Source organism: Lytechinus pictus, chromosome 12 (assembly GCF_037042905.1).
Source record: "Lytechinus pictus isolate F3 Inbred chromosome 12, Lp3.0, whole genome shotgun sequence".
NCBI lineage: Eukaryota > Metazoa > Echinodermata > Echinoidea > Temnopleuroida > Toxopneustidae > Lytechinus > Lytechinus pictus.
Window position 1 is genome coordinate 17386989 of NC_087256.1, and position 128156 is coordinate 17515144.

Genomic DNA, 128156 nt, shown 5'->3' on the forward strand with positions numbered 1-128156 from the left:
GGGGGGACATTTGATATTGTGCCCCCCCCTTTCCAAAAAGTAGGGGGACGCGTCCCCCTGTCCCCCCCCCCCCCTGGGATTTCCGCCCATGATATAACAATACCAAGCAAGAACGCGATAAATCTGATTAACAATAACATTTAATTCATCAAATAAAACCCATAAGATGATATAACGGTCAATGCACTTTTGTGAAATTGGAATATAAGAATGGTAATATTATCGAATAAAACTGAACTATTGATACCATCAAAAGTCACCCCCCCCCCACTATTTGTGGTATAATATGACTGAGCAAACAAAAATAAAAGAAAAAAGGGGAAAGAAATAAAAAAAGAAAAAGAAGGGAAAAGAGAGGAGAAAAAAAGAAAAGGAAAATTACGAGAAAAAAGGCGAATGAATTATACAAGGTGAGGGGAATACTTGGATGTTGGAAAAAAAAAATCTTTCATGCTCGCATTGCGTGTTCAATGAGATACATATCTCACTCAATAGACTGATATGGAGCTTAAATATCAAGTTTTGAAATCAATATACAAATCATTTCTCAGACATCGAGATTTCATTAGTTGAAGTATGACATAAAATTATCGGTATTTCGAAGACGATCATCTTGTTCTAAGATGCTACGAACGAAAAATAACAAAACAGATCACTCGGGGGGGGGGGGGGGTTGACAAGTTAGTACGTGTAGGTCACTTAGGCCACACAAGTTGGGTTTCCGCCATCTGAAGCGAACTTCAACGTAGCCTCTTGTCGAGGCCCTGACGGCTGCTTCCCGAGCGAAGCGAGGGATTTTCTAATTCGCGAAGCGAATTAGGCCTGGCGAGCGCAGCTCGCTTCGCTCGGGAAGCAGCCGCCAGGGCCTCGACAAGAGGCTAATTTCAACGTTGCGCGTCGTCTGCAACTGGTTTTCAAATATAAAATTCGAGGCATTAGGAGGCTATGTTTTGATGGTACAAACCTGGGATAGGTTGGTTTGATATCTGTAATTCATTCAGGAAACGCCATCGATGATTATTGCGAGAGTTATAATCATCTAGTTCTAGCCAAAAATCCGGTTCGCTGTGCCATTGCCTCCTTATCAATATTCACCGCGTCCTCTCGTACGTTAGTTTTGAAATTGGAAAGCTAGTAAAATCATTAAAATCTTATATTTCTTCTGTGATTTGAACATGCAATATGTTTTGAGAAGTTCTTGGTTTTTTAAGGGGAACCTTAGATGAATCTGTTTGAGGATTTGACATTATAATTTTAAGAAATGGCTTGAAAGCATCATTCTTGACGCCTTCCATAAACCTTACGATGATTGGAGCTAATTTTGGAATAAACCGTCATAGCATTTAAAGTGAATTTTAATAAGCATAACACCGAATTCTGTATGATTACGACGTCATAAAATTTGTCTGGTGATTGTGATCGGCTATGATTCGATACCACTGACAGACCCTCCAAACATGAAACTACCTTGTACCACAGAGGTGGTAGGTCCGTAAAATAAATGACGCAGAAGCAAACTTAGCCAGGGAGCTTTGATCAAGTAATTTTTTAATATTAATTTTCATGGATTGGATGACGCTTCTGATGCACAGCACCGCAAACCAATCTCAGTGGCGTAATGAGCCAAACAATTGAAATGGGCAAGAGATGGCGTTTCGCGCCAAAATTTCGAAATTTTTATTGAAAGAAAAAAAAAAAAATCATTTTTTTTTGTGATAGATTTTGATACAATATTCAGAAAATACCACTTGGTCGTGAAATATGGGGGGGGGGGCACCCCAAAGGCCCCCCTCTCTACGCCACTGACCAATCTTGAAGGGAGAAATGCTGGAGTATTGAGAGTGGAGAAATGATTTAACCATTCTGGAAAGAACACAGCGTACCAGAGTGTTTCCACAGTGTGGTACACAATGTGAAATTACCTTCACATTGAGCACTACAACAGAGTGGATCACAATTTTATTCATATAGTCGACCATGACTGTGAACACGCTGTGAACAGTCACACTGTCGAGGTGTCCACAGTGTGAAAAAATATTCACACTGTTGAATTTGAACGTTTTAACAATGTAAATAATATTTTCACAGAGTCTGCTATGTGAACACACTGTGTTATACCACGTGACACGGTGTTCGTTCCAGCATATATTACCCATACCAGAAGTTTTTGTCCAGTGAAATTTAGAAAACTGACTGGTTCATTTCATTGGTAAATGGGTACCGACAGGAAATAATTCCTCAAAAAGCTGTGAGCACCAGAATCGGTAGACTGGCTTAGCCGGGGTAATAATTTATATGAGCGTCTTGAGTGAGCACCAAACAGCCGAGCGAACAAGGTGGATACGTGCGCTATACAAATCCTATATTATCATTATTACTCCTTATGATCATGACATCCAAGTTATCTAGCCATTACCGGGGAGGACATCGAAGGCGACGATGATGTCGATGTCGCGACAGTTACGTCGTTGTGGAAATATTCTGAAACTCGCCATCATCGTCTGTACGATCGCTTATTGCGTCCTCTTCTGTTCGTTGTCGATGCGTAATAAACACGTCGTGGGTGATGTCGGTAGATCGGACCAGGGTGTGATCATCGACGAGGGGTGAGTAAATCAGCAGTAAACGCAACCATGCCTAGCTAAATTATATTTTCGTATTATTCAAAGCAGGTTTTCATTCAATTTTTTCGCGACCATTAGTCATTCATATTTCTCAGATAAAACGTCTCAGGAAATAAGAAATGATGTGTATTGAAGTTATGATCTTTGTTTGTCGAATAGATAGCAATAAAAGTCAGAAAAATTCACAAAAATTCGTAATCTGTTCGTGCAAATGAAAATTTGGTAGTACCACTCTCCATTTTATCTAACTTAGTCATGCGTGCTTTCCATTCATGTACATCTCATTAAGCAAATTTATGATAATGATTGCAAAAGAATACACTGAATTACTATTTCGTGGTTGGTTTTTTTCGTGGGGGGGGGGGGGGGGGGGAGAGGCGCAGTAAAAAATAAAATCTCAATGGAATTACGGGGGTAGGCTAATTTAGAGTTACAGTTAAGGATTATATACCTCTCTTTATAATGCTCCTCTTTCTACCCTCATCATTTTCTGTTTCACCTTTTCTTCTTTTTTTCACTACTTAAATTAATCCTAGTGGCGGTTGCCAACCTCAGTGACGCCCTGCCCCCAAACAACTTTTGCTTATCAAAAGCCGATGTCAAGTATATTTTGTATTAGAAGTCCGATAAGAAAGAATTTACTTTAAGAGTGTATGAATATGATTTCATTTATTAAAAAAACCCAAAACAGATCCTATGTAATATACCTTTATAATCATTTACATACTAAAAAATTCACAACCGGAATAGATGGAATATAGTTGAAAAGACAAGATATTGTTTTAATGGAGCCATATTCCTCCTCTTTAAAATAAAAACCTGGAAAGGGAATGGGTTTCTGACGTAGAACATCAGAATAATTTGTATACTACTTGATTTGCTTCAATTAGTGATAACGGACAAAAGACTGAGTTTGCAAAACGAAGCTGACTCCAAACCTTTTGGGGAGGATGTCAAAGATACCCCGCCAGTCTTTCTGCTCCTTGGTTATTGCATAAGTAGAGTGATAGTTTTACATGTATATTGATAACAATAACCAAAATAAATATCCCTCGGCCCCTACGCTCTATTTCGTTCATGAAAAGTTAATTACATTTTTTCCTTGCTGCATGGCTACGACGGGTAACTCATTTTTTTCGGGGGGGGGGGTGAATATAGCATCATTGAAACAATATCTTGTCTGGTGTCATCTGTCCATGGGTCCCCCGAAAGGTTGTCTAGCTATGATATCACATCCGGCTCCTAACATGTTAAAATAATCATCATGACCTAGATTGTGTTCCAAATTTAGTAATGCCATGGATGCCAAATAATTTTGTATTTTAAAGTCTACAGTAACCATGGTAATTCATGTGCGCATCTGCGGCCTATATGGTATACTCATAACGTCTTCTTGCTCCAGAACTCAAGGTAAAACGGGGAAGTCAACCTCAAGGGTTCTTGTGTAATGTAGTTCCTTCGATAAGGGATAATTTGAAAGATCTTGGAAGGGTCTTTTTTTCTTATGCTACTCTCAGTCACACCAACGAAACGAACCGGTGATCAAAAGCCATCCGCCCCTGGGCAGAGTTACCCTCTACGAAGTTTCGAGAACTCACTTTTGGACAATTCTCAACAAAATACATCTTACAAGCAGTGGCGTAATGAGCCCCCCCCAAAAAAAAAAAAACATTAGGGGGCCAGAAATGGCGTTGGTAGATCTTGACATAATACTTAGAAAATAATATCATATTTCACCCTTTTCTCTTTCATTTCCTTAACTTTTTTTTTTCTCTTGGTCGTGATTATTTTTTGGGGGAGGGGGGCAAGGGCCCCAAGCCCCCCATCTGTACGCCACTGACCAGTATAGTGCACCAGCTTTATTCAACCATAAAATAAAAAAGCCCTCTTGATTAACTCGGTAGCTTCATTACCTCGCACACTTTACGTATCCCCTCCAGTAAGGACACAAATTCTACGACTTTGTTTGCAAATGCGTGTCGAGATTTTGGTTTATCTGTACAATGTGTCCGGTATGTCTCGAATAAATGTTTTCGGAATATGAATAGTTCTCAGCTGAGCACAAGGGTTTACAGTACTCTTTGTGATTGACTCAAACAATACCTGGAAAATTATGTTTAAAAGAGAAAAATAAGCATGCATTCATGTTGTAAAATGCTATGGAAAACATGCCCCAAGTCTTTACAAAGCTGATCTGGTAATTAAACTCATATTTAAAAAATCACACGATTTATGGTATGATTATCAAACTGACCATAGCTTCGCGTCTTAGCGTCATTTCGAAAATTATAGGAAGTTTTTAGGAACAAACTTTCGGTCGGTTGAGAGTAGATTTTGTTGGTGTGACCGCAGTAACATATTTCTCCATTTCATAATTATATATGAAAATGGGCTAATATCATGCTCTTCATTGTATGTTTTTCATTGTCTCCCATCGTTCATAATAGGCAAGCCATGCCGCAGTTCGACCTGAAGTTCGTCAATCTTCAAGTGAAAACCAAAAGCCGTCGCAACGACGATGATCGTAATAAATCGGAAGATATCGGTAAAGATGAAACAGATGGACGACTTGATCTGCGACTTAAACCAGGTTCGAAAACGGATATGGAGTCAGTGATCCGGAGATTGAACACGAGCTTGACATCGTGGAGATTCAGACACGATAATGTTATGAGATTACGGTATTATTGATTATAATAATGATTTATCATTATTTTTATGATTGTTATATTTTGTTGTTGAATAATCATTGTTATGATCGACAATTTAATTCAGATCAGTATTATCAACAATTTTATTGTCATCATTAGAATCGTTATCACCATTTTCTTGTTTGATTTTCCATGTTCTTCTTCTTCATCTACTTCTCTTGCTCCTTCTTATTCCCCTCCTCCTCCTCCTTCTTCTTCTTTTCTTCATCTTCCTCTGTTTTCTTAACTACTTCTTATTCTACTACTACCACTACTACTACCACTACCACTACTACTACTACTACTACTACTACTACTACTACTACTACTACTACTACTACTACTACTACTACTACTACTACTACTACTACTACTACTCCTCCTACTACCACTACCACCACCACTACTACTACTACTACTACTACTACTACTACTACTACTACTACTACTACTACTACTACTACTACTACTACTACTACTACTACTACTACTACTACTCCTACTACTTTGATTTCTTATTCGTTTCCTTTTTGTTTTGCTTCACAGTCATCTTTCTGCTCCTTCTCGCCGCGCCCTCATGATCGTCATCACCGCCGTTCATCATAATCGCCATTTCATCATCATCATCATCAACATAGAATGATTACAGTTCTTCATTTCAAACGTTATAATTTTAATCATACTTATATTTGTAGCATTATTTTTTTGTAGCATGACTGCTACATTAAAAAAAAGGTTCATTCTATTAAACGATAGCTCAATGAAGAACAATATCCATTCGAAGAAATTTTCTAACGGTATCGAAAATCCCATTTTATTTTGAGTTATGTGGAAGTGCTGAAAGCAGTAATAGAATCATCACCTGACCCTCTTTCAGAAAATAAATTCCGCGTTTCGAAACTCCAAACTTAACAGTTTTGATTTGTATAAATATATTCAGTCATAATAGGATCGAAATTGGCTGAATAGGAAATCGAATTTGTCATTTCGGCATTCTGTTTCCACAGGTCACATCGGGTCAAAGAATTTGATGATAACTGCACCCAAATATCCGATAAAATTATGATATGTTATTTTTCTTACATGTCTAATGGTATACCCTAATATATATATATATATATATATATATATATATATATATATATATATAAGGGTATGCCATTATATATATATAATCATATATATATATGATTATATATATATATATATATATATATAATCATATTATAAGCAATATATCGAGAATATGCCTTGGTCTCGTATGATCGAGGTGCAGCATCGTAATATGATATGAGTGTGACTTTGACAAAAGAGAGAGGCTGCAAGACGTAGCAATATTGTAGTATAAGCAATATACATATAATACATGTATTCCTACGCCTTTTTGTAAATATATCGAAATATGAATAAAGAGTAATACATACATTTTTTTACCTCATATCATACATGTCCTACGTTAAGCTATTCTCTTCTACCTTGTATTGTTCATTAGTTCTGCTCATATGCACACATTTTTACTTCCATTTTCTGAGTACGCCCTCTTCGCTTTTAATATATTTTACTTCGTAAATAACACACGCACGGTACACAACACAATGTAAAAATGCCGTTAAAACAGAAGTATGCCCCCTTTCAAAGTGAAGACCTTTTTTTAGCTTGTCTAATTTTTCCTTAGAAAAATGTGCCCCCCCCCTTTCGAAAATTCCTGGATCCGCCCCTGTTCTCTTTAGATTTTTATCCCCACCCTTTTATCTTTTCTCCACAGGAAACAGATCAAACACTTTTTGGGAAGAGACTTCCTTGACTCGGCCTTTCTGACCCGGGACAACACCCCTCTCAATTCATATGTCCTCTTCTATAAGATACTACCAGAGGGTATGATACCAGTCGTTCATGATCTATGGGTGCAGCTACCAAAGGTATGACCCCCCCCTGAACCACGCCCCTCTATACTCTTAACAAGACAACACCTGGAGAGCATTGGTGAACAGAAAGGGGAGTCGTTTTTAGGGGGGCAAAAAGTTTCACGCCCAAGAAAAAAGGAGGAAAAGAAAAAATTATAATAAAGTAAAAAGGGTGATAATTGAAAGGGAGGGAGGGAGCACAATGAAAGTGTGGTATAAATTAAAGCACCATTCGATGAAATCATTAATTGACTGTAAATATCAACTTTTTCGCAGGTACCTGTGTACAGTGGAAGGCAGTATAAAACATGTAGTGTAGTCGGGAGCAGCGGAATACTCAAAGGAAGTACATGCGGAAAGTTGATTGACAGTTCTGACTTCGTGTTCAGGTGAGAGGATATAATTTTGTTTTCTAAAAAGTTATTTATATTGCCAGTTATTGTGGTAACAATCTAAAAATGAGTTCGTAAAGAATCCAATACTAATGATCACCAAGGTGTTATGTATCAATAAAAAGCTAAATGATTCCGGAAGGAATTTGGTAATTGCTGAGAAATAAGCAAGTAAGCATGACATTCCAACAAAAAATGTCGGGTCTTTTTCCAAGTAATAATAATAATTATAAAAATATAATAATAATAATAATAATCATAATGATAATAATAATAATAATGATAAAAATAACAATATTAATAATAATGATTATAATGATGATGATGATGATGATGATAATAATAATAATGATAGTAATAATAACAATAGTAATGATAATAATAATATCAATAATGATGATAACAATAATAATAATGTCCCACAACTGGTTATCTGTGTTCGCGATTTTTCGTTTTATAATATGATTTTATTGTCTTTTCTCAAATCAAATAAAGACTAACAATACAAATCTCATAAACAAATTATACAATCACTAAAACATGTTTAACAGAATTATACAACTGGAGAGCGGTCATTGAGAATGAAAAAAATATAAAATGATAACGATAATGAAGAACATGCTACTTGTCTCTAATACAGCTTGAAATTCATAAAAAATTATAAATGATAAGAGAGAAAAACAAAGATAAAAATAAGGGTGGAGTACGTCCACCATCCCCTCAAATGTTCAATGTGATCGTTTTATTTTCAGCCTAGATTTCATGATTTCACAGAGATCAGTTTATGTACGGTAAATGTAACTCTACAAGATTCACAGTATTTTCTGCAACTGCATTCATTGGCTGAAAAAAGTGCTTTCTAATTTTCAGCCAGGAATAAATTTTGACAAGCTTTTTGAATGACCTCTGGTAGTCTGGTACGTTGCTTTATGGAACATCTGATCCAGTCACGACGAATACTGTCGATCTGTGACATGATCGATGATATTTGTTTCAATAAAATCACTCTTACGTCTGTGTTCTAATTTTGTGATACAAGTATTTTCGACCTGAGTTCATTGATTGATTGATTGATTGATTGATTGATTTTATTTGGCAAGTCACCATAACATATATACAGTAGCATTAAAACAACAGGCTTGCACAGGATGACCCACGAAAGCTCGAAAGCTTATTTCCAGTGGGGTCCTCAATATACAGAATTAAGATAATAAAATGTTAAAATTATACTATTTACATATTAAAAATGAAGAAAAAAATCAGAATTTACTATTACCAATAAATAAGATATATAGACAATAAATAAGATATATACAAGAATATAACGAAGAAGAAGAAGAAAAGAAGGAGAAGGAAGAGGAAGAGGAATTGGGTAGATCTTTCAGGTTTATATGGTTTTGGTAGCCCTCTATTACTTTTCTTGGCAGCAGCAGAGATTTGTGGATCCTTATTCCAAGATGAATTTTTTTTCAGTTATTTCTCGGAGATTACAATTTTCTATATGATATGCATGTTGTGGATTGTGAAATCCTGCACGCATAACACCACCTTCATTTGCTACATTTTAGTCCAAATATTTGAATAGTTTTTAGGCCCTTTTGCATGCTTTTTTGTTTCCTCTTCATAGGTGACTACTGGCCACTGTTCTCATCTGTGGCATTCGTCTTGTTGATTCTTGCATTTAAAAAGAAATATCCGTCTGGTAGGTTTTTGATCTCTCATTATATTTATTCATTTTACTTCGCTTTTTAAGTTTTGACCTCTTGTTATTGCGTACCCTGTTACCATGGATACGTGTATAGAATGAACAATGCTCCGACATCGGACAACTTTGTAGTCGATGTTGGAAAGCGGACCAATCAGATGTCAGAAACAGGGAAAAGTCTTTTCAAATCAAGGTCAGTATACGATAGGCCTAAGAACTGTCATACTTCTGTCTGTTCTTATTCCTTTGAAACTGGAGGTTCTCTTTACTCAGTGGCGTAATGAGCCACACATTTTGAGGGGCCAAACATGTTGAATGGTGCAAAATTTCTATTAAATCGCAATAAAATTTTGACCCTCTTAATATAAGAAAAGCTAAATTTGTCAATACGTTTAGAAAAATAATATTACATTTCACAATCCTCCCTTTTCCTTTCCTTTTTCGTTTCCTTATTTTATTCTTTGTGTGGTGATTTTTTCGGGGAGGGGACGAGGGGGGGGGGGGGGTTGCAGCCCCCACCCCTAATCTGCCCCCAATCTATACTGTAGTGATATTATTGTAATTGAAAATAATCTTGATTAATTTTTATCCAGCCTAAATAAATCCGTTCTACACACATTGAACGAACCTACGACCTTCAACCTCACATGTTTACCATCTTCGCCGTTTCCTGACGAACTCTTCCAAAACGTTTCAAAGCCCCTCCCCAGAATCATCCTCCTTCGACTTCCGACTTATCCCGAGACCGAGCTTACCCGATTGATAACGAGGGGCTGCCGAGTGGTTCCAGAAAAGGAGGGAAACCTCGTATTATGGGATTCGCGAATCAACCCGAAGTTGAACGACTTCTGGAAAGAGAATGGACTCAAACTTAAAATGTCATCGGGTAAGAATGGAAAACCTCTTTTCCATATCTGGACAGTTTTATGATACATTAATTTTCTTTCGCAGATTAATTATTTTCTTAGTATGCATTCATTATGTGTAATGATCGGTTACAAGGATGATGGGAAACATTTCCTTTTTATTCCACCCCATCCCTTCCCTCTCTCACTCTCACCCCTTCCCTCTCTCTTTCTCTATCCCTTCTTTTTCTCAATCTCCTTCGGTTGTATCATCATCATCATCATCATCATCATCATCATCATCATCATCACCACCATCATCATCAACATTATCTTCATCATCATCAGCATCATCATCATCCTATTCCTCATCATCATCATCGTTGTTACCATTGTCTGTTTTTGTCTCACCTGCATAGCAGAGTGAGACTATAGGCGCCGCTTTTCCGACGGCGGCGGCGGCGTCAACACCAAATCTTAACCTGAGGTTAAGTTTTTGAAATGACAGCATAACTTAGAAAGTATATGGACCTAGTTCATGAAACTTGGCCATAAGGTTAATCAAGTATTACTGAACATCCTGCCTGAGTTTCATGTCACATGACCAAGGTCAAAGGTCATTTAGGGTCAATGAACTTAGACAATGTTGGGGGAATCAACATCAAAATCTTAACCTAAGGTTAAGTTTTTGAAATGTCATCATAACTTAGAAAATATATAGACCTAGTTCATGAAACTTATACATAAGGTTAATCAAGTATCACTGAACATCCTGCCTGAGTTTCATGTCACATGACCAAGGTCAAAGGTCATTTAGGGTCAATGAACTTAGACAATGTTGGGGGAATCAACATCAAAATCTTAACCTAAGGTTAAGTTTTTGAAATGTCATCATAACTTAGAAAATATATAGACCTAGTTCATGAAACTTATACATAAGGTTAATCAAGTATCACTGAACATCCTGCTTGAGTTTCACATCACATGACCAAGGTCAGAGGTCATTCAGGGTCAATGAACTTTGGCCGAATTGGGGGTATCTGTTGAATTACCATCATAACTTTGAAAGTTTATGAATCTGATTCATGAAACTTGGACATAATAGTAATCAAGTATCACTGAACATCCTGTGCGAGTTTCAGGTCACATGATCAAGGTCAAAGGTCATGTAAGGTCAAAGAACTTTGGCCACGTTGGGGGTATTTGTTGAATTGCCATCATATCTCTATAAGTGTATTGGTCTAGTTCATAAAACGTGGAAATAAGAGTAACCAAGTATCACTGAACATCTTGTGCGAGTTATAGTAGTTTTCAAAATCAGCACTGCTGCTATATTGAATCGCGTGATGCAGGTGAGACGGCCAGAGGCATTCCACTTGTTATATATATTTTCTACAGGTTTCTTTTCCGTCAATCTGGCTCTTCATCTATGCCAGGAGATACGTGTCTTCGGGTTTTGGCCGTTTAGGCTCCTACCAGATCATCACCCCGTCGCATATCACTACTACGACCGACTCATTACGAAGAAGATCATTCACGACTTCAACGAGGAATTCGATATCCTAATGAGACTCCACGAGAACGGCGTGATCAAACTCCATGTTGAAAACTGTTCCGAAGAATAGTAAGTAATTGTTATTCAATTTCTACATAAGTTACACTGGGGGGTTTTAGAAGGGGCATTTTATTTTATATGCCTCCGCCCACCGAAGGTGGTGGCTAGAGGCATTATATTTTCGGGTCGTCTGTTCATTTCCGATTTCGTTCTCGTGATAACATTAAGAACAAGTAGACAAAACAACTTAAAAGTTGATATTGATGACTGGGGCGCGGAACGGTTTTGAAAGGGGCGACCGTAAATAGCAATAATGATAATAATGATGATAATAATATTGATAATAATAAAAATTATCATAATTATTTATAATATTTGCAATTGTTCGTCCAGTTCAAATCTTAGGTTGATCTGCTGTCCCAGTCCAACTTTCGACAAAAGCCTCTCAGCTCTCCATTGTGATTTCAATCGCATTTTCAAAGGAATCGATGCGTTGTAGAGAGTGTCTCCGTATAAATGTGAAAACTCTCTATTGGCGTAGAGAGAGAGAGAGAGAGAGAGGGAGAGTAACCACAAATGAATAGCCAACCAAGACATACAAAACATTCGAGTACAAACATTCACACGCCTCGTTATTTATTTATGAATTCATATACTTTTAAAGCACGTTGTTGATTCGTTTTTTATAAGGATCATTTACCGACACCCCCTCTACCTTTTCTCTTATCAACCTTTAATTTATTAGGATTTTCTTTTCTCTGTTTCTCGTGTCTTATTCGTTCTATCCCTTTGCCATTTTCTCTCCGTTTGTACATAAGATTCTTTAATTTGTATCTAAGTCATGAGGGTTTGCTTTTTTTCAAAATATTACTTTTCAGGCAACCGTCCTGCGTTTTACTATTTTATTTTTCGTTAGCTTAGTCAGATTAATTTCTGTTAGATTGCTACTGTTTATATTCAGTTCTTTTTTTTTTAATACTAAATTTCATGTTTATTGTTGTACTTTTATGTTTGACGTCACTATATTTATCTATCTAATATATTGAACTATCTTTTCTGTAATTTCATGAGATTTTTCGTCATGGCACCGGAGAGGCTACCCTCTGCCATAGTTCCACCCCAATGGCGGACCCAGGGGGAAAGCAAAGCCGGCCCGTGCCCCCATTGAGAGGCACAATTAAAATTTGTAATGTAAAAATGCCGTTGAAACAAAAGTATGCCCCCCCCCCTTTTGAAAGTGAAGACCTTTTTTTTTTTGCTTGTCAAATTTTCCTCGGGAAAATGTCCTTATTTTTGTTGAAAGCCCTTTTTTCTGCTTGTCAAATTTTTCCTCGGGAAAATGTGCCCCCCCTTTGGAAAATCCTGGATCCGCCCCTGTTCCACCCCACCCCCGGGATCACCGCCCATGAGCATGGGTGCGCCCGTTAAACGTTCCGGAAATATCAAAATGTTCTCAACATCCAGTGAGCTGCATGGGTAAAATGTTAAGTGTATGCAGAGGGCGCTACATGGATACACGGGCAATTTGAAAGTGATGGAATGAAATTTCAAGAGAGAGAAAGAGAGCAAGATATAAGACCAAAGAAGAAGTTCGTACCTCCATGTTTTCATCTGAATTTCTCTATTTTCATCTTGTCACCCCTTACTGAAAATAATCTCCTACTCTGATGTCTTATAACAGCTCTTTTGAAGTTGGATCCGTAGGAAAGGACTCATCGCCGTATACGTAATTTTTTAGGTCTAATCATAAAGCCATTTTGGCGGGGTTAACCTCAGTCGTTGTCATACACCCCCAACATCTAGGTCTGCCATTGAATCCATGAATACAATTCATTTACATCTGACATTTTACAGTTAGCACAATTTATGAGGCGTGTCATGCTCAAATCAATTCAGCTAATATTTTTCGATATTTGTGTGAATGAAATTACAGATTTAGCCCATCCCGTAATTCATTACCTTCATTCTAAATACACATCAAGACCATTAAGAATCTAACAACGAACTTAACCCCCTTGGGGTTGCTTGCTTTCCATTTTCTCACTTTTATATGGAATCATTCATTCTCGCTTCGCCTCTATGATTTTTCAGTCGACATAAGATTTTTTTTCTTTTTTCACCACGCATTTTTCGCCTATTCATCGAGTATTTATTCTATGTGCGGTCTGAAAAGGTAAATTATGGTTCTCAAAGGGGTGTGCGTTTGGTGCCGAAATGCATATTATGTGCACAGTGTGGTGACGATCTGACTGGGTAGGGCAATATAGATCTGTCAGAACACAATCAGGACTAGTCAAGAGCGGAATATGTACGTGGGCTTACCCTCGACAGTTCCGAAGAGCCATTCTTGTTTCGTGAAGTCAGAACTGAATATATTTTGTCTAGTTGTATCTAAATAAGATATTGTGCATGAATGTATCAAACAACAACGAGTCGCCCGGTATTTTCTGGAATTATTCAGGTCTGTCTCGGACACAATCGAGGTAAGAGAATCATCTGGGGTGTTTTATGAAGCAATTAGTCAGTGATTATCACTCGTAAGTTCTGTACCAATCAGACGCAAGGGTTTCGATAGCTTATAACAATTTTGTTAGTGGAAATCACTGACTATATTTGTTCAATGAAACTGTACCCCTGTGCGATATAATACGCCGATGAAGTTATATCGGGCTCGTTAGTAATAGATAAATATCATATATTATGTACAGTGTGTATAACGTCACGATTACCTTATCATGGTTGATAATGATAGGTAATATGATGTCATCAAGGCAATGACTAGGCCTACTCTTCCATTTTCCCTAAGACATAGAATGGCTAAAATGTCATTTTGATAGTTTTACTTCAAATTGTATTTTTCTTTCATGAGGACATAAAACAATGTGCTACCTGCGGATTACTTTTATTACTGCCATAGTGGAATATATATTTAGGGTAAAACCACAAATCCCTGATAATTATAAGTACATGGCCTATGGGAAAGTTGTCCCTACCACTTGTCATAATTTACTAACCCAGTTTCCATTTTGAAATTTACAGTCTTAGGGATCTCAATCTTAAAGCAGCTATATTTTTCTTAATGCTTGTCCGATTTCATTAAAGCTTTCGCCATTATGTATTACTTATTTTTCTTCTCTCTCACACAACATTATTTTTAAAACCAAAGTTCGAGTTTCATTTTAACGACGTTTAGGCTTCGCGTTTGGTTAGCACGCATATGCTACGGGTTGCCCCTATTCATATTGACTCCAAACAGTTTCCAAGGTTGACGTTCTTGAAAGAGAAGGGCTTTGAAATCGGCTTATGATGTTGATGTACGGCCATGCCCTTTGAGGACAATGCTTGCTCTCAATCATGCAGAAACTGGCCTATTGGCGCCAGACAGTTAGAGCACTGCAAGCTTTTGACTAGTATAGTCCAGTCACTTTACATCTCACTTCATATAGGTCACTGGCCATGAATCGTTTTATAACTGAATTCGGAAATGATTGTTATCGCAAAGATTTTCATAGAAAGTATGGACAATTGAAGATTGCAGTACCATAATAATAATTTAAAGTATTTCTATTCACGTACAAACTGGCGATGATAGATATTTTTAAATCCTAGTTATGGTTTATCAAAAAAAAAATGTTCCAAGCAATAATGTTTGTGTCCGTTTTTAGCTGTTTGTTTGCGCGTTGTTGATTGGTTTTTCCGGGAGGAATTGATAATATGATAACTTAATTCAAAGAGCGAATTAATAAACTCTTTAAACACTTTTTCTTATTGCCCTTCTTTTTGAGGGGCAAGGGACAGAGTATGAGATATATACCTTCGCTAAATGCCTTATTCATGCTTTCGAAGTCTTCTTGTTTACGAAGAACTTATTAGGTCTATACCGAATTCCCCCTTCATATTGCAATATCTACAGTACCTTTACTTTCATGTACGATATTCACGTAATAAGAGATTGCGTACCTAAATTTGTCTTCCAAATATCATAAATAATAACCATTGTCATTTAAGCATTATTGTCACGTATGTGATGTAAATATGGCACGATGATATTAATGATCCCTAAACAAATACATTTCATAGATAAACCCTATTGATATCAGTCGATGTGACATCTATTCGCCCCAGTAAAATCATTTTATTGCTCCATTGTATGAGTCAGAACCTATTTCAATTTCAGCTACTGGAATTTTATCGAGCTAATAAATCGCTCATGTTTACCTGCCTAATGTTACACCCCATTACATCCACCACCCCTTCCGGTTATATTTGACGACATTTTGATTTGCCAAATATAAATGTTCATGGCTTCAATGGCAAATATACAACACGCGAGTCGTAGTACCCCATTATCCAGCTATGCAAAATGGTTTGCATATTGATTAATCTCTAAATTTGATTAGTTTATACCTGTAATTACGTTTTTCTAACAAAAGGTTATGTGAGAAAACTGCTGTACTGCACCCGAAACCGACCGTGAATTTGAAGGTTGATTTTCATTGTAGAAGGAGGGAAAAATGGAACCTGTTTTTTGACAATTGTATTGAGACTTAGGAGGAAATACCTGATGATCTGCCTACCAAAACAAAAAGAACAATGGGCCCTTTTTCAGAAGGAAAGAGTCGTTTGACTGTCATTGTCGCAATTACACTCTAAAGTTTGAAGAAGAAAAAAACAGGTGGGCTTAAAGGAAGTTTACTGTTCATTTCGAAGGGAAGTCTATTCTCTTTCAGTTTTTGCAAAAATTGAAAAGGGTGATATCTCATGATTATCTTTTTTCCCTACATGTATAAGCTACTAGAGTCAGGTTCTTGATTCGTATATTGATTTCTTCTATTTCAATAATGATGTGAAATTTGGTTCCACGATCCAAGCAAGATTCGAGATTCGTTTTAAATGTTTGTTTGACGACTTGAATATATATATATAAATATATATATATATATATATATATATTTTTTTTTTTTAAACAAGTGCACACCAAGTTACCAATAATGCCTATAGCATTTCCATTTATTTGAAAGCAGGATAAAAGAGCATTGCACCTTAAATGCTTTGCTCACAGGCATAGGTGCCGCGGTCGGGGTTCGAACCCCTGACTTTTTATGTATAGCCAGGCGCCTTAGACCACTCGGCCACGGCACCTCCGTCATTGAATATATAGTATTATCTGCATATGGATATAGAAATGTGCCTTTACTGACCTCTAATCTCCATGGTTGTTGATACTAAAATAAATGTTCTGTGTGTATTGATCTTGGCTGTATATGACTTTCCTCCTGGGGTTAAATACATTCCAATTGCTCTAGAACATATTATGTCAGTGAGAAAGCAAAACGACCGATCTGATTACTAGGGTGGGCAATGTATGCATAGCTGGATTGTGTAAAATTCGTAACAAAAAATATACGTTATTTTAAACATATTTAGGGGCAGCATACAGTTTGCCCTCCGCAACCCACACTCAATTATTGTAGCCATTCGTCAAAGTTTCATGCTCTTCACCCCCCCCCCACCGGGTCTTCAACATTATATATCTTTCAATGTCTTCAAGCCTAGTCTTTTTTTTAATCATAAATTCATTTATAAATAAAGAACATGACGATATTGACAGAAGCTTCATTTCATTTGAAAGTGCCGTATTAAAACAAGAACTTAAAACTTACATTCACTCCATCAGTCATAATAATATAGGGGTAATAATATTAGCAGGGCCCGCTGGGAGAACAGTTTTCAGAACTGAAGTGGCTTCCCTGGATAAATACACCTATATCATTATTTTCAGTTTCATTCCCATGATGCTTATCTCCGACGTGGCATTTAAATGCATTGATTCAGACCATTAGTATAACTGTTTAAAATTCACAGATTTTGGATTAGATACGTTTACGCTTGATCAGGCGCCATGACGATTTGACTGATTGCCTCTCCTTTGTTGTTTGGTTATAAATTCATCTAAATTCATTTTTATTTTTCATTCTCTCACGAAAACGCATATCTGTAGAGACTATTTGTGGGTTAAAACCATGGAAAGCCCAAAAATGCCCACGTTCTGATACGCAGGAATTTAAAATAAATCCAAGAGGACTGTAGTCTGTAGTCTGACTGTAGGCCAATACGAATTTTGGATTTAGTTTTATTCCTAAAGATTCATTTTTAAATCTCAAATGATTTAAATTCGAATCCCCCGGCTTTATAAAATAAATTCTTAGGAGTAAAACTAAATCTAGAATTTGATTGGTCCCTAACTATAGTCCAATTGGTCCATATGGTAGGCGGGGTGATCCCAATTTGATATTAAAAGTAGTGAAAAAAATATAAAAGAAAAGCAAAATTATAAAGGAAGAAAAATGAGAAGAAAATAGAACACAGAATAAAGAAGAGCAACAAGGGGAGTAAAAGTCGTTTAATTTTATATTACCCCCTCCTATCAAAATACCCTGACGCCGCCCCTGTTATGAATTCATGATTTTTATATGTATGCAAAAAAACATTAAGCTTTTATGTAAGGTATTTATGTAAAGAATTTCCCTGGTGAAACCATGGGATTTAAAACTGTCAAGTCAAACCTCTATTCCGGATTAGGACCATCAATTTCATATTTCCCTCCTCTCATCCACACCCACATCCACCCCCATGCACCCTTACAGACACCCGGGGGAGCGTTTCATGAAAGGACTTGTCGGACGTTTTATCCGACAAGTCCCATTTTATCCGACAGTTACCATAGTAACAGTACCTCTCAGCCAATCAACATCAGAGAAAGATGTCAGATCTGACAACTTGTCGGATGAAAATGTTGATGAAACACTCCCCCGAACCCTCACATCCTACACAGAAATCTCATACGCGCGTACACAGACATACCAAAGCACACCCACACATTCGCTTACACATCATAACACACACACACACGCGCACATTTTTATCATATTTTATAATGCTTATGTTTTAAATTATAGACTTATATGATTTTTTGTATCGTTGTCATTTTATCAAATGAGATAATTTGGATTACTTTGTTTCATTACGATATGAAACATCAAGTTATGCAGTTTTCAATACCACATTGCATATTGTACATGGAATCAGCCTCTGACTGATATTGATATACTCAAAGAAAATGATGATTATATGCATGACCTGGAAAATAGCTACCAGGTTTATGCGTCATTTCGCAATTGAAATTACTTTGTTTGCATACCATATCAGCTTTATCTGATAGCGGGCGAAGCTTTGATAAATCTAGGAGTGAATTTATTTTCCTTGTTTTACTTCACAGTCGAGGTAAGTGATAGGGCACACTTATTTTTCTCGCTAGTATTGGAGGTCTCTTTTATTATAACATTTCTTTTTTTCTTACCGTTTCTCTAATTCAAATATGAAAAATTGTTTTGTATTTTTTTCTTTGGGTGTCCAGCCAATCCGGCCTCGCCATACTCCCCTCTAATCATTATTTTGGTATCCGATTTTGATGTAAAAAAAATATATAATTTTAATTTATATTCTCTCTCCTATGTTCACCACCCTCCTACCCCCTCTCTCTCTACCCCTCTCTCACTTACTCCGTTTCGTTTGTACCCTTTCTGTCTCTCTACCTGTCTCTCTCTCCGTCTCCCTCTCTTTCTCTATCTCTCTTTATGCAGGTTTTCATGATACCAGCGTTCTGTACACACAATACCACACGTTGCGTATGAATGCACAAGCGAGTGTGAAGGCCACAGGACTGACATGAAAAATTGTAGTTTCTCTTTATATTCCATGAAAAACACTGAGCATTTGGAGAAAATAAATGGATAAAGCCAAACGATGACCATTGAATGTATATACGCTGTGGAAAGAGACTAGAATTTTTTAAGTGTGACAACATGCTGGTGATGCTCGAGGACGAAGTCGTTTGCTGCAGGTCTTTCTGCTTGTAACTAGGAAATAGCCAACCAAATTGGTGATCATCGAAGGCTACTATTTCAAAAATATCAAATTTATCATCTAGACGACAATATAAATGGTAAAGTTTTACTTCCATTCATAAATTCCCCCAAATAAAACCAAAAAATAGGTGTTCAAAAGACATTTGATTTTCGCTGATTCAAGGAAAACCGATCACTTCTTGAAGATGGGTTCTTCATCAGTGCCTCTCGTCCTGTACATCTTCGTCAAGTCCAGCGTCCAGGACACTCGCCAGAGGATACACGAGAACGTCCAGAACATTGCCATAGCGTTCCCAAAGGTGGACTTTCGTGTCCATCGGATGGGGTCAGACAGGGTCTTCGATGACATGTTAGATCTGTTCCTCAAGGGTCTCAGTGAGAGTGATATCTGCAGGCTACAGGGTATCATTGTCAACGGCTTTGGTCAGAACCCGACGGGTGCTCTGGGAGACAAGGAATTCAGTGGTGCCTTCTTCAAGATGGTACTTCTTGCCATGTTGAGGAGAAGGTAGGTCCTTGATCCTCATTTACCCTCTTCCTTCCCCACCCCCCAAAAGTAACACAATGAAAAACTGATTTTCAAATTCAAGAATGGTTACACTTTTATGAATGGGAGAAGGATTTTGTCATGATGATTATTCATATGATTTCTCAGACGAAATAATGTTTAAGGCAAAGACTCCTCCAATAAAAGTTATATTTTGAATGTGTATGGCTTGAGTAAAGTTTAAAGTGTATGGGTCATGTAAAAAAAGGTGATAATCGTGGTTCGTTAAAATATGTCTAGGGCATAATCAAGTACTCGATGTTAAGATATGTTATTAATTCAAGCTTGAAGAATGAACCAGAGTCAATAATCCAGTAGTTACTGTCGAAATAGGCCTCCTATTTTTGTTTTGTTGCAAAACACATATGCCACGTTGATAAGTTATCTAAAAACAAGGAGACCCGAAGTGATTCACCTATTATATGTGTTGTTCACTCAACTTTTGATCAAAATAACCAATGGCATTGGAAGCTCTTGTTCATTTCCCACTTAGGTGAGTGTCATATGTGCACCTTTGTACTAATTTTACAGGTGCGACCCATTAGAAAGAAAGCACCTTGACGAGGGCAACTTTGCACCTTTCAATACAAGTAGGTGCTTCCACCACTCCACCGGAGCGACATTGGTGAAAGTTCCAAGTTGAACCTATATTCCTTTAAATGTTTCATGTATCATGTACATCAATGGATATACATACGTAATTGTGTATTTTACTCTGGAGTTTAAAAGTTGAGAGATCGAGGGACAATGTCCAAACTCTTTTTTTTTTGCGTTGACTGGGACAAAAGGAGAACTCGTCCGTCTTTGTTGGTAGGGTCAATACAAATATTGCCAATCTGTGAAATCCGATTTGATTCGACAATCGTTTCTTCCGTCCGTGTCTGATTTAAAGTGGATTTTGGAGTGGATTAGCAAACAGTCTTGGGAATACTGGTATTATGATGCTCTCTATATTCAATTCTTTTTAATACGCTATTGTGTGTTATGTGCATTGTAAAGAGTCTTGAAGTGGATAGGGAGTGGGAAAATGGATGTTTACATGAAGAGGCAGAATGCAAGCTTTCTTTCTTACCATTTGTAATATTATTGATTTTGACCCGAAGATGTTCAACAAACTATTTCGTAAAAAGATATACATTCGGTTGCTGGTTGAAACACCATTACATGTAAAAAAATATTAATTTGGATAAGATTCTCAAGATATTGTATATGTCTCTCTTGTTTCGTACCCATTCTCGATTTCTCTATACTCTCATCTTAATAGTACCCCGACCGCCTTTATAGTGTTGGACTATCCATTCCAACACTAAACGACTTCTGCACCATCTTCCACCCTTTTCCTTGTAGAAAAAAATGGAACCTATTAATCCATATCGTGCATGTTACATTTCTTGTAACGCATGAATCCACCCTTTGAAGCACAACATGCATGGCTCCTTCCGAGAATTTCCACCAATGTGTTACCTGTCTTCGCCTCAAGAAAGGAATACTATTATTCACCAAATTCTTGTTGAACTGTTGTGTTACCAATAAAACATTCGTTTTATATTTCACTTGTGGGTGGATGGCACACAAACCGTGATAGTCATGAAAATAGAAAAAAAAAATCAAATATTGAAAAATCGTCATGGAAACACAATTCGCAACTATTATATGATTTGATTTGAATAATAATTTGAAATAATCTACAGGTCATTTATTCGTAAATTTGCATGTATTCAAAGACACATGTATCACTTTAGTTATATTTCGATGAAAAAAAATGATATTAATAAAACATACACAATAAATTATGGCATGAGCTCTCTAATAAGATACATCATGCGTATCATTGGGTAAAAAATCAACACAACACTCTTAAAAATCATTAACGTGAAAATAAGTTGCACTCACAACTTCAATTCGTTCAACTTTGGGTTGATGTTGATGTAACTTTGCTCGAACTCTCAAACTTCACTGTACATGTTGCACACGTATACAACGCTTTCATTCTTATACAGTGTTATAGCAAACTGAAATACACGGGGCGGCGCCAGGGTTCTTTGATTAGAGGGCAAGATCGCATCATTTTTCCCCCTCTCAACTGATAATTATAGGGCGGGGTTAATATAAAACAGCCTAGATCGGCTCTATCTGGTATTTTATTCTTCTTTCTTCATTCTTACTTTTCCGTCTCTTAGAAAAAAACGGAGGGGCGCTCACACCCATGCCTACACACCTGTAGCACCGCCCCTGCAAATCAGCATTGACATGACGCGAAATGTCCAATATTTGCTTTAGACAAGAATGCTGCGAGTAAAGTGCAAAGTTTATATTATTTAAAGTCAGGAGGACTGTTTTTGTTTCCGAAGTTTGACGAGGAGTTTTGTCATACCAGTCAATGTCAGTTCATCTATGATGATGAGTCTATAACAATAGCCATATTTATTTTTCTTTATTATGACCGCAGTGTGACGAAATGAATTTTTACCGTGAGTGCATAGAGACCAACACGTCAGCTGTGTATGTAGGAACTGTAGTCTATTGCATTTTATGTTCAGCTACTGCATGCGAATGTGTGTATATTAATCTTCAGACTATGGCAATGGCAAATATTGATGTAACTATCAATTGCAAATATCAATATTGACCAAAATATTTTGTCACAAATTAGAAAACATATCTATTTTCATGATTTTTTTGTAACGGGAAATTTAAGGAAACATAAATAAAAAAAAGACCACAAAATTAACATCTTTCAACAACTGTATATTTATTGTAGGCTTTAAAAAAATAAGCAAAGACGGTAGTATAATTCGAAAACATCGATAGTGTCGCCTGATTTTGGGATCGGACTCCACCATTAGAACTGTCTGATAGGCCAAAAGTTTTGATGGGGTTGGGCATGGCACGTGCTAGTCAAAATTCCTGAAATTAAAAAATAAACCGAATTGTGATATATAGGCCTATATTACAATATTCAGTAAATAATGCCGAATTGTACTTCTCCTTTTCCCTTTCCATTTCTTTCTGTTCATTTCTTCTTTTTTTAGGGGGGGGGGGGCTGGTGTGGACATTTTGGGAGGGCAGGTGCTCCAGAAGCCCCCCCCCCCAATACATATACGCCAGTATACAAGTTTTAGAATATCGTAAAATACGTCGTTTCATGATATGTGTTTACATGGTTATTCCTTCCTTTTGGGTCACTCTTTTATTAAAGAAGCTTTTGTATTTCTTATGAAGATGATTAAAGGCCAACACTTGGACAATTGGACATTTTATAATAAACATCACCAAGGTCTTTTTTAAATCTATGCTATCTCTTTGTATTGAGGGTATCGACCTTGTAAGCCTTTTAATACTTTGTTGTATTTTCCTAAGTTGCTCCTCGACTCATTGCTTTCAATACAGCCCCAGACTATTCTATTCACTATATCGTTAAACCACCGACAAGGGAGGGTGATAATCGCAAATGGCTTAACTGACTGACGAAAGTTTAATCCTCTTCAGACAATAAGTGAAATTAGAATATATACATGTAGTTTGGCTATACACTCAGTAAAATTGACCCCAGACCGACAGATTTTAATACGTTATTTTCATTTTTCAAGTCAAATATAGAGTAACAACATAAGTCTCATAAGCAAATTATACAATGACTGAAACAAGTATTGTCACAGAATTATACAGTTGTACGAACGATCATTGAGAAAGGAAAGTATATCAAATTGCAATGAAGAACATGTAACTAGTCTCTAATACAGATTAAAATCCATAAGAATCTGAAACGATAATAGAGAAAGCAAGATGAAAATAAAACAGGTAGAATGAGTCCACCATCCCCACGAAATCCGACCCTCCCCTTTAAATCAAATCTTTCTTCCTTCTTTTTTTTTTTCTTTTTGAAAATAAAAACTATTATCATTGCACGAAATATATCATCGATGGTTTTGGAGTTAGTTTATATAGTTGGTGTTACTGAGCATTAAGAACCGCCAAACATTATGTTGGCTTCATTGTTCTAGCTCAAATTGAAAATTTAATGCAATACAACAATCCGAGTTACCCTTTTATTATAGCTTATTTTTCGTTAATTTTGACCCTTAAGTTTCTTTTTCGAATTCAACGACTTAACGAGATTTCGATAATGTCAAGTTAGAAAAACACAAATAAACTGAATAAAAAGATATTCGCAGTTAAGTCGTGATGCAATGAATTTACGTAAAGACTACCCTGTCTACATATCGGGTCTTCACCATCCCAATTTGAATCTGACTTTTGTGTCCAAACACTGTAAGTCGACATGTATAGGTAGACTTAACATGATATCTCTCCATCTCGTCAAGTAAAATGCAATTAAGAAGCTCACTTACATACAATAAATTGTCTGATCTCGCTAACAAATATTTTTTTATTCTCTCCTCCTGTTTTAACTCATCCTCCCAGATCAAATTCTTCACAACGGATTGCCGTTGTGTGTGCACAGAGTTTCAGCCACACTTTCACCCAGCATGCCGACTCGATCCCTGCACAAACCTCCGAAGTCTTCCAGCTCATCCCGCTGACCACCAGCTACCAGCCTTACCAGGTCAAAACCGATTCGATACCACGACCGATCGGATTATCCGTCGACATCCAGAAACTGGTCGGTCACGTGTTCCAGTCCCCCTGCGCCAACGTCTTCCAACGGCACAACGAAACGATGCACGGAGTTAGCTCGATTGTGAGGAGTGCCCACTTCTAATGCTTATTGCTTTGATATTTTTTTAAAGGTTGTCCGTGTTGATGGTTGCAAGCAAGTTATTTTCTTCAGTTAAATGGCGTCATGAGGCTAAGTGTGACATATACATGTCCAGAGCCCTAGCTGGCTTTGTCGCTAACTTAATTACACTCGGTCACACCACGACATAAGCCTACATCGGCATTTGCCTGACATAGCAATTATATGTCATGTTGCCTTTCCACCAACCATACAGTCCCAAACCGATCAATTCTGTTTTACGTTTTTCGGTTTGGATCGGTTTGGGCATAGACCTACTAGTTCCATGGTTTGTGTGACAATACTGGTATGTTCGTTTTGAACACACAATACGAAGCATCATGGCTTTCTGGCTATGGTAACTAACCGTGACTTAATATAGGTGAAAAGACAAATGGCGGAAGAACGTATGGTCTTTGACCTTTGAAAAAAAAGCATCTCCGAATCGCAGCATCTCCTATAAACTTGTTTCTGTAAATCCAACCAAAAATAGTCTTATTTTTCAAATTTATTTCAATGGATCTATTTCCATGACTTCTTTTCTCGGCATGGTTGGGACTACTGTAACTGCGATATTATTTGACCTTTGCTGACAGTAATCGTGGTAATTCCATTGGCGATTAGCCATTTTGTCTTTGCCATTAATTTTGAAATAATTGTGGAGATCTTCGGTAATGATATAGCTAATGATGTTGTGTAATCACGACTTGTATTATCATGTTATTTTGAGTCAACTTTACAACTCGAAGTCAAGATATCTCCCTGCAATTTTTAGTATATGAAGTAGTACAAATTATAGAAGGAATTTAGTGATTTAGTTGATTAAGAATTTTGTTGTTTTATGATAATATCTCAATGTCCATCGGATTTGGCGGATGAAAGCACAATTTAGTGAGGCGTCGCCTTTTATCCGGATGGTATAAGTACAAATCTGCAAGATGTCTTTTAATCCTTAACTGTAGGAGGGATTATAGGGAGTAAGGTATTTTTAGATTGATTGGAATATATAAACTTCAAAATTTGCACCCTAAATAGGAGTCCGTTGCCAATGTTCTGGCCAAGGGAACAATTTTTAAATAGTGGGTGCTGGGGTATTTATCAGGGGATTTTCGTCAAAAAGAAATATGTTGACAAAAATGACAAAAATTTGTCCCAAATCTCTGTCATTTGGGAACAATAACTTTATTTTTTTGCTTGTCAACCTGATTCCCAGGGCGTGCTACCTATGGTGAATAACATGCGCAGAATCTCCACTTCACACATGCAGGGCTATGTTTTGTTTTGGAAATATTTTCGCACCGATTAAGGTACACTACAGTGCGTATCAAAAAAAAAGTTTACAGTTTGAAAAAGCCCTGGGAATTAAAAAATATACAACATGTGGGTAATTTTTTCACATATAATCTTGGGTTCGGGTCTCATCTATCTAATGAAATTAAAAGTTTTGACAGAATGTTACACTTGAGTGAGCACTGTCCATTTTTGTAGAGCTCGCAGAGATCTGTTTGCGCAGAAATGCTCGTTTTCACGCTGTGTAAAGGGGAAAGGGCGAAATCAAACTTACCCTGCGAAACATTTCTCATCCATTTCCCTTGCACTTTTAGTCAATTGAAATAAAACGTATACATTCAAGCATTTTGTAACAATTTTGCCACCCAAATTGAAATTTCAACACTTAGTAAGCACAACCTTTACCCTTTTTTTTGTGCCAGCTGGATCCGAGGACATAACTGAATCTGAACAAAAGTTTATATCAGACATCTCCAGCATTTTTTCACTAAGTTTGTATCATTTAAAGTGGGTTTACATTTCATTTTTCATTTAATACTTGTTTCTCCACACTTTTCCCAAGCTTGACAATGATTAACAAAATGAAAATGAAGCCTAAGCCATTTCATGTAAATCACAGCTCAGTGCTAAAGCAAATATCGTCACGATGGCCTCGGTGTGTGGGGGAGTGGGGTGGGGCGCAATGCACTCTTCGAAGTGTTTTGGGCAAGGAAACAACTTAAAAAAGGTAGAATATATCATAAAATCAATTTTACTAGCTAAATTCCACGTGTTCTTCATGATTAAGGTCTACTTTTATTCGCATAACTATTTCAAAGTTCTGCGCAAATCATTTTTTCACTAACTTGTCAAAAGTAAGTGGTGCTCACTCAAGCGGAAATATTTTTTGACAGTTATATCGTCATTTGCTTAAATGGATATGTACCAATGTTCAAATGTGGAAAAATCTTCAGGATATTACAAATATATAATTTTACAGGATTTTTTCTAAGTGTAATTTTTTTTAATACGCACTGTAGAGTATGTGGGCATTTCCGAGTGCGAAGAATTACATACGGTCGCAGCTTATTTATTAAGGGTGCAAGACTGCACACCGAAAAGGGTGCTGATATTGTAACATTTGCAAAGTTGTTGTACATCTATGAATGCTTTATAAGGTACATTATAATACGTATTAGTATAGCTCGGTTTAATGAAAGTACTGAAGATGTATTTATTTACATGAATAATATGTAAAAGATATAGCTTATTTTTGTGTAGTTAATTAAACTATTTAAAGAGAAAAGTTAATAACATCATTTACTTCTTGAAATAAGAATTATATTTATTATATAAGGAAAGGAAAGAGAGAGAGAGAGATAAAGAAAGAGAAGAAACAAACAAAGAAAGGAAGGAAGAAAGAAAGAATTAAAAAAACAAAAAGAAAGAAAGAAAAAAGAAAGAAAGAATAAAAAAAAAAAAAAAGAAAGAAAGAGAGAGTTGAGGAGGCATCCATTGACATAAACAAGACTATGAGATGGGCGTAGGATAGTGCCGATTGTGTGCTATGAAAATGAATTTATTGAAATTATCTTAACATACAGAGAGAATAATTGTTTATACAAATTTAAGAAAAGAATTTCCTGGTAAGAAGCTACAGGTCGATCAAGATTGATCACGACTGATAAAAGAATCTAATCATTGCGTCGATAGTTTATTCGAGGGAAATACTGGGGCGTATCTTGTTTGGGCAAGGGGCACGTGCCATCAGGGCACATTTAGCAAGCGTAGAAAGGAAGAAAATGGAATAAATTTAAAAGAGTAAATTAAAAGCCAAACGAGCAACTTTTAGCGCAAGCCACTGTTTTCGATGTCGGAATGCAATTGAAACACACGTTCCGATTTGGGCACTGCTCATCACCGTGTTCCATGATATTTCAGAGCCCCGTTGCATAAAAGTTACCATTATATGGTAACTTTGCCATCAAATGGTAACTACCATGGTAACGGTGTTCAGCAGCCAATCAAAATCATGGATTTCATGCAAGTTTCCATTAAATGGCAAATTAAAATTAGTAAGTTACCATAATGGTAACTTTTACGCAACGGGGCCCAGAAAGACATTTCACGATCACAAAAAAGGCCAACTATACGTTTGGCAAATTTTCAACACGTGTAAGAGCAATTCGGTTTGTGGTCAATCGACATCTGATTCAATCTCCGACATTTATCTCCGTTAAGAAAAAAATCGAAATGATAAGTTTGGTTGAATAACAAACAACAAGACAAAACTTTAATTACCAGAAACAATACTTTAATTCTGGCATAATTACGACACGGTGTCTTTTGAGGGGGAGGAGGTACAATTCCCGTTTCCCCCATTTCAAGTCGTTTTAAAGTTATTCTTAAGCTATGCCTTGCTTCATGGAAAATCACAACCTCTCGATATACGGGGTTTTTGAAAGCCAACAAACAAAACAAGACTTGATTTAGTACAATATAAAATGGTTTGGAATTTATTGGTGCAAGAGTACACTTCCTTTTTATATATTACTCCACATATCATGTATTTATAATAAAATAGAATTGTACAAAGGACATCTAAAATGAAGACCCCATTATACATATATTTTTCTTTAAATCAATTTAAACATCATAACCATTCTACACGCTTTAACAGTAGGCATAACGATAAGTATACGAAAATCTGTCATTTATGTACGGTTTAACAAAGAATAAAAGAACACTATATACTTTTGAAGTCAGCTATATACTTCACCATTTTGATATAGTTAGAATGTTGTAGATGGCATTCTTTACAAAGACAAATAACGGGCTAATACACCATAATGTGAACTCCGTAACCTTTGAAAAAAAATCGTTAAATCAAATTTAAACACATTGCATGCGGACATGATTTATCAGAAGACTTGGAATTATAAAATCTATTTCCAGTTTGATTGATGTCCTTTTCCCCATGATATTATGTCTGTAATAGTTCTATAAGGTATAACCCGAACAGAAATCGAGCACTCCCTCCCCGCCCCGGACGAAGACACAACTCTCTTTTTATTGTTTAATTCTTTAAAAAAAAATCTCCTTAAACAAATTTCATTCTTAATCTAATTTTCTTGAAAAAACAACAAAATTTTATAAAAAGTGATTGTTTTAAACAATGCTCGGCTCTAATATTGCAACATATAGCTCAAAATATTGACAAACAATTTTATTATATTATACATCATTGGTTGAAAACACGTGGTGCTTGTGTATAGTTATATACGCTATCTGATTATGAAAAACAATTCAAAGTGATTTGGCAAGTAACATACAAAAAATGATTACAATATCTTTTGGGGAAAGTGAATAATATAATCTTTAATCTGCTTTCAGCATTAGTAATATCATGCTACAGTCACACACAAGAAATCGACTCCTGGGCCCCATCTTACAAAGAGTTACGATTGATCCGGTCAATCACAACTATGGAAAGCCATCAACGTTTTCTTCAAGACATTGTTTTCTTCAAGATATTTGCACAATATCTTTTGTAAACATAAAGAAGCACTCTGAAATTTCAAGGAAACAATGAATGTATGAATATACATCATATCTATACAATATTTTAAACAAACACGTGCTTTATGTTGACGTTGCTGGCTTTCCATAGCTGTGGATGATTGGGTCAATTTAAAGTAACTCTTTGTAGGGACGCGGCCCAGGGGCCCGTAACACAAAACATAACAATCATCGCAGAATATTTTTTAACGATTGATGGCATTGACTACAATGTATAATTGATCGTAAAAATCAAGCGTACGACTAATCGCTAACCTTTGTGTTACGGGACCCACATGATCAACACTTTATCCGAAGGACATATCAACGATCGGTTTGGAACGCTTCTCGTTGCTGTCGTTCAATAGATTTAAATGTTGTTCCAAAGGCAAATTTATCACCGATGACCGCAATCTCACAACTGGTAAATATTCTTTTTGATATATCGAATGCTTCACAACATGGACCATAATAATCTGCAATTATAACTTTGACTTAAATACTCATATAATCCTCGTTTTGACAATAATGTAGGGTTCTGTACCCGATTTGTGACAACTAATTTCTTAACTGGCACGTGAAATGAAACAACTAAATTGTTTGACGAATGTCGAGCTGATTCTTTATTATTGCACATAATTCACATAGATTATACACTATTAAGGCACACTTTATAAACATGTTTTCTAACTGTATACCGGCTAATATAAATTAAAACCACGGTATGTGGCTTACTCTCTTCCCAACTTTTATTCTTTTTAAAGAGCACACTGAAAATCAATATTATCAGGAAAAGAACGTGAAAAGGGGAAATGCGAAGTGTCAAACGTAGACTTCACTTTATTATGCTTGCTTGTCATAATTCATTGGTTTTAAATTTGCGAGAATGTCCCTTTCTGTATCGACTTAAAGTATAAAAGCTGGATAATTTACCCCGTAACATAATATTCATACATGAATTAATCCGTGGTGAATTCAACAAGAAAAGTAATTAGAAAATTAATTATCACCTGTTTATGAACCAGAAATTTACCAACGGAATAAAAGGAAAAGACTACAACTCGGGTTAAACTGCTGGACAACAACACAGTGTCACACAGTTTGGGTCGTGTGGTCTAGTGATTGGAGCATTAGACTCATAACCGTTAGGTTGTGAGTTCGAATCCCCGGTCTGCCGTTGTCTCCACTGTGGAAAAACGACGTGAGAGTAATGGACCAGTTCGTAGTTACTCATGGACAATTTTCGGTCAAATGACCTTTCATTTCTTTCATTATGATAGGCAGATTTCAAAGCAAAATATTACGTAAGCTTGCCTTACATAGCAGGATGAAGAACTTGAATACACCAGGTGACTAGAATAGCACACCAATGAACACTGATGGGCACTAATGAAGGTATTTGTTGCATTCCTACTTTGAATGCATATCATAGCATGTTGCACAATGTACTTGGCAAACTGTGAAAACCAGTCGTTCGTGGACGCGTTGTTTTTTTGTGTGGATGTAAATGAAAACCACAATTCAAAAGAATATATGAATAATCAAGACATCAAAGTTGGTGCTTATCTCATTAGATTTTAAACCACCATGTCACTTTAGTACAAATGACCTTCCTCTGATCATGCGTAGAATCTTTTGATCATGCGCAGAAAGGAACTACGAACTGGCTTATTCCTGTCGTATGTATAACGGTTGTAAGTTTGACTGATTAACTTAGACGTAAAATGTTTCATAGGTGATTGGTAATGTAATGTATGTATCTTAGGACTAAACCAGCAAAAAGTTGTCCTGCCGAGTTCCTACGAGAGTTACCATAACAGTGTGAAGTCGTGATTCACAACACTATCAAAATGCTAAAAAAAAATAATGTGATTTCACATTGTTTCCCACACTGTCATGACTGTAAACACACTGTATGACACTGTGTTCTACCCAGCTAGCACAGTTGCACCCCGTCCCAACCATTCAAATATAATGTCAGGCAAGGTTGAAAGAAAGTCCCTGCCAAAAAGTCGACACCCAAGAAGGCGACCAAGAAGGCGGTAGCCAAGAAGCCGAAGGCTTCGAACCCCAAGAAGGTATGATAACCAATAAATCACTGACGGAGGCAAATAGGAACACTCACGAGTCGGCATATTTTATAGCCGTTGTTGTTTTATATTTAAATTGTCACATTTGGTTGCCTGGTCAAGGGTTTGGACTAAATTGAGTTGATGCGTTTCATGTCATGCATGTCGAACGTTGTCATGGTTGTGCTACTTTGGTTGTCTTATATACATTTTGAACGTGGGTTTCTGTTTTGTTTAGTTTAGTTTAGAGTTGTCCTGTATATATTAATGTAGTTTTATTTGGATCTGTCCGCACAGTTAATTGTCTTTTGATGTCGTCTTACGAACGGGAGGTGGTGGGTTCGATCCTCGGCCGAGTCATACCAAAGACTTATAAAAATGGGACCTTCTGCCTTCTTGCGCTCAGCATTTATATTGGAGAAGGGTAATAACATATCAAGTTATGCAGGGCCAACTGGTAGAGCAGTTTCCTTACTGAAGTGGCTACCCTGGGTTAATAAAATGTTATTATTATCATTATTATTATCAAGTTGAAGGACCGTTTCTCTATGGAGATATCCCGGGAGATATGCTGTATCGTTTTGTCCTATGTCCTGCATGTAGCCATCGTCTGGATATTTTCCGTTGTGGTGGTTGTCATGTTGTCGCAAGAGCTACCCTAAAGCTCAGAAGTCCTGTTGTCTCTATGGTAATGGTGACAGGTAATGCTGTAGTCTCTACAACCAAACCGATTACACACCGATCAAAGCTCTCACGTTATTTCCAATGACATATCATCAGTCCGTTTGGAGTCCGTTTGTTTGGTGTGAATGCCACATGCATGACAAGAAGGTGTAGTCCTGACACTTTCCACTGTTTAGGCGATTGGGAAAGGTGGGAGCTATTAGGGTTGGGTGAATACCCCTTCTTGATAGTGGTTTGCGATACTTCTTTTTATACATCACTGTTATATAAGCTACCATCTCCATTCACTTTGTCTTAATTCACATTTTCAAGGCATAACAACGATAATAGTCCATTATGATTATATTGCAAATACACACACTGAGAAAATACATAGTAAACACACACGTGGTAATACTACCAAAAATATCAACTTTGACCAGTATATAAAAATATACAACACTCTACGGTACTTTATTCAGCATGTAATCGTGAGCACTTCGGGTTTTTGATCAAAGCAGGTCTATTAGTACATTCCAGAAAGATATCAAGATATCTATCAATATCTGTATAAAACATTATCTTGCTCTAAGATGTCACTATCTTGGACAGAGAGGCAGGATGGTCTGTACAAAGAAAGAGTGATTTTACCTGTGGCCTGCTATTTTACTCTATAGGTGGATAGAACCCTTCCATCCATTTGCGCAATCGTGTCTAACATGTCTGCAATGGTTAATTCTAGGGATAAAAATGTGTAGTAACTTTCACTATTTTTGCAGGGTTAGTGCATGCTAAATATAACAACACCGAAGTCCACCTGTCTAGTTTTGGGAAACCTTGATAAATTGCACATTTGAAATCCTTTGATGATGTGTTTCAAACCAATGTCATCTTGGTCCAAACTTTGGTCCGAACTCCGACAAGGGTCATGCCTTCGAAACACTAGCCTTGCTTGGTGAGCCACTGGAATGAAGTGTAATTGCTGTTTTCCGTTTCGCAGGGGATAAATAATTGTTATTTTCTGTCCGTGTACCAGACCGCAAACTCCGTCGTCTTCTGTTTCCTTCGGATGAAGGCGAGACACTTTTGCCCTGAGGAATAGGCGACAGAGAATGTTTTGGACTCGTTACACAATGAGTTCCTTCCCCTTCCTCTATAACGGTTCCCCTCGGGTCCATAACCGGATTGTCATAACCGCCTTCCTCCTCGGTTTCTATCCCGATCGCGGACGAAAGATCATCCGTGACAAACGGCGGGCGGACACCACTACCAGCCGAATGTTTGTCCATTATTGTTTCCGGGTGTTCATCAGCTAAACGTACTGGTGCGCGTATGCCTTTCAGAGGCGTAACGGATCGACTGAAACGCATGCTACCTTGACCACCGTCTGTCCAACTTCCGGTGCTGATCGGGCGGGAATCAGCCTCGCTCACGAACTGGTCATCGGTGTTTCCTGTAACGGGCATATGCGGAGATGTCGATTCTCGCTTCTCTGCGATTGTAGATGGGCGGGGTTGGTTGTCTATTTTGTTCATGTCTTCTTCTACGAGGCGGTCCTCCGGGATGTCATAGGCGTCTGACATTCTATGTGACGGCGAAAGAAGGCTGTCTTGACTTATCATTGTGTCCGTAGATCTAAAGGAGAAGAGAACATTGCAAAGTATAAGCCACAAACGAATGTAGTAGGTGTGTCCTTTGACAGATTATCTTATTTGCTTCAGATTACTTTATGGTATCAGTGCCAACGAAATATGCTAAACCTGAAGTGGCTTATTATTTCTGATCAAAAGGAAGAATATCATGTTGTGTTTGAAATACAATTTAAGACATGTTGATAAAATCAATCTAATCATGGATCGCATCACCAAGGGTTCAGATCACACTTTGCGATTTGAACAAATCATCGTTACAGGTTGCAATTTGGTGTTTAACCAAGGAACTCCTTGGTTTAACCCAAATCATAAATTCAACATTGGAATTAATTTTCGTATTCTTTCCCTTCCTTTACGTAAAAATACAATTTCGTCACTGATGACGTCAGGCCGGTTTGTAACTTACATTTTCTTGCTGATGGCAGTATCGATTGAGTAATGTGGTCTTATCGAACTGTCTGTACCAAGCAACCAATACGTCGTCATCTGGCCTTTACCCTAGATACAAAGATAGTGCGGTGTCACAGTAAAATTTCAAAATCCATGTGTGTATCGCTCGAATAGCATAATAAGCTTCGATCAGCTGATACAACAAGTCACTAAAGAATAATGGCACATTATTTGAATGAATTCTGATCGTTTGTTACTATGCTTGGTGATCCTATATACATGGCCAATCCTTACCAGTTTATGTTGTTTGAGACCTGCTTTCTTAACTTTTATGGCAGGGTAAATTTTGAGATTGGTGGCTGTGGATGTCGCCTTACCAAGGGCAACAACACTGACTCTGAGAATTAATTGTAGCGTTACAGGTATAGGAAACTCTTTATTATGTTTCTGTCTACGCCTATTTTTAGAGTAAGGTTTAGAAAAAACGTAAGGTAAAGACTTTAAGTTGAAGGAAACTGTTGGGATATTTCGGTAAGATTTGCAAAATTTTAGTTGTAGGACTCTGGATATCCGGCAAGCGAATACCAGAAGAACAGAGAAGCATTTCATGAAACAAATAATCAGCGATTTTCCACTGACTCTTTGATATAAGGTATCAAAATCTTGCATCCGGTTGTACCAATGACTCTTTGTTTCATGTAATACTACCCTAGTCTTACCTTGATATTGATAAGGCCTCTTTTCTCCATGACGTAACCTCCAACTTCCTTGAGCACTGCTGCTGTGTCTGTGCTAATGTGGATCTTCTGAGGCAAGCTGTTGGATTCCATCCTGGATGCGGTGTTGACAGTATCTCCAAAGAGACAGAATCTCGGCATGGTCAGCCCCACCACTCCTGCAGCTACGGGACCTGGATAAAGATTTATTTAGAGGGGAAGGAGAGGCACAATTTTAGTACTTAAAACATTTTTCGGAGGAGGTTTTAAGAGGATTGACCTTGGCATGGTTCATCCTTTAACCCCTGCTGCAACGGGACTTGGAGAGGACTTATTAAATAATAAGGGGCGGTACCATAACTCTAGCAGTTACCGGAGTAGGATCTAGGAAGTCTGACCTTGGCATCGGCAGCCCGACCACTGCTGCTGCAACGGGTCCTAAAGAGTATTTGTTTCAAGAATAAGGAGAGTCACAGTCTACGAATTTTCAGGAGTGTGTTTTAGAAAGACTGACCAAATTTTCCAGTAATCGTAATTGCCAAATAAAGACAATGAAAGAAGATAAGAGCCAATATCTTAACGGCGTTACCAAGATATTCTTGTTGTGGGAACCCGACCAATCTATCCTTAATATTTACCAACTAAATATATAAAAGACACATTTTGACTTATATTCCGGGGATGAATTAAATCCTTGATAAATGCAGAGCAAATAGAACAATTCTATGACATCATCGTCATCGCAGGAAGACGGTAAACAATAAAATATTACCTGTATTAATGCCTATCCGGATCTGTAGTTGATGGTCTGGTTTGTGTCGTATCCTGAAGGTCCTGGCACCGGTTAGAAGCTCCAGAGCGACACAAGCTATCTCACCGGCATGACGGTTGCCGTTCCGCCGAGGAAGCCCGCTGACTACCATGTATGCATCTCCTATCGTCTCAACCTGGTATGGAAATCGACAGGTTGATAGATTGATTGGTTAATGGAGTATTCATATCATTTTTGTGGTAGGGTGTCCATGATATATATGGTAGATCATTAGTTACCATACTATTTTGCAGCGAGATGATATTGAATTCGGTACATTTATATGTATTTCATTCTGCTTATGTCAAACAATTGCAATTATTGACAAATTAAAAACACTGAATACCACAAAAATACAAAAATAAAGATTATGATAACAATAAAAATAATTCAACAACCGATAAAATGGCAAGTCAAAAACAAGAACTTGATATGTAAATGTAATTTTCAGACGCGTGATTTGCGACCGCAAGGTGCTGATTTTCCCAGGTCAGTGGCGTACTTTGCATACTTCGTCAGGGAACAAGCAAAAATGCCAGGAGAGAGGATAAACCCGTAAACCGATTTTATTAATTTTTTGCACGTGAGCCACATATTTTGAATGGGGCGGGTGGGTGGGATGGGGAGAATGCCTTCCCGAATGGAGGCTGGTGACGATATCCACTGAAAATACACGTGTCGGCTTTTTTAATGCGAGGTAGCGCGGCGACTGAAATCCATGTATGTTTGGTATCTACTTTTGATGTGAACGTATTTAACGTGGAAATCGATTTATTTATGAAATTTTAAGACAAAGAGGAGTCAGATAAAGATCTATGGGCCAATTACTTTTGCCATTCTTGATATTGGACCCCATAGTCAATAATTTTGATCCAAAGAGTGTTATCTACCGTAGATGTGAAAGTGTCAAGATGGCTGAATAAAGTGAAAGTAGTCTCATTTTGCAAATGAAATGACCACTGATAATAACAGATTAAATCTTTTGATGGTCATCTCCTGTTTGACTCTGCATTCACTTTGTGGGACTGTTATCCCTCAACTAAAAGAGGGGAAAAGAGAAGAGAAAAGAATGGGGAGAACTGGAAGAAAGAAAGAAGAAAGGAAGAAGAAAATAAAAATGAGAAATGTGAGTCTTATAAATCTCTATTACCCCTTTTATTTAACTGAAAATATGATGTCATAATAAGTCATTCGACCCCTCCCCCATCAAACATCCTGGCGCCGCCCCTTGCTTAAACAAACTGTCAATGTCAAATTAATTGTTTTTAAATATAATATAAATATTCAATGTTTTAAATGGAGATATATTTTGGATTTCTGGGAGTCTTTGTCCCCGCTTCCCCTTCCCGCGTTTTGTGCAACATCGGGGATCTTTGTTTTTGCTTCGCTTTGTGTTGCTGCACCAATCTCCAATCATTATTTGTCATTACCAATATTATTTGTAATTAACGATTTGCAAGTATAAGCGCTTTGTTATGATTGATTGGAATTGATTTTGTATTTATGTTTTCTCATTAATATGGAAAAAAATGGATATAGAAATGAAATATATCAATAAAAAATCAAATAAAAAAATAAAAAATTCTTGGTTTAGTTTTCTAATCAGAGGCGTTTGCACGGGAATGGAACTGAGCAACAGTTTCTATGGTTTAAGGGAAGCCAAAAAGGCAAAAGTGCTTTTACGGCACTGTTTCAGACACGGCCTTACCTACAAAAAAAGGCTGTGTCTTCTGAAGTGATTGATTTACAATAGTGAAAAATATCACGAAGGAAAAGCAAGAGACTTTGAACAGCGCCATCATAGCCGAATACGTTACAACAATTTGTTTTACGAACCTTGTAGACGTCGAACCTTTCGAGCACAGCATCGAAGCAGGTGTAGAGGTCATTGAGGAGGTCAACGACCTGCATAGGCGTACTCTGAGCAGAGAGGTCAGTGAACCCAACTACGTCACTGAAATATATGGTCACGTGATCAAAGAACTCCCCCGGGAACTGATTACCCTTTTTGAGCTCTTCAGCCACCACTCTGAAGAAAAGAAACAAAACGAGAAAAAGAGGTTTGTAACAAAATTTCAACACTTCTTTTCAATGCGATGAACAGTACTAAAATCAATTTTTTTGGAAAAATCAAGACTAACTTTGATTTCAAAATGAACATATCAACTGTTGGTTAACGTGCATGGTTCCATGCAAAATGGATTTGGATTTTTTTTACCAAGAGTTGGTCCGATCATAATATGTTAACCAGTTTTGGGGCTCTTGAAAAAAAAGTTACATATTAGAGTAAGCAACATGGTCAATAAAATGGGCACGATCGATAGTTTCTCCTCATAAAACCATCCAATTAATGCCCAGAAAAAATACAAGACTGTAATGTGGCATTTAATCTTACCTTATCATGGTTTGGGGGCTATACATTTAATTTTTTCTAATGATATATCATCAGTCCGATTTGAGTCGGTTTTGTTGATGTGATTTTAGCATTATAGAAAATCGGTGTTTAAAAACCAACCCAATAAATTCATCTTGTAGTTGAAACATAAAGTCATATTTGTTTCTTAGATATTTATAGGGTTAAAGGCATTAGCCTTTAGGAAAACTACGAGGATTCTGCGAGACATCGAAGGCACTAATAAAGTCAGGCAAATAAAAACGATATAAATACATTTTTTTTAAAGAAAAAAGGTTGTAAGATGGTTCTATGCTTGTCTCATATTTTGAACCTTTAAAGGTTCCCTAAATATCCTAAATTCTCTTAAACGGCCATTTTGGAACCTTATTTTTTTTAGGTTATTTATAAAAAGCATTTAAGGTTCTTGAGCACGTATAAAACTTTTAAGAACCCTTTTTCTCGATGGTTCCAAAAGGGACAAAAGGGTTCCGATTCGTTCCTTCTCTTCTTAGAGTGCACCACCCCCTTTCCCAAATCCAGAGAAGACATAAGCGTTTTTTTAACAATCTGAAAGACGATTTGTTACAAAACAGAATTAATTATTTTTATTTACTGTGGTAACATTCGGAAGAGGAGCGCATCCGTCTTCTTTTTCTCCTCCAGGAGCTGCCCCGTCCGATCAGCGACAACCTTTTCCAGGTTCTCAGTGTATTTCTCCATCTTAGAAAGCATGTTGTCAAGGATGTCCAGCTCTTTCCTGTTCGAATAAATGAAAGCATGTCAGATCTTCAGTACCCAGAAGGCAAAGTTCCAACAAAATTAATATTTTCATCTCCTTGTTGAAAGTCACGCAGACTACTGCATTCTGAAGCCCAAACTCCCATATCAGGGTTTGCCTAGTGAGGCATTGTGGAATAGGCCTACCTTTCATTTCAGTGCAATGAATACACAGTGACATTATGTAATCTTGAAAATTGTACGTGTTCTTGCACAGCTGGATATACTTTTATGCATACAAACATGTACAGCCATGAATAATAGCAACAACAATAAAACTTTTAAAATCATTCATTTTTTTTTTTGAGAAATGTCTTCTTTTGTCGAGGGTTCATTATAGCATAAGTTATTTCGTTCTAAGTTTTAACAAATGATTTTCTTCTTGAAATTCATATAAGCGTTTTTATCATTATTAATTAATTCAACTACAAATTGTTTCATCCAGCATACCTTCCTTTCTGAATGCCCCTGAGTTTGGTTCTGATTGCTGTGAAATCCGGTCTGTCCTCCGGAAGCTCTTCCCAACACATCTTCATAAGGTCATAGATAGCGGTAAAGATCGTCGCCATATCCGAAGACTCGAACTCATCTTCGTTAATCTTCGGCCGGCAAGGAGGCTCGTCTCGGCGTATAACCCGCCGAATGATTTCTATGTACGAATTGAGAATGAAAGGTATAAAAATTGCGGTTTTCACATTCAAAAGATATAAGTGACAATTGTCATGAAAACTATACATTCTTGCAAGATCTTTCCTTTGCCCTAACATGCATATCGAATAGTTATCCTTCGAATTCTAGGATGGTTTAATCTAAGTCAAATCTGATTTAGAAGAGTGCACTTTTTTTTTTTTCGAATCTCCGTACGATTTCATTCTCGGCCGTTGGCACATAATTTTTAGTTAAAATAGTTTTGAATTCAAGTACCTTACACTGAAAATTGGCACCATCAATCCCTAATCAAAAGTAAGTCAACAGAAAAAAAAGATTGAAATCTTTCTTTACACTCGAGGAAGCACCCTAGCGCTGCAACCCCAGGGGAGCACTGTTAAGTCTGGGGTGTTAAACTCGACACACCTCGATGTATTGAGAGAACCACGTTCTTAGGTGTTCATATTTCCAGTTTCAGCAAAGTGTTAAAGCAACGATCGGAGTGTCGTATTGTTAACAAAACCGGTTGTTGAAATTAAACCATAAATTCACATTGTTGTAAAATATCTTTCGAGTTCAACTTTTGACACAGGCGGTGTAATTTCTTGTGTCAGTTTTACTTACCCCTGGATGTGTATCCTGATAAATAGAATGGCTGGCTTCGCGTTACGATCTCTTGTAGTATGATTCCATACGAATATACATCTCCTTTCTGCGATCCTTTCGAAGGGAGCATTTCACCTCGGAGTAGTTCCGGAGCGGTCCACAACATTTCTGCAAAACAAAAACAGAGATACAAATTATAAGACTTTGGATGAAGTAACGCATAGGCTAAAGATAATAATAATGATTAATATTATTTGTATAGCGCTTATCACAAAACATGTGTCTCTAAGCGCTTAGGAAAAAATAGAAAGAGAGAAGGGATTTCAGCAAAAAAGTAAAGTAATCGTATAGTTCACAGGAGACTGTAGACAGTTGAGGGGCTTCACATGCGAAGGGAAAGGCTATTTAACAAAAAGTAGGTTTTTAACATGGATTTGATTTTCTCTGTTGAATCTGCTTGTTTTATACTTTGTGGTAGATCGTTCCAGAGATGAGGGGATGCGGAATAAAAAGATCGTGAAACATAAGACATTGGTGGCAGGAACTATAAGATGGATGCATATATCTATTTTTTTAATGAAATGAGGAAAATAGATAGGGGTAGAGTGTAGGGGATGTTAGGGAGGGGTAGAAAAAACATATAAAGTAGCGAGGTCGCACCGAAGTATTTTAGATACAGGGGGATAAGATGACCCATAATGAGGGGAATTTCCCTGTTGCACAACTCAACACAATCATGAAACACCCTCTTGCTCTAAGACGTGTTTAGTTTAGTACACTGACACGTACTGAGGTGACTGACACATTTCATTACTTTATAATCACGTCTCGGTGTCTCTAAGACGTTTACCGCAGAACATCCTTGTGATTAAGCTTGATCGTAAAGATAGGACGGGGACGAGTATACTGATTTAGAAAGAAACCATGACCACATATTCTACCAAAGTCATCCACAATCTATACCACAAGGTACAGGTTTGTATTCCATACAGCACTTCCTGTCAATCCAGTTGCTTATTCGCTTCAACTACGTCGCTTCTTGTCTCTCGTTAAAGGTACAGGCGCGGTTCCAGGGGGGGGGGGGGCACAGGGGACACGTGCCCTCCCCCCTTTGAGAAGCAAAATTAAGAATTTGTAATGTAAAAATGCCATGAAAAAACAGAGGTGTGCCCCCTCTTTTGTGGTATGAAGAGCTTTTTTTTTTTTTGGGGGGGGGGGCTTGTCAAATTTTCGAGGACGAAATATCCTCCGAAAAATTTGCCCCCCCCCCCTTTTGGAAAATCCTTGATCCGCCCCTGAAGGTAGGACGTTTACATGAAAAATTAAAACAATTTGAAAGTGATTCTTGATGCTATTATATTCACTCGTTTCACAAACAGTAATTGTTCTACTTCTTAGTCAAACATCACATAGACTAGCCCGTTTGGTCTACTCCCAATCTGGTCCAATTGCCGTTTGATCTCAACTACACTTCGTTGAAATACCCACTTCGTCTAATTCTTATTTAGTCTAATGCTCAGATGCTCCAATTTCCACTTCGTCACCTTATTATTTGCACTTTGTGAAATGAACATTTTGATCCAAGTCATGTGATCATATCGACTACGTGGTGGTAGACCAAGCTGATATCAGACAAAAAGGGTGTTGCTTTACTGGAAATGAGACAAAATGTTTAGTAGGCAATTTGATTGCCGTCAACAACTAGGATCAAACCATATGGGATGAGACTAAACAGAAAGTATATACGAAGTGAATGCAGACGTTCATATTCATTCACGCATGTACTATATCGTGGCTATATTATCATCAATATGCCCGAACGATGGGTGTTAATTACTATGTTGACTATAATACTAATATAATACTACAGTATGGTGATTAACATTAGTGTGGATCATAATGGGTTCATAAGTTTCTTTGGATATGGGGACTGGTGCGTACAAATTTGGAGTGTGTTTATGTGTTATGTGTTGAAGGTCTTTTGTGGGGTCCATGACATTTGCTCCGCGGACAAGAAATTACGCCGCTGCGAATTCCACACATTAATGGAATGACCAACTTCAACCCTGGATTTAACACTATACCCTATCCTAAACCTAACATATAACCCAATTGCAACCCTAACCCTATATCTTAGACGAAATAAAGCCCGGAGCAATTGTCGACGGAGCAAATGACGTGTCACCCTTTTGTGAGGCTGAGAGGCTGAGAGGAGAGTGTGTGCGTGAGTGAGTGAATGTGATGCGTGAATGTATTTGTTAAAATCGTAAGCATGCACTCACTTGAAAACTTGACTTCAGGATCCTTCTGCTTCATGACGTCCTCTTTGCGAATGTTAAAGGATAGGAGACCAAACCCTGAGATCTTGAGGACCCATCGACTGTCAACATAACAAGTGCTTGATGATAACAACCCATGGCTTTTGATCTCAGACGCGTGGATGAACTGCATTCCCTGTGGAAACAAAAGTAAGAAATGTCCTATGCCTTCAATAAAAATCGTATACCTAATATCGTTAGCCTGAAATATTCTTTGCCTATAATGCCTTTTATCTCAAATATCTTGTACCATAATTGTCAGTTTTTTATATATATATATACGGAAGAACTCAGTATGAAAGTTGTAGGAACAACTTGTTAGCGATAGAATCTGCTTTTACATGTTTTAAGTAAAGATTATCAAAATTATGATGTTATGAAACTTTGTCGATTTAAAATATCTTCTGTGATCATTTACGTATCTTTACTTATTTTGCTTTGTTAAGTCGCACTGCAAGTTTGGTCTCTTCGGTTTTCTGTGTCCTGAGGCGCTCAACGGTTACCATGACAACTGCTAGTAAATAAAAGGAGCGGATCCATGGGGAGGGGCAAAAGGCCTCATCCCCTCCCCTCGCGCCAACGCCACTGATAGACCCATTTTTTCTTAATGCTTGTAAATGTTTGGCCATTTTTTTCCGTGATAGTGACCTTTCATTTTTCATTTATTATTTTTTTAATTCATTTTATATTTTCTTTTGCTGGGCGGATTGATTGTTGATAAAGCAATGCTGGTATTGCCTTTCACTGACATAAATCCCAATATTAGTGCTTTGAATATTGTATTTTTTTTGTTTTACCCTGGCAAGGTCCCGGATGAAGGAGGCCTTGAAGCTGAGATCGAGATTGACATCGTCGTTGGCTAGGATACTCTTCAAACTACCCTTAGGACTGAACTCACTGACATGGTAGAATGTATCGCCGCTGGTCGAGGGAAAACACAAACCTAGGAACCGGTTGATGTTATCGTGGACGAGCCATCGCATCTGGAGAGGGGAGGGTGGGAATGAGATAATATATAGAGAGGTGGTATGGATGGAGAGTGAGAGGGAGGAGAGGAAAGGGGAGGAGGGAGGAGAGGAAAGGGGAGGAGGGAGGAGAGAGCAATGGAAAAGACGAGAATAAAAACACAAAAAAAGAATTATGTATTATAACGCGTTTTTTATTTTTATGATTGGGCGATTTCCCCCACAAACAATTAGAATCATTGAATACGAAAGAGAGGTGTGATGGAAAGAATTGATTAATAATCAATGCAAAACGGGAAAGGGAAAGACAAAGTAACGAAAGGGTGGAAAGATAGGAGGTATAAGAGATCACGTTGGAGAAAAGGGGAAAACAAACACGACGGATAAGATATGATAAGAAGAGGGATACAACTTAAGGAGCCAACTAAAAACAAAAGATGTATATAAAGAAAGATAATAAAATAAATAGATAATGAAAGCACTGAAATAAAGAGAGAGAAAAGAAAGAAAGACAGATAGACAGACAAAAATAAAGAAAGAAAGAAAGAAAGAAAGAAAGGAAACAAAGAAAAAAAAGGTATATAAACAAAGAAGAAAAAAAGAAATTATAAAAAAAAATAAGGCAGAGAAGGAAATATAAAATAAACATGATAAATGGGGAAATGAAAACAAGTAAATAATACATAAATATAACAAAGAAAAAAATGACAGCTGAGGAAATTTCAATTTCTTTGTATTTTATCAAGAAAGGAAGTGGAATAAAAACAGAACACTCAAACGAATCTTAAAAAACAACATAAAGTGCAACGCAAGTAAAACGACAGTGAAAGGAATACCACTCCTCCACTGCATGCATTTACCTTTGCGGCTTTTACAAGAATGACAGAGATCAAGTGCTTGTTATTATGTATATGGGGAGAAAAATATTGATACTACATACTGAGACGATCTGATAATCATGAATCGTAACATTGTGAAAATGATGAATACATTAGAATGACTGAGCTCATGCTATAGTCGCACCATAGAAACCGACTCCAAATCAGCTGATGACATGCCATTCGAAATAACGCATTAGAATGGAGCGTTGTGGCCCAGTGGATTAGTCTTCGGACTTTGAAACAGAGGGTCGTGGGTTCGAATCCCAGCCATGGCGTAATTTCCTTCAGCAAGAAACTGATCCACAGTGTGCTGCATTCAACCCAGGTGAGGTAAATGGGTACCGGTAGGAAGTAATTCCTTAAAAAGCTGTGTGCGCTATGAACGCCTAGCTTAGCCGGGTAATATAGGAGCGCCTTGAGCACCTAACAAGGTGGATATGTGCGCAATATAAATACCCTATATTATTATTATTAGTTTGATCGGTCTGGAGTCGGTTTCTTTTGCTGTGACTGTCCATTGGGTGATTTTAAATCCGGTGTTGGCCTTGGTGTTGGTGTTGAAATTTGGACTGCTTCCCCTAGCTCTAAAACTTATTCAGAGTTTGTAAAACTGATCCAGATCACATTATTGACATCTCAACAACTAGTGAGTGCCTTTTCGGGACCATCTTCATTTTATGTTTGGTGTTATAATCGGGGAAAAATTGACCTATAACACCAACACCAAAAGGTCAACACTGAACTTGAAATCCCCCATTAACTCTCCAACCTACCTCTTTTAATTCTTTCTTTATGGTTTTGGTCAAGTTGAAATCGTGCATCTGGACTTTGCGCAGAACGACCGTGTGAGAGTTGAACGTTGCAAAACTGAAGTTTTTTCCTTTCTTGTTGACGTCCTTGCCTTTCACGGATACCGTGGATAGCAGTGACTGTTTGCTGAGTGCGGTCGACATATTCTGAAGGCGGTAATTGGATGGGAAGGCCTGGAGTTTGATGGAAAGACAATATTTTTATTAGCATCGGCTTCGTTGGAAAAGGCATTATGAATAATGAATAGGAAGGGTGCTCAACATAATGAAAATATTATGAAGGTCCTTTGTTTGTATTCTCGAATACATCCAATGTATTCACCTTTCTGCTCTTGTTTTTCGCAAGAGGTCACAAGATCATCAAATCTTGCGATTAGGCTATTCTTTGAAATGTTGTTCTATTAATATGAAATTAGATCAGGATGATCACCATTCAAAACATGTATAACGAGGATGCCACAGCACATTTCTGTAGTACACAATGTGGCCTTTCATTTTTTATTCAAAACATTGTATAAGAATTTTTATCTGCAAATTTTTTTACCCAACATTGGTTGTCTATATTAAGCACATTAGAAATATTATTGGTCAACTAACCGATAAATAGTCAAATTCCCATCAACGTTCCGTTAAAATCAAGATTATTCATATTGAGCTAAACATGACCAATAAATTAATAAAACAGTTTGCCCTACAATATATCCCAAAACAAAGGCCCTTTAATTTTGCAGTGTAAAAACTAACTGAGCATGCAGTACAAGGGTTCGCTATTGTGGCCCAGTGGATTAGTCTTCGGACTTTAATACAGAGGGTCGTGGGTTCGAATCCCAGCCATGGCGTAATTTCCTTCGGCAAGAAACTGATCCACAATGTGCTGCACTCAACCCAGGTGAGGTAAAAGGGTACCGGTAGGAAGTAATTCCTTAAAAAGCTGTGTGCGCTATGAACGCCTAGCTTAGCCGGGTAATATAGGAGCGCCTTGAGCACCTAACAAGGTGGATATGTGCGCAATATAAATACCCTATATTATTATTACAAAGTTGATCGAATTTCAGTTTTATTCTAAATGGCAAATATGTAAAATTAAAGGGAAACAAACACATCCTAAACTGTATTTTGAAAAGAGGAAATCTTGTTGCCTACGACCCTACTTACAAAATCCTCCTGCGGGTTCCGCCACTAATCAGCTAATACGTATTTCACCTCTGCCTATACACAAAACACCCGATTATTTATCTCAAAATTGTTCAGATTTATCAATAATAAATTATGAAACTCTGGGGCAACCTTGTGTCTGTATCTATTTAGAAACAACCTAGCACAACTACCAAGCCTAGAGGCAAAATTTGTTCTTTTTGGAGAAACAAGTTAGCACCTCTCCGACACTACGTCATCTATGTTAGATGTTGACGTCGTATTTTGGAATACATTAACGTTTGATTTGATGGCTGGTATAGTGTATCATTGATTGATTGAATAAATTTTGTAGGTTAAATTGTTAACGATCTCCCATCAACCCCTCTTCTCTATTTTTATCCCCCCCCCCCCTCTCTCTCTCTGTCTCCCTCTGTCTCTGCCCCCTCTCTCCCTGTTTCTTTTTCTCTTCATTTTTTTCTTTTCATTTCTTTTTCTTTCTCATTGCTTTATTTCTACGTTCTTCCTTTCACTCTCTCTCTTCTCCCCTTCATCTATCACCCTCTCTCACTCATTCATTACCCACTCACTCACTCCCCCTTCCCCTTCTCTCTTTCTTACTGTCATTCTATCAATTTTTTTTCATGCTTTACCTTTACTAAACCCTTGAATGTACATTAATGTCACTTCCGTCGTGGAACTTTCTCAGTCTTTCTTTGCCCCGCTGCGTACGGCCATCTGCCATGTCTTTATTTAGGTTTAAAATATGTTTGTCATTAAAGAAGAAGTAAACGCATATAATAATCCATACCTTCCTTGGTTTTTTTTTCTAGAACACCCCCGCTTTATAATTCAAGCTACCAGGATATTCTCCGCGGTGGTCTACCCGGTAAATAGGCTGTAAATCCCCGATTCGAAATTAGCGAGTGACGCTATAAGGACGTTCGTAATACCAACAGTGTTTTGGGCCACTCTGTCGCCAAGGGGTCTTGCAAAGACGGGGAAACTGAGACCCAATTCAGATCATCGGGAATCAATGTATAAACCTCTTAGAAAACATGGATGTAAGAACGTTGAACATCGTTTTTCCCTTTATATCAGACGTTTGACTGTTTCTTCTCCATTTCAAGTATAAAAAAATACTCAGCCATGGCAGCGCAACCCCCAGACACTGCCATTCCGAGAAACGCACTTAATTCTATATATTATAATTTAACCCAATGAATAGTTATATACACTTCCACGCCTATATATAAACATGGTAGGTTAAACGAAGCAAATGTTAACGGTCTTGGATGTTGGTATGCAGTCGAACTACTCATATTCACAGGGGGGTATTCAATAGTCACCGACATCTTTAAAAAAACGAATAAGCATCTTTCTCAAATGATAATAGTGTATCCATAGCTATTTTTGTAGCCATTCTATATAAAATGATTTTTCTATTCAATTATACTGGACGTCATTTCGGTTAATTTTGTTCTTTGAGTTTCTGACGTAAGTTCCATCTATTCTGAACGACCCCAGACACCGCACTAGGATAAGGCTTTGAATATTTTCACTTCTGTTTATTTTCTGTTTCACCCGCCGACGACTATTTAGCTTAAGCCTTTGAAGGGTGTGTTATCGGGGTAAGATGTGAATATAGTCTTCTAATTCTGGTCCAGTCCTCCAAATGGGCAACCGTAATAACGAAAACCACATTTTATCTCGAAAAAATGCCAGTTTTCACATACAGATTCTTGAAATATTGTATATTTTCTAAATTCATTCTGCGATGATTTAACGTCAAGAGACAAATATTATCAGGGTAAGACAAATGTACTTATACTCTTATAATTCTGGTTCACTTCTCGAATGGACAACGGTAATAATGCAAACCATATTTTGTCTCGAAAAATGTCAGTTTTGACATTAAAATATTGTTTATTTTCTCTTTCATTCCACGATGACTATACATTAAGTATTTAAAGGGTCTGCTATCGGGGTAAGATGTGAATATAGTATCAAAAAATTATTTCACCCCTGAAATCGGCAGCACTAATCTAATGAAATTATAGGTCTATAAAAGTAACATATCAATTGAGGCAAAATGATTGTCACAAATTGCATATATTTTGTTTTAAAAGGTGAAGGGAATGTTTTTATTGGAAATAAAAGTAAGTATTGTAATTACCATCCGTTTGCTTTTCATGTCATTCGATGCAAATAAATAGAACACGCTTTATTAAATCAAAATAAAACTGCTATCAATCCTCAAATTGACAATACAGTTATAAATTTGATCCCCCTTGTATATAGTTTGAAAGGGTATATGATATGATACCACTCGAACATGAAGATGCTCTCGAACAAAATTTATTTTGGCAATATTCAAAGAAGGAGACTAATAAATCTTATCTAAATCTAATAAATTATGTGTATAAGTTCGTATAGTACTGTCCACTTGCGGATCGGGGGGGGGGGCACAGCCGGCCCATCCGGCCCTTTGAGAGGCACAATTAAAATTTGTAATGTAAAAATGCCGTTAAAACAGAAGTGTGCCCCCCTTTTGAAAGTGAAAACCCATTTTTTTTGCTTGTCAAATTTTTCCTCGGCAAAATGTCCCCCCATGGAAAATCCTGGATCCGCCCCTGGTACCCGTCCACCCCCTCCCCTCTCTCATATAATTTGATATCCCCTTACTCCACACACACTCTCTCTCTCTCTCTTTCATATATATATATATATATATATATATATATATAACATTAAAAAAAAAGATACACTGAAAAGTGATGTGATTTCGTCATACCAACTTAAATGGAATAATTTTCAAAGTCAAAGTTCATGGAGTACCTGCTCTGAGCGATTTCCATTCGATACCGGCACAATAGTTTTAACAACTGTATAAGATAAGTAGGTTCATCTTTAACAAAGAAGAAAATCGTGCCTATTTTTCTTCAAAAGGTGCATTATGGCAATCACACAGTCACTGACTTTCCTCACGTGCAATGCATCGTGGTCAACGGGGGTGCGCTTGTCTATCGGCTCGTGAAAAGTGGCCAAATCAAGGTAAATTAGCGTTCGCAAAAATGGATTCCGTGACATGCGATACGCGCCAACTCGCTTGATTTGCGAACACTTTCTCGAACTGTTTAATGGTGCATTGATTCGTGTAGTGCAAATATCGTCTAAAACTCTCAAATTAACGCCTCACATCGTGGAAAAATTTCCCCTTCTCTCTCTCTTACCATTTTCCCCGCGTATTGTTTTACCAAACACGTGTAAGTGACAGATGAAAAGTATGACGATTTGGCAATTTGCAGGATGACGAATACATTTGTGAAAAAGACCGTTTTGTAAAATGACGCGTGATGTTGCATTTGTCAAAAAACAAACAAAACAAAAATCACGAGAAATAGGAAACTCAAAGCCAAAGCAAACAGAATTTCGTGTTTTCTCTTTTCCCACTTTCCAGCCTATGATATTTCTTTGACGCTTTCGGCTGACAGTGCTTGATATTTGTTCAAGGAATAATAAACACCTAAAATCGGCGAAAATTCATTTTTTATTCCAAGCCCTTTCTCACCTTTATTTAAGTAGAACTATTGTCAATAAATTGATGTCTATTCTTGATCAATATGTTACCTATGATAATCATTGTGTAGCTTTCGCTCCGTAAGAATGTGAAATCGTTCGATATTTCTTTCTAAATGTGTGTACTTTCACTTACAATATTTCTCAAACATATATTAAGGAAACGTGCAAGGATTCATCACATTGAAGGGTGATGCCATTTTTTAATGCACGAGCTTTATTCCAAAGAAATTGTAATGTTGTTATAAAGGCTATTTACCTTTAGCGACGAAATATTCAAAGGAATGTTTGTTGACAAGATCAAGGAAATGTTACTGTTTCTGAAAGTTGTTGAAACCAGTCATATCAAAATGAAAAAAAAAATACATGGTTTTCACCTCCCAAAAGACAAGTTGCCCCCCCCCCAAAAAAAAATAATTATATACTGTATATATATATATATATCTGACAAGCAACAAACAAAGTTTAAATCGAGTGAGTGTGCTCTTGATCTGTGCTTCTGTACAACGTCATATATAGCTTTCAAATTAAGGGTGATAGTTGTGACGTCACTATACACGTAATGCAGACGATTTACTTGTTTGCTTTTGATTTTACCGTTCACCAACTTTTATTTCCGTTCTGGTTTCGAAAGACCCCGAATAATTTTCCTTTTTTGAACGGTTGTGTGCACAAACATTGTTTCCACTAATTCCTATACAGCATTTTCATTGATTCAATGTGGTGAGAAAAAAAAGAGCGCAGTGTGGCCGGGGATCGAACCCCGACTAAAATGTTTGTGTCTGGTGAAATCAGTAGCCAGACCCCTTCGGCCACTGAGCTACCATGGCTACGGCTCCTAAACTACCCAAAATGCTATGAACACTCAAATGACTTACCGCTCCACTCTGTGTTTGGATGAAAGTGATTTCAGCTCGATCAATCAGCCAATCAGAACCCTTGATGAACTTTGTGTACTTTAATCTGATGGAAGGAAAAGGGGGAGAAAGGGGATATAGTATAATAAAGAAAACAATATAAGTCAATACGAATCAATTAATAAATTCCGCTACACTGCCAAGTCTTCCTCTTTACTGTATTTCACAGCTTTTCAGTCATTCTCCGCTCTTCTCCCATCACCCATTCTCTTCATTCCCTTTCACTATATTCACGCCTTCCCAACATTCCTTTCCCTCCTATATATGTAATAATGATGATGATGATAATAATGATATTAATAATGATGATGATGATAATGATAATAGCCTTTTGTATAACGCCAACTAGAAACAATCTATTCCGAGGAGCATTGCTATTATTGTTATTACCCGGCTTTAGCTCGAGCTGCCTTTCAGCGCTCGTGCATTTAACATGTTTAAGGAATCAATCCTGCCGGATACCCATACACCTCACCTGGGGCGAGAGTCAGAACCACTAGACCACGACGCGCCCACGTCTTAATGAGTTCTTTACTCGAAGTGAGTTTTTAATATTTGAGAAACTTACCTTGCAACAGGAACGAGGATGATTATACTGACTGTTACGATGACGGCCACAACGATAGCAGCAATGATACCACGATCTGTTAGGATGGTAATATTGATTATATAAGTGACGATAATCCTAATAGACCCAATATCAATGGAATATTGATTATAATAATATTAATAATGATGATGATCGCTAGAGGGTATTCATTTGTCTAATTTTTGTCTAATTTGCATATTGCCGACCCACGGCGTATTTGCATATACCCCCGGCTTATTTGCATATACGGATTACCGGCCGCACCGCATACCGACGCAACGGATCAATGCCCACCTATTGTTCTCGCGTTCGTGCGTACGGTCCTGGAGATTAGTATAAATATAGTTTTCAGATAATTTTCGTCACTTGATAAAGAGTTGCAGCGGCACTCGAAAGCTCGTGAACTTGTAAGCTAGTGAACACTTTTTGCGAGAGTGATCACGAATTTCCTAGAAAGCCAGTGAACACTTTTTGCGAGAGTGATCACGAATTTCCTTGTTGACCATAGTAGATTGCGAGACAAATGAATACCCTCTAGCGATTATTTCAATCCGCAATAATGAACCTATTTAGTATTAATGATGATGATTATGATGATGATAATAATAGAACTACTAATAAATAATGATAATAATGATAGTAATACAAGTTATAAGAATAATAATAGATATGATGAACATGATGATAATAATAATAATAATAATAATATTAATAATAATAATAATAACAATGTATATATTCATATGATGTTTAAGTACAGAAAATAACTGAAACTAATATCAATATTCATTAAGATAGTACATTCAGATTTATTTGATGGATTTTTATGTTGAAATGAATTTAGACATAGATGACATCTCACATTCGCTAAAACCATAATCATAAAGAGTCTGAAATTCGGTAAATACTTTTGAGATGTAATGATAAAGAACATAATTATGAAATCGGAACGAGATAAGTCTCTAAAATCAGACAGGAATCAAAGGTTTATACACTAGATGTGTTCGATTTCCATGATGAGGGGATGAGAAAGTATGCCGATTTCTTCAGATATTGTGTCAAGCAAAGAAAATGAAAGATCGTCACTCCCATAAAATCATGCAGTGGTCATAAAAAATATCTTGTTCCGAGACAATTAGAACGCGAAAAAGGGGGTTTTCTCACCGAAACAATCCTCTCCATTGAAGCCGCAGTCCGGGGCGTCGAGAGGTTGCGTCATACCCGGCCAGTCGATGGCGCCGTGTATGGTGGCAGCGAATGACATGCCATTGACCCTGGTTATGTTACCAACGACCTCGAACTGCATATTGTTCTGCACAAAAAAAAGAAGAAAGGATATGGATAAATCCCAGTATTGAAGACAATAGAACGCTGGTCGGCTTTCCCTCTGAATACAAAGGAAAGAACGTGCAAGGACTATTGTTAAGGTACCTATAAAAGGGTAAGGATTTGAGGATGAATAAAGTCGAAATGTTAGGTAAAATAGGGTCATTGAAGTACATGCTGGTCTTCTAAACAAATGCAAACGTGTTCATCGTTGAGGGTAAATTTCACACACGAACAATCAAAAAGCGACAAATAAAATCACGCATTTCAATTGTTTGAAATATTATCAATGAAAGAAATATTCTATTCGTGATTAGTAACAGGATTGACCGTCAATGATATTTCAATTAGCAATAACACTGAAGTTAAAGAGGAGAGGAGAAAGGGAAGAAATGCGAAAGAGTGGTACATTAAGAGTAGTTTGTGTATTTATTATCATTCCGCTTGAGAAAAAGGACGATACCAACTTGCCCCTACCCCCCAAAAGAAAACCTGCTAGAAGGACCTGCATATTCCCAAATTCAGAAAATCCAGAAAATGTATTCCTTAAACGGTATTTTTTAAAACCTAAAAATGATCTCTAGATACCTACTGAATTCCTCTTCTTGTTTAAGTCTATTTTATAATGTTCTGAAATGTGAGAACAGATAAGGTGATATCCACTGATAATGAGTTCTGATCCATATAAAAGTCTACCACTTGGAACCACAATGCTGCGGCCTAGCCAATAAGTGAAACAGAACCGACTTACCTGTAAATCAAGAATATTGAAGTCGGATATCCGGCTCCCCAACTCGTCGATTTTTACCGTGCCCGTCATTCCTAGTGAGACGGGAAAATGTTGTTTTCAGCAAGAAAATTTTATTATAGACACTCTTCTTATTCATAATATATTGATTCAAGGCAAAATATCAAATTCCCCAGCACTCTTTCAAAGAAACTTTGCAATAAAATCATTCTATTACTAACAATGAGGCCTATTACTAGCACTTTTACCTAGAATTGCCAGGGTAAAATAAAATATAATTCCTTGTAGTAATTTTTGTGAGTTGTGCTTTTGAGAAGCACTTGGTATAGTACTTGAAAAGGTGAATTTTATTCATTACGCATTGTAAAGTATAGTACATTCAGGGACATACACATCTTGACTAAAAGCATTGCATAAGAATGTATACGCAGCGCTGCTTTGTTGGTGCAATTATCAGTAATATGAAGTCGTCTTCTCTTCATTTGTTTTCAACAAATTCAATATTAAAAAAAATCAATTGAAGAAATACAAAACGGTGTACTTTTCTGTAGGACTACTAACCTTCAAACGAGACATTGCCCTGCATAAGTTTTCCCATCACCCCACCGTCAAGAGGGGGATCATCCGTTGCCATGGAAACGTTGGCAGCATGAGCGTAAAGATGGATAGCGTCATACAGATAGGCAGACATGATTGATGGCTGGGAAGAAGATGAGAAAGAAAAAGATGGCTTTAAGCACCATGAAATAATTGGATGTCATATTCATTTTCCCTGGATAAATAAACGGTTTGATGATCTAATTATGAGATTCTGTCTATACACCACCACCTCGTCTACTTCAATTTTGTTTATTATTAAATTTAGTCTAATTAATAATATAATAGTAATAATAGGCACTTAAATAGCGCCATCTATGTAGAAACAATCTATTCCGAGACGCGTTCTTATTATTATTGTTACACCGGCTTTAGCTCAAGCTGCCTTTCATCCTGTCGGGTACCCATTCACCTCACCTGGGGTTGAGTGCAGCACAAAGCGGGTAAATTTCTTGCTGAAGAAAAGCACGCCATGGCTGGGATTCGAACCCACGTCCCTCTGATTGAAAGACGAGAGTTTTAACCACTAGACCACGACGCCCCCATCGTTTGGTTCAACTATCACTGTCTTGGTATAACTGTCATTTTGGTCTATTACACAGATGCTCTATTTTCTACTTCGTATCCTTATTATTTTACACTTCAAAATAATAAGACTTAGGATCACGAATAGTGCTGCTGAAGCAAGTAGAGTAGATCTAGCAGAAATAACTAATTCATGCAATACACAGACCTCAACTATAATCAAAATATTATGTCAATATTTTGATGTTACAATAAACATATTGCAATACGTGTATTAGCTATATTTTTAAAAGCTTTTTTTAATAATGATAGTTTCAGATGGTGAAAATCCATAGATATTTATTGGAAAAAATAGTACAATCATATGGGGAAGAAACTTAAATATCGTAAAATCATCTAATAAGGAGTTAGTGATGATATGTTATCTATTTTTTCAATCTACGTATCTAATAATGGGAATTAAGAACATCAAGGAAGTTGTAGTGCTCGCTAATGTGCCCTACTTTCTTGGTGTATCTTATTTGCGGCATTTGATTACATCATCATGTTCATGGACTTCAATACCTTAATCATGTAATGTAATCTGCTACAAGAGATGTATTTTGAAGCGTAATAACTAATCAAAAGCAAGGAGCTCAAGGCTTCCTCAGCATACTAACAAGATCTAATTAAGGTATCAAGCTATCAAGCTTTTATTATAGGAAACGGTGGATTAGGCAATGTGCTTTGGCGTATTGTGTATGGAAAAACATTACTATCAATGTTCGATGTATTTTTTCCGGTTTTGATTGTTGTGCGTCCTTCTCGGCAAGCAGTATCCCAAATATGGGAGATAATAATTGTCAAAATTGATGCGCTCATTCTCTGACTAGGTAATTAATATTATTAGACTGGTAATCAACACCTGAAGGATGGCGAAAAGAAGTGAAAATAAAACTACACGTGGTATGAATAAGATAAGCGGAGCATACGTTGGCGAGGGGAAAAAGGGGCAATAATTGCCCCCCCCCCCCACACGACCGCTCCTGCGATTTTTCGGATTATTATTATTAAAAATAAAGAAAAGATCATACAAAAGGGGGAAAGAAAGGCGAGCATTTGGAAGAGAGTGTGGTGGAAAATATACATTCTCATTTTTTCTTTCTGGGAGAAAAATAATTTACCCCTCCCCTACCATCAACATTCACCGATGTCGCCCTTGAGGGGAATTAGAAACGGATAAGGCGAGAGATGAAAGACGATATGAACGATGGGTGAGTTCAAACATCGTTATACTTCTCCATTAGATAAAAACATTGGGAGGGGACAGGGTGAAATTTATTGAAAGAAAGAATATAAACTGGAGAAAATAAGATATAAAGTAGAGAGAGGAAAAAAGTGAGGGGAAAATGGAATCGAGGAAAGGGGGTGAAAAGGAATCAGTGGCGTAATGAGCCAAAAAATTGAAAGGGCTAGACAGGGCATATTGCGTAAAATGTATAAAAATTGGGGCGGGGAGCGAAGCGATCGAGCAAAAGTTTCGACATTTTTATTATAAAAATCTAATTTTGTGATACATTTTGACATAATATTCAGAAAATGATATCATATCACATCCTTCCCTTTTTCATTTTCTTTCCTTTTCTCATTTTTTTTGTCGTGAAAAATTCAGGGGGGGGGGGGGCAAGAGCCCACCCCAGTCACCCATCTGTACGCCGGTGAAAGAAGTACCCTTCCACTTACTTAACAGGCATGGATAAGTAAATCGTTAACAGTAATTTTATTTTCTTACTATTAATCTAATAGGAAGTAGAAACTCTCACTCAAACAACTTCTAAAGAGAAATAAGCTTAACTTGAAAGTAATTCTGAAAATAAACTAATTAATCTGCTTTAATTGGAATCATCAAATTGTGAATAACGTTTGAACAATGTTAAAAGACACAAAAGGTTTGTAGTAAATAAGTGAATCTCATTAACTTTATAAAACTCTGAACAACACTGACGCTTATTCAAGAAAAACATAAATTTCATTAATACTACTTAGATAGAGATTTTCACTTTGCTGTCAAACTAATTTCTATGAATATAAAACCCCTCATCTTTATAAAAGTGAAGAATGAAACGAGGGATAATCTGATAAAGATGTACTTATAGAATATAATATCTTTGGAAAGTTCGACCCGTTTTCCATTCTCTAACAATTCATTAACGATAACAAAATCTGATTATGGAGTCTGTCGCGTCGAGTTAACAAACACAACATTTCCGCTTATATCGCTGCCTTAACTCCTTATTTCATTTAATTTTCATATTAAAGTGAAGGTGAAAATGCTTTCTGTCAGTTTCTTGCGCATTACAGTCATGTAAAACAATCATAACTTTACGTCTTGTTGGATATTTTTTTGGATTGAGACATAATCATGATAGACGTCTAAACTTGACTTTCTTATTTTTAAGAAGGGATTATTTTCGTGCACTGACCTTTGGTGATTCAATGTTATATGGAGGTTGCATCATTATATCTGTGACGTCATTCATGAGGTCATCAAGACGACCATCGTCGGGCAAACTGTAGCAAATAGAATGATAAATAAATAATAGAAAGGTCAGAGAAAAGGTGCGATAAAGAGTAGAAATACGTTTTGAATGAACAAATAACGTTGGATGATCAAGCATATATTGCAACTCACCATTGAACAAAATCAAAGAAATGTATACGTACTGTTCAAGCTGAGAAATTATTGATTGAAAATGTGAGAAGAGGGAAAGAAAAATGAGAAAGAGAGAAAGCGGACACGGAGAACTAGAGATGGGGAGAAAAGAAGAAAGAGGGCCAGAGAGAGGGAGAGAGAGAGAGAGAGAGAGGGGGATAGAGGGGGGGGGGGGCTGGATAAATGGCAAAATGAGAAAAGAGGAAGAGAGATTCAAAGAGGGGTGGTTAATGGAAAGACATTGTGATGAGGAAAAGAAATTGAAAATAGAATCTTAAAAACAATTTGAGAAAAATGAGACACCCGTTAATCTGAATATTACCTCTCAGGTGTGTAAACAAAATTCCTGTCACCCCGGTTTTTACATCCAATACCTCCGCCTTTCGTCGACTTCCACCAAACACCTACACTGCCACAGTAGATCGGTAATTCCTTTTAAGTTGCCACCTTACTTTGTGATAATTCTATTAATACATCTCAAGCCAGCAGACACCATTACAAATGTGAACCTAAAATTGCTAATGGGAGGATTTGGATATTCCAGAATATAGGAGATATACTTTAATCAAAGCACCGATAGCCCCGTTTCTGAATCACTCGGGAAAACACATTTCCAGATTATTTGAGACGTTCCTCTTTAGTTTCTGAAAATGCTCTTATTATGGGAAACTGACTGAACATATATTTTTGGGACAATATTGCAATAATCAATTCTTTCCACACATTACCCTCGACCAGGTTATATGCCTATAATTACCTTATAAAAGATAAAGTTCAACACAGGAGAGGTTGATTGAAATCAAAGAGAAAATTCAATAAGTATAATACTAAAAATTTCGTCAAAACTATAAAATAAGAGAGGTTGATACAGCATCCCTTATTTTCACAGAACAATTATTATGCACAAAATCTCAATGGAATGAGAGAGCATAATAGGTCACACACTCACTATTTCTTTTGTATTTTGTTATATCAATTATTAGACTGTATAATATTTCAGTGCCGGTATAGAGCTAGGAGGAAGTCAATGAATGTATAGGTTCCATCAAGGGCAATGTCCTTTTGAGCGTGGATTCTTTTTTTTTTTTTGGGGGGGGGGGGTGGGATTGGCCTTTAACCTTTCTGTTTTCGATTCATTCGATGATAGTGCAAATAGAATGTGCACAATTCACGAAACCGTCACGAGAGAAGAGGCAAGGAGGAGATGATTTGTCTGGCCGAAAAACACATTGAAAATCAATTTATTTTAATGGAACGAAAAAAAAAATAGTAACCATGGTAATAACTAAATTATTCATACCAATATTTTTTTTGTTTCCTTTTAGTAATTTGTCTACTCAGGAATTAATGGTTGACTGTTGAATATTGGATATACACATTAAATGCTAGCTGCCACCCACGGAGCTTAATTATGAATCTGCCGACATAAAGGCTAATGTGCTTAATGGAAGTCTTGATACTGATACATTTTCACAAAACAGTTGAAAAATTAGTGTCATAGGGAATTTTTGTTAAAAAATAACGATCCCTTGATCACTATCGAAATCGGAATATAGTTCTTCTTTATTCGTTGGCAAAATGTTTTGTGGTGTTAGTGTTGTGAAGAAAGTGCAAATTATTTGTAATCTTTAAAGGGGGCTTGTGATATAAGACTGCAGTGTCAAAAATCATGCCGGGCGTTGTGGCGTGCGTCTGTTATCCAAGCTATACAATGGGGAAGTTACAAATCGCTTCAGATTTTCGAACGCTGGGACCCGTTGCATAAAACTTTTGCCATAAAAAACTCTGGCAAATAAAAAAAAAACTTATGGTAAAAGTTTTACGCAACGGGCCCCTGGTCACGTCTTGCGGATGGTGAGGTTAAATGTTGGTACCAGACGTAAATAATCATATCCGATTGATACACGTCGGTTGAAATTCAAACACACACAGTGAGTAAAGAAACATGGCATGCGGGGTTACTTAGTTTTGGACATGAGCTGATTCTATTCAAACGATCTACGCACTTTATCTTTAATTATCATGTCATATCATTATCAAGAATGACCCTGCAATAATACCCAATCCAGATTGTCTTCCAAATGTGAACCTAAAATTGCTAATGGGAGGATTTGGATATTCCAGAATATATGAGATATACTGTAATCAAAGCACCGATAGCCCCGTTTCTGAATCCCTCGGGAAAACACATTTCCAGATTATTTGAGACGTTCCTCTTTAGTTTCTGAAAATGCTCTTATTATGGGAAACTGACTGAACGGATATTTTTTTGGACAATATTGCAATAATCAATTCTTTCCACACATTACCCTCGACCAGGTTATATGCCTATAACCACCTTATAAAAGATAAAGTTCAACACAGGAGAGGTTGGTTGAAATCAAAGAGAAAATTCAAACAAGTATAATTCTAAAAATTTCGTCAAAACTATAAAATAAGAGAGGTTGATACAGCTTCCCTTATTTTCACAGAACAATTATTATGCACAATATCTCAAAGGAATGAGAGAGCCTATGAGGTCACACACTCACTGTTTATTTTGTATTTCGTTATATCAATTATTAGACTGTATAATATTTCAGTTTCGGTAGAGGGAGGAAGTCAATGAATGTAGGTTCCATCAAGGGCAATGTCCTTTTCAGCGTGGATTCAAACCTTGCCTTACATTACGAGTGATTTCATAATCTTTATAATAAAATATAGAAGAAAGAGTGAGTGAATGGGTGACGTCATCGGTCCTTTCATTTGCATACCGACCAAGGTGTGCATATAAGTTTTTTTTTTTTTTACATCCGATATTGGTGAAACTATCAATGTTATGCTGGTTTGATTTTTTTTTCTTTTTCTTAATAACAATGTTTTTTTTCTTTGGGGGTGGGATTGGCCTTTAACCTTTTTGTTTTCGATTCATTCGATAATAGTGCAAATAGAATGTGCACAATTCACGTAACCGTCACGAGAGAAGAGGTAAGGAGGAGATGATTTGTCTGGCTGAAAAACACATTGAAAATCAATTTATTTCAATGGAACGAAAATACAAAAATAGTAACCATGGTAATAACTAAATTATTCATACCAACATTTTTTTTTTTGCTTTTAGTAATTTGTCTACTCAGGAATTAATGGTTGACTGTTGAATATTGGATATACACATTAAATGCTAGCTGCCACCCACGGAGCTTAATTATGAATCTGCCGACATAAAGGCTAATGTGCTTAATGGAAGTCTTGATACTGATACATTTTCACAAAACAGTTGAAAAATTAGTGTCATAGGGAAGTTTTGTTAAAAAATAACGATCCCTTGATCACTATCGAAATCGGAATATAGTACTTCTTTATTCGTTGGAAAAATGTTTTTGTGGTGTTAGTGTTGTGAAGAAAGTGCAAATTATTTGTAATCTTTAAAGGGGGCTTGTGATACAAGACTACAGAGTCAAACAGCATGCCGGGCGTTGTGGCGTGCGTCTGTTAAGCCCCTTTCACAATTGACGTACGACCTGTTTACGACCGTCTGCAACAGTTTTTTCTTGTTGTTGCACGATCGATCTCTTGGTGTCTTGCGAGCACTCGCAGTGGTTGTAGACGAACGCACGAATTTGAGGTGGTCGGAGGTGGTCGTGACTGGTCGCATCTGAATTTGAACATGTTCAAAATCCAAACGCGATCAAATACGATTGATTTACTCGCATCAGGTCGTACCATCGGTCGGGCGATCATCGTGTGAGTGTTGTTCAACGTTGTACGACTTGGTGCGAGAGGTGACACAACTACGTATAGTCGCATTTAGTCGACTGGAGGTCGTACAACACTTGCACATGCGCTAGATACCTACAGAGACCAGTCTTGCGACTGGTTGCGATAATATAAGACTGTTGCAAGACCGATCGAAATTACGGCTTACAACATTCCACTACCGTTGCATTCGCATGTATGCGACCGTATAACCCCTTTCACAATTGACATCCGACCAGTTTACGACCGCCTGCAACAGTTTTTTCCTGCTGTTGCACGATCGATCTCTTTGTGACTTGCGAGCACTCGCAGTCGTTGTAGACGGTCGCACGAACTCAAGGTGGTCGTGACTGGTCACATCTGAACTTTGAACATGTTCAAAATCCGAACGCGATCAAATACGACCGATTCACTCGCATCAGCTCGTATCCGGGGTCGTACCATCGGTCGGGCGATCTTCGTGGGAGTGTTGTTCAACGTTGCACGACTTGGTGCGACAGGTGGCACAACTAAGTAGTCGCATTTACTCGACTGGAGGTCGTACAACACTTGCACATGTGCTAGCGACCTACATGTACAGAGACCTGTCTTGCGACTGGGTGCGATAATATGATGGGCCATAAGACTGTTGCAAGACCGATCGCAACGGCTTACAACATTGCACTACCGTTGTGTGCGACCGTTCCCCTCGCAATCCCTCGTGCAACACTCGCGTGTGATCGCACGAGCACAATAGGATCATAAGCGACTTACTCGTGCAACGGGTTTTACTGGTTGTTTTTGTTGTACGACAGCTGTTGCAACTGTGAAAGCCTCTGTGTGATATTATGAGATGACTGGCGATTGATGCCTGTTGCAGCCTGTCGCACGACCAAAAGGTCGCAAGTGGTCGTACGTCAATTGTGAAAGGGGCTTTATCCAAGCTATATACATTGGGGAAGTTAAAATTGATTAAGTTCTTCGAATCCTGGGACCCGTTGCATAAAACTTTTGCCATTAAACAACTCTGGCAAATAAACAAAAGTTTATGGCAAAAGTTTTATGAAACGGGTCTCTGGTCACGTCCTGCGGATGGTGAGGTTAAATGTCGGTACCAGACGTAAATAATCATATCCGATTGATACACGTCGGTTGAAATTCAAACACACACAGTGAGTAAAGAAACAGGGGTTACTTAGTTTTAGACATGAGCTGATTCTATTCAAACGAGCTACGCACTTTATATTTAATTATCATGTCATATCATTATCAATAATGATCCGGCATTAATACCCAATCCAGATTGTCTTCCATTGTTCAAGCCAAGGTAGAATCTTGCTCTGCGCCATTTTTCCGTGAACTATATCGTCGATTACGCACAGACATTCGATACTGCAATTCCCAAGATGATGATGACGACGATTAGACTCTTACAGCTTTCATAACAATAAATTGAGGGTACTCCTATCAGTCACACCAACATATCCAACTCCATACCGATCGAAGGAATGTCATTGGACATATCGTAATAGATGTGATCGGGCTGGAGTCAGTTTGACGGATGTGACTAAGGCATAATATACGTGGCGCCACGCGATGCGGAGGCTTCATAGGCGTTTGGCATTTCAAGTTAAAATCAAATAAATCCTTCGAAGACACCATTTATACTTCACCTCAGTAACAAGAGACAACTGAGATATCCATGTTTTATACAACAGACTCTACTAACTTCACCGTCGTTTCTACCCGATATCTAAAGCTAGATTCTTTTGAAGTCATTAGGTAAATTTCGTTTGGCAACACGTTGTTCATTAGAATTTTGCCAAAAACTGTAAAGTCATACTTACACATTATCAAGAACAGTTGACTAAATTATAGTGTAAAGAAAATATTGCTCAATATTGGTCAAAGTCATACCGTCGCATCGATTCTGTTGTCACGTCGATGTTGGGTTTTAGTTAAATAAATTGTTTACAGATCTGTTCTTTCTCCCATGTATTGTGTCCATGGCGATTTACAACTTTTTCAAACACTACCGGGTTTCAGCAATTTTTCTTATTGCTTAAGCTGCTTGATATATCAGAATATGTATATCTATATCATGAAAACAATTTACATCAAGTTAAAATAATTTTCTTTTCCGACATTATTTCAGGGCCCTGTGAACGATTTCTGAATATAGGATGCTGATTTTCACGACAAAATGAAGGTGGTTTTTATCAAATTCATCCTTTTTGCATACCTCCTTGATTTCCAGGGGAGCTGCCTATGATGAATAACACCCCCAGCAACTCCGCTTCCTAAGGTCATGCATTAGTTTCTTCACGTCTTCTAAAATGTGACTTTAAAGACCGTTTTCATCCCAGTTAAAGGGTTGATTGCATAAAAAAGGAAAATCAAGCTTGCAGAACACTGAATGTATCAAAATCGGATGTAAACAAAAATTATGATGAAACGGTGAATTATTGTTTGATATTAAAAACAATCTTCACATCACAGGTCAGATTGTGCAAATTACCTGTAGAAAAAAAAGGTATGGATGGATTCCATACAATTGAGATGGATAGGATTAATCGTAACCTTTTCGTAAGACGGGGCCAAGATATGTCATAACTTTCTTGTATTTTACATCAGGGGCCCATTTCAAGAAGCCTTATAGCTTCTGAGCCCTGTTACCATGATATATGTTGTAATGGCAAGGTGGCCCCCAAAAATGACTGTTTATGAAACTGGCCCCCTTATACTGATACAATTTCTAGCGTCACGCTTGTCTGATTTGTATCTACGTATATGGAGTTAAATGAAAATATCGAATTTGGAAATCACCTTTTTTTGCAGGGGTGGACTTGACCTTTAAATATGGACTCGCCTCAGGTAAACCACTTTATATCGCTTACCTCATAGTGATCATCAAGACTGTCCGGTAAGCTTCCTTCAAGGCTTCCTCCGGGGTAACATCTCCTTCTACCGTCTCGTTGGCGTAGGGGCTGTGGAGGGGCTGCCATGGCAACGCAAAGCCTGGATCGGGAAAAGGTTCGATAACGATGAAAACGTACCCGTCCTCTCCCGTCATGCCGAGTTGGCGGGCGGCCAAGAGGAAGGTCTGCTGGTCGCCATCTAAGAGGGATTTGCCGCCGGCGAATAGGACTATAACTGTATAGGGGAAATAAAGGAATAGGCAGAGAGAGAGAAGAAGAAGAAGGAAAAGAAGTAGAAGAAGAAGAAGAAGGAGAAGAAGAAGAAGAAGAAGAAGGAGAAGAAGAAGAAGAAGTAGTAGAAGAAGAAGAAGAAATGTATTACATTTGGTAACAAAATCTTAATGTCAGATGACATAACAGAGCTAGAGCTCTCAGTATATTATGTTAGAACGTCACAAAGGAATGATAATAAAAACATGGATGGTTATCAAATGAGTTTTGTGTATCCCACAATCAAAAGCAATTTCAGTTTATCATAATAACGGCCTAAACAGATGTTTAGTGGTGAAAATGGTGAATTCACCAGATATTTACTCAAAATTTACACACATAGTTACTTTCTACCTGTAGATCAACTATCTCCGTCATACACAATCCACAGAATCATATAAGGGGTGGATTATCATAAATTTATCACCACTCTTCATAGACTGATTACCCTGAAACCAAGCAGTCCCCTTACGATATCCCCTCTCATGCCAATCAAAATCTGAAATATTAATGATGGGCATTCAGGCTTAGTTTTTTTTAAGGAGAGAGGCGTTACATCTATTTCTGGCACTCGCAGGCGATGTCTCGACATATTTTGTCGAATTAGCTAATTATCCTAATAAGATGGAGGAACATGGGCAGATACGTCCATTGATACAGATCTTGCACTTAACACTGGTATGCCATTGTGTGTTACGTACAGAGATACAATAAACAATAGCATAAGGCAATTATATTGATAAAAACACAATACATTCATTACGGCGTCTATATGAATAGACTCACAATACAAAGAAGAGAGCATGTCGAATAATTATACAGTGTGTATAAAAACAGGTTTACGCTTTGAAAATAAATCATATAAGATATAACATTTGTAATGCTTTTTCAATATCATTATTGGTATGTCTCCTTGAGCAAACAATGTCGACCAAAGTTTCCGCTTCAGTGAGCTCCACTCAGTTTTAGAAAGTTTGTAAAAAGGTACTTGAGCGAAAATTGGAAAGAGTTCCATGGATGAAGGTGAACGCAAATCTGACATGAAGAGGCCATGCACTTTAGCTAAGAAGACCGATTCGAAGATAATTCTCCCATTTCTAAAAAAAAAATTCTTGAAATGTGCTTGATTTTTCTTGTTACTCCATTGTTTCAATTTTTTTTATTGTCATGCTCGAAAATGTTAAAAGAAATGCCTATGAAATAGTGATTTGTCCCAACTGCAACGGAAACGAATTCGAGAACACAGTAAATATGTTAAAAATGCCCGTCATACGACAAAGAACAGCTGGGAGTTCTTTGGCGAAAATTGGTGAAGTGGAATCGTAGTTTCGTCCTAAGTATCGGAGCTGACGGAAAAATGCAAATATGTGGTTTGTCCAGAGTCCAAGACGAAACTGCGGTTTGGATTTATTAATTTTTGACGGAGTTTGTTATATATCGCAATCCGAACCCAAGACTTATCTGGTCTGGGATTGTTGAAGAGAACAAATTTCAGATCAAGGCTTTTTTTCAAGTTTATGTAATTTTTGCTACTTTTATTTTCTCTGAAAATAATTTGAAAATAAAAAACAATAGATCACAATTTTTTATCAGAGACCAGATGAATCAAACGAGTTTGATGATGAATTTTTGCATGAAAAATGACAAGGAATTCGATAGAGTTTGTACAACAATTTTGTTGACGAATTATTTTTTCCTAAGAAAAAGTGGAACCTCAATATTGAAAACCATTACTTGTGCTACTTAATTCCGAATGGATACGAATCAATTTAATCCCATGCTTTTCGCAAATGAAATGGTGATAAGAAACACGATATTTAACATTTGTTCTTATTTTTCTTAATATGACCTTATTATTTTAAACAGACTAGAATCTAGTCTCATATTAGCGAACCACTAATCCTTGTGGATTGTTTGCATGTACGGTATGGATACTTAGCAATCGTCACACTGACTTAAGATTCTATTCCGCCCGAAGGGCGTTCCGTGATTTTGAATTGATGTGGCTTAGAAAACGGATGAATATTTATGCCGATATGCCGTTTAGAGTTAAAAATAATTGTCGGTAATGCGGAAACGAGTTCAGAGTTAAGGGTGATAACGAAGAAGACCTAGTAGGTTTATCATATTTCTCCCATAATGAAACTCTCGAAATAGCCAGAATGTGCTTGAAATATACTTCGTGTTATTCTCAATGTTTCTTTAGAGAGAGAGAAAGAATCAAAATGCTTTCTGATTCGAGAGTTTCCTATATCATGTGTATTTTTGCACATGAAGATGGCGGAATGAAATTTTCATTTTGTGGAACTTTATGAACACACTGCGCTGAATGAATGCCACACTCTGTGTCGAACCAATGGCACACAATATTGCCTTCCTTCTTCACAACATGAAAATCACTAGTGTGGTCACTTTGTGAAATTTTATGAACACACCGCGCTGAATGAATGCCACACTTTGATGAACGAATATCACACAATGGCTATCTTCGACACAGATTTAATTTTATCTACGCAGTGTGGTCACATTGTTATATGAACACACTGCACTGTAAAAACTCTGGTGTCGATTTACTATCAGCCCGAAATCATTATGTCCCCACCAGAGAAATATTGAAACAACACCAGTTTGGAATCAAACCGATGATGTTTTAATACTACTAGGTGTTGTATAAACACCTAGATGTATCTGGTGTTAGACCAAAACCAAACTGATGTTGTAAACACTTCTCTGATGTGGACACATTAGATTCCGGCCTGGTGGTAGATTTATCAACACCGGAGTTCTTGCAGAGTGTGTTTAAATGAATGCTACATTGTGCGGATCGAATGGCACACAGTGGCTATCTTTTTCAAAGTGTGGTAACTGTGAGTTGTTGCTACCCTGTTTGGCGTTCAACGACTTAAGAGATAGAGCAACGGCGATCTGGCGCTGCACAGTGGCTGCCGGGCCCACGATCAATTGGGAAAAATGAATTTTCGGAATTTTTCTGTTTCAAATTTCTATTTCGAACAATAAAATATGGATTTTCATTTTACTAATTGTTGACTACATCTATGCTATGTGTTGACAATGTGTTCTTTACAGTAGACATTGATATCATTTTATCTAGAAATGAAGTAAGAAACAAACATGCATTTTAGATGTTGACGTTGCTGGTTTTCCATAGTTGTGGTTGATCGGATCAATCGCAACTCTTTGAAGGACGAGGCCCAACGAAACCGAATATACAGACCGACAAAAATATATTACGTTATTTCCAATTGCATACGATCGGTCATTACGACCTGTGTGACTGCGGCATCACTAAATTTGAGCTAAAAAAAATTAAAGCCCCTCACCAAAAAAAAAGTTATATTGCATAATGTATAAAAAGAAATCAGTGATTGAATGACATTCGATTAAAAAAGAATGCAATAACTTCAATAAAAAAAAATGATTTAATAATAATAAAAAAGTGTCCAACAGTCTCGAATGAGTATAAAAGAAAATGGGAAAGTTAATTAGAGCCGCTATTGATTATGTAACATGAAGCCATGAAACAATCCGACCAGTAACTTCCTTTGATGCGAAAGACCTCTTTTTCTCATTTTACTCATAATGTTGTATCTGTTTAATAAGGCACCATTCTCAAGTTAACACGCCACAGGGTATGAGCAAAATAAAGCAATCATGCCTAAATCTGCTAATCATTACTTCGTTAATGATTCGAAAAGTTGATCTCAATAATCCCTTGCAGGGCTTTGCACGCATGCTCTTGCACGAGATCCTTCCTATTAAAGACCACGAGCATGTGAAGTGGGCTTATTGGGGGCTGAATGCATAAAACTATCGATATACACAAAGTTCGATATATCCTTTCCTGAAGCAGGCGTAATACTGGCGGGCCGCGTATAAAAGCTAATTCAATAATGACATGATTTGTATGCAGACAATGGCCTGTTTGGATAACAAACTAATTTGAGATGATGCGTGCCCTGGCATTTTCATTCCATTTTGTCTTGTCGACTCTACCGTGATGCTCATCAAATACTGGCGCTATTGAGAACGAGAGTGGATTCTTACACAGTCGTGACGATGGACGAAAAGTCACGTCCACAGCGGAAAAGATTTTAAAACAGGATTCTAAGGATTGTTTCAGACGACAGTGTTATATGTTCTGTTCTTCACTTTATATGCCATAAAGAATCCATCCTTCCAATCTCTATCCCTCGATCTCTCTCTCTATTATAATTAACGTTAGAATATCACACATCCACACATCCTCATACACACAACCTGAAAGAGAGATGTGGAAAGAAAAAGACGGAAGAAGAAGAGAGAATGAGTGAAAGGGGAGACAGTAAGAAAGGGTAGAGAGAGGAAGTGTCAGAGAGAGAGAATAAAAGGGAGAGAGATAGAGAGAAAAAAGACAGTGAGAAAATGAGAAAGGCAGGATAAAGGAAGAAAGATTGTGGCAGAAGGAGATAGATACACAGCAACATACTATACTGGCATACATACCATGACAGACAGAGAGAGAGAGAGAGAGAGAGAGAGAGAGGGGGGGGGAGAGAGTGTGTATATGCGAAATAGACTGTGGGCGATAATTAATAATCCAACATGACATATTGTTTACGTTGATCAATGATAGAGTACCAACAATTATCAAACTTAACAAGATTCTAGAATACTACGTCAACATCTAACATAGATGACGCAGTGTTGGAGAGGTGCTAACTTGTTTCTCAAAAAAGAACAAATTTTGCCTCAAGGCCCAAACAAAAAATACCATGTCTCTATTGCTTTTGCAGGATAAATTCGAATAAAGTCAAATTTTATTTTTTAAGGGAGAGGGGGGGGGGGTCTAGTGAGCTGATGCTCCATCAAATTTTGTTCGGAAGTTTATCGGTTTGTCTGAGGTTGTTATTATACCCTATATTTAACATGTTAAATTCTGACGGTATAATTATAATAGAGAAAGCGTCGACGATTTTTCTCTGTTTCTTTTCTTTCTTTCTGTTTTCTTCTCCTTCTTCTCCTTCTTTTGGTGTTGTTGTCGTTGTCATTGTTGATGGTGGTTACTTTGTGAATAGGGTAATCTTGTCGACAGTCAAATTATTTTGTGGCAGGGAATTGTGACGAGTTGTGACCATTAATCTACCTAAACAACACATAAGGTGAACGTGAAAATGATCTAGACCCCCATCATCAACGAAGACTGGGTCATGTCCTTCGGATAAAGACGTTAAACCGTCATAGATCTATCGCAATCTGAATCAATCTGACTGGCAAAATGTTTGTTAAAAAAACTTGAAACGATCACATAGCACGATCTTTATTCTTTTTTTTTTAGTTGTTTTCTATGCTATACTTATAGGGTTAATCGGTTGCTGCTCCTACTGCTTGCCGTAAACTGTTGTTTGGTCTACACTCAAATCATGGAGCTATTACTCTAAGCTCAAATAGTCCACTTTCTGGTCAATCTCATCCAACATGGTCTAGTTCTAATTCGACTACAACAAGTTTATCTACCAACTATCCTACTAAATTACTGTTTAAGAATTCTGAATTTTTGGCAGAGTATAAATACTACATGTACTAAGCGATACTTTGCGAGAATAAACAAGTACATGGATTGATTTATTAGTTCTTGGTGCATTCTGTTTCGACAACTATGAACTGGATCAATACATTGGCGCAAGTATAGTGCATCGTTATAATGATAACTTTCAAGCAAACTACACCATGCGATTACACAGACAAGAGTTGTATGTATTGTTTATTCCCCATAAGTTCGTGTGCCCCAGTTTTATTTTAATTCCATCTCAATAAGAAGCTATTGAGAATGGACCTAATCGTGCTGAACTAAAGGAATAGCAATTATTCACTTTTTGAGTAGACGGGGGATGATATTGGATTCAAACGTGTGGTTTTCCACGAAGGATTTTACCGCACCACGCGCTATTTATTTATTTATTTTCACTTTTGCTTTTAGTTGAAAAGTGATTATAAAGGCATAAGGCTCATCGATGGGTTTTATTGTGTTTCTGGCAACGCTCGAACCGACATCATTTTTCTTTTGGAAAAATAGCAGCTCCACTATAAATAGAGACATTGCAAGAAATGGGATAAAAAAAAAAGCTAATTATGCAAATTGCTATTCCGAAATAAGATTATTGCTTATTTATTACCATTCTTGTTATTTTCCTTCTACACATCCTTTTTCCTCCTCCTCCTCCTCCTCCTCATCATCATCTTTATTGTGATTCATCATGTTCATGTTGTCATTATCATCATTAATATCAGTTTTATTATATCATCATTATCTTCATCATCCTCATGGTTGTTATTGCTGAAAAGCTTTTATGATATTTACATATTTATTTTTCACTTTGTCCTCAACATTGCCATCACATATTTTCAATCTTCAGATGTAATTTTTTTTTGCTTCTTTTACTTGTTTACATCAGCAGTGAATTTGTTGCTCATATCACATGTAGTAGTGACTTTAATGATCATACTTGTACGCACACAAAACGCGGATATGCGTACTTAAGCTTCAGCGAGCATGTCTTTAAAGATTGAATATCGCATTCAGGTTATTCACAGAACGTTGAATTTTCACGTTTGAATGAACTTCTATAAAGACATACAATTATCATTCGCTTTTATTCCCCATAAGCATGGTACATAGAGATAGTTAGAAGCTCGAGTAGACTCACACACGAAAGCTTCCCCATATTCTTAGAGGTGCACGGGGCTCTGATTAAACAAACGCAGATGAATAGATAAAGAAACGGCAAAAAAGAGTTATCATCTCATAAAAGTATAACACCAAAGTCACATGCATTTCAGATGTAATGATATTTTTTGCCTTTAATGACAGTCCTTCTTTTGCAATTAATGTTGGATAAGCCATCATTATAGGATTATATTTATTTCACCTTTTTGTTGCATCTTCAAAGTTCACTTAAGTTATTTATTTCTATATCTGGCTGAAATGATTTCTTGTGAATTACATGTGCTCATTTTGTAGAATTTATTTGAGTTTGAATGCAGAGGAAAATGACCCGACCCCCCCAAAAAAGGAAATAGAGCATGCACACCACTTTAAATATTCTATACAATAACACTTTCTTTCTTCATTTTTTTCCTTATTATAACGAGGACTGAATATGTTAGTCCAGTGTCGCAGATATTGCTCTCTTTCGTAAATAGGTGAACGTAAGAACATCTGTTGTGATTGAATATCAATAAAGGGCAACCACTAAATATTTTTATCCCTCAAATCTAATAAAAGATTTAGTTTTGATTTGATTTTTGAACTTCGCCCGAGCGTACTGCTTATTAAATAAATCCAATCTCACAGTTGGATTGCCGTGCCCTGGTGTATCTTCAACCGAGGACGAATAGGGGACGAGATTTTTCCTCGTTTTGATATGCAAGGTTAACGAGATTACATCAATGTATTTCAATTGTTGTTTTTATTATACCCAGTTATAGTTACAGTATACAGTTTTGGGGTTTTGGAAATATTGATTAGCATTGCGATGATTTCTATCATGATTGTGTGTAGCGCAAAGCTCCTTCCATAAAAAGTTTTTAAGATCAAGAATGGATATCTGATGGATTTATAACAATGAGGGGGGATTACGATTTTACGTAAAAATGAATATTTAAATAGATTCTCGTTACCATGAAAACAATGTGTTAGAATAGTTTTGCATGATTCATAATATTCTATATTCATGTAGCTATATGTCGTTATTAGTAGTATATTCCTGCTATGAATATATTATGTATCCCCGGAAATGAAAATGAACTCTATCAAAGAAGTTAATGGGGGAATGGAGCAAAATAATTGATGTGGCTGACTGTTGTATACGGGACAAAATCCCCGTCACAAAAATCAAAGGGAATGATGCGAGGGACCAAAGATAATCACACCCTTTTTTATAAGAAAAAAACCCACTACTTCTAGCGACGAAAAGGTCAAAGCAGGAAGATTTTGCCGCATATTCGACGCAAATTATCAAGTAAAACTAAAATGAAATGATGCAACAAAAATATAACTTTTGTGAAAGTTATTGGGACTCAAGTCCACCCCCCCCCCTTTCTCTAAAAAAACCCAGAGATACAAAGACACAAATTAATGCAATAACCAGCGATGACAAGAATACACAAACTATATGCGTTAAACATGTCTTATTTCATAATTAAGTTACAAAAAGATGCAGTTAACAAATATATATGTTTTTTGTATATCACCTTTATTCCAATAGAAAACAAAGGGAAGAAAAATAAAAATAAAATTCCGGTTACTTGTTTTTGCAGGGTATGGGACTAATACACTAATAGCTTGAATATACGTATATTAGTTGTTTATTATTATTTATATATGGAGTTAAAGACCCGTCGTAACAAACTTGAGCGGAGGAGTTTGATCGTTGAGTAAAACACAGAAGATTTATCTCGATTTATATCTTGGACATGAATGCCATCTTGATTATGATACAGATGTTGATCATGAATGCAATAATTCGGCCGTCTTGTCTTGTTTTTGTGTATCATTGATATTCCTAAGCAGATTAACCCATGGAAAAGTCAAAGGACTTATGTTTAATTTCTCATATACATTCCCTTGGCGGAACGGCCGTATTAGATAAAAGCCGTCCTTGCCTTTTGAATCTAATCAACTCTCATATCTCATTTAGATTGTATCAAGTCTTCACGTATAGTTATCTGATGCATGTATGTTCTATATTTTACTGCTTTCACTTCTTTTACAATATGCATCGTATTTTGTAGCCGCTGAGTATATCTGAGGGGATGGGCCAAGTACTCGAGCCCCCGTGTGCCAGGGGAAGGGGGTACAAAAAAGTAAGAATTGTCTTCCCCTCCTACCCATAAGGTAGGATGACTTACAACGGGGGGGGGGGGGGGGGGGTAGAGAGAAGGGAAGAGAGTTCCAAGAGTATATCGAAAGTATTAAGAACTGCGTGACATTAAGGACGCTGAATATATGCAATTTGGGAAAGAAAATATTTTTCATCTATTCAGGACTTAAAAAGCCAGGATAGGTATGCTCCAATGATACGTAGAAGGAAGATAAACAAGACACTATAAGAATGATGCGTGGTTGGTTGCATGCACTGTAAGCCTACCTGTTGCCATTCCGAAGCGAGGTTTTGACCCAGATACCGATAAAACCAAGGAGCTTTTTGAAAGCTCCTTGATAAAACTATATGCTTACGTACCTTATGCTTGCTGACACTAAAATGTTTCACCCCAAGTATTATAATGCTTTTATATTCGCTAAATTACACGTATGGGCTATAATACCACAGGCTCAGACGGAAAACGATATGGTATGCTCATGCAGTGATATAACCCAGTAATCGAACGAAGTTCATCCAGGGGCGTGTAAAAAAAAGATGGAAGTAGGATGAAGAGAAGGAAGAGATAGAGGAGGAGGAGAGGAAGAGAAAAAAGTCATGGAGAAAGAAGAAACAAGAGTAGAGTGACAAAGAATAAAAAAAAGAGGAGGACAATGAGGAGGAGGAGGAAGAAGAAGAAGAAGAACAACAACAACAACCAGGAATTCAAGAAAACATGAAGTATTACAAAAGGAGGAAAAGATGGTTATAGGAGGATGAAAAGAATAGGAAGATCAAAGATGATGAATTATAAGAACGGGGAAGGAAAAATATACAAATAAGAAAATTGAATAGAGTTGAATAAAAAGGGGAGGGGAATAAATAATATTACAATATGCGAATTTATATATCTTCTAAAAAACTTATCGAGTACCTACATGCGCAGTCTTTCACTCAATTTCATAGCATAGTTAATTGTTTTGTTTTGTTGAGATGTCTTATATAAAACGACACGGCATCACCTGCTTGCTTTCGTGTGTCGTTTTAAGAGAAAGCCCCTGGAGCCCCTACGCCCCTCCCTCGTCTTGCTGAAGTCTCTCACGTGACTCTTAAATACAATAACATTATTTTGAAACTACGAATTACTTTGCAGACGACAAACTAAGAAGTAAAAAAAAAAACCGTGAACGTAAAAAAACCGGGACGCTATACAAGTCCAGTGACGCGGTAGTGCATCACGTTGAATTCCCCGGGCTTGTTAGCCTTAAGTCTGATTTCATAACGAACAAAAACAGATCAATTTATCTAAAAGCAACCCCCAAAAGAGACGGGTTTATGCAATGGATAGAGAAATAAAGAAATATCCAACATTTCCAAGTGCCTGAGGAAAAATTCTTTTTAACATGGTATCTGATTGCGCAGTAAATGCTTGTAAACGCAGCGAATTCGTAATTTCACCAGGTTTCGTAACAAGGTTGCAAGAAGTTCGTAAATAGTTTTCACTATTGCAAACATTATTTACGTCGCAAAGAAAATATTGAACATGTTTTAGTGGTCGGTAGATTTTCGACCCTCTTGACGCCAGGTACGCCACTGGATCAAATAATTATGAAAATAGGAACACAATTTTTTCTAACTAGCAACAATAAGGGGGTAAGAGATCATTAACATCAAAAGAAAAAAAATTTACAGATAAAAATAAAATCCTAAAAGGTGATCATATGTCATCCTCCGACCCCCGATCAGTGAGTGGTACAAGCATTCGCTTATCAGTGAGATACACCTATTTCCAATTTAAATCCTACTGTTTTTACCGTATTTAACTGATTAGTCCTATGAATTATGTGCTCGTTAATTTTTAAAAGAAATTCACTTGTCCATTTATTACTTTATAATGATTATACAATAATTTTTTTTTCAATTTACTCATATATTTTATTTGTTTACTTATTTATTTATTTTGTTACTTATCATTGAGTCAATTTGTTGAACTCTTTTTTATCTTTTCATTGTTCATTCATCGTTCTTTTGTATTTATGATTTGTTTCTTATTCATTCATAAAATTACTGATTTATAGTATAAAAATAATGAATGTTTATGAGTGCAATGGACAGAATACTTCATGAGGTGAAAGATGAAATGATCCATTCAACGAGGCGTAGCCGAGTTGAATGGATCATTATTTCATTTTCACCGAATTAAGTATTATATCCATTGCACGAATGAAGAAACATTCTTTCTTTGGTTTACATGTCACCTAAATTTTTATTTGTTTTCATATGATTTTCGATGCAAAACATGCTCATGCAGTCTGTTCATTGTTACGTCATAACATGCACATTGCTGGTGCCTGCAGCTGCAGTCTCAGTCTCCTTCTCTAAGCGCTGCCCTGACAACACCCCTTCCCAGTGCTTCGCCATGAATTGAACTGTCAGTGTGTTCGAATATTTTGACCGTAAACGTCACGTGAGTGCACCATGTGACTTCACAAAACGTGACGTCGCAGAAGTACAATAGTAATTCCCTTGGCTCTTCAGCTTAGGGCGCTTAAATACCTACATGTATGCGGAGTCAGTACATATGATATGATAATACAGGTGTTTTCAGCTTTCGACCAATTTTAATGTATTGGATTCCGCTTATTCATCCTCGGTCCTCTATTGAAATCCTATACTGGAATCCATGTCACACTTCTATTCAAACCAATCAAGCGGTTATTCTAACAGGCACGTGCATAGGTGTCGTGATCTAGTGCAGGGCTTAGTTGACACGGGGTTCGAATACCAATTCAGCACTAAATTTGGCAAGACGTTGATTCACGTTTACCACACTCGACCCAGGAGGAGAAATTATAAAATGTGTACCTCATGGAACTCTCATGGCAGCACTTGATCCCCATATTAGCCAATATGTAGTATGCCTCGCAAGTGAGTCTTGAAACTCTTGTTGGAATGCTCCCCAGGGAGCGGAGAAAATGCATGCATTGTATGTAGGCATGCAAGGAGCCGATGACCAGGATAATAACAATTACAATGTTTTGCATCCTAGCGGGTACTTATATTCAATACCCGGGTGGAGAGTGGCAAAGTATGGATTGACGCCTTGCCAAAGGACGTTAGGCCGCGGTGAGATTCGAACTGGGCCAGAATCCGAACTACCACACCATAACGCTTTCTTGGAAAAGGACGAATGAACGAACACATATATCAAATTCTTCCAACATTCGCCCTTTTCCAGGAAAATGATATAAAGTTTTTTAGTAATTTTTTTAGAATTGTCATCGGTGTTGGAAGCAGTTGATGCTATTCTGGGTGTTATCATCCAAATTATAGAATAAAAATATGATTTCTTTATGAAACAAAAGCATAGATTTTGTTCTTTTCTATCTCCTTTTCTGTACACGTTTATGAAAGCATGTGTGCTCATTCCAGCGCACGTGACGTCCGAGCCCTTTCAGTAAGATAACACCGAAATCTTTGCGAAACACGCTTTCTCCAACGCAAAATATATCCTCAATTCCGATCACCTACTGCGGAAACGACATTGTCCTATCAGCTATAGGCGACCATTCCCCCGGGATAAGCGTAGAATAAGAAGAATCCCCGATTCATCACGTACAAAAGTTGAATAATTGATACCCCTTTCCAGCACTAATTCAACTTACCGACGATATTTTGGAGTATGCATGTAATGCTTTTCCTCGATGTAATCAAGCCGAAAGGTAGTGTTTAGCATGTTTAGCATGCAGGCGTTGCCGGGGACAATCAATCGCTGCATGTTTTAAAACACCGGGAACCAGCTGCAACGATAGGCAAAGATCGTTTGATCAAAATAAATGTTCTGTCGGTAAAATTTTGGAAAATCTTATTTTTTTAAATTAATTTCTGTTTCAAGACATTTTCTTTTAATTACAATTCAATTAATTTGCCGTTGTTCATGATTTATTGAAATAACTACCCACCTTTTTTGTCTATTGATAACATTTATGATACGCATTAACATGATAGACAAAACCCGAAGCTTTTGAATATACTTTATACACTTCATATATAAACAAATGCTTTCAACAAACCTTTGAGACGCTTTCAATACAGTCAATGAAGTGTATTATTCATTTGAAAGTTTAGTTGAATTTTCATTTGTCATTTTTTTTCTATTTATATACAAAGACTAATATGCGATTACATTTTATTGGTCGTGACGTTTTCACTCATTTTAATCGAGATGAAAACTGTATGATAAAGCCGAAAAAGCTACGGCATTACAATTCTTCAATTTATCAAATTGGTGTAACTTCGCGGCGATGCGACATGGCCTAGTGTTTCTGACTGTCGCTATTAAATCAGAGGATCAGGGTTCGAATCCCAGCCATGGCGTCCTTTCTTCAGCAATAAATTTATCCGCGTTATGTTGCACTCATTGCTAAAGACATGGTAACTATGCTGCATTATTGCGATGTTCTTTGATTCCAATTAAAGTAAGTGTAATGTCAGAACAATTCCACAACTTTAATTAAAACAAATACTAGTGGGTTACAAAGCAGAGATATCACACAAAAATACCCAGATATTACCCTTGATATGGTTTCTTGACGAACATTCTAGAAGGTATTTGGAGTAAAAAAAATAATTACAGTTTTTCTTCCTCCTTATTTTATCGTGATCAGTTACCCCGGAATTATAGTGTCAAGGTAAAAGAGAAGATAGAATGTCCATGACTCATGTTATGCACTCACTGGCATTTTGGCTTTTACCAACTTGGACACTACAGAGAGTGATATCCATTCATCTCAACCACCCCCCCATAAAAAAAAATCACGATCAAGAAAATAAAAGGAGGAAATGAAAGGAAAGAAAATGAAAAGGGGTGAATTATTACATTCTTTTCTGAATAAATAAAATCTGTCATAAGATTGTTTTTGTATTGAAAAAGAACAATTTTTGCTCGCTCGCTCGTAAATGTTTAGAAATATTGCCCCATGCGCTAAGTCTGGCCCCTTATTTTTTTTTTGGTTGGGGAGGGGCTAATTACGCTACTGCCTGGTATGCATCCAACTTGTGTCATATCCAAATGGTTATTCTTTTATCAATACTGCATATTCACATGTCATATGGGGCTTCTAATCCGTCTTGTATATATTTAATAAGGTTTTTTCGGGGGTATCTTTATCGTCACCGCGACAGTTTTTTTTCCTTTCATGGATTTTTATCACACTAAGGAAATATATGTATCTCATTTTTTTTTTATATTTGATGAAATCTAATTAACAAGACACTTTTAATTAACGACACATCACGGATCTTACAAGAGAGACTGCATACTATTGCAGAGTTACTTAAGTTAACATCGACCCCTAAATGATGCTACTTTTTTCTTACATTATTCAGTGTGTAAACAAAAAATAAAATGCTGATAACTTAGTGCAAATGTTTAAAATACAATTAGCAGTTTTGTTTGGTATAATGCCCCCCACATGCCTCCATGTTCATACTTGATCATACTTCATTCGTTGAAAGCACACCCAAGACTAATGATGATAGTGAACGTCCATGCAATGATATCATCCAACGCATGCGTCAAACATCTGTATACAGCGATAATTTCCAAAATACATGGAAACAACCATCGTGCTTGCAAGTTAAGTCGATAGTGTGAGCTGTGTGTAGACCACTGTCTCTCACTTGCAACGAATCCATGCATGGTTCAGTAGGTCAGTTCTGCGCCAATTTCCGTGTGTCATTGCATCGAGAAATGTAATCGGAATGGCAGATCGACTGACGCACGGCAGGGCCGGCGGAGCGAAGTTGAAAGTGGGGGGGGGGGGCACAGGGAAAAGGGGCATCTTTTCTTTTGAAAAGGACACTATCTTAAAACAAAGAAAAAATGACTTATCTACAGTGGCGTAATGGGACAAAAATTTTGAGGGGGCTAGATATGTCGTATCACGTAAATTCGTAAGAAGCTGCAAGCGAGCGAAGTGAGCGAGCAAAAACTTTTGACATTCTTATAAAGAAAATCAAATTTTGTGATAGATTTTGACAACCAGTATTGAAAAAATAATATATTTCACCCTTTTCCCTTTTTTTGGTCGTGAAAAATTTGGGGAGGGGGCAAGAGCCCCCCCCCCGCCCATCTGTACACCTCTGCTTATCTACCCCACAAAAGTGGGGGGGGGGGCACTGTGCCCCCTGGCCCCCAGGATTGTAGCCCCTGACGCATGGTATAAAGCCTATTGCACAGTAAGAAACACAACACCAACACATAAATCAATCTATGGCGCAATCTAACGTCAACTGAGTGACGCATCGAGCGTGTTCACTGCGTTGCGCCAAGGAGGGAGATCCCGTGTAGGAACATGTTTCTCGGAGGGAAGGTTTTGGTCACGTTTTTTGGAGCGTACTCTAGTACGTAGATCATGAAGGGATTTCAAGGGATTGACAAGAGACAGATGTGTTTCATCGTCTCAAAGGCGTGTTGGAATATCACGAAATTACAGCCGTCTTCTCTTTCAGTAAGGGCAGCTGATCATATTCTGTAGCAGTTGCAGGGTCGAATCTGCCCTTTTGGCTACTTTGATGGTCAATAATAAGGTGTTTTTTTTTTCTAAGATAGATGTTCCAGTCCGACATCTGGTAATAGGAGTCTAAGAACAGAATAGGTTGATTTCGTTTTCAATTTCAATTCTGAAAGAATGGGCCAAAAGTATCCAATATTGGGTAAAAATAGCGGTTGAATGGTATTCCTACTGGGGAGAATCTAACAGCCTTCACACACATTGATTAAACGCAACGTTGATGATTCCCTCAATGAATATGCACGTTTCTTTTTTAAGCATTAGGCCTAATTTATTAAACTTTTCAAGGGTGTCCCAATAGATGCGCGGGTCGCGCATTGGTTGTTTGCTTCATAAGATATGCATGTTCACCGGCAGAACCGAGATGATAATTTGATCACCATTTCGACAAGTTCGACTACATATTGTTATGCATAGCACTATTATTTCATTTGTTTTCATTTATATCAGAACGTGCTAAATACCTTATTTCGGTTCGTCCTTGTCAACAAAATCGATTTTGATGCAAACATTAGTTTAAGGTAATCACGCTCAAATACTTACCAAGTCAACCCTCTTCATGGGACTATATGATTTAAGGTTTCGAATACAAATCAGATCAGGAATTGTTTTATTGCAGAAAATACTGCCCCCCCCCCCCTAAACAGTCATTTTCCATGAAGGTTTGTGCGGAGCCAGGTCTGGATGGTGTCGGTGAAGAGAAAACCAAGTTTTCTTGCAACATCCAAAGTCGCACTTATAACCTTTGTTATCTGGAACATTTTCATTTCATCTTTACCACCTGTCATGAGGGGGGGGGGGCTTGGCTTAAACATAAATTCTAATAAATATTTGCAGGGAGCAAAACCAGAGACCTTTTATATGAAAATCTATTTTGTGATAGAGTTAAGCATGATATCCAAACATTAATGACCCTTTACACTCTCCTTTCATTTCATTTCTTCTTTGCAGTAGTTTTTTTTTTTTTTTTTTTTTTTTTTTGGGGGGGGGGGGGGGGGTTGCAAAACCCCCGGCCTCGCTTCCTTTCTATAAGCGTTTGGCAACAATTTATCGAAATACATAATCTTAGATGCAATCAAAAGGTAAGCTGCACCTGTACATATACACCACCTTTAATTTGAGTCGATAAATGGTATCAACCTGCCTTCTTAAACTCGAGCCTCAAGCCACGTGATCACAATGTCACGTGATGGAATAACGCTGACGTCACGGCAAGTTCGGTTGTGTGTGTTGGAGATGATGAGTTTGTACTTAAAATGGATATCTTAAGGTGAATAAGATTATTCTATGATGAAAATTGTTATAAAAGAATGACGAGGCAGCGGAAATATACTAAAGATTACCATTTACCATATTTCTTTTGCATTTCACGCAGGACTACCACCTTATAACAGGATGGAAAAGTTCGGGCAACATTGAAAGCGTTTAGCGATGACTGCCGGGTAAGAATGCTCTCCACGAAGTGAAGAACGTGTGAATACATTGAAATATGCATGCATTTATGGATCTGATGATACGTGACTAATGACACAAGGTATGAATACACAAATATGAAAAGCTAAACAAAAATGCATAATCTAGCAACTTATACTTATACTGGATTTTAATCAAGCATTATTTCTTTATTTTCTGCTTTTAATAGAATCAACTATCTTCATGGTGATTTCAACTTTCAGCTTATAGGCTTATAACAAAAAAAAAATATCTGCAAGGTATACTAGGAATATCTCCTAAGCTGTAAAATGCGGGGTGAAATATAACTCCATGCGTTTGATAATTTTCTTATTATTATCATTTATTATGTACTCTTTTAGCATCCATAAATAGAAACAAAATACTACAGTATTCAATGGTCGCAATTTCTCGAGATGCATACTTCATTACTCCATAGATAAAAGTCAAATTCATTGAACATGCAGCTATATAGGCTTCAGTACTAACCGGAAACGGCCGCATGCCTTCAGACAAAATAATTCCAAGTTCCCTCAACACGAATAATAAAGCATGGCAGAATAGGACTCTTAAGTGCTCTTCTCAATTCACCGAGGGATTCTACAAATGCCCTACGGAAATTTCAAGTGGTTCTCATTCTATATAAGTTATAAAGATTTCTCTTTCTTTTTCCTTTAGTTTTTGTAACACATTTTAAAGACACCTTACATGGTACAGTCAAACTGGCGTAACCGACTCCTGGGGCCCGTAACACAAAGGTTAGCGATTGATCGTAAGCTTGATTTTCACGATTGATCGTACATTGTAGTCAATGGAATCAATCGTAGAAAAATGTTCTACGATTATTGCTAAGTTTTGTGTTACGGGCCCCTGGGCTTCGTAACACAAGGTGGTCCGTGGCCGAGTGGTCTAAGGTGCCTGGCTATACATGGAAAGTCCGGGGTTCGATCCCCGGCTGCGGCACAAAATTAATGCCCGTGAGCAAGGCATTTAATCTACAATGCTCTTTTTAATATACAAGGCATTTGATCTACAATGCTTTACAATCCTGCTTTCAAATAAATGGAAATACTATATATGCATTATTGGTAACTAGGTGTGCGCTTGTTTAAAAAAAAAGTAACACAAAGGTTTGCGATTAATTGCAAACATGAAAGAACCGCACTGATTGGTTCCTGATCAAAATTTTAAACCAAATACGCGTGTAACATTGATCTTGATTGGTCAGTTAATTTAGCGATTGATCGCTAGTCTTTGTGTTACGGAGCCCAGGGCCCCCGTAACACAAAGATTAATTTTGAAAGAACAGTTTTGATTGGTTCCAGTGCAGTCTACCGAGCAAAATGCGCATCCAACGATGGTCTTGATAGGCCGTTTAATTTGGCGATTGATCGCTAACCTTTGTGTTACGGGAAAGATCAAAGCTATACGTTATTTCAAATGACCGTTCGTTTGTTGGCGTGACTGCAGTATTATCGTTCCATATTGAATTGATAATCATTGCTGTATCAATTTGAACCTATTTTGCCTGCAAGGTGTCTGTAATGAACCTTGAGCTTGCGTGCTACAAGAGGGGGGAGACTTATGACAGGCCTACAATGTATTCGAAAATACACTAGAAAAATACGGAAGAATATTCCAAGATGTTAATAATAATAATACACAGTTCTTGTATAGCGCATATCACAGTTATGAATAATGTCTCTATGCGCTTCCAAAGGAATTGGATATTATTACCCCAGCTGTAGCTTTAGGATGTTACCCCTTTCCAATTTCACATGATTGTTTCCCCCTTTGATATCACCGACAAAAACATGATGAAATACTATTATCATGATTTGAAATCAAATAATTTTTAGTATAACGGCGTTTTTGCCTCAATTCCATTCTCTTCATATGAATTGAAAGTCCAACCGATTCTCGGGTGAAGTTTTAGACATAGGTTCCTCTTACTCTTTGGTGTTAAGGTATGTATTCTCATGACTATAATGACAGTTTTTAAAGAGCACATGAGGGGCGGATCCAGCTTTCGCCAATAGGGGGGGGGGGCGAAAAAATTCCCATATTTTCCCCGATCGGTCGCTCAAGGTTGATTTTTGTTTGTTTCTTTTGAATTAGGGTAGTCCTAACAGTTACTTCTTAGCTTTCTTCTTAAAAAACATAAATAAATTATAATATCATATAAGCCCTAATCGAATATTGCGAGCGCGAAGCGCGAGCTAATGTTTTTTGGAAATTTCATGTATTTTTTCCTGACAATTGAATATTCTGAGCAATGTTTGTGATCGTGAATAAGATGTGTATGGATATAATACCTCCTTCGTACTTTTCTGTTTATCAGCGTTTCTCTCAAGTTTTAAAGGACACTTTTTTAGTTGCCAAAAATAGTGTGCCGGGCCGGCTCGGCCCCCCCCCCTCTTGGATCCGCGCCTGAACATTTTGGAAAAGAAATATGGAGAAAACAGGGAACGATTTTTTTAAATTTTAAATATGCAAGTATAGTGATTTAACTCTGAGCAGGCACGGATTCAAGACTGGTATGGGGTATAGTAAAACAGGACACATGCCACCAGGACCTTCACCCCTTCCCTGATAAATCCTATATCCGCCCCTGATTCTGAGAATTATCAAAATTCGTTGCCTGAAGTAACTTTCTCAAATTATTGATTTATTTCCCTATGGTTGTGTCGCGAAAAGAATTAACAAGCATCAGTTTGATAATCTAGTGATAAAGAAAATAATAAAGAAAACCAACCCCAAAAAAGGCATCAAAGTAAGATATCGGTAAATTATTATGTAAATTTGTATGTAATTGAATTATGTAATAGGACTATTATTCCGAAGAAATAAAACATACCGCGTTTAAAATGAGGCTTCGGAGAGACATCTCTCAATTCGAAAAAAACGTATCGTATCCGCTGTAGTTGAGGGGGGGTCAAGATTTGAAGAAAATTCAACGGTAAACATGATGTGCCCACCGAGCCAAACAAGTCGAAATATTCCTACTATTGTTCAAACATTTCCCTATGGATGCGCGCCTACATTTTCTCTCAGACGAGTTCTATTTGGCGGTAAAAATGTTAAATCGGGCGTGTAAGATATCTTGTAAGCAGACAACGATTGCACTTCTCCAAGAATGGCGATGATAGCGATCGTGATCGATTAACGGAGACGGCTTGATTCATTATGGTTTTAGCGGTCTATACTCGTCTGCTCGTGAAAGTGTAACCATTTAAAATTGTCATCAGCTCCTTGCGGGGATTAAATGAAATTAAACCAAGAAGATATGAGTTTAACTATTCATCGTATTTTACGAGGAATGATTCTTGATATTCTGTTACTATTGCAAGAAATCAATAAGTGAAAATCTTTTAACCACTTTCCAGACTGCTTATTGATAATAAGTTGCCGAAAAACAGGTTAAAAAAACGTTTTCATTCTCTTACCTTTGGAAGAAACGATCTATTTATATCGGTTTGTAATATGCAACTTCGTTATCTCTATGCAAAGTCCCGCAGCTATGCAAATATTGATCAGAAATTAAAGATCTAAAAAATTTCTTCTTCCTTCCGGAGGGAAATCAACTTATTTTTACTAAAAAAATAACAGGGCTTATGTATCGTCTGCTACAGTAATTTCTTATAATTACACTGTAAATCTGAGGACGAAGTGTTAGAATTACACCCTACACCAAAGAGTAACAACCCTATGTGCTCTTATAATATATACCCATGGGTGCGGAACTAGTACTATGAATTTAACACAGGATTGAAATGACATGCTTGGTATTCTATTTACACCAGATAACACCACAGTTTTTGTTGTGTACACTGCAAAAACTCCGGTGTTGATTTAACACCAGCCCGGAATCTATATATGTCCACACCAGAGAAGTGTTAAACAACACCAGTTTCGTTTTGGTCTAACACCAGAAAGGTGTTTATACAACACCAATTAGTATTAAAACAGCATCGGTTTGATTCCAAACTGGTGCTGTTTCAATACTTCTCTGGTGTGGACATATATAGCTTCCGGGCTGTTGTTAAATCAACACCGGAGTTTTTGCAGTGTTGTCTGTGTTGTGGCCAGGGCCGTAGCCAGAAGCATTTTGTTGGGGGGGTGTACCAGCTAAATTTGCCAACTAAATTTGGCGTGATCGCACCAACGTGAGCACAGGGGGAGTCTGATGGGGGATGTGCCCCCCCCTACAATAATCACATGCCAAAAGATTTTGAATTTTTAGAATTAAATTAGTGGCATTTGGTGAATACTTTAAGGTAAATTATACAAAGATATACAAAGATATTTGCACTGTAAAAATAAACATTTTGGATCAAAATAGAAAGGCTAGTGTGCCGTAGTTGCTAACTTGCAGTATAATTATATACCCTATGCATTAATAATATCAAAATCAAAGATTTTTTAATTTTTAATTGACCTGTGCAAGACACTCAACTAAAATTTCAAGAGTGCTACTGCTTACAGTGGCGTACCGTGAGTCGCGGCATTGGCAATTTTGAGTCATTAAGTGGGCGCGCGAAGCGCGCTCAATTGCCAGGTATACTGACCTAATAGAGGACTATGCAATTAAACGGATATGTATCTTAGTGATCAAATAATGCGAGCGCGAAGCGCGAGCTGAAAATGTTTGATATTCAGTCCTAAATAGGGACATTATAAGCAAAGTTTTGTAATCATCATATGTACCTGTCTCACAAAACAAACAATGCGAGCGCGAAGCGCGAACGGAAATTTTTTGTATAACTTGACCCTAAAAAGGGACATTTTAAGGACTATCTTTTGGAATTCATGAAGTGCGTACGTATCTCATCATAGTCATCTAATGCGAGCGCCAAGCGCTTGCTGATTTTGTTATAATTACAACTAAGCACATGAAGCACTTTTTGTGGTCATTGTAATCATGAACATGATACGTATTTCACTAATGAAATATTGCGGCCCAGAAGCGCGAGTTGACCATTTTTGAAATTTAGACCTGAAGAGGGGCATTCTATGGCTTGTTTGTAGGAATTTACTGTTTCACTAATCAAGTGATGCGAGCGCGAAGCGCGAGCTGAAAATTTGTTATAATTAGATCAGAAAAAGGGACATTTTAAGGACTGTCTTTAGGAATTTGTGCACTGCAAAAAAAACGCCGGTGTTGATTTAACACCAGCCCGGTACCTATATCGGTCCACACCAATGCAAACGTAAACACAGACTGGAAATGTTTTATATTAAGGCCTTAAAAGGGGGCAGTCACTTCAAGTATATATTCATGAAAAAAGCATATATCACTACACAAAACAATAATAACTTGTGTTTTTTGCCAACTGCAAACTTGTAGACAAGTCTACAAGTTGTACACTTGTCTTCATGAATTTGCCAACTGCAGAGTTCTGTTCTTTTCAGTTCTGAAACGGGGCAGTACTTGTACATCACTTTGTCTTGCCTCTAACTTTACAAAACTAATGTGTTTGTTAAATCGTCAATAATTGTGGTATAATTTGCAAACTCACAAGCTTGTTTATATTAGGGGAGGACCGGGGGCTTACTTTGTGCGTTATTATAGCTCCATCTGTTTTGTCCTTTGTATTTTGCTGACTAGTAGGTCTCTAAGCCTGGCTACATGGACTTGGATTTGCCAACTGGTTGTCTTTACTCCATAAGTCGTAACCTTCTTCGAAGTTGATACCTCTATTTTTCTTTCCTTTTTTTTTTCTTTCTTTCTTTCTTTCTTTCTTTCTTTCTTTCTTTCTTTCTTTCTTTCTTTCTTTCTTTCTTTCTTTCTTTCTTTCTTTCTTTCTTTCTTTCTTTCTTTCTTTCTTTCTTTCTTTCTTTCTTTCTTTCTTTCTTTCTTTCTTTCTTTCTTTCTCTCCCCCCTTCTCTCCTTTCTTTTTTTTCTTCCTTTTTCTCCCCTATCCTCCATTTTGCCAACTGGTACATGATTTTGCCGACTGCCATGAATGTTGGGGGGGTGTCACACCCCCCCCATACCCCCCCTCTAGCTACGGCCCTGGTTGTGGCAATTAACTAAACTTATTTCAAAGGAACATACAACCTCTCCTCATTAGCCCTATCAAGGACAGATGAAAGACCAAGACTTGACAAGTGCGCCAATAATGAAATTTGGAAGCTGGAGTTTAAATGCAATGAATCGTAATTTTGTAAATAGTAAAAGCAATATGTCAAGACGCCTATTTCTATAACGTCCATTATTAGATTTCTGGTGGACGAAGGTCGTTGGTTTCCACTTATCGCATTAACCCTGGCCCCTCTGGCGTCATTTTGTTCCAGTCTCGGATACGGTTTTGATTTTCAGTCCCAATAAAGTATTCACTACAGTTTTAAGAAGAAATCAAGCATTTGCCTCTTTCCACCCAGGTGTAGTAAATGGATACCCGGGTTCCGTAACACAAAGGTTAGCAATCAACCGTACGCTTTATTTTCGCGATTGATTGTACATTGTAATCTATGGAATCTATCGTAGAAAATATTATTTGATCATTACTAAGTTTTGTGTCATGGGCCCCCTGTCTAAAACTCGGAGTAGCCGAGTTAAAGCCGGGGTAATAGTAGGCGGCGCTTAAAAACATAATGTTGCATATTGGTTTTGTAATTGTTACTGTAATTATTATCATTAATATTATTATTATTAGTAGTAGTATTCTTCTTCTATTATTATTATCATTATTATTATTATTATTATTAATTATAATTATTATTATGAAAGGGGATTGATTTAATGAAGCATTGTAACAGTTCCTTTCTTCTTCTTTTTAATTTAAGGGATTTCATACTTTAAAAATGGTTTCAATTACGGAAAGAGGTCATTCTGTCTGTCCCAGCGAGGTGAAAATTAATCCGGTCGAGATTATGTATAAAATTACTCACAGCGCCGGTCATGCAATTGATATACTTATAAAAATGTATGATCTTGACCGCAATGTGAGTCGACTTTGCAAGGCAAAATCAGTACCTTAAAGGGGCGGTTCACCCTGCCCCCCCCAAAAAAAGGTAATTTAAATAGCTAGAGAAAAATAAAAGCATAACGCTGATTTTTTTTCTAGAAAATCTGATTTCGAATTTATGGCACATTAAGATATCGCTTATTTTCTCAAATTTTTTCAAGACAGTTATTATGCACAACACGGATGGTATTTTTTATGTCACGCACCCATTATTTTTTCGTATTTTATTACAAGAATATTGGATATTTGAATTTTTCAGATTTGACAGTATCTGATCACGATAGGTCACAACAATGGTAATTCCACTTGTTAAGGGAGGAATCAAACCGTACATTATGAAGAAAATAAAAGAAAATATATCATATTTCATGATAGAATTAAAAAAAAATCATATCTGCTTGGAAAAGTGAAAAACCTAACATTAGAATCAGATGTAGAACACAAGATCTCAATCTATATCTTTTAATAAATAAAGATAAATACGTCGGATTCAAAATTCACTCAATCTTCATTAAATTAATTGTTTCAAATCCTTGAAATTTACAGTGAAATTCATTATTTGACTTTTATTCCGTGCCCTAATGTTATAATTTCGTGTTACATGTATATGTGCCATCTCCAGCATCGCAATGTTCTAACCCTTATTTTAATGATAAAAAGGGCGTCAACAGGAAGAATGTCCTCAAAAAGACAAGGGGTGGTCGTAAATTTCGAAGGGAAAGGGGGCAGTGAAAAAAAATCCCTACGGATCATGGCTAGAAAAAAAAGAAAAGAGCAATCTCCGTAGCAATTAAAAACCAAGCTACTGGCATCTCAGGAGCACAATTGGGGAATACTCATACTTGGATAGGAGAAAAAGTACGAGGAAACCGTTGCCATGGTAACAAGCTGTTATGTTATGCTAACAAGATAAGGGCCCAATTATTCACCAGCCATAGGGACATCGAAAGAAAAAGAGTCATTTTTTTAAAACAATGCTTAATTAATGCAAAAACCTTCATAATATGGGTAGCGTTTCATAAAAGGACTTGCCGGACGTGTTATCCGACAAGTCCCATTTCATCCAACAGTTACCATAGTAACAACGCTTCTTAGCCAATCAGATTCAAGGAAAGATGTCAGATCTGACAACTTGTCGGACAAAAATGTTGATGAAACGCTCCCCCCATCGTCTTTGTCTGAAGCCCCATTATGAAAAGAAAACCAACGATATTTTATTTATAAAACAGCCAAAACATAATGATAGTCACGTTCGTTTTATTCCATTTCGTAAGAAAGGCTTAGTAAAGGAAAATCTTCAATTTCAGCTATAAACACAGAGAAATTGATTTGCCAACATTGTTAGGATTAATCTCTATAATTCTACGAATATGTCAGCCCTTTGTATTCATGTGTAATCGAAAGTTAGTCTTGTATTATAATTTTGCACTTTGGATGTAATCTACTTTCCCTTTAAAGGTATTTTCTCATCCTTTCGACCATCTCTTTCTTCTCCCCGAAGCAACAGGTTTAGTTCCAGTAAGAGAATATACCCTGAGATTGTAATTAAACTACTCGCTAAAGGTACTTTATTCTATTGTACAGTGCGTCCCACAAAAAAGTAAACCCGTTTTCAAAGATAGATCTGACAATTATTCAAACTGTTTTTTTTACTATAAATTTGATATTTATGGTAAGATTGGAATCTCGTCTCTAATTCGAAACCAATAGGTTAGCAAATTGTCATGCATGGCAGATAACAAACAATAAATATTTAGGGAATATTGGATGGCCTTGAATGTGTCATCACGAACCAATCGTGTCCAATTATTCTGCGCAACCTGGTTTTGACATCAAAATTTCAAACTCGTTTTGCTCATTAATGTGTAGAGGAAAAACTGAATTATTATGATTATGTAAATGAAACATCATAATTCATTTGCCTTTGAAGAATAAAGACATGGGTATCCCGGTTTCCTTTTTTTTTTTCTGGGACGCACTGTGTAATGTGTATAGATGCGAGTTTGGACGGCGGGGGTGGGGGTCGGGTGAGGGTGTTTACTGGAAGGATTCTTGTAATATATGGCTGATTTACTATGAGACGCCGTATGAGGCGATTGTTTGTAATCCATATCAACATGAAATTCATTATGCTTATCAATGATACTAAATATATCTTAGGTTGGTTAACTATGAACACACCAACTGTATAGGTTAAAAGAAAACAAAACAATTGCATATTTTTTTTCTAAAGTAACAGTTGATAGATTCGCGTGCGGATTTTAAAGATTTTTTTTGTTGGATGAAGATTTTGAAGAATAGAATAAAAGTTTCATTCTGTAAATTGTTATAACAGGAAATTTTAACAGAACGGGTTTATTCTAAATTAAAAAATGAAGTTTTATATTTACAGGAAATTTCGTATGTCAACTACCAATTTTCTGCCATTTTTTATAATGCGTGTAGGATTACACAGTGCAGTAAGATTATTCTCAAGACTCTGCTGCATGAATTTCTGTTTTTAAGGAGATCTTTTCTAACAGTGTGAAGAAAATGAAATTATTTGAAAGAATAATGTTTGTAATTCTAAAATAGTAAATTCCTTTTTTTTTAAATACACCATACACGGCATTCCATAATAAAAGCGTGATATGAAAGACTGTCCTTGCTAATGTCACAGCATAGAGATGTATACTAATTATATATCTCACAGTCGCACCAGCGAAGCCGACTCCTAACCGACCAATGATCGGTCCCGGATACCGCTCAAAAGCTTTGATCGGTTTAGAAGCGGTTTCGTTAATGTGAGTGCGGCATTGGACCCTTTACTTTCATAACACTGGGCTCTTCGCTTTTTATCGGGTATGGACGAGAATAAGAATAATGTCGGTCAAACTTAAATGGCTTGACAAGATTCTCCCATAGCCTTTATAGGTCAGTTTGTAATCGAATTATCGCATTAGTAATATCCGCCAGCGTAAGACTACTTAGATAGTAGACCCTCGGATCCGAGAGATTGCTGGCACGTTTTATCAACGTGCAGACATGCGCATTCAACTTCTAACACAAAGAACATAAGATTGAGTTGCCAGACTGGGCGAAATATGTAATAGATATCTTATCAAAACGGTATTGAAAAAATGTTGATAATTTCATAGATCCATTGATTGAAAACAATATATACACATAGAAGGTTTTACAACGTGAATACGTGAAGAAAAATTATCAGATAGTTCATGATATCAATTTCATTTTGCATCATTTTAGATTATCAGATAATAGAATTCAAAGGTAAGTAAATGGAAAAAATAAAGAGAGAAACGAATGAATATATAAGTACATCAATCAATCAGTAAGTATGTGAGTGAGTAAGTAAGTAAAATAATGAATTACTAAACGGATAAATAATTAATCCCAATTAATCAATAATAAAATAAATACATAATTTAATGAATAAATGTCATGTATTGCACGATCATACTAAGTTATTATTCAAGACATTGTCAGATATTGTGATATTCATGTGTGGATCAAGAGATAAATTGATTATACTCAAGACACCCCACCCCCGCTCCCCAACCCATGCACAAATCCCTACTGCCTATATTACACAGTAAAAACAAAATTATACAACGCTGTTTACTATATGAACCTTACAGTAATTGTTTAAACAGTTTAAACAAGTGTTTAAATCTTAAGCAACAAAGTTTAATTTTCAATATCTAATTTTCAATAAATTAAACATGATTGTTTAAACTGTTAAACAAATACTGTAAGGTTCATATAGTAAATAGCGTTGTATAAAATCTTAAACAGTGTTTTTACTGTGTAGAAATAGAGAAGAAATGACCAAATCGCGGCAGCCGAAGCCTTTCTCTCAGCTTACTTTAAGAAAAATAATAATCCCATGGTAGTCACTGCATTTTCCTGATTGCAGTAAATGGATATGATATTATATACATAGAGTTTTTAAATGTCACCGTGCTATTACAATGTGTGAGGTATTAATGGTTTTTCTCCCTTGTCCGTTCTATTGTAATCTTCATTTGCAATGTACTTTGCCTTTGTGTTTTTCAGTTACTAATTAGTATTTGCTTCAGAAAGTTTGCTATAATAATCTATCGCCGAGTATAAAATCAAATATCCTACTTACTTTATAATGCTAAAGCTCTCCTGGGATATGCAACTCCTTTGTTTCTACAGAAGTGAGGAGTTTAGAAGAATACTCATAAAAGATAATTGATCAAAATAAATTCAACCCTCAAAGTATATGTATAAGTTTACCAAATCATAGGTTAGAATCACTAGCGTACCTACGGGGGGGGGGGCAGTCTGCCCCCCCTGACGAGCCACAATCCATGCAAAGGACGTATCCCTGCCCCCCCCCCCCCCCTGACGAGCTTGAAGACCCTTTTTTTTTTTTTTTTTTTTTTTTGCTTGTCAATTTTTTTGGCGGACGGTTTTGCCCCCCCCCCCTGTGAAAAATCCCAGGTACGCCACTGGTTAGAATACAATGTCTGGTTGGTTCTGAACATTCTTTTTGGTCGGTCGGGTATTCACCAACAGATGCAGGTCCATGGTTTTGACAAATCCATGTTTAAAGGATTGAGGTAGCATGCAGCAGCAGCATGCAGTGGTAGTAGTAATATAGTAGAAATGCTGGTGGTATAATATAAAGTGCTTGCCAGAAAACAAACGAAACCGAGAATTATCGATCACAAATAACTTAATGACATAATCATTGCAAAAGTTTCACTCTTTCATTTCGAACTGTTGATTGATTCCAGTTGGCACATAATGAGTAAGAAAATACGTAGACCATGTAGACAGGATGCTGAAAAGTATACCGCATTACCTTGAAACCTTGATTTAAAAAAAAGAACAAGGCGTCACAAAGTTCCCTTTTTGTGTTCTTTGCAATAATGCTTTAGCAAAATTATTATTTCAGTAAAAAAAAAAACGCGTTTGCTTACAATAAAGCAAATTAATATATTATTTTGATGTCCTTTCTTAAACTGTTTTTGCTCATTCATATGACACGAGGTGAAAGAAGAGGCTCCATAAGCGCTACAATATTATATCATTACTTTGTCAATCATATTTGTATTCAGGTTTTGATAGTTAATTAGAGCATCAAACATTCTCGCTTTGGTTTTTTTTTCTGGGATGGGTTTTAGTCACCCAAGTTTCCTGGAACGGTAGAACAAATCCTATAACTAGATGAGAGTAGCAGAACATTTTCTCCTGATTGACAAATCTGTTTGGATGTACCCCCTATATAACCTCACATTCTATCATCAAACGATCCGTGCGTCCGTGACTTATTCATGCTCGTTGCCATGGCAATCACGACAGGTATTGTTTCTCATTTCTACTTGATTTCCAAACCTGAGCATGGGACCATAATCCTATCAAAACCGCTATCATCCAAATATTTACCTTTGGTTAAAATCTCAATATTCCTTTTCACTTTCTAGAGCTTTTGGAGTTTACATGACTTCCACGTGCAAGTCGATTATCGTCATGGGTGCGACAAGGCCTCGTATCTCATTTCCCTGTTTTATTCATTTATTAACTTTGGGGAAACAATTTTTATGACAAGGTAATCTTTCAAGCAACATCTTTTCCAAATAATGGTATTCGATATCACGCCTTGTATTCACATGCACACCCGCACACACACACACCCTCCCTCACACACACACACACCCCACACACTAAAAAAACGCGAAGTTCACCTCCCTCTAACTTCAACCTCTCTCTCTCTCGCTTTACTTGAGAGGAACCCATTTGATCATCTCAATACAAAGAATTCAACTTCAGCATTTCAAAGAATTCGGTATTTGTTTACATAGATGCTCAGGAATGATATCATTTGTCATAATCCTCTGATTCTCTTTGAAATTGTAAGGAGACATTAATGTGAAATTTGTTCATCTTTACGTGAGTTTATTGCAAGGTCGCGGTGAAAATGTAGTTAGGTTAAAAAACGTGCGAGTGCGACCGTGCTAGAGACTTGATGATGATATAAGTTCCTTTGTAGTTCCTTAGAAAAAATCTCTATCAGTAACACTAACTTGTTGAAGAGGGTCGCAGAATAGATTTTTTCCTGATTTGATCGTAACATATTGATGTTTCATTATTTGCAGCGTCGCAATCATATATTGGTATGAATTTTACATGACCTTTCCCAGTCTCATACAGGCAAAATCATTACAATATTAATCTATAAAACGCTACATACCGTCGTAGAAAATAACTCATTATTCTCATTTTAATGTCTACCGTTACGTCATGGCCCTGATGATTTGTAATGAACCCATTTCCTCTCCTTCTAAATCACTATACATGACACCAGGCGTATATTGGAATTTTATTGAAAGCGAATTTATGAAAGCATGATACAAAAAAAAATCTGACAGAAAGCGGTGGGGTTCACGCTGTTTTTTCACAGTTGTCTTAGCACAAAGTCGCATCTTAATGCCATTTATTTTTCAACATCAACATCTCGTAACCAAGGTAACCGAAGTGATAGCATCCTTTATTCAAACGATAAAGGAGCACCTGACAGATGCGAGGGTTAAAATGTCCCTCACTTTTTTTTTCTTCGACTCTTCTTTTTTAATCTAGTTTAATACGTATTTATGTAAACACAATGAAAATTAAAGATTAAAAAAGATGTTATACAACCAATGCTATTCCAAAAGGTACAAGGTTATGTGCCTGATAAATCTTTTGAATTGATACAACTTTAATTTCATCATGTGGATCAACGAGATACATGTATAAACCGCATGAATAATAGTGCATGCTTGGACTACATGACTAACCCCGACAATTAACGGATTGAGCAATAGTATTAAGCCATTCCATCTGACATATAAAATGTCTTTCTTTTGCTTTCTATTTTTTAAAGCACATCATTTTTTTTTCATTCTTTCAATATTTCCTCTCTCTCTTCATGCCCTTTCTTTTCTCTCTTTTCTTGTGGGAAATCAATTTCTTATTTCAAGGTGAATAACCCCCCCCCCCCATAAATATACACCAGAAGTGTCTTTTAATGTTTAAGCAATCGTTTGATTTAGACTGGAAATACTTTTTAATAAGCTTCTTAGAGTAAGGTCTAAATGTCCTAAAACATTTCATTGCTATATTTCTAGGTTAAAATTATATTCCGGAAAATCACTTATCTTTACCTTGGGATGTCCTTACAAAATTGTTTTCTTTTCAATGGTACAAATTCCCTTTAAGGAATTCATTTTCTTAATCTTTCATCCTGGAATTCAAGTTCTCGAAGATCCTTTATTTACTGGGTCGAAATGCATGAAAATAAAATTCGTCACCCTGTTCTCTCTTAGTTACGTATGAAAGTGTATGATAGGGCAATAAAGTGATATCAAATCAAAATAAGGTTGAGTGTTCTTTACAAGTTCATTCCATATCGCTGAGGGTCAAAAATGACCTTAACAAAATTGGTATATAATTAATGATGTTCGAAAGGGGAATAATTAGTTTTTTTTATTTTTCACAAAACCACTTGATTTCAAAATGGAAATTTTATGTTGTTTTTTTAAGAAAATCGAATTTCTTGGCGGAAACGCCATTTAAGAAAATCGATTATTCCAAAGTGGAACGTCCTTTAAGAAAAATCGCCAAAGAAGCCTTAAGGATCGATACAGCGTGACTTTGCAAAACCAAGCCTTGTTCTTCATCACATCCTAACATAAACTCGGCATTCGGCGAGAGAAAACAAAATATAAAGTTCTTTGGCGTGATGAGTGTGTATTTATATCTATTCATGCTTGCCAGCGTTATCATTGATTTCATGTGATGAGTATCATCTCGTTTCCATGACAACGCCGGGATCGTTTCTACCTCCCTTGGTTGGCCTAGATACCACATGGGCCCCTGTAGCACACACAGGTTTGTGATTAATCGTCAGATGACAATGGCCAATCACGATTATTGTTGCTCAAAAAAGACGGACATGACGGATGTCTGCAATTGACTTCAAACATTCGTGTAAAGGGGCCCCTCTGCATATCAAGGCGTGAATTCGGTTCTTATCTTCCACATCTCATTCGCACACCGATCACCCTGGCTGATTGTTTATTATGCTTTCGAAATTTTAACTTGTCGATGACACATGTAAACACATCAGTTTCTTTACGTTAGCCCATTCCATTTTCTTCCCTTTAATGTCAGTGTGAGATTTTGAGCGTCTGTCCCCCATATTTTGACCCCCCCCATCCCTCCCCGTCTCCTTTACTCCATTCCATTTACTCTTTCTCTTTCTACCCACGCCCCCCCCCCCCTGTAATTCACACGTTTTCTCCTTCTCTCACCCGAAGCCAAGTTAGGTGAAATCCATCACACTTTTTTTTAATTATGTTGTCAACATTCTAAGATCCATATTTCTATCAAATATATTTCAAGGTTGTATTTTACGAACTTATATTTGTTCCAAAATGTGTAAGCGCCTGGTGACGTGTAAAACATGAATTTGAATTTATTTATTAAAACATCATTGCCATCCCGGCGCCAATATTCTGTTCAAAATGAAAATAATTGATATTACAATATTATCTAACAAGATCTAAAAATATTTCATAAAGCTTTTTGTATGACGTTGTTTTACATGAAGGACTTGACAATGTAGTACTTTCAATAGGAGACACCATAATTGGTTATCCTTTTTATAGCGGAACGTGGGGGGGGGGTGACCTTACAAAATATGAAATCTAATAAGGTAATAGATTTTGATATATTTGGAAAATGATATCCATTTAACCCCTTCCTTTCCCTTTGCCCTTCTTTTTATATTTGTTGTAGATATTTACATGTATTTCATTCATGTATACATCTATTTATTTATACATTTGAGAGGTTAAGTGCCCTCATGTAAGCCAGTGATATCACCTCATTCGCTTGTATGTCAGTGCGGAACAGTTGTAAATATATATATATCTCTGTATATCAAGCCTTTCTTCTGGCTTTATAGATAATGATCGCATTTCACCGCCGCAAGCCTTAGAAAGAAACCCGGAATATTCATGAACATCGCGTTTTTGTGATCCCCATATTTCTTTTACAATTGATCGTTCACCACTAAATATGTGATATTTCACCAACATCATCTGACCTAGTTTTATTTCGTTCGGTAAAGAAAAGAAAATAACGGTGGTTGCTTGTTTGTTTTTCGTTAATATCCTTAGTGTTGTTGCTGAGATACAGGGGCGGATCCAGGATTTTCCAAATTTTTCGGAAGAAAATTTTGACAAGCACAAGAAAAAACACAAATGTTTTCAACCACAAATTAAGGATATTTCGTACCCGAACAAATTTGACAAGCAAAAAAAAAAGGTCTTCAATTAAAAAAAAGGGGGCACACCTCTGTTTAAATGGCATTTTTACATTACAAATTTTAATTTTGTTTCTCAAAGGGGGGGGCATGGGCCGGCTGTGCCCCCCCCCCCCCCTGGATCCGCCAGTGCTGAGATGGGTCATCATTATTGATGCTTATGTTTTTTCAAGTGCAACATTTTGTAAATCGTTCTTTCATTACCGAGGTAATGAAATGACATGCAACTTTATCATGTTTATGTTGAGACCTGTGACACATTGCGTAACTGAAGAGCTGCGTTCAAACACGTTAAACGAAATCAAACCAAAGTCCTAAACGAGTTCTTCTTATTGGTTGAAAAACGAGTTGCGTTTGATTAATATTGGAGCTTTGATTTGTTTGATTGCAACTCGTCTCTATTTGGTACAGAAAGTAACCCGATATTCGATCTCGAATATCCAATCTGTGGAAAGCCATCCACGTCATATTTTGCATCTTGTACACACTGTCCCTTTGTAACATAATAAGGAGTTTTCGCAATACTACGCAGACGCTTTCTGGAACGTTGAGAATCTATTGTCAAAAGCCCTTCATGACAAAGCAGTCTTTGTCGAGAATCGGTGAATCAAAACAGTCGTCCTGGGGAGTGTTTCATCAACATTTTCATCCGACAAGTTGTCAGATCTGACATCTCTCTCTGATGTTGATTGGCTGAGAGGTACTGTTTCTATGGTAACTGTCGGATAAAATTGGACTTGTCGGATAAAACGTCCGACAAGTCCTTTCATGAAACGCTACCCTGGACTCTGGACAATCGACATATTTGCCATTATTCATCAGCTCCGAATCTTAGTAGGACGATCTGCTCTCCCGGTTCACCAATATTCGACAAAGACCTGTCAGCTGTTCATTGTGATTTGACTGGCATTTTCAAAAGATTCTCAACTTTCCCGAAAGTGTCTGCGCAGTGTCGCGAAAACTCGCTAATATGAACAAGCTGAACGGACCAAGGTATGAGGGTATTTGTCAATGTAAAGAAAACGTTGAACCCCGTTGAACTCATATATACATGTACTCATTTTATAAACGATGATACTGGCTTATTATATTTGAGATTGATGAGATGTTTTTAGGTTATGTTTCTCAGGTTTTAATTTCTATATTTCCCATTACCTTTCTATATCCAAACTTTCTTATTTCTTAAGATACAGATTCAGATTTATTTATTGATTCTAATTGGTAGATAAAGTCAAGTAAATAAACACTTTTAGCTCTGCCCCCCCCCCTCTCTCTCTCTCTCTCTCTCTCTGCCTCCCTTCTCCGATTACTAACATCATCAATCCAAATATCTGAACTTTGAAATTAACATATTAATGTTTTTCAGTGATTGAAGAAATTGTCCATGCATTTTAATGGAAGGATTTGCAGGGGCGAATTAATTAGGTGAATAAATGAATAGACACTCTCACTAAATCTTGCGATATGAAATGTGCTAATTGCAAAAATGATACATTTGTCGGGATATTTGAAGTATGGGTGCCCCCACCCTCCCCTGAGATTTATATATTTTTTCATTTCACTATACTTCTCACGCTCTCTAATACCACATGGGCTTAAATCCGTTTGGTCTAATATCACTCGGCCCTATTTGTCATTTGGTGTACACCTGGTGTAATACCCAATAAGTCTAATTCTTATATTGTCTAATGTCCAGTTGATCTTATTTCCACTATGTCTACTTTTAATTCTTTACTTGTCAAATGAAAATTTGGTTCATAAACAGTTCACCTACATATGAGGCTGTTTAAAATGAGATGTTGATTGGCATGGTTTTCTGGATCGGGGATGTCCCCGGATGATGGGTAAAATGCATGAAAATGTCCACAGAAGTAGTTCATTAGAAAATCACACACACACACCCACCCTCACACATCCACACACATAATCTTGGACATTTGCGTCACTAATAAGGTCATGTAGAACCATACAATCGCTTCTCATCGATACAAATTTCGTTGTTTTTTAAAAATAACTATTTCATTTTTCAGACAGACTGACTTATGCACTTAAGATTTTCATAGCTGTGATAAGTGTCCAAGAGGAGAGACACCAAGCGGTCTCCCCCCAAGCCCAGCAACGACTCGTCTTTCCCGTTTAGTGTAATATGTCCACTTGAGATGCTGTTGACATTTTCTCAAGATAATCATAACAAACTTGACACCTTTGTGGTATGGTTACAATCATAATTTAGATATTTTCCCACTCTTCTTTTGTCCTTATTGGATTCATTACGAGGGGGGGGGGGGGGGGGTCGGCGGCCGGAATAAGGATTTGAATAGGCGAAAGGGGTTCAAGGTATAGACTGACCTACATGAATTTTGAGATTTATCCGATCCCCATGGTATAAAGCGACTCCATGCCAGATACTCTACCAACGCGACTTTCATATGCCCCCGTAAATGGAACAAGGCAATTTGGAAAAAAAAAAGGTAATCGGTCCATACAGAATTTCTGAAGATCAAACAAATTATTGTTTTAAAGGCTTAAAAAGGGGGATCACAATTTCACGATTGGGCAAAATAGGAAACGTTCCCCGATGCGCATTTTGCCCCCTGTCTTCCAGGCATATCCATATAGTTGTGTGAATGGCCATTCATGAGGTTCCATCTATGAGGTTTTGTCATGAATGCTATTTGGAAATCTGTAACTTCTAACAAAAAAGGAATTTTACTTCAAAACCCGTGTTCTTTTCTCGGTTGTATCGTGTGTTGGCTCAGTTGGTAGCGTCCTTCTCACAACTAAAAGACCAAAATACGTCAGAAGATCGGAGTTGCTTCTACTCCGTTTGGCATTCAACGAATTAAGGAATAGAGTAACGTCGATCTGGCGCTGCTCAGTGGCTGCCGGGCCCACGGTCAATTGGGCAAAAAAAAAAAATCTGAATATTTATGTTTCTAATTTCTATTTCGAACAATAAAATATGGCTTTTCATTTTTTCTCAGATAAAGGGGATCATAATTCCACGTTTGCCATAATGGGGTTCGCACCCCTTCCACCCCCTCCCCCCACACACTTGCCAATTTTGATTTTGTATGGTTTACTGGAACAGTCAGGAGGTTTTGTCATGAATTCACCTTCCAATTCGAAAGCTGTAAATTTGAACAAGGACCTTCTCACAAAATAGGTTTCCAGCTGCTTGTATACGCAAACCTCAGTATATAGCAATTCGTCATTTTTCAGAAGCTAAGCTTTCTCGCTCCAAATTGAATTTAATTTCATGGTCATACAAGATTGTCTAAAACAGGAAAGTGGTATGTTGTCCTTGCTTTCCATTTATGATTTATTAATAGCTTTCTTTATCTTTGTACGTGCACAATAATGCGTCGTTGTCTAGGGCTTATACTGTTACACTAATCCAGTCAAGTCATTTCGTAAGGCGTCAACAATTATACTGAAGTCCCTGGATGACTCTTATGGGACTGGAGAATACAGATTCATGACAACACTTTTGTTTGCAATTCTATCTGCATGTGAAAGGTTGAAAAGATGAAGAAAAAAGTCTGAATATTGTAAGTCAAGGTTTGAAGCATAGCACATGGGATAGACGATCTTCATCTGCCACCCTCCACCCATGAGTATGTATAATGGTTACCCAGTGGTATAGGATTTCTTGGATTGGTTTTAGTGTCGTCGAGCATCATGGTCCCCCTTCCACCCATTTGTCCCTCCCCCCCCCCACACACACACACCCCGTCACACACGCACACACCCTCCCATACACCCGCCCTTATAAAAGCCCTTCACATACACATCCTTAGACACGAAAAAGCACACCACTCTCAATCACAGGCACGCACACCCACCCCCTCACATACTCTGTGTATCTATGTCTCTCTCTGTCCCTTCCTCACCCCGCCACCCCTTCCCCTCCCTCCTCCACCTCTTCCATCTCTCCCTCTCCACACCCCGCCCCCTCTAGCTGTCTCTTCATCACTCTATAATTCTGGTGAGAACATTTTTAACATCCATGAATATTTTCCATGAATATATTAATGTTGATAAAGTTAAGGAAAACTATGTTCCATCAAATCCATAAGATAATAAAAACATTAATTTTTGAGGTAAAGTTGGATGACAAATGGAAAAAAAATACATTCATCAGAGAAGCACAGCCGTGTCATGCCTTGAGTCAAGTACTAGTATTGATGTACGAAAATAAAGTACCGGAGAAAAACCATTTTCAAAATTTTGTCAGTAACACGGTATTTGTATAAAGTATTCATTTACAACGGCGCCAAATAAAAAAAATCCAATATTGATACTTTAATGTAAGCGCATCGCGCAGAGCAATTCTCACTGCAACCAATAAAATGCCTCCCAAAGATCGCGCACGTAATTATGTTTGAAACTTACTGACAACAAACACGAAACATTTCCGAAATTCCCGACATAATGGAGACTTTATATCTCATCATGAAAGTGGATGATGTCTTTGTCTATAAACTCGTCACTTGTCTCATTATTTGTTTAATTCAATCTGCATTCATTAATGACAGATTTTTTTTTTCAAGAAATACCAAGTAATACAAAAGGCATATGATCTGGGGCCCGTTTCATAAAGGACTTGCAACTGTTGTAACTTTGCCATAATGGCAACTACCATGGTAACAGGGCTCAGCAGCCAATCAGAATCATGGTAGTTGCCATAATGGCAAAGTTATAACAGTTGCAAGTCCTTTACGAAACGGGCCCCTGAATTTCATTTACGGGTGAAACAAATCTTAAAACCCTTGGTAAATTCCCCAGACGCGTCTATCACTATTCCAAGATTAATTACCAAAACTACATAAATAATATGCCCTAAACACTCATGACGTGCTGTGATCTATATTCCGGAGCCATATTTCAACTGACAACGACACCCCATACCCTTCACTAGATAATGTTTCTATATAAAGCAGAAACAATTATGCTGAAACAACATATGTATACATTATCTTACATGGTCAATTATAGCGGACAAACTGCTCATTTTGTGTTGGATGCGATGGTAATGAGGCCTTATGGGGCAGTTCCTTCACGCCAATTATTATCCACGATCTATATGCAACCGCTACACCAAGGAAACTAGTCCCCTTGCTAATCGACACCACGTATAGGCCCTAACGCAATTGTTTTGGTCCGTCTGAAGTAGATGCTACTCGTGTGACTGGGATGTAAATTTACTTAGTTATCTGGTGAGGTTTATCATGACGGATGTAATGACCTCTCATTATTGTTATTATTATTATTGCAATCTGCAATGAGCCTTGATGTCCTTTACCGGGCGAGATATTTTCAACGGGAAACGGCCTTTTTTAATCTGTATTGTATCATCAATGATAATCATGATAATGCATTGCCAAATTGTTCATATTTTATTTCATATTACTCCCAACAAAATATTGGACATTAAAAGAATTAGAGCAACTTAACACAGAGTGTAGCATGTCCAACACCCTCACCCCCACATTCGTTCATATCTCTTGTCTTATGTTTGTTCCTGTATATTATCTGTCATTAGGTATTCACTTTATGTGTATCATGGTCGTTTAGAACCTGCGAATGATTTCCTTTAATTCAATAAAAGGGATTTATTAAAAAATATCAAAAATGACAATAATGGCACTCGAGTGAAGCATAGGTGTACTGTAATCCGTATAGGTGTTGAACAAATTTGAAAAAAGACGATTTCGTTCTCATTCTAATTGTATTTTTTGATTAAAAATTATTCTATCGAAATGTTGCAGTGTGATTTAAGCAGTCCTTGACTTTTCGTGTAGTTCCTGATTGCACATGAAATCATTCTTTAATTAATGTGACTGCGGTATAAATTACCTTGTATACAAAATGATGATATAATGATAACAGCAAGGATATACCGTAGTTTTAAAAACAAATGGAAATAGTAGCTATATCTATATACCGTGTTTGCGAATTCCTTTCTTCAAGCCACAAGAATCGCAAGTTAAATAAAACAATTGCGTGGTATGCTTATGACATTCAGATGAACATTATTACTGATATCGATTTGAATTTGTTTTTTTTTTGTTATTTTTTTGTATCCGTCAAGGTAAAATGTGGCTATTACCATGATTACTGAAGATCAATGTCACAAACAGAATTATCAATTCGTATCTTTTGTAAGTAGCGAGCTTATACATTCTCTTTTTTTTTTTTTGGACATTGTAAGTTGTATTGATCTTAAAACTAAACCAAACCCCCAAAACATATTACTTCGTCATCACCTTCTTCTTCTTCCTCTCCCTCTTCCTCATCTTCTTTTTCTTTTTCTTCTTCTTGTTCTTGTTCTTCTTCTTGTTCTTGTTGTTGTTCTTCTTCTTGTTCTTATTCTTCCTCTTATTCTTCTTCTTCCCTTATTTTTCTTTTCGTTCTCCTTATTCGTTTTTATTTATCATTCATCAGTTGACCAGGACAGGAGTGTTCGTGGTTATCCCTCGTTCGGCAATGCCCGTCTCTACACAATTTCATTTCATTTATTTTTCATTTCCAACAATCATTTACAATAAGTTGTGTTACATACATTATAATCAATAAAACAAGGAAACTTTATATGTATAATAATCAAGATAACCACGTATCAGGTCGGAAACGGAGGAAGCTGCTAAAAAGCAATTAGGAGCATCTCCTCTTCTTTGTACTCGACGTCACAGAAGAAGGCCCTGGGAATGATTTTTTTTACAGGGGTTGCTGATGTAAATTTGACAAGCAAAAAAAAGTGTCACTAGGTGATGGAGATGATTTTTTTTCATGAAAGTACTTGTCGGACGTTTTATCCGACAAGTACTGTTTTATCCGACAGTTACCATAGTAATAGTTCTTCTAAGCCAATCAAAATCAAGGGAAGTTGTCAGATCTGACAACTTGTCGGACAGAAATGTTGATGAAACACTGCCCTGAACAAGACAAACATTTTTTCTTTTTAACAAAAAAGTGCACACCTAGTTACCAATAATGCATATAGCATTTCCATTTATTTGAAAGCAGGATAAAATAGCATTGTAGATTAAATGCCTTGCTCACGGGCATAGGTGCCGCGGCCGGGATCGAACCCCGGACTTTCCATGTATAGCCAGGCGCCTTAGACCACTCGGCCACGGCACCTCCACAAACATACACATACACACACACCCCACACACCCACCCACTCACACCCAAACTGGTAAATAAAGATAACCATGCACCGATCGACATCTATATAAATCAAAATAATATGTAATCATGGGTAGGTCGATTGTGTTGCACCTTAACAATGAAATGTTGCAGGATGATTATGATAATTACGTGCCACTGGAATACTTCTGAGCAGTGATCGAGGAAGATAGCTATATCCATCACCATATTTCTGAGCATAGCCAAATAATTGTCTAAATAATTAATTTGAATATACACTCAGAGCAATCAAACGCGGAGCCATATTTTGAGAACAAAAGATACTACAGAATCAGCACGATTCTCAAAATATTAAGAGCCAAATTATCATAATCTAAGTGGAGATTCGGATCATATTCACTAAACTTCTTGCAAATCTTTTCATTATTGTGACCATGTTGTGTCGTTTCTGAATGACATTCAAATTTAAAAAACTTACAAAAATCTTATCATTTTTATGATAACTTGAATTTTAGTTTTGTTCTTAGTTTTTGTTTTTATGAATGCTTATTTCGAGCCATGTTTTTAGTAAAACGAATTACTTACCTGATGTTTTTTTAAGGAACTCTGCACTTCAAACATATTTTGTTTATGCTAAGTTCCTACTATGTATTATTATCAATGTAAAATTATATTCTCTTAATTTATTATTATGCTTGGTGAAAAATAATGCAAACAAACCAATTTGGTACGTACATCTTTTTTTCTCTTTCGTCTACTTCTTCCTTTAAGAGTTCCAATCTTTATTCGTAAATCTCTCTTTTTTTTTTTTCTCAACTTAAAAAAAAACCCAATGTGTTACTTTATATTATTAAAGGATGGTACCTGCCTGCTATAGTGTATGTCATTGGGAGCAATGCGGCTTAAAGTAACAATATTTTTGCCCTTGATTGTTACATCAGACCTGCACATTGCATTATTTATAGTGACATGTTCATGGAATATTTCATTAAATTTTAAACATTAGGAAAGCTGCAGGTCTATATGTTACAAAGTACAAAATGGTTGCTATAGATTTGTGTCGCTTATCCTATTGATAAACATGTTTGTCAGCTTTTGTCATTTTGTGATGTACTTGCGAATTACCTTATCTCCTCAATGATTTTCCGTCAACAGCAGTTTCTGACGCGATGTTCTCTGATGATGACACATTCAATGAATGTCATTGAACAAAACTGTAAACGACACTGTAATTCCTTGCCTCTTTAATTATCGTAATTATACCAATTGTATTCCATTGCACTTGATCACAACAAATTTCATTTTAATGAGACTTTCATTAAGATAATTATGCTATGATGTAAATTCATTCTTGCATCAGTGCACTTTCAAATAGCATGTAGATGACAGTGCACTGCACAATAAAAATCATGATAATTGTTCCATATCCGGAACGCTTGCCTCTTTGTTGAATTATTGATGCATTATTCTTTGGAAGTGGACAACTTCAGAACCTTGAACAACAACAAGTCACTATATATGATATTGTAATTACATGAAACTGCTTCAACGTCAAGATTATGGGACTGGGGTGATGGGGGCGGCTTACCTAAATTGTTGCTAAGAAAGCAGGAGTGTTTGTAAGCAAGAAACCAGAGAGCCGGGGGCATAAGGTCCTCTCTGAGGGACCCGGTAGTGGGGATACATGATTTACCGAATGGCATGACTATAGCGTACCAAGTTGACTCCGAGAGGAGCAACTCGTGAAATGACTTATCAGAAGTTTAATCAGTTAAAGTATTTTTTCCGATAGTTACCATAGTAACAGTACTTCTCAACAAATCAAAATCAAGGAAAGTTATCAAAAAACGAATGTTGATGAAACGCATTCCGAGTCACCGAATTACGAGACACCAATATTGAGCAATCATGCCTCCTCATTGAGACGCCCTTATTCCTCTTGAAAGTGATAGTGGTCATGAAATTGAATAAATAGAAATAGTATTAACTTACTTCTTGAAACTGTCCGGACATTCTTCAGGATGTTTCGGGCAACTGAGAGATTGAGGGGCTTCTGGTATGATTCCGTTAGGACGGGAGTATATCGGCGTTTATCCATGAGCACCCGTGTCTTATACGCCAGGTTGGCCATGATACCCTCCAAAGGGTAGATGATGCTGTATATGTTCCAGTTGAAGTGTTCCAGAATAGTTGGAATGGTATGAGAAATTTGGAAGATGGTGGGATAAGTCCGGGCGAGTGTGGTGTGTAAATGGAGGGGGTCTGCGAACTCGCCGTCGTCAATGGCCGGGCAGAACCACGACGTCATCGGGACTTGCCAGTAGCTGGTCAAGTCGGCTACCGTCGAACAAGGCATCGAGCACGGAGGCCCGATGAACGCGTCCACGGATTCGTCCATGAAGTCGACCGCGTGCCCGCCGGCTATGATTGACCGACATTCAGTGTCGGCGACCACGATATCTACGGTGTTCGACGAATTGCTGCCGCTTAGCAAGTCCGAGGCGGTTATTCGCTCCCTCGCCAGCACAGCGGCCCCGTAGGAGCGAGTGCCGAGGAATGGGTAGGCATCGTTGTCTGTAGAGTTCCATGGCATCAGCAGGATTAACTTAAAGTCATAACTTATTGCAAATTGCACTTGAAATAGAGATAAGGCCAGAATAATTGCCCACCTTGAATGACGAATGTTGTTTCCCAACCTGTAAAACCATCTCCACAATATAAGAGGGGCTTGATGCAAGAGCTGCATGGTGCAACTCCTTTATTATTACTTTTTTAAATAATACCTCAGAGATTATAAGATCCACTGTGCATCTTGAAATGTTGTATGCAACTTCCCGAAACTTCAGCGAGATTCTTCAAACAGTGGTAAAGCTATGACTTAACTTGGATCCTGGATTCAATTGAGACGCTGTAGTTAAAAGAATCCAACAAACATATTCCAAACATGGTCATAGAATGGCGGAGATTCCTCTTCTCGCCTTCTCATATTTTCCTCCTCCCCGAAGATGACGTCGCCTCTTTATTTTGATAGAAGCCTCTGACCGCGATCCCGAGCACGACATCTGTCGTCAACGCACCGTAATTCCACATCGATGACACAGAAGGCTCTAATCGAAGACACTTGCGCCGAAAAGAAATACACGCCACGCCGTACTCGACTGGGAAGATTTATGAGGAGCATCCCTACTTGGGGCAAATCCCCGCGCTTTTGATATTTGTCTGCACAGTCATGACAGTGGGCTAGTACGTTAACTACATGCTTGTGTGCGGGAGGGAGTTCTGGCGTACGTCACATCAAAACTTCGTGACAACGAAAATGGTAAAAGAGGCGGAGTCGTTGAGCGGGGAGATAGTTACCAATATGTAGTTGAGAAGTCGCTGTAATGATCCTTATCAATTAAATTATCTTCTCATCCATTTTATCATTCTCATGCACTCTATCTTATACAAAACAAGATTACTGACAATGTTCTATGTTCTCAGCAGAACCTTTATTTTTTATTAATTGTATTATCTATCATGAAACACAAATAGGGGGTTTTCAGCAGTTATAGCACCAACGCGCAAATGAATGACCGCAAATAACGCTATGGAGACTATTTGCTTTTCGGGTTAGTAGTTAGATACCACGTCAAGCTTAATGTTATGAGATAATGAGCAAAAAGAAGAAGGTAAGATAGTTGCTTGAAAAAAAAAGCCTGAGACAAAAATGATTTTTCAAACGAAATGATGCTGCGAAAATAATACTTCCAATACACATCATGATTAAAGTGATTGTCATTTCGACCATTTTGTGCTTCTAACCAATTTTCATTCAGACGATTATAAATGGCATCGTAATTAGCGTTCTACATTAACGTGATTAATGAGAGGATGATGAAATGTTGTGTCCATGGTTTTGCATCTTTTGTTGTGATAATTTGATAAGCATTTTGCAATCGTGCTAATCACCAATTATGGAGGTGCCGTGGCCGATTGGTCTAAAGGCGACCGCACACCTTGCGATTTGTCTGCGACTCAATTTTGGAATAAAACGTAGTAGAATTTGATGCTAATATTGGGACGTGGAATATCTTACTGTGTAATATTCGAAATAATCGTACGAATCCCTATGATCAAATCTGTGACTATGCTAACATCCTTCTTAGAATAAAAGAAAATTTTACATCTAGTCGTAATGACGTCATAGCAGTCGTGCGATTGGCTACGATTTGAAACTAATTTGGCCTTTAATCCAAAATAAAGGCCTACAATCTTACAAAATTGTTATTAATTTTAACCTCAAATAAAATGACATGTTCCATTCACATTTTCAGAAAATGAGCAAAATGCGATTTGTTCCAAAATCGGATCGCAAACAGTCGTAAGGTGTGCGGTGGCCTTAAGACGCCTGACTGTATATTGAAAGTCTGGGGTTCGACCCGGCCGCGGCACCTATATGCCCGTGAGCAAGGAATTCAATCGACAGTGCTCTTTAATCCTGCATTCAAATAAATGGAAATGCTATACGAATTCTTGGTAACTATAGGTGTGCACTTAAAAAAGGAAATGGTTATTTCTATAATTCACCAAGAGAGTCATTAAGGGCATAATTTTCATTATTGCTCTGATTCGGCATATGATAATTTATTTATAATCCGTTCATGCCATTTGTGTATATACGTATAATTGCGGGTGACCTTTTAGTTGTTCTAAAATACAGCCAAGACAAAAACAAAATATAAGCTCCAATCTGTTCTATGATTCATATTCACGGGTCATTAAAAGGCGTATAGCGATAGTGGAGTGAAAAGAAATATCACTTTCATATGTCAACTTCTCCTTATTGGCAATGAACTGGATGAGCAAAAAGAACGTTGGCTTTTAACGAAGTCATTTGCATTTATTATGCATAGAAACGAGAATATTAAGCGTCCTTCACCGATACGTACCTATCATTAGCCTTATCACCTATATGCAAGACGAGTTTAATTAAGCTAATTATTTTTGGTAGATCTATAGTATATCATTTTATATTGGTAAGCGATATGTACATCAAAAGGGTACTTTATGAAGAGACAATTGTCTTTTTTCATTATTCATTATCTGTTTGTATAGAATAATGCGTTCTGTTGACCCGACCCCAGCCCCAAATGATCAATTTACAACAAAATACAATTCAATACATTCTACAAACATCGAGTAATAAATTACCCAATATTGGGTAGAAAGTGAATATGCATGTTTGCAGGGTATTCCCCCCAATATTGGTAAAATGCATGTTTTAAGGGTAAATTTCAACGCAACATTGCGTAAAATTTACAAAATATTTGGTATCTTTTTACCCAACAAACATGCATGTTCCCATTTTACCCAATATTGGGTGATCTTTTAAAGAGTGTAGATATTTTTTTATTAATTCCCTCCGTATTAATATGTGGGCGCGTTGTGGTCTCGTGGTTCTGACTCTCGCCTTTCAAACAGAGGGTCGTGGGTTCGAATCCTAGCTTGTTTTCCTTCAGCAAGAAATTTATCCACACTGTGCTGCACTCAACCCAGGTGAGGTAAATGGGTACCGGCAGGAAATGATTCCTCAAAAAGCTATGTGTACCTGAATCGGTAGCCTAGCTTAGCCGGGTAATAATAATAGCAGGGCCTGCTGGGAGAACAGTTTTCGGAACTGAAGTGGCTACCCTGGGTAAATATGCCGTTATTATTATTAAGCGCAATAAATGGTTACGACGACAACGCCGATTATGATTATGTTATTATAATGATGATGCTAATAATTATGGTAATGACGATCACAAAACATGTTTCCGCTTCACGTCGCACGACGGATTCAAGAACATAGAAAATGTATTATCAAATGCCATTCATGACAATGAACACCCTAGAAGTCTTTTGTCGAAAATTGGTGAAATCAAAACGGTAGTTTCGTCCTGGACTCTGAACAAACGACGTATTGGCAATTTTTCGTCAGCTCCGAGAATTAGGATGAAACTGCGGTTGTTCACCAATTTTCGACAAGAACCTCCAAGCTGTTCGTTGCCATCTGACGGGCATTTTCAATGCATTTACTGTGTTCTTGAATCCACACCCTTTGTAATTGCGAAAATTCCCTAATAGATTATAAAAACAAACATGCATTTTCTCTCTTTTTAGCTTAAAATTGAGGATTTGATAAAACGCAAGTTAATGTTTCGTAGTTTGAGCCGAAGACCTCAAAAATCGGAAGAAGCACGAGTTCGCTGATTAGGCATCCCAAAAACTTGGGTTCAGTCCACATTAAAGGCTCATCCAGTAACCCCCCCCCCCAATAAAAATAATAATAATAAATAATTAGAAATCGCCCAAATAAACGGGGAAGTTATCTTAATCCCGTACAAAGATCGCTATATAGCCCGTTTCTTCCATATTGTTTTCCTAATCGATTCAGTTTCATCAGTAACTTAGGGGTTAGGGGCTCGATATCTCATTTTCATGGCCTTATAAATCAGGGGAAAAGAGGGCAGTCCCCTAGAAATAGTCAATATCTAATACATGTAATTCATTGAACAGTATTTGTTTAAGAATTACACATAAGATCCGTAAATTTCAATCACTGTATAAAGCACAAATGAGCAGAAATATATGAGGGAGGACAACATGGCATCTGTGAAAACATTTCTCAAAAATCCCAAGCGAGTGAAGCAAGCGAGCAAAATTATTGACCTTTTTAAAATGAAAATCTAATTTGGTGATGTAGTTTGACATAATATTCAATAAATAACATCACATCTTACCCTTTTACTTCCGTTTCCTTCTTTTTCTCCTCAATTGTTTTCTGGGTGGTTTAACTTTTGGGGGCATGGCCCCAAAACCCCACCCCCATCTGCACGCAAGCGACTTCAATATAGCAATACAAAATCTTCGAATCAAGTTCAATCGTCTCGCTCTTTCACTTGTATCCTATTGTTAATTTTTTACTCACCCCCCCCCCCCCCCCGTCCGCTTAAATTTCAACCGCATGGCCAATGCTCATTTCTTATTCAAATAAGGATGGGGTTGGGTATTTATCAAGTTATAGTTCCCCATGCGTCCCGGAATAACCTAAGATAAAATTATCAAATGTTTCTCTCTTTATCCCAAGGATACACAAACATAGCTCTATACTATAGTCTGATAGTTGAGATTACAATACCTGTATATGTTACAAAACAATTTCTTGTTTCACCCATGCAAAGGAACTATACTCCAATGTCGCAGTCACATCAACAACCATGACATCACCGACTCCAAACCAGCCGATGATATGCCATTGTAATAACATGATAGCTCTGATCGGTTTGGAGTCCGTTTCGTTGGTGTAACTGACTCTCTTTCTTTTGAATTGGTGAAATAAGTATTTGTGTAAGATACCAAAAATGTAATATGAGGCTGATAAGATGTCTTGCACGCACATTGGGTCAGATGCATAAAAAGTAGCAATTGCTTTTTCGAGGCTTTTGCGTGATTCCGTATGCATAAAAATAAGCGAGCAAATGCTTTTGCTAGTAAGTTCAAACAATTGCTAAATGACTGGTGAGGATTAAGCTATTGCTAAAAAGCGTATGCATAAAGCGAACATTTCGCTTGTGCGTTTAAGCACTTGCTTGGGTTTTTTCAAGCTCCGTCAGAGCAGCTTGAGCGTTTGCTTGATCAGGGCGTTTGCGATTTTTAATCATGTTTATGCACCTGAGAGAGAACCCCAAGGTGTATAGTAGCCTACATGTACATGTTTTCTTCCTAATAAGTGCAAATCAAATGCCAAATTTTTATAATAAAAAAAATAAGTTTGACACCACGTCTGAGGAAAAGATGTTATAGGAAAAAGCGGCAATTTGCACCGTCACACCTTTGCGTTCGAGTCCTGTCTTCTCTGTGAGTCGTGTTCGCACCAGCGCACTGCAGCGTGACGCTGCTATTGTTCAAACCGCTAGCAATTGCTTTCTGAAGGCAAGAAAAGGGTTCAAGTACTAGCAAAGGGTTATGCATATGAAATAAAGCAAATGCTGAAGCATGATATTTTGCTTTGCTTGTGCTTAAATGCATCTGGCCCATTGCATGCCACGAAGGCTAAATGTTTTCGAAAGGGCAATACACCGATATTCATAAGGACCACTCCGCTGGGCGATCGGGCTTTTACTTTTGGAATGTGCTCACTGGACAAGGGGAAATATTATAAAACAAAACGTGTCTTCAAATATATCTTCTTTGATAACGTTCAAGTGCCATTCGTGGTTTACGTCCAGTTTTATCCAATAACTCGTTCCAATATTAAACTCTTTCCAATTTTTGCGTTACACTAAACCTTTTAAAAGTGAATTGTGCCCACTCAAGCGGAAACTTGTCGACAACCATTATCTCCAATCGCCTTACAGGATTTCTTTTTCAAACTTTAAACATCATACACATTTTATATATGCCTGTATATTTTCTTTCTTGCAATATGTCCTCACCAAGTCTTATTATAAACCCATTATGATGTGGTTTTCATGCCACCATATCAAGATCCTTGTCTCTTCTGATATTCTGCGGTTGATTCTTGAAGCTAGCATGAATGAAGTAATGTAATCTTATAAAACATCTTTACTCTTACAAATGCTGTAATTATACTGCAATTTTTGCCTTATATTCTCCGGATTATGCACGCATTGCGGTTTTCTCGGTTTGTCGTATGAATTCAAAGAAACAAAACCCTGGGAATATCATGGAGAAGATATGAAGAAATTAATGTGTTAGGATGGTTTTGTTTTCTATGGTGATCCTGAAGTTGACAATGTTTCTGCAAATCTGGTAGGTATGGTTTTGTTTAGAATAATAATAGTTTCCTTGCCAACAAGTCTCAGATGTCATTAATTAAAAGAGAATAAAAGCTCTAAGAGAAATTGATTTTAAAGAAAAGAGATGATATAGAGAGATTGGGGAAAATGATTGAGAAAATTGTGAATGTTTGAAAAGCTGTCAGTATACTATTTATGGCGATTCTCATATTGGCAATTAAACATCCCCCTCCCCAACACACAAACGCACACAATAATGGGTTTACAACTGTATTATATGAATGTCCTAAACATTTTTATTGTGTTGTTGGTATGAAATCCAAACTTTTTAGTGTATGTAAAACTGCGATTTACATGAAATTATAATGTGGTCGGAATCCCCGACCATCATAAATCATACAGCGTATTTTTATTTGAGATATTAATCCATTTCTCAAGTGTTCAAAGTGCGCGTATGTTGGTGTGGATGTGTGTTGTAACTGATTTTTTTAAATCAGAAGTGTACCGATCAGACGGCCGACCTTTAACGTCCCCATCCGACAGACTTGACCAGGTGGGTGTTTCATAAAGCTGTTCGTAAGTTAAGAGCGACTTTAAGAACGACTGGTGATCCTTTCTTGTGGTAAATGGTATATTGAATTGCCGATGGTTAAGCGCGTAAGAAGGGTTCACCAGTCGTTCTTAAAGTCGCTCTTAAGTTACGAACAGCTTTATGAAACGGCCCCCTGGAACCTCTGCATCAATAACCCCCCACGTTATGGCTTGTCTGACAGACGCACGCCACGAAGCCCAGTTTCTTTAAATACAGTTTCTTTAAAGAGAAGAGAATTACCGAAAGGGGGCGTTATACATCTTCGCATGTAAAATACAATTTTTTTTACAAATAATCAGCGATTCAGCGAATAATAATAAAAAAAAAGATTTAACGACAACTACAAATATGTGAAATTGGAATGTTAAATGACCCTCCAATATAATTCACATTTAATCATTTACTAAAGGTTTAGACGCTGTTGTTCTGACATTAAGTTGGTAAAATAATTAAAGAGGAAAGTAAGAAAAGTTACACCACGAAAGATTACACACAATAATCAGTTTGGCAGTTTGGTTGGCTATTGCTATAAAGTTGGTAAGCGGTAACCTTGCAAGATCTAGATTTTCATGCCGCTATTTAAAAATGGGTTCTCAAAATCAAAATCGAATTTATTATTTATTATAAAATTTGGGCAAAAACAAGTGTATAGTGTAATACAAACTGTAATACAATATTGTTACATAAGAACATTCTTTGGGCATGTTGGGTAATGTTTCTAGAGTGTCCATTTTCAGTCCACAGCAGCATAGGCTATTCCACATTGAACATTGTGGAAATGTTTTATACTTCATGCATATCTACTTGACAACCTAGTCACATTTGATAAGTTAGACTCAGCATCCACTTGACTCGCTCCCATACTTTATCCGTCTTTTCTGGATGAATGCTCGTCGTGTTCAAGGAGGTAGAAAAATAGCGGTTTTCCATATTTTGTTTTTCTAATTCCCAAGTGCCTCCTGTTGTTCCGTTTATTGTACAAATGGATTCTAAGCACTTTCTCGGATTGTAAAACTTAACACGATTGCTCATTTGAGGCTTGCCATTTTGAAGTATATTCTCGAGTGTCCGTGTTTATGGTCGACTAGATTTTATGAAGGCTGGTTTCACACGCTTGGATAATGTCCATAAAAAAAAAAACGTCTTGACTTTTCCAATCCAACAGCTACACTCAGATCAACGAAACCTATTCCATGGCCCCGTCTTACAAAGACTTACGATTGATCCAATCTATCTCAACTGTATGGAAATCCATCAATGTCATACTTTTTTCTACAGGAAATTTGCACAATATCATTTTCTAATAAAAATCAAAGCGCACTGAAATTTTCGAGAAAACAATGAAAGTATGAATATATATCATTATCTAGAAGATTTTTTTAACAAACATGCATTTTAGATGTTGACGTTGCTGGCTTTCCATAGTTGTGATTGATCAGATCAATCGAAAATTTGTGTAAGACGGGGCCCAGATCTACCGATGATATACCACTCTTGATAACGTAATAGCTTTAATCGGTCTGGAATCAGTTTGTGAGTGTAACGTGAGTATGGTACGAATATGTTTCTCCTTTCTCTTTCGGTCTATTCTTTCCTATGATTAATTCCTTCCCCCCTTTTCCATTCATAAAACAAGAAAGAAAATGAGGCAAAACTATGTAAGCCGATGTAAGCCGATGTAAGGACGTGTGTGTGTGTATGGGAGGGTGTGTAAGGGAGGGTGTGTGTGTGAGTGTCTGTGTTGCATGTAGGCTATAATGATAGTGTGTGAGGAACAGAGAGAAGGGGTTTGGGGTGGAAGGGGGATGCAACGATAGATGGAGATCAGGCGTGAGGTTATGTGGAATGTTTGGGTGTCCGTGCGTGCATGCATTTTGTTTGTTGAGGTATGCGTGAGTTTATGGGTGTGTCTGGTACTAATAATGCCCAAAATAACTTGTTTTAGGCCTAGTGCATGAATCGAACCCCGGACTTCCACGAGTGACGTTAGGCACCTTCAACTACTGCTACGGCACATCGCGGAAGGATCTTCTCCTTGTACGCACACACACACCCGCCCAAGCCCACACAATACCGTCTTTAAAAGTAATCTGACAAACGTGGACCTGTGTGAGTTAAATTTCAATTGCTTAATGCGGACACATCCTCCAGTGTGTTACCCTGCTATGTTACTTTTCGTTCGCTTTTGCCACATACATCTATATTAGCATTCGTTTGCACTCCTTATCTTATCGTGGACTTTCCACGGTTGGGGATGTCCCCGATTCTAAAGTGGTGTTTCAGACAGTTCCATGACAATTGCCCGGCGACAATTGGTCCGCTGTAAATTCCACACACTAATGGAATGACCAAATTCAACTACGGATTTAACAATATGCCCTGTCCCAAACATAACCCTAAACCTAACATAAAACCCTATTGCAGCCCTAACCCTATGAAACCCCTGTCTCCGTCAGACGAAATAAAGCCCGAAGCAATAGTCGCCGGAGCAAATGACGTGTCACCGTTTTAGTTCATCGTCTACATTTGTGGGTGAACAAAACGCACACACACAAACACAACCTCACACACACACACAAAACGTTATTGATATTTTGTAAATACATAACAGTGGTAAACATGGTAAAGATGCGGTAGTGGGTGCAGGTATATAGGCCTACAATATTATGAAGAAGAAAAATTAATGATGTGTATATGTGATGAGTGAATAATATTTTTCAAGTTTCATTTTGTTATGAAGCTCGTTAAAACGTATAGGAATAATATTCTACTGGCCGACGATTGTAGAACAGAAACGGAAGGTACGCATCAAATTATCATCAGACAAAAATGAAAAAAAAAATGACTCGATTCCCATCGACCCAATATGAATATATGGATTAAGAATCCTCAGGACAAAAATAGAGCAGGCGTAATAGAAAGAAACGGAGGAATTACCAATTAGGAGAAATACGATAGTTTAAGAAGGTTTAATCTGTAGAGTCGAAGAGGAAGCTTCTTTACCATGACAACCAAAGAACTGTTCCAGTACAAAGCAGTTTACTGGCCAGCACGGACGATGATTCTATCTATAGAAGACTATCAAAGTGAAATAAAACCATGTATAATTTGGATTATCATCTGGATAAGAGGTATGTGCAAGAGAAATTTCGTTAAAAAATGCAGGAAAATCATGAAATACGCCAAGAAGTGAAATATGATTAAGAAACCAGATTTTCCTTTTGACACCCAACTTGTCGTTGGTAATCTAGGCACACGCTCCACCGGGGGGGGGGGGGGGGGGCACTATCCACATGCATGACATTGGCTTCTACCCGTCTGTGTCCAAACAAATTCAGAAATGCAGAAATGCACCCTAAATGGCGTTACCTGCATAAACGAATGTGCCAAAATATTTGCCGGAATTAGGGATATTAACTCTGATCATACTTGGCATGAACAAGAATGTCCCCAAACTGGTGTTAACCATTTAACAATTAAATCAACTAGTTTGATACCCTCATGAAACACGAAAGTATCCTTCTTAGCATAGGTCAACGTTCATGTAAATTCAATACGAAATCCGAAGGGACTCTGAGTAAAAAAAAAAACCTTGAAAGTTCAGAAATTAATTTCCTTACATACACAATGATTTTTTTTATAATTCCGTCCCTACAATGGCATAATCTGCATAGCCGAATAAGCAGCCCTAAACATGTTTTATTGTGTTAGAATAGGGTATACACTTATTTGCAAATGGTGTTGAAAAAGCAACTCAATATCGAAGAGTGAATTCTTTTTCTCCTTTTCCTCATTCTCCTCCTCCTTCTTCATCATCATCATCTTCTTCTTCTTCTTCTTCTCCTCCACCACCTCCTCTTCGTCCTTCTTCTTGTTTTTGTTTTTGTTGTTGTTGTGGTGGTGGTTCTTCTTCTTCTCCTCCTCCTCCCTTTTCTTATATGGTTACAGTATTCGTATTAATAGAAGTAGGCGACAGTGCATGCTGCTGCTTCTGTCGTAAATATCACCACTGTCGTCGTCATTGTCACCTTTGTTGAAATCAAAGTGTATAATGCATAATTATTTTCAAAATATACGAAGTAAAAACAAAATATAGCACAATCATTGTACACTAAATGATGTGGATAATGGGGAGCCACTTACGCCCCATACATCAACACAATATTCAGCGTAAAATTGCTCTCACCATATATAGGAGATCCCCCATTGTTCAGCACTACTAGAAATAAAGGGACAAATCCTTTATCATGGAACGCTTTTAAGAGCAGATCTAAAACACTATCGAATACAATAAAATATTTTCATCATTATAAACCTGGGGTAAAGTAGCGCTTCAATAGACATAACCGACAGTATTACTCTTTGGCATACGAATGCACCTACTTTTGCATTAAAAAAGCTATTAATGGCGAGAAAGTGAGATGATTTTTGTTGATGATCGAGACAGTCCTTTTGATTTTGATCGATTTTTCCATTGTGATGAAACGTGACATGCAAATAAATTACCTATATATCGATTCATTTACATTTATACCAGTGCACCATCACGCCAACAATGAAAGCTATTACTAGAATGTAACTGACCTTGATCTCTGTCGCGTCCCTCCACTTGTGGATAGAATGGGGTTCTGGCAGTTGCCCCCCCCCCAAAAAAAAAAAAAAAAAATATGTTGCAAGAGCAACAATAAGGGGAAAAGAATATGATGAAGGAAAAACGAGGAAAAGGGAGGAAGGAAATGAAAAGCAAAAGGGGTGACATTTTCTTTGTTTTATTTTTATTTTTTTCGCTCGCTCGCTACTATTGAAAAATCTGGTCACATAAGCCATATTCATTCCCCATGAATGTTGGCTCATACCGACTCCCGCTTTCTCCCCTCATCTCTTTTTTTCAATAATTATGTTCATGCAAACGAATTTGTTTTCTTTCAATTCTGGCTTGCAATTTCGTTCTTCTGCGTCGCACCCTTATTCTCTTTCCCGTCTTTCATTTCCATGCTATCTTTGCTTTCTTTTTGATACTTAATGATAATTATCATAATATCATTGTTAATAATGATGTCAATGATATTAATTTAGACAATAGTTACAATAAAAGTGACAATGATAGTAATGATGATGAAGAGGGTAATAATGACGACGAAGATGGTGATGCTGGTGGTAGTGGTGATAATGATGATGATGATAAAGTGATCATGGTGATGGTAATGAAGAGGAAGATGAGGAGGGGGAGGATGTGTATGGTATTGATGATAACGACTGAAAGATGATGCTGATGACGACGATGATTCGTGATGTTGCTCACAACGATAGTGATTATCATTGCAATTGTTCTGTGATTTTTAATATAATAATGATAATGATAATAATGATATTGATAATAATAATAATGATATAATAATAATAATAATAATAATAATAATGATAATAATGACAATGATAATTATAATATGCAACATTTATATAGCGCTTAATACAAAATGTTTGTAAGCGCTGAATAGGCCTACTATTACCCCGGCTTTAGCACGGCTATACCCTGATCGGGCGCATCGAGCATTCAAGGAATTCCTTCCTACCGGGTACCCATTTACTACACCTGGGTGGAGAGTGGCAAATGTAGATTAAACATCTTGCCAAAGGACGCGAGTGCTGCGATGGGATTTGAACCTCCCGGCCTTGTGGTTCAAACTCCAGAGACTTACCCACTGATGAGCTACAACATCTCTACAAAATATATTTTTTTTAGATTAGAAACTTATCAAAGATTAAAAGCACGTGCAGATGCTCATTTTCCACTCCCCATAGGAAAGCAAACAGAACGGACGCCATTTCGCAGACAATCAAAATACACAGCTTGAATACATGACAAGATAACTTTAAAATCACGTATCTTCAAAATAACCCAGACACCGAATAACCCATAAAATCCCCTATAACACCCTATAAACTGACACATTTTAATAGACTGACGGTACTAGAAGCAAAGCGTACCTATTTTAAAACAAACTAAGCTATCCATATTTACGTTACGTAATCAAGCTTTGATACTATACTAGTATGCTATCAATCGTTCAATTAAACAGACCGATGCTATAACGAAATGAGAAAACTCCGAGAATTACACGTAACATGATTGTTTTGCTGGAAGTCGCTAAAGTTTAAAATAAATATTACACCCACTTCGAAACGTGTCGTGCCATGTGCCATCATTCTAAATAATAAAGTTAATTCGAAATAATAAAATTAATTCGTAATATGAAAATAATGCGAGCTATGTGGTTGTTGATTAACCCCCAAAGCTGTAGTGATGTAGTCAATGACTAACATTGGTTGGTTGATTCTACTTATTTCATTTACGTTAAAAGATATATCTATGTATATAGCCCATAATTATGATAATCACATGGTCAGTGAAATATATACAAATAAGAAATAAAAAGGGAGAACTGAAGGGAATGCTTTAAAGGTTTTGTGCCTACGAGTTACCTCTATTCCCACATTGCATTACAGACATATCAGAATCTTAAATATTCGAGAAAAAAAATTACTGATTCTTCTCCCAATATCAATTTCATTTGTTCTACTGAGAATTAGACAAATATGATATCGCATAGCAATCACACCCATGGATATCCGGTATAAAATCCTTTTTCTAATCTGCATAAAGGTAGACTGATTATTCATGAATAAATCATTTTAATGGTCACCTCTCTTATTCATGACAATTAATTATTTCAGCAGTAATTTTGTTTTGCAGGGTTGTTTCAATCTTCATCCAAATCAATGCTCCCATATTATGCTTGAACTTTAAATAACCTTCGCTGTCTCCTAATAAACAATGGTTGGACGTAAGAACATCTATACCAGACAACACCTCGTTTAATCATGAACAAAGTTCGTCTTCTAAGAAATTCTTTATGAAAAAAAATCGGCCTTGTCCTACATTTTCGAAGGAATGTTGCAAGAAACTTTTAAAGGGTTACAAATCATTCTTCATTCTTGTCTCTAAATCAATTTTAAATCTTCTGATTAATTGTAAATTTTCAACTGATTCATGATCTTGCCGATGTTTCCTTGTCGATATCATGAACGTATCATGCAACTTCCATCACAGAGACGTTGTATACGCAGACGTGTTGAGGGTAATGGGATGGGGGTGATATACTGTACCAACATTAAACTGTGTTTTTGAGAAATTTAAGAATACATTAATAATTGTAATATAAGACGATAAACGGAAGTATTTACTATTGATATACAGATTTATATGAAAACATGACTAGCCACAAGACCTCCTATATACATGTAGATATAATTCACATCTAAACAATATTTCTATAAGCCGTATCATATTTTTACAAACACAAAAAACCCATGTCATGCACACGAAATGCTAATACTTCCCCTGGAAGTGAAATCCCAAAATGATAATTGATTAGTATTGTCAAGGAATAAGTGGAGATTTTTGTATTTTAAAGACCACATATTATTAAAACAATGACCTCGAATCAGGCGGATTCAGGTTCGATATACAGTCAACGCAGGAATTCAGGCCTTTAAAATCATTTATCATAATTAGCAAGTCCCTTGAGAAGTACTTTAGTATTTGTTCAAGAGCAAAAATTTCTTGTATTGTGAAAACCTCCAATTTCATCAATTCACAAGAGTTTATGATAGACATCACTGTTAATAATTAACTTGGGGAAAACCTTCAAATGGCTACTTTGGATGATTCAATTCAAGGATGTCAAAAATTGTGTAAGGGAGGTAGAGCACTTGGCGATTCTCACGTCCAGTGAAAGTTGAATATTATTAGGTTTAAAAAATAGAGGCCCGGGCCCACCCCTTTCCATTATTTTACAAGAGATTAAATTTGTCAGCAAATTATTGGTGCTAAATTAATTTATAACTGTCTGGGAATAGTAAATAATGTAGTTTTCTCTACCTTTCAAACACAGTACAATGTAGAAAAGATATACATTTTTGCTTCCCATAACAAATTCTTCTCCACTCAACTTCTTTTTCTCCCATTCATATTTAATTACGTTCCAGCTTAAACACAGAAAATTGTGTATAATATGGGAACTAGACTTGTCACAAATTAATAAATGCAAGCAAAGAAACATGTATTGTTCAACTAGATCATATTTTATTTGCTTTTAATAGGATTTGAGATAACACATTGCATTGGAATATCGATTTAACACTTTTGTTGATTTTAATTTAATGTCATCGTCATTGAATAATAATCAGGTCATCAGACTGTCAGAAATACATTTTTTCTTTTAACTACATATCATTGTATGGAAATTTTGTTCACATGCTGCATCACCTGCGACATAGTATCAGCATCAACACTCACTTGGGCCTTAAGCATATTCTAAGTTTAAATTGAAATACTTGATACATATCAATTAGTTGTCATTTTGTAATCTTTTGTAAAACACTAAAATATTCCTACTACACGAGTTGGGTCCGACATTTTTTTTTGCTTGGGAACATATTATGATTTCAGGTTACAGAGCAGACACATATATTTGTCTTGCAATGTGCTAACTAGGGCACTTGAAATTCAAGCTATATAATTTTTTTCATAACAGGCAACACCCAATGACAAATGCAAAAGCAATTAGTGTAATGACCCTAATATTCGTGCACATCATCAATCAACAATTCTGAATTGAAGCTATATAGGCATCACTGCAAAGTTAATATATAATAACAAACTTTGCATCACTGCATATACACTGTAACCACTTGCAGTAACACATGTAGTCAAACAAGTCCTTGTTGAACAATGCGATAATTATTCCGACAGAGGTAATTAGTGCATACGCCACATATTCCTAACAATGTGATCGCTTGCTATTTTGCAAATATACTCTATTTCATTTCCACATTATGTTAAATTCAACAAGGGGGTTGTTCATGAAAGTTTCCAGGACTGACAAGTTATCACTATTCACCAGTTACCATAGTAACAGGCATCCGTGCTTCTAAGCCAAACAAAACCAAGGAAAGTTGCCAGATCTCAGTGACAATATTTTGAATGGCAAATGTTGACGTCTCCCTGGGCCATGCATGCAACAAAGCTTAGCAATTGTATATGGCGTTACAATTGATCACACACAAAAATCAATGCTATCAATCTGCACCTCGATCAGTCACTAAACGTTGTGTTACCAGTCCCTAGTCAGCTAAGTGAAACAGGCTTACATCAGGCAAATGACCCAATTGAATAGAATGGACATTGATGGGCATGGTTGAACAAACTTCACTGATGAATTTGACCAATGCATTTATAGTTTGGGTACTTATTTTCTCTAGTCATAACTTGTCACTTAGGGCTTTAACTATGGTTTAAAAGGTAAAAAAACAATGTATGCATGCAATGACAAAGCAAATACAGTCCCCTTTTCACAGAATTATAAACTGGATATTTTTAATGTACCCCCCCCCCCAATATCCAGCCAATATAATTTACACTATTTTGAAGCGGAATTGTAGTAAGACTTGTTAGTAATAGATATGTCAATTATCTAAAGAGCGTTAGCAAAATACTTTGTCAAACAAGCATTCAATATCTTTAAGATAAACACTCTGAAAGACAGGTGAACAAATGTAACTTTTAGTTGATACCCTCACAAACATTCCGTTTCCCTAGCAACAATTAATACTCTTATTGAAGTAACCATTAGCACCATTCAAATTCCAATCCTATCAAATTGATTATATGTATTAAAAAACATGCAAAGTTCATGCATAAAACGCGCGAATGCCAAAGCGACACATATCAAGGATTATAATCATGAAAAGATATGTAGAAACCACGATGCCTGGCTTACTGAATTTCATTTATTTATAATTATTATTTTTTACTCTTTTTTAGTTTGGAGAGCGAGAGGTAATGCATTTCAGATTAAATGTCTACAAACACATTTGTCCATGGCACCATGGGTTAATAATCAACCTTTCAAGATCATGTATTTCCGAATATCAATTTACCAGTCAACAATATGACAAATTCATGAATTAAACATGGTTACATATTTCACAAGGGTATTAGTACATGGTGGCCCGCTCAAATATTACATTTCATTGTCGAGGATTTAATAAATGAAAGATTATCATATAACCCATGTTAATCCATTGATGAGTTAATGGTTGCCTCTTTTGATCAAAGCCAAGGTTCATTTTAGGGATAGAAAATAAGCACTGTATACCTATTACTTGCTCACAAAATGCATGTTAGATGGGATACTATCGATTGTAATGTGAATAATCTGGTGAAACAGCAGAGTTATGAGTTTATAATTGAGGTTAACAAATGCAATATTTCAGAGAACATACTTTCAGTCATAAATCTAGGATTATTGTAACCCCCCCCCCCCTTTTCATCCCTTTTGTTGTGCCTTTGTTTCCGTTATGTTTTGCCCATCATGGCATTTTTTTTTCTAACACCAATTCATCTCACCAATTTATCTCACTTTATGTAATACTTTGTATAAATTTTGCTATGTGTTTTTATGACGAGTGTTGAATAAATTTGGACTTGAATCGAACAACCCAGTTTTTCATTTTTTCTTACTAAGTTCCAAATATGATGACAGTTATATTTCAATATCATAAACCTCCCATATGGGTCTTCACAGAAAGCAAAGGTAGAGCAAATATTAGTTTGCTTTCATTTGGATTTCCTTTCAATTTTCAACAAGTTCCTAACAGGTAGACAGTTTAATTTCAATATCGTAAATATGCCTTATCAGAAAACAAAGAGTGACTCTAAGATTCTTCTAATTTCAGTTTACTAAATTTTCTTAACAAAATGCAAATGAGTGCATATAAATGTGAACCATCAATACTTGTCAAACTTCACTTGATATAGCATCATCACTAATAATTTTTTTAATAAGAAAGACTGTTCTTGACCATCTTTATATTAAAATTAAAATAATCGGGATACGACTTAGAAATCCTTGAAATACAATTGATAAATACATGACACAAATATAAAATTAATACAAACAATGCTGCTAAGCTATATTTTCAACAATCCTAGATATATCACAATCATGAAAGCTATCTACAAGTTTCATAAATTGCTTGTTTATTGAATTCTTAGAAGTAGGTAATTTTTATGGCATTCATAAATCGTTTCACTGGGTTTTGGAGAAAGAAAATGATGCCCATGAAACAGATGCATCAATGATTGTTTACCTGAATGAAGACTCGGTGAGCCTATGCAAAATCTGCTCCTCTTGCAACACGATTGTATTTCAAATTTGAGAAAAAAAACATTTTTAATGAATTTTTATGTACAGACATCTATATGTATTAAACTGACATTGAAATAACTGGTCAGAAATACACCCTGATCCTAGGATTTTATATATATATATATATAACATGACAGGATAAAAAAATGTCTGAATATGCTATTAACTGAATCAAATGAGACCTGTTTGTTATTGATGTTCTGGGGTGCTGCAAAATCTGCCCCAACTCAAAGAGGTATGCCAATAGGACACTAACATAGGCCTACATGTGGATAATAAAAACGAGTATTAGAAATGTAAATGTACCAGAGGATTGAATTATACAATGAACAGTTATAGAACCGAGTGGTAATGATTAAATATATATCATGTTATCTAACCGCTATATGGATGAAATCTCTAAACATGTAATTGAAATAATAAAAAATTGCACTACATCAATAACCGGTACTTAGATAATATGCATGTGGCAGTTTAACTTTATTTTGAATAAATCCTCAATTTTTTGCCAGTTTGTTCAATTGAACCGGCAGCTATTGGGTCTTGTTTCTGAATTTTCTCTAGATTAAAATATCTCTGCTTTAATTGCTAATAATAACATTATCCTTTACTAGTATTTCAATATCTAATTTCAATATCAAGACAAGAGGGTTTTGCTTTGTAAAAGGCAAGGAGTTCCATGGGAAAGGGTAAAAGAAAGGAAGTATTTTGTTGGTATACGATGTTGAAACTTCTAAAATGTGCTGATAAAATCTATAGAAATAAGGCCACATTCTCACTCAGCAAGAGAGAGAAAGAGAACTCAGGACAGACATAAAGCATAATTTTGGGGCGGTAAACCCCATTCTATCTAGAGACCATCTAACAAATTAAATGTGAATGGGTTCTTACGCTTGTTTGAGTTACGTTTTTAAACTGAAAAAAAAATGTGTGTTTCTCAAATCACTGACACAGTAGCCACATCAAACTACAAGAAAAAATTATAAATGTTTTTTTTTTTCAGTCTTTGATTCATCACTTGACCACCATGTCATATGATGAACCACATGACTTTTGACATATCATGTGACCTGATCACACACATTATCTAATCTAGCATGCAATGAACAAACCTTCAGTGAAAAAAGAAACCTCAACATAAACTGACCGTAACTACACACATGATGTTGTAAACTAAAAGCTAATAAGAACACAGCCTATCTACAGCCTATCTCTAGTACAGTTGTAATGTGTTAACATCAATATTGAAACTCTATGAAAAAAAATTAACATCTAAGAATGGTTATCACATGCACAGCTTATACAAAAACAAATGAATAGGTGAAAATAAACAACCTCGAGAACATTAATTTTATATAATGGTATACATAAACCCCTAAACTGTCTCACAATGATATGTTTTTTGTAATCATATACTCTGAACTATATACAAATGATAAACAAAAATGATGAACAAAAAAAACAGAAAGGGATATGTAATTATTGCATATTTCCGTGAAACACAATTGTTAAATACAACAATGCAGAAAAAAAAAATAACTTATCTTTAACAACTGAAAATCAACCAACACAAAATCATTGAAGAGTTGCACAATCACCAAACAAAATACTCTCAAAAGAAAGAAAATTGTCAAAAACAACATAACAAAAAGTTAACTCAAAACATCCAAATTTTAAAGTTATAATAAAATTACAACTATTTACTGCGTAGAATGACAGTATCGACAACGCAAGGAAAATCAATTCCTATCTTTAACTTCACCTTACCTACGTAGTTGCAGATAATATCGCAACTACTTTTTTCAGATTAGATCCACATATTTTAAATACCTTTTTAACAATACTTTACAAAATAACATATCACAATAGGACATTTCTTGAGCACCAATTTAGGGGCAGGAATATATGACTGCATTTTTTCTTCTTTTTTTTTTTACAAAAATTTATCAGAGAAAGGGTAATTAGGGGGAAAGGGTGGGGTTCACGCCGTGTTAAAACTTCATTCACAATAAAATTATGTCAGAACATTCTACAAAAATAAACATTGTTTTTGAGTAATCTAAGGGGGTATTCAAAGAAATTTGAATCTAATCATAATCAGTTCGAAATTCCAATCTACTTCTTGCAAGAGAATTGTTTAAAAGCCTTTCCATTTATCGTAACTTGATCTGTAGCTGATGTTTGCGATTGATTGCAAGTAAGTTTCTCGCAACATTGCCCGAGTGAAAAACCCGTAGGTCAAGAGAAACCCTCTCTAGAACAGACAAGTACCGATATAGCATACCTGCAGAGTGGTGTTGGTGCAAAGCTTTTCTGATTGGTCAGCTTATGTCATCAAGCTTTCTGATTGGTCAATTTTTCCATGTAGCCTTAAATTGTTCCCTCCTGTGATAAATTGTACAGGTCTTATGTACTGAAGGAACTTTCAGAGATGCCAAATTTCCCTTTCACTACATACAAGAAAACTTGAGGTGAGGTGATTGGGCACCCGGTAGGATTTATTCATTGAATGCTTTAGCGCTTACCGGTATATGGCGGCTCAGCTACAGCCGGGGTAATGATATGATACCAAGTATCAAGCGCAGTAGAGTATATACAGTTATAGTAGCTGCGCTATATAAATGGAACATATTATTATTATACAGCTGGCTATAAACTGATGTATAATGTGGCACCACTCTCAGAGTTTTATC

General features: G+C 36.9%; 3 protein-coding genes across 3 annotated transcripts; 2 read left to right on the forward strand and 1 right to left on the reverse strand.

Moving 5' to 3' along the window:
• Window positions 1–2202: 2202 nt before the first annotated feature.
• On the forward strand, window positions 2203–11785 carry LOC129273617 (alpha-2,8-sialyltransferase 8E-like). The gene is made up of 7 exons (XM_054910681.2): window positions 2203–2606; window positions 5072–5305; window positions 7080–7233; window positions 7495–7607; window positions 9413–9508; window positions 9909–10201; window positions 11559–11785. The coding sequence occupies exons 1-7, from the start codon at window positions 2440–2442 to the stop codon at window positions 11783–11785; spliced, it is 1284 nt and encodes a 427-aa protein (XP_054766656.2). The 5' UTR covers window positions 2203–2439.
• Window positions 11786–13657: 1872 nt separating this feature from the next.
• LOC129273618 (uncharacterized) lies at window positions 13658–27536 on the forward strand. The gene is made up of 3 exons (XM_054910682.2): window positions 13658–14198; window positions 19359–20151; window positions 24616–27536. Exons 2-3 carry the CDS (start codon window positions 19829–19831, stop codon window positions 24911–24913), a joined length of 621 nt encoding a protein of 206 aa, XP_054766657.1. The 5' UTR covers window positions 13658–14198; window positions 19359–19828; the 3' UTR covers window positions 24914–27536.
• Window positions 27537–28690: 1154 nt separating this feature from the next.
• Window positions 28691–108096, reverse strand: LOC129273619 (atrial natriuretic peptide receptor 1-like). Its single transcript, XM_054910684.2, has 19 exons — window positions 106808–108096; window positions 64174–64429; window positions 57333–57420; window positions 54310–54448; window positions 53752–53822; window positions 52839–52986; window positions 51654–51729; window positions 51047–51131; window positions 45420–45629; window positions 43598–43783; window positions 42765–42936; window positions 40501–40650; window positions 39679–39877; window positions 39065–39208; window positions 37893–38085; window positions 36018–36192; window positions 35249–35439; window positions 34546–34637; window positions 28691–34122 (listed from the first exon to the last, which is right to left on the reverse strand). Exons 1-19 carry the CDS (start codon window positions 107559–107561, stop codon window positions 33414–33416), a joined length of 4038 nt encoding a protein of 1345 aa, XP_054766659.2. The 5' UTR covers window positions 107562–108096; the 3' UTR covers window positions 28691–33413.
• Between the last annotated feature and the right edge of the window lie 20060 nt (window positions 108097–128156).

What these genes read in the sequence shown, in the direction of transcription:
- LOC129273617 (XM_054910681.2), top strand. Translation starts at nt 2,440, where the DNA reads ATGATGTCGATGTCGCGACAGTTACGTCGTTGTGGAAATATTCTGAAA. An exon ending in GGTGTGATCATCGACGAGGG is followed by an intron (nt 2,607 to 5,071) that starts GTGAGTAAATCA and finishes CGTTCATAATAG; the next exon opens with GCAAGCCATGCCGCAGTTCG. An exon ending in CAAACTTAAAATGTCATCGG is followed by an intron (nt 10,202 to 11,558) that starts GTAAGAATGGAA and finishes TATTTTCTACAG; the next exon opens with GTTTCTTTTCCGTCAATCTG.
- LOC129273618 (XM_054910682.2), top strand. Translation starts at nt 19,829, where the DNA reads ATGGGTTCTTCATCAGTGCCTCTCGTCCTGTACATCTTCGTCAAGTCC. An exon ending in CTTGCCATGTTGAGGAGAAG is followed by an intron (nt 20,152 to 24,615) that starts GTAGGTCCTTGA and finishes TCATCCTCCCAG; the next exon opens with ATCAAATTCTTCACAACGGA.
- LOC129273619 (XM_054910684.2), bottom strand. Translation starts at nt 107,561, where the DNA reads ATGCAGCTCTTGCATCAAGCCCCTCTTATATTGTGGAGATGGTTTTAC. An exon ending in ATCAGGATACACATCCAGGG is followed by an intron (nt 39,878 to 40,500) that starts GTAAGTAAAACT and finishes ATTCGTACATAG; the next exon opens with AAATCATTCGGCGGGTTATA. An exon ending in CTCTTCCGAATGTTACCACA is followed by an intron (nt 38,086 to 39,064) that starts GTAAATAAAAAT and finishes TCTTTTCTTCAG; the next exon opens with AGTGGTGGCTGAAGAGCTCA.